The 137,563-nt window shown below is 43.0% G+C and overlaps 2 protein-coding genes and 2 pseudogenes across 2 annotated transcripts; 1 reads left to right on the top strand and 3 right to left on the bottom strand.

Annotated features, from left to right (window-relative positions):
• Positions 1 to 3,796: 3,796 nt before the first annotated feature.
• On the top strand, positions 3,797 to 13,174 carry CUNH17orf64 (chromosome unknown C17orf64 homolog). Its single transcript, XM_027426108.1, is given in 7 exon segments — positions 3,797 to 3,847; positions 5,205 to 5,306; positions 5,558 to 5,733; positions 6,124 to 6,140; positions 6,143 to 6,222; positions 10,301 to 10,496; positions 13,092 to 13,174. Coding segments are annotated over 7 exon segments (705 nt in total).
• A 7,030-nt stretch (positions 13,175 to 20,204) lies between these two features.
• Positions 20,205 to 64,568, bottom strand: Appbp2 (amyloid beta precursor protein binding protein 2). The gene is made up of 13 exons (XM_027426391.2): positions 64,219 to 64,568; positions 49,628 to 49,716; positions 48,491 to 48,642; positions 47,226 to 47,349; positions 39,193 to 39,361; positions 37,252 to 37,341; positions 34,455 to 34,522; positions 34,268 to 34,373; positions 33,080 to 33,204; positions 29,724 to 29,809; positions 27,764 to 27,954; positions 27,173 to 27,338; positions 20,205 to 24,845 (listed from the first exon to the last, which is right to left on the bottom strand). The coding sequence occupies exons 1-13, from the start codon at positions 64,354 to 64,356 to the stop codon at positions 24,592 to 24,594; spliced, it is 1,758 nt and encodes a 585-aa protein (XP_027282192.1). The 5' UTR covers positions 64,357 to 64,568; the 3' UTR covers positions 20,205 to 24,591.
• On the bottom strand, positions 59,029 to 63,756 carry LOC100760976 (annotated as a pseudogene).
• Positions 64,569 to 82,119: 17,551 nt separating the features above from the next.
• On the bottom strand, positions 82,120 to 82,574 carry LOC100764347 (annotated as a pseudogene).
• Positions 82,575 to 137,563: the final 54,989 nt, after the last annotated feature.

A 137,563-nucleotide genomic window follows, 5' to 3' on the forward strand; every position in this document is an offset into this window, starting at 1 on the left:
ATGAGGCAAAGTTCAAGGAGATGCTAAGCACTGTTTCCCATGCTTAATTCAGAATACATAACAAGAATATTGGGATCTCTGTCTTGTGGACCTTGGTAGGGAGTGACACATGATCACCATGAGACCGGTCTGTGCAGTAAAGGAGAATGCCAACCTGCATAAAATGGGCAAACAGCAGACCTCACCTCCCACACCCCTCAAAGGTGTCTAATAAATAAGTGGGTAGCTTTTTTTAAAAAAAAAATATTTATTTGGGGAAAGGTGTGTGCGTGTGTGTAGGTCAGAGGACAGGTTTTTGTTTGTTTTTTTGTTTGTTTTTTCAAGACGGGATTTCTCTGTGTAGCCCTGGCTGTCCTGAAACTCACTCTGTAGACCAGGCTGGCCTCAAACTCAGAAATCTGTCTGCTTCTGTCTCTGGGATTAAAGGAATGTGTCACCATCATCTGGACAGAAGACAATTTTGGGAGTTGATTGTCTCCTAGCAATCAAACTCAAGCTATCACACAGGTAGGCAAGGCCCTTATCCACTGAGCCATCTCACCATCCCATGGTATATAGCTTCTAAAAATAAATGCTGCAAGGAATAACATTGTTTTGTTTTGTTTTTTGTTTTTCGAGACAGGGTTTCTCTGTGGCTTTGGAACTGTCCTGGAACTAGCTCTTGTAGACCAGGCTGGTCTCGGACTCACAGAGATCTACCTGCATCTACCTCCCGAGTGCTGGGATTAAAGGCGTGTGCCACCAATGCCCGACTAGGGAATAACTTTGTTAAATGAGTTGACTTGCCCTACAGAGTAATTTTATGCTGACCAATTGAATTTTGATGTTTGTTTCCCAAAAGCAATGGATTTGTGTTTGGTTTTAGTTAATGTTGATTATGAGCCATTTCTTTGACTGTTATCAGTTGTCTGTTCAGGCTACTCCCCATGTTTGATAATAGAGCCATTATGTAAATGGTGCAGCTCTCCAGAGCTTAGGACATACTGGAGGCTTTTGGAGTGAAAGGGAAGTGTTGAAGAGAACAGCCTTTTGTTTCTCTCTTTTGAAATGTAGGTGTGTGTGTGTGTGCGTAGTATATTATCTATATGCTTATTCAAATCTTTGTTTTTACTGTTTTTTCAGTGTTGGTCATATCCATGTCACTTTTGGATTGTAATGTACATGCCCATTTATTTTGTTTTTGTTTTGTTTTTTTTAAACAAAATGTCCGTATATAGCTGGGTCACTAGCACTCAGTCTGTACAGACCATAGGCCAAGCTGGACTTGAACTTGTAATAGCCCTCCTCCTCCCTCCTGGTGCTGAGATTACAGGTGTGTGTGTTTGGTTTCTGTGGTGTTGAGCATGATACCCACAACATTCTGCACAAGCAAGCACTTTACCAACTGAGATACTCCCTGAGCTGTCTGTTATGCTTTCAATTTTTAATAATCCCATTTAATTTTTTTCCAAGACAGGATTTCTCTGTATAACAGCCCTGGCTATCCTGAAACTCACTCTATAGACCAGGTTGGCCTCAAAATCAGAGATTCACCTGCCTCTGCCTCCCCAGTGCTGGGATTTAAGGTGTGTGCCACTACTACCTGACTTGCTATTTAGTTCTTATGGGTAGCTGATTAGCTTTTATTTATTTTTAAGGGGGGATATTGTCTCCCCCACTTTTGGTGACTCCATATAGATTCCTTTCATAAATGTTTACTGCTTTTTACAGTAGCAGGTTTCCATTTGGCCCTTCAAATGGTCCTCAGTGTTAATTGTCCCTCCCCATCTCCCCTCCCTCACCCCTTCACCCACCCCCTTCCCATGTAGTCCTTCCGCTCCAATCGACACCCGTCTCTTCATAACAATATAGTCTAGAGACAGATTGTGCTGTGTATCCCAGACTTGCCTTAAACTTACAACAGTCCTACTGCTTCAGCCTTCCTGGACACTAGTATTTCAAGATCCCTGCCCTGTCCAGCTTACAAGTACAAAAACTAAGCAAGGTGGAAAAAATCCCCTTTGATATTTTGAAGTGTACACTCCAATACCCTTTTCAGTGTATATCCAAAAATGGAATTGTGCCACACATGCTAATCACATTTCCATCTCGCTTCTCAGTAGGTATAGCTATAGAATAACACTTGAACATATGTGCCAGATATGTGGCATAACATTTTAGCTATCCTATTGATGACATTTCCAGAATGGTTTCCAGAATGTCACTGTTGTCTAATCTTTTTCTCCTTAGAATGGGCAGAGGTAATGCATGTTTTATATCTTCCAACTCATTGTTTGACAATTCCTACTCCCCATAGAGTGTCTAGGAGGCATTCTTTTGCCTTCCTCTAACCAACATAATTGTCCTTAGCTGTAAAATAACCCTCAGGGAACAGATCTCCCAAAGTGAAGGTAAAGAAGTAGGGACTTTATTGTCTCCATCCCCTCCCCACAAATTCCTAAATATAATGGTACAGGGAATACGAATAGAGAATAGTTAAGAGTTTCTGAACAGAAAAGGAAATCACCAAAATCCCAGAGCCTCCCAGCCTCCAGCCTTAAAGCTGTCAAGAGCTACCATGTCCTGTCCTGTGGGACTAGATGGACAGAGGGAAGACTATTGGCCACCAACGAAGAGGGGGAACATGATCAAACCGGGTGGGGGAAAATTGCTCTCCAGCCCCTGAAGACATCCAAGAAGTCCTGGCGATAGAATGAATCCAGCGTTCCAGGGAAGATATGGCTTAATTGAGCAAACTGCAGCAGCAAGTCTTTGCACCAGGCAGCTAGCTGCGCTAGCTGCTGAAGGACGCGAGGGGGCACTGGTGCCCTGGTAGGGACGAAGCCTTCGGTCCTGACTGAGCCTGGAGCGTCTGAGCACCTACCAGCTAGGCCCATCTTGCAGCTGCAGACTCTGTTGACAGTGTTTGCTCCCAGAAGCCCGAAGGCATACGAGATGGAAAAGCCAAATCTCTCGGAATCGGATCAAAAAGCCTTGCACCTGTTTCAGTGGCCACTGACCCAAGGCAAATTGATAGGACCTCGTTTACCCGGGCTCGTTATGAAACAGGGTCGGTAGTTGCCACCTACTCCCCAAGAAGGTTTTGGTGAGGATTAATGATATATATATATATATATATATATATATATATATATATATATATATATATGGTGTACTTTGTAAATACCCTTGAAGCAACCCAATCATCCCTCGGCATAACCAGTTTATTAACTTGGTGGCTACAGGGACTAGCAATGTCTTTCAGTAGAGATTTATTATATTCCATTCTCTCTTTCAGCACATCCTTTAGTAATTCGTTCTGGAAAGGACTGTTACAACCCCCACCCCACCTCACCTCTGCCAACACACACTCTCAAGAAGCCCCTGGTGTAACTACAGAATCAGGAGTGGAATCCATCCAGGAAAGTTACCTCAAAAACCTTACTAGGGTTTAAAATCATTAGCATCTGGCCAGAGGTGTGCCATCCAGTCAGCTGTGAGCACCGACCAAAAAGAAAAAGAAAAAAAAAAAGTGTTGGGGGTGGATGGGGCTGGGTACCCAGCACACCTGGCTCACTTACTCACTTACCGAGTTGAGTTCCCAGTTGGAGGAGATGGTTGGTGGCCACCCTGAGGCATGAGTGGACAGGATAGAGAGAGGCCTGAGCTCTGTGTTGGCAGTTGCCATGGTTTTGCTCCAAGTTCTGGAGCCAACCTGCCCACTACCTGGGCAGCTCAGGTCACAGAAGCAGTAAGTTAGAAGTCCATGGCGGACCTAAGGAGTGCTCTCCTGGAGCCTGCCAGCCCAGATGTTGAGATGGAAGCCTCAGAGGGGCAAGGGAATGACACATTCAAGCCATTAGAGGAGGTGAAGTGAGGCTCGATGGGAGGGAGCCAGGGAAGGGGCTGGTTTTGGAAAACCATGAACATAAAATTCAAGGAAGAAGACAAGAAAAAAAAATGGTGGTGTGTGTGCATTAGCAAGAGCCCCAAAGAATAACAGAATATAATTCCTTTAAAAAGGAGCTATGGTGTAGCTTAGTAGTAGAGAGCTTGCCCTAGTCCTGGGTTGGATTACCCAGAACTACAAAGTGAGGGATAAGTGGTAAACATGTTTATCAAAGATGTGTTTCTGGCAAGATGATGGGAAGTGCCATTTTACTGTTAGTTAGGAAGGCTCACCCATGCCTATGTGAGCATACATACGTGTTATGGTCTGTGTACAGTTATGTGGCTGTGTTTACGGAGTTAGCCAGAGTTACTACTCTCTTCAGTTGGGAGGAACCTGCCCTGGTGCTTCTTTACCTTTCCCCAGCTGCCCTTCAGAGTGCTCTGAGTGTGGCCCTTCCTCTCTGAACACAGCAGGTAATCTAATTGTCCTGAGAGACTATGAAAATGGGAGGCCCAAGCTGGCAGTGGTGGTGCACACCTTTAATCCCAGCATTCAGGAGGCAGAGGTAGGCGAATCTCAAAGGGCAGCTTGGTCTGCAGAGTGAGTTCCAGGACAGCCAGGGCTACATAGAGAAACTCTGTCTCAAAATACAAAAAAAAAAAAAAAAAAAAAAAAAGAAAAGAAAAAAAAAGAAAGAAAGAAAAGGAAGAAGAAAGAAAGAAAATATGAGATGCAAACCCAGTGACACCAGTTTAATCCTGTGCAAAAAAGTTTTAGTAATATTTTACAGCCACTTTGTCACCACTAATTTTCTTTTCAGTTCCCTTTGTTCCACTTTTGGGTCATAAGACCCCTGATAATCACCACGTTATTTACTGGCTGCCCTCCAGATGCATGCCATAATGCTAAGATTCAGAGATCAATAGATGCGGGCCTGGGACCGCAAGAAGTGCCAAATAAAAGAAAAGGCAATTGCGGCTCGTCCTCTTAAGCAGTCACAGAGTTCTCTCAATGCCTCACTGTTGACATAAGCAGAGCTCATGATAGCTAACCTCAAAGAACTGTGGGAAAAGAAAGTGAGCTAATGTTCATCAGGAGCTTTGAAAAGTTTTTTAGTATAGCCAAGAATTGTTGGAAAAAAATAGGTGAAATATTCTAGGTTTTCTAAGCAGAGGTATTCAGAGATGGCTTGTTTTTGCCCAGGCTTACTATCCTAATGATGTTTTCATAGGGAGAATGGAGAAGGGCTTAGCTGTCAAAGATATTTGCCAAAATCTGCCTGGCACTGGTCCTCAGGCCCAAGCCCCTCGCTGACTGTGCCACCTCCTTCCAGGTGGGGAGTGTTCCCTGCTTAGAGAAGAGTTCCAGAACCATACCTGCTGGAGATGCTCTGGTCTGTCATGCCAAGGGCCTGAGCCAGGATACCTTCAAAATTGTAAGGGGCTCTCCTGGACCCCCGTCCCTACTAGCCTGGGAGGACTCAGGAGGCGTCAGATCCAAGTCCACCACCTGATCTGTCACACTCAGGATGGAAGTGGGTGGGAAATTCACTGGAGCCTTGTCACCACACAGCCCTTTGTGAGCCCCAGAAGGACTGCAGTCGGGCCAGTTTGCCAGACACTTGGGACTGTCCACCTGCCCTTCTTCCTGTCTCTCAGCCCCTCACCTTACCTGTGACCTCCTCAGTGTAAAGAATACCTGAGGCCTCTGAAGGAGTCCCTGCGAAAGTTGAGCCTGCCCAAGGACCTTTCCCAGAAGAGGCGGATAAAGTACACAAAGCAGAGCCTTGAAGCCCTTGGGGACCACATCAACACCTTCCTGCTGCATTACTGCCGGGCCTGGGAGACCAAGCACTGGAAAAGGTAGGCAGCCTCCTTGCCTTATCCACCTCCAGTCAAGATGATGCTATTGTCAAGATCCTCTAGTCATGGAGAGGAAAAGAGCAGGTCCCTCTAGCCGCCAAGGCAGCCCTGATTGTTCCTTAGCTGTACACACAGTAGACACAAATCATTCCCAAGAGCCTCCAGTAGGTTCAACATTTGTTACTAACCCTGATGACCTGAGTTCTATCCCTTGAAGCCACACGGTACAAGGAGAGATCCACTCCTATTGGTTGTCCCCAGACCTCCACCTCCATCCCCTCAACCTGAAACTGGCAAGCAACTTGCAGCCTATTTCTACTGGGTAGGCAGTGCAGAGGGAGAAAGGGTTCAGTTCAACCTCTCAGTCTGGCCTCGGGTTTCTCTCTGCAGGATGCTCTGGAGGTTTGTCTCCTCTTCTCAGACCTGGAGTCAAAGCAGCTTTGCCGTCTCTATAAGTACACCAAAACCAACCAGACAGTCAAGTTCCTAGTGAGGCTTTCCAGAAAGCTCCTCTGAAGCCCAGCAGGAGTTTGATCCATGTGTTCTGAGATCCTGAGGGGAGGACTCGGATGGAGAGGCCCTCTGATACCTGTCCCCTCTTGTCCTTTCCAGAGCTCACTGCTGAGGAAGCACCACCACTCACCACCTCCCCTTACACTGCACCCTGAGGAAGCTGACTAGGGCTACCAAGTCATGACATTTATTCCTCTTCCATATTCACACTGTGGTTTTAACAGGGACAGGGACATTTTGAGCCATTGGTGAGAACAATTGAGGCCAGCCTGGGGACATTCCAGGGCCTGAACACAGAATTAGCCTAGTCCTGTCCTCTCACAGTGGCTGTCAGCTACCCTGATCTCAGGACATGTTTACTTCTTGAGATCAGTGAGAACTCCAAAAGATGTGCTTGTGTGGTTATAACTATTCATACTTGCCTTTTAGAGATTAGAGGTAAGAAAAATTTAATGTGTATTTACTAAATTTTTTGAAAATTAAAATAGGAGATATATACAAATAATCTATGAAAAAGTAACTTTGCTTTCCAAAATTTTCAGAAAAGTAGTAGTGTTTTCTATTTCAGCCCTCTGTAGTGTCTGGCTCAAGGGAGGCAGCTGCAATTTCAGGTCTGACTTAGTAGTTAGTCTCTTATGATATATTGTCTTGGCTGGGCATTGGTGGCGCACGCCTTTAATCCCAGCACTTGGGAGGCAGAGGCAGGCAGATCTCTGAGTTCGAGGTCAGCCTGGTCTCCAGAGCAAGTGCCAGGATAGGCAACAAAGCTACACAGAGAAACCCTGTCTCAAAAAACCAAAAAAGAAAGAAAGAAAGAAAAGAAAGAATAGGCAGCCAGGTGGTAATGGCAGTGGCAGTGGTGATATACATCTTATTTTTGTTTTTCAAGACAGGGTTTCTCTGTGGCTTTGGAGGTTGTCCTGGAACTAGCTCTTGTAGACCAGGCTGGTCTCGAACTCACAGAGATCCATCTGCCTCTGCCTCCCTCGTGCTGGGATTAAAAGCGTGTGCCACCAATGCCTGGCTGGTGATATTCATCTTTAATCCCAGCACTCAGGAAGCAGAGGCAGGCAGCAGATCTCTGTGAGTTAGAGGCCAGCCTGGTCTACAAAGCAAGTGCCGGGACAGCCAGGGATGCACAAAGAAACCCAGTCTCGAAAAACCAACCAACCAACCAACCAAACAAACAAACAAACAAAAAGAACCCATAAGCTTTGTTTATTTGTTTTGAAACAGGATCTCACTTGAACTCACTATGTAGCCTAAGCTATTATCAGATCTACAGTCTGCCTGCCTTAGCTTCCTGAGTGCTGGAATTCAGGGAGTGTGCCACTGAGATCAGCTAAAATAATGAATAGACTTTTAGCCAGGTATAGTGGCTCAAGCCTTTAATCCTAGCACTGGAAAGCAGAAGCCACAGGATCTCTGTGACCTGTGAGTTCGAGGACACCCTAGACTACACAGTGAGGTCCAGGCTAGCCAAGACTACATAAACCTTGTCTCAAAAAGTAATAATAATAATAATAGACTTAAACCACTTTAAAGGACAATCAGTGGAATATTTGTGTCCAGTTCCTGCCACCCACATTCCCATTGCTTCCCCAGCCATAGACCCTTTCTGTAGGCATACTTGTCAAGACTTAGTAAGATAACATTGATAGACCCTTACTAGAGAAGACCTGTAGTTTCCATTAGGATTATGTTTTGTGTTGTATATATCTTATAGTTTCTATTTAAAATTTTAAAATTAACATTAATTCTATAAATGAGTCTTTAAATTTTCATCCATGCATAAAATGTGGTTTGATCATGTTCACTCTCCACATCATCCTCTTACCTCACACACACATTCTACTGATTTTTTCCCAACTAACTTTCTCCTCCTTTTATCTTTTTTTGGTGTGTGACCCAATAAATATAGAGTTGATTATAGTAACATGGGTAAGGGGTTATTTGCAGAACATAGGCAACTTAACAGTGACACACCAATGGGAAAAAAAAAAAATGTCCGTCCTCTCTAGGCATCCATTGAGAGTCTAGATCCTCAGGTGGGTGGGGCCCTGTGAACTACTCCCCCTGATTTTTTTTAAACCAGGTCTTGCTTTCGAGTCCTTGTTGGCCTCAAATTTACAATCCCCTTGCCTCAACCTCCCAAGTGGCGGGATTATAGGCATGTACCACCACATCTTGCTCATGTTACAGGTTTTGGTAAATGTATGGTGAATATTCCTACCCTTAAAGTGTCTTTCGGAGTAGGTACACTACCCCAGTCTTCTGTGATCCATTTACTTACCCTCTCCTTCCTTCCTGAGAGCTCTTGGCAAACTGCTCTTTTCACTGCTCTTGGAGTTTTGTTTTGTTTTTGTTTTTTTCTGGGACAGGGTTTCTCTGTGTAGCCCTGGCTGTCCTAGAAACTCGATCTGTGGACCAGGCTGGCCTCAAACACACTGAGATCTGCCTGCCTCTGCCTCCCAAGTGCTGGGGTTAAAGGCGTGCGCCACCACTGCTGGCTGCACTCACAGTTTCACCTTCTCGTGGCTGGAATCACACAGTACACACCTTCTCAGAGATGTATCAGCGAACTGTCCCTGCTGTGTTTCATCACTAGAATCCAGTGATCTGTAGCTTACATGTTGAACAGCTCTCACCTTCTGAGGAGTCTCTCAAGGCCTCAGAGCATACTTTGAGAGCTCCTAGTTCAAAAGACTAATCCTAAATAGCAGAGAGAAAGTTGCCTTTGTGTCAAGCACTTTCTATTCTTTCCTGTGATCTTCACAAGTCACTCTAAGTAGCAATTAGAACTTATTACCCACCATTTGTCAATGAAACATCCGAAAGCAGGGAGGTGATGGCTGTGCCGGAACACACAAGATAGAACGGGGAGGACAGCCAGGATGCCATCTCTGTTTCCCTGTACGAAGCCAGCCTTGACCTGCTCCACCAATCCTTCCCCTCTCTGCATCTCTGCTGCTGTTCTCCAACATGAATACTTGGGTCATTTTATTAATTCTTTTTCTTTTCCTTCTGTTTATTTTTGTTTTGCAATGCTGGGATTGAATTCAGGGCCTCACACAAGTAGGCAAGTGCTCTACTCCAGATTCATCTACATACCTTCATCTTTCTTTAAGAGAAGGGGAGGGGGCTTCCTGCAGTGTTGCCCAGCACACACTGTCTCCTGGGTTGAATGATCCTCCTGCCTCAGGATATAGTCAGCTATCGGCTGATACTATTTGTTTTTGACTCAGTGTCTGGCTCTAGTAGTTCCTTTTCTAACTATAAGATGTTGCCATTATAGTGACTCCTGGATTTCTGGGTTTCACTGGCCAGAATAACTTCAAAATATATCTTCAGGCTCTCAATTTAAATTTTCTAAAGTTAGGATTTAAACAAAGAAAACAAGCACCACTATTTCATTACAAACAAGCAAGCAAGACATCATTACTCTTAAAAAAAAAAAAAGGAAGGTTTTTTGTTTGTTTGTTTGTTTTTGGTTTTTCGAGACATGGTTTCTCTGTGTAGCTTTGGAGTCTGTCCTGGCGCCCGCTCTGGAGACCAGGCTGGCTTTGAACTCACAGAGATCCACCTGCCTCAGCCTCCTGAGTGCTGGGATTAAAGGCGTGCGCCACCAACGCCCGGCTAAAAAGGAAGATTTAACCTTACAATAAGAGGTAACCTGACTGAGGGTGAGGGTAGCAGAACACTTGCTGGGCACACCAGAAGCCCTGGTGCCCATCCTCAGCACTGCCGTGAATGAATGACATGAAGCATCTGGGTCCAATGGTACAAGCACAGTCATGGCCTTCTGTAGGCTGACACAGCAGGGCTGGGCTTGGACTTCTTAGCATGCATAAACCTCCCTAGAAGATGCAGTTGTCTGCCAGGCCTCCCTACATCCCCAGTTTTTCTGTGACTCCCACCCCATCATTTTGGCTAAGGAAATGTCTGAGATCCCACAGTCTCTCAGCAGCTGGGGCTGGGGTTGGAGAAGGCTGGTACTATAGGATTTAGGCCCCTCTCTCCTCCAGCCTCTCCTCAACAATGGACCCAATTTCAGGTTGCCTTCTGTCCCTTGGATGTACCAGAGAGATACTTGCCGACCAACCAGGAGGATAGACTTGCCAGGCTCTGCAGCACCGGGGGGTTGCATGGAAATATCAGCGGTATGAAGAAGAGGCTGTTCAAGATGCAGACCCCCTGCCAACAGGCTGGCATGCTGGAGGAGCCAAGGTCCTCAAAGTACTTCAGAGGAGGTGATGCCCACTGGGTGTGAGGGGAGGTACCTGGGTGAGAGGCTATGGAGAAGTTGGGGGGTTATCGGGAACAGGCTGGAGCATCCTCTCTGAGACTGACAAGCCATCTTTCTTCTTCCTTTCTATAGTCTCTTCCTTCTGTGTCGTTCCTTCTGTCATTTCCTTCCCCTTCTTCAGTCTCTTTTCTATTTTTATCTCTTCACCAGATATACTTTAAAATATGCAGATAAATGTGTGTGTGTCGGGGGGGGGGTGGGACCAAATAAAAAATATCCAATACCCAGAGGACAGAACTGTTGGCATTTACTGTAGTTCCTTCAGTGTTCTGTGTAAGCCCCCCTTCCTCAGTTTAAACTGAGGAAATAAAGCACACAATGGGACTTCAAAGAATAAAGGCCAGGCCATAACTCTCTTATATCAATTCTAACAACAAATGGATTGAATAAAACCAGGGGGCTAAGAAGAAAGGTCTCACAGTACATACATTTTGAATCCTGTATTTTTAGGTAACTTTGTATAAAGGCCCTTTCTCATATGACTAGAAGCAGAGTAGAAAGTTTCTAAATGCTGAGAGTATGGACCATGCAGGGGGTGGGGTGGGTAGCAATGACAGGATGCCCACTCTGATGGAATGGAATAAAGGGAAAATGCAAGGGACTCATCCTTACAGTGAGCTAGATGGCAAGGGAATGACCTTCCCAGCCACTTTGACCTCTGTGGTGACCAAAATGGTTGGTTCTCTGCACAGGTCTGTGCACTTTTAGGAGATGTCGCCTTTTAAACAAAAAAGAGGCCAGGTAAAGGCCGGAACCTGTGAGGGTTCCTGCTGTGTACTAAGGCACTGAGAGACTTGACAAATGTCTATTTCTACACTTCTAGAACTGGTTTCTGTGCCACAGTTAGCTGTCCTTCCTTTGCTCCTGTTGAGGGAAGATAAAGGCAAGCACGGTGGTCTGGAGAACTCAGTGTAGCACTAACATGTACTCCGTGGCTCTTCTGAGGGCACAGCTGGCTGGAGATCACGAAAGGTGACCTCAGGCATCCCTTCATTAATCCCACTGGGCACAGGAGCAGCTGTGAAAACAGATCATAGGCAGTAAGCCTGAGTCAAACACCTAGTGAGGTCCAGAACTGTGTCTGAGGGCCCAGGTGTAGCCTTGGTTCCTACAGTTTAAACTGAGGAAATAAAGCACACAATGGGACATCAAAGAATAAAGGCCATAACTCTCATATCAATTCTAACAACAAATGGATTGAATAAAACCAGGGGGCTAAGAAGAAAGGACCCCCAAAAGAAGAAGAAGAAGAAGAAGAAGAAGAAGAAGAAGAAGAAGAAGAAGAAGAAGAAGAAGAAGAAGAAGAAGAAGAAGGGGCCCTTATACAGACCCCAGAACTAAACCCACTCTCCATCAAGTCTGCACCTGTGACCATGCCCAAACACCACTACAGGCGCAGGTGGGATGGATATCTCATTACAATGGATCTCTTTGAGTTCGAGGCCAGCCTGGTTTACAGAGTCAGTTCCAAGACAACCAAAGCTACACAGAGAAACTGTCTCAAAAACTAAAACCAACCAAACATGGTCTCATATAGTACAGGCTGGTCTCAAACTCATATGTAGTTAAGGATGACCTTGAACTCTTAGCTCACTGCCCCCACCTTACAAGTGTTAAGATTACAGGCCACCTGATTTACGTGGTATGGGGGATCAAACCCATGGTTTCATGCAAGCTTGGCAAGGAATCTACCAGCTGAGCTACCTTTCCAACCCACTTTCTTTTTATTATTATAAAAATTAAAATTATTATAGAAAACTAAAAGCAGTTAGATAAACATAGGTAGATACATCCACATAATGAGACTAGGCTGTATATGTGATTTTGGGGTGGGCTTGAGACAGGGTTTCTCTGTGTGTCCCTGGCTGTCCTAGAACTCACTCTGTAGACCAGGCTGGCCTTGAACTCAGAGATCCTCCTGCCTCTGCCTCCCAAGTACTGGGATTAAAGGCGTGCGCCACCACCGCCTGGCTGTGTATGAGATTTTGATCTTAACTTGCTTCGTGTTTGGGAGGGGAGCCTGTGTCACACAGGTGGGGCATAGATGAAGTGCCTCAGTCACTTCTCCAACCTTGTTTTTTAAGGTGAGGGTCTCTCATTGAATCTGGAGCTCACTGATTGGCTAGACTGGCTGACTAAGATGCAGGGACCTTCCAGTTTCTACCTCCCCATGATGGAATCACAGCTTCGTGCCATAACCAATGTTTTATATGGCTTGTTATGAGTGGTGAGGAATGAGAGGGCAGCAGGGGGAGGTCAAGCAGGCTTAGGTCTGGTCCTGACTGTGCCTCTAGCTTGCCATGAAGTTTTGGACACATCACATCCTTGCTCTATGTTTGGACAATTACCTGTAAACGGGGGTGGGGAGGGGTGATGTCATCTCTCTACCTCACAGGTTTCAGTGAAAAGCAAGAGAAAGGGACACAGCTGGCAGGGAGAAAAAAAATTTCTGATTCCTCTTTACAACTCTGCATCTGTTCCTGAGATTTCCTACTGGTGGTTGTATCATTGGAACCCTCTCTGACTTCTGTCCTTTCAGGTTATTTAAGGAAACTTCCTCAAAAACTAAAACTGAAGAAAAAACAGATTAAAGAAACTCTCAGGAGCTACTACTACCTATGAGAAGACCCACAGGGACGGAGGCCAGCTCTCTCTGGTTCTCTGAGTAGTTGCATGTACCCTCTAGGGGAACAGGGGATTGAATAGGGTAAAGAAAATTTATTTTATCAAAGGGATGCTTAATTTTTAGTTATGAATAAGTGGGTAGGCGAATAATAATCCTTAAGACAATTCTACTTCACTTGGTGAACTTTATTCATCTTTTATTTGCTTAAAAATATTTGGAGCTGGGCTTGGTGGTCACACCTTTAATCCCAGCATTTGTGAGACAGAAGCAATTGGGTCTCTGTGTGTTTAAGGCCAGTCAAAGCTACACAATAAGAGCCACTTTCTAAGTGGCAGATAGTCCACCTATGCATAGATAAATAGTTGTGGCCCCGTGTTTGGAGGGGTCCAGTGGGGAGAGAGAACAAAGGGGCTTATGGGTGTTAGCACAGGGAAGTACGGGATGGGATAACTGATTGAATTGGGCTAGTCAGTGAGAAGTCTGGCAGCCTCTGAATCAGCTAGACTTCATCTTATGGGTAGCTTGGGGTAGGCAGTGGCAAGGGAGGAGAGATGCAATAGAATGAACTGGTGCCACTTGGGTACTGGGGAGGTTTCCAGGTGACCGTGAGCCAAGTGTATGGAGGTGAGAGAGGCTAGAAACAGAAGCCCGAAGAAGAAATTTTAATAGTCTTAACAGAATGGTGATTTGGACCAGTGGTCAAAAATTGGCAGCTACTAATGCATTTAATTCCTAATGATGAGTTCTACTTCCTAACATCATTTAAAAAATACTAGTTGCCAATATTACAACTGCATTGTTTCCCATTAAATGCAAAATCAAATTTCTGGCTTCTCATACAGCTGCCTCCATTTGGATGTATATTCCTATATCACAACTGGAGGAACTGAGGAGCAATTGCACCAACTTTACTGGTATGCCTCCTAGTTCAGCAGTCTCCTCCTGTACCTAGTACCTTGCACAATGAGCGTCACAGATCTACACCACCTGTGCAACTCTTGGGACCTTTAGTATTTGATATCCCCAAAGTATGCAGAAGCAACACAGGTACGCAGCAAGAATGATGAACTTATGACTTTATGTAATGTTAAAAAAAACTGTTATTGATCAATTGGTGTGTGTGTGTGTGTGTGTGTGTGTGTGTGTGTGTGTGTGTGTGTGTGTACTCACGCTCCTGCCACAGCTTGCTTGTGGAGGTTAGAGGACGTTGGGAGTCCTTTCTCTTCTTCTGCCATCTAGACCTAGGACGGAACCCAGGATGTCAGGCTCATCTGCTGAGCCATCTTGTCAGTCCTTTTTTATTTTACAGTGCTGAAGTTCAAAAAGGACCTTGTGCATTCTAGATGACCTTTTACCTCTGAACCACATATATCCTCAGCAGTCAATTGATGGGTTTGGGTGACACCAAAAAAAAAAAAAAAAAAAAAAAAAAAAAAAAAAAAAAAAAAAAAAAAGTAAAGGAGGAAGCTGGAGAAGTAAAACAGGAACATTGTTGCAAGCTACAGAAACCAGTTAGATGGTGACTCCCCAGAGAGAAGTGGGCTCAGTGATTTTCTTTTTAAATGCATTTGTGTCTGTGTGAATGTATGGAGCATGAGGGATCCGCTGGAGCTGGAGTCATATAACTGGTTGTGAGTCAACTCGTGTGCTAGGAACACCCACATCTTCCCCTGGAAGGGCAAGGGTCACACCGAACTGCTGATAGCCTTCTCTCTGCCTCCAAGGCCCAGAGGCTTTTCCTTCCTTCCTTCCATCTTTCCTTCCCTCCTTCCTTCTTCCTGTTTTATGACACTAGGTCTCTCTGTGTAGCCCCGCCTGTCCTGGAACTCGCTCTGTAGACCAAACTGACCTCGAACTCAGATATCTGCCTGCCTCTGAGTTCTGAGTGCTGGGATTAAAGGTGCGCGCCACCACGCCCGGCAACTCCTCTCTTCCTTTTACCCAGTGCTCCCCGGAAGCCCAAGAAGGGACTGCGGGGGGGGGGGGGGGCTCTTGCTAGCTTTTGACGTCTTTGGGAGATTTGGATTTGGGAGAGAGGAGCTGGCAAGCTAGAAGGTGCATGCTGCTGAGGGGCTCTCTGCAAAATAGAGCACTGGTCACTGTGGGGTAGCATCGCCACCTACAGGATCTGTCGGGAGTCCCTCTGCCTTCCAACCAGGCTGCTGGGCGCAAAAAGCCAGGGACGGGGAGCTCTCCCTACCCGCAACAAGGGAGGCTGGGTTTGGTGTCCTCTTAACTCTTTCCTCAAACTCAGTACGACCTTAGAATTCTAAAACAGCAGATCACAGGTTTCTCTGCTCAAAACTCTAACGTTCCTCGTTTCATCCGAAGTCAGAGTCAGCTGGTCCTGGTGGTACACACAATTTCGGTGATGGGGAGGAGAGGCGGGAGGTGAGGCAGGAGGATCCAGAGTTCCAGGAAAGCTTGTCTCAAAAAAACAAATAAAATAAATGATAAAAGTAGAGCCCAAGTCATTGCTGGGTTCTGCTAGGTCATCTATGATCCACTCCTGCAACTCCTCAGCTTCTGTCCTCACCCTTGCTTTCCTCACACTTGTCAAGTTCATCGCTATTTTAGTTTTCTGTCACTGAGATCATGAACTTACAAAGAGGAAAAAGTGTTTAAATTATATTTTTAGCGTGCACATAAGTGTGTGGCCCACTTGAGCCATAGTTCATCACATGCAGAAGCCAGAAGACAACTTGATTATTGGTACATCTTAAGCAATTACAAATAGTAGCCACTTAAAATTCTATAGAATTAACAAATGAAAGACCATACCCAAACAGCATTTTTTAGCCTCTGTGTAGAGGAGAAAAAAGGTGTTGTCTCTTGAACCAGAAGTTAGCGTAGGAACTAGGTAGGACTCAGTGCTGATGAGCCATTGGCCTCACACAGCAGCACACAGTGTCTCTGTGCCTCTTGCTCTTGGCCAGCCTGTCATTTTTCACATCATGTAAATAACTGGAAAACTGATATACGTTTGTTTTTTTTAAAAAAAATTCATTTAAGTGTATAAATGTTTTGCCTGTGGGAAAGTAAGCCCACTGCATGTGTACCTGGTGCCCTCTGAGGCCAGAAGATGGCGACAAATCCCTGAAACTAGAAATTACAGACAGCTGAAGGTGTGAGCAATGTGAGTGCTGGGAACTTTGCAAGAGCAACACGTGCTCTTAACTGCTGAGCCACTTATTTCTAAGGTTAGTCGTTTGTTCCTAGCTAAGGTGTCTCCACCCAAAGTAGGATGATGTAGTGGTAGGAGACACCAGAGAGTACCTATGGCGGCTGAGCGGAAGGGGAGCTAGCTGATAAATCATACACCAATCTGTGCCCTTATGGTAAAGCTAATCCTAGGTGGGAAACAAAAGAAAACATAAAACCAAACCAAACCCAGGGCTCCTCCACAACCTCTCCATAGCAACACTTCTATCCATGTCTGTGGTTCAGGAGTGGATGTCCTGAGTGCTTTATCCTTCTCACTAGATTTCTGTGTCGAACTTGTTAGCCAGACTTCCTTATGGTAGACAGGGAAGCAGGCACAGCTGAGCCAGGTCCCCACTGTCAAGGCCTCCTGGCTCTATTCACAGCATTGCTTTTAGCTTTTAGTGTCTTCCTCCTCCTCTCGAGGATGTAGACATTTTCCTGTTGTTTTGTTTGTTTGTTTTGTTTTTTGTTTTCTGAGACAGGGTTTCTCTGTGGCTTTGGAGGCTGTCCTGGAACTAGCTCTTGTAGACCAGACTGGTCTTGAACTCACAGAGATCTGCCTCTGCCTCCCAAATGCTGGAAGTAAAGGTGTGCGCCACCACAGCCCGGCAGCATTTTCCATTTTTTATATAGCTAAATCCCAAATCTTTTATGTGTTTTAGTGACTTTGAAAGGGCTTCTGCACTGAGAGTATTTGGAATTTTGTCACGTTTTCTTCTGGCATTCCAGTTTCAGTGTTTGTTTTAAGCCACTCTCCTACCTAAGCTTATTTTGTTTGATATCGTGCAATAGGAATGCAGTGTGTATGCTTTTCAATTGGCTGAACATTTGTCCATGGTTGTGAGAATGTATTTATACCCTGTAGCAATTAGAAAGACATTTGTCTATGACCATTTCAGATGTAGCTTTTCTATGTCAAATTCCTGGTTTACTTGGATCTGTATCTTCACTTTTCTGTTCTGTTTTGTGGATTAGTTCTGTCGTGTCAAGCTGAGATCTAATGAAAACAGAGCAGAAACCGTAACAAAAAAATTAGATGGAACAGGGACAGATTTGAAAAGGGAGCTTTTGTTATTATGGTTGTTTTACATTTAAGTGTGTATGTAGCTCTGGCCTGAACTGACACTATGTAGACCAAACTCTTGTAGACGCCCCCTGCCTCTGCTTCTCAAGTACTGGGAGTAGAGTGTGCCCCTGTTCCTGACATTTATGGTTAGTCTTCCAAAAGGATAATGGCTGATTTAACTGCCAGGCATTTTGTTGTTGTTGTTTTTTCGAGACAGGGTTTCTCTATGTAGCTTGGAGCCAGTCCTGGAAATCGCTCTGTAGACCAGGCTGACCTTGAACTCAGAGATCCACCTGCCTTTGCCTCCCCAGTGCTGGGATTAAAGGAATATGCCACCATACCCAGCTTGGTATCTTGCCACCACTGCTGAGCAACATTTTTTTTTTAATTCTAAATGTACATAAAATTTGCCATCTTATTAACCTCTAGCCTTTTAAGTGCTGCATATTAACCACTTCTATTGTAATCGTTTACATTTCCTGTGCAACCCATCTCCAGAACTTCCATTGTGTAAAATGGAAACCAAACCCACTAAGTAATCATTTCCCATTTCCTCTTCCTCCCAGTATCTGACAAATCATCGTTCTTTCATTGTCTGTGAATATTACACTAAAACCATATAGTAATTTTATTTGGATTTGCTTTTGTTTTGAGACAAGGTCTCATGTAGCCTAAGATGGCTTCAAACTTGATATATAGCAAAGGATGATTAGGAACCGTTACTCATGCCTCAGCTTTTCATGCTGGGAATACAGGTATGCCAACCATACTCAGCCTTTTGGCTTTTTAGCATGATATTATGTTATAGTATTGTCATAATTTCCTTTATATGTGTACTTTCTTACATGTGAGAGAGGGAGGTGTGCCAAGGTGCACGTTAGAGGACAAGTTGTGGGAGTCAGTTCTTTTCCACCAGATGGGTTCCAGAGTTGGAACCTGAGCTACCAGATTTGGTCACAAGCACCCTTACCTGCCGAGCCATGCCACCAGTCCATACATTCTTTTTTAAAGACTGGGGTTCATTTTAAGGATGCCACATTTTATCTGTTCAACCATCAATAGACATCACATCCAGATGTTGGTTTGAAATGTTTCCGTAGAACCACTGGATCACATGGTAAATGTATACACTCTTTAGAGGACACTCCATATTGTTTTCTGTAACATCTACCATGTCATGTTTTACAACGGTGCACAGGGACCTAATCCTGACACTTGTTTTTTTTGTACACAGGGTTTCTCTGTAGCTTTGGAGGCTGTCCTGGAGCTAGAGCTCTTGCAGACCAGGCTGGTCTCAAGCTCAGAGAGATCCACCTGCCTCTGACTCCCGAGTGCTGGGACTAAAGGCGTGGGCCACCACCACCCAGTGACTCTTGTTTTAAAAGAACTATCCTAACAGGTGTTTCTATTCTCTTGAGAGAGCGGGTGCAGTGCTGGGAATTGACTTCAGAGCCTTGGGCATTCTAAGTTCACATTGTACCACTGAGCTATGCCCCAGATGATCTTGAATTTTTTTAAATCTATAATAGTGTTTGAGTTTATCTGGGTTTGTTAACACACTGAGTTTGTTACATGTGTCTGTCACAGAGTAAGCTATATATTATGTTAGATAATGCAGAAATCAATAAAGTTTACAAGCTGAAAGCAGCCTGATTACCAGCTTTGAGAAACGTATGATGTGCTTTAAGTTCGAAATAAAATGCCACACTCAGAATTGTGACAATCCAAACTTCATGCGGAAGGACAAAAATACATTTACTACCACTAAGGAAGCAAGCATCAAAACACAAGGGAAAAGGGAAAGCAGGTTTTTTTTTTTTTTTTTTTTTTTTTTTTTGTCCAACGCACTTGGCTTTACGTTATTTCAAAATGAGGCATTTGGCAGGCAAGATGGCTCAAAAGTTAGTGAAGTAGGTTAGAAGCTGCTCTTCCAGGACCTGAGTTTGACTCCCAGCATCCTCACCTTGGGACATCCCACAATGAGCTGATGAAGTCCAGCTCCAGAGGACCTGATACCCTCTCTTCTACTCCCCGCAAGATACCTGCACACAAAAGTTGCACACACTCACACATACATTTCAAAACATTTAAAATGTGGTCTCATTTCCTGTAATTCTTTTAACTGTCTCATGGTAGAGTACTTTTTAAAAGAACAATCCCTGCCAGGGGTGGTGGCACACCTTTAATGCCAGCACTCGGGAGGCAGAGGCAGATGGATCTGAGTTCGAAGCCAGTCTGGTCTATAGAGCGAGTTCCAGGACAGCTATGGCTACACAGAGAATTCCTGTCTCAAAAACAACAACAACAAAAAAACCAAAACCAAACAAACAAACAAACAACAAAAAGAGCACAGCTTACTCCTTCATGTGAGGAAAAGGCGGGGGATTAGAATGATACACTCAAATTCTTACATTGAGGGGCAGTTGGAACTGAATCTTTCAGCTGACTCTACAAGGTCTCTTAACCACCCACAGCCTTTTATAGTCAGAAGCTATTGATGTGTGATGGCTGCTCTCCCTTGCACTAAAGCTGTCATTTCCAGAGGCTGCACTAAAGCTGTCATTTCCAGAGGCTGCCATGAGCATGGTTCCCAATGCTGTCTCCCTGAGTCTCTGCAGCACATCTTCATTTTCTTGAACAAGAACACTTTCGTTCTAGGGTCAAGTTTCTCTCACATGGTTCTCCAGTAAGAAGAGTATACAAAATTAAAAAGCCCTGAATTCCAACCCAAAGCAATCACAACTCAACTGGAAATATACACTATGAATGCAGGAACACTATTTATTAGGTCAATAATTCATTTAGCAATACAAGTACAGAGTATATCACAATGCTGGTTACAAACATACTTAGTGTGGTTTTATAGTTACAAATAACGGTGGGTGCTACAAGTAGGTGAGAATGGTATGAAAGGTTGTCTGACTCAATGAACTGTTTTCGAAATCTATTAATGACCTTAGATATTTCTATAGAAATTCCTGTGGCACTAGTAGTGGGGGTTTTTCTGTAAAGAATATTAGTGATTCATTTGTAATTATTCCATTAAGGGATTTTTTTATTGAGCCTATTAAATCATAACCCCTGTTGCTTAATAAGGTATAAAAATAGTACTGACCTGGTAATATTTAATAAAATGTAGCATTCATTCACATAATAAAACTAAATTGAAAAGTTTTAGTCACCATGGCAACATATTTTCCCATAAAAGGAATATACAGAAACAGAGTGATGTCATATAAATGGTACCTTCCATTCAGTGATCCAACACTTTGTGCACCACAACCAAGTTTTCTAGATATCTATATATAGCATAATATATTTAATCTTAAATTTTACTTTCCAAAAACATGTGCACTTCAACAAACTCATTAAGGCCACTCATGCTATAGATGCCTAGAACTGCAAATAACAACAGTGTTAAGAAATCCTAAAACACACGCCTTCAAATCACCGTCAGGATAAAAGTTGGTTTTTGCCTAAAACATTCCTGAGATTTGGGGACAAACAAACTACTAGCCTTAATATCTGTAGACTACTTCAAATGTTCTATTTAAAATAAATCTTTCTTTCTTTTTTTAATTCAGGTAATTTGAGGTCCTCTAAAGCCAAGAGGTGAAAGAAGTGTTAATCTTTAAAACAAAAATAAAACTCTTAAAAATTCAGTAATTATAAATAAGAATTTTTCCAGTAGTAACTCTGCTAACCCATAAAAAGAAGACTGGAGGCAGCAAGGCCAAAAACCCTAGGGGAAAACATAAAAAAATAAGTGGCAGTTAACAACACCTGTTACTTAGCAAACCATCCTTTGAATTTGCCAAGTTTTGTCCAAAGCTTGCATCATATTTAGGCACAGCTGTTTGAACTATAAAGACAAGTCAATGGTAGGCTCAAGACTTGGAACCTCACAGCTGCTGCTCTTCTATTTGATTTCCTGAGACAGGATCTCACTAGGCTGTCCTGGCTGATAAGTGATTTTCCTGTCTCAGTCTCCACGAGTAGTTGGGATTAAAGCTTGTGCCACCAAGCAGCTTCCTGTACTTAACAACTATGAACGCTTCTCCTGGTTTAGGACAATGCAGGAATACCCGGGCAGGGTACTGTTGAGTTGGTCTTTACAAAAGAATGTAGATTTGATGAAGAAAGGGTCCAATTCCTCAAGTTGAAGTCTAGTTTGAAGACCCATAAATATGTACTAAATCCCCGTTGATGCTATTAAACTGAATGCAAGTGACTCCCCTGTGTCATATGCACAAACTCCCAACGCTCCCAGCTGGAGTAGCACCAGGCTTTAGGAAAAAGAGAACTCAGGGGAGTGTGAGATCATAGGCCCTTATTTAAAATTACATGCAAGCTATTGATTATTGTGAGGTAAACTTTATTCAATTTTTCCTTTTTGTTTGAGGAAGAATCTCTCTGCCTGGAACTTAGTATCTTCCTCCCTCAGTGCCCTGAATACTGAGATTATAGACATATGCTATCATACCCCCACTTTAATTTTAAAATTCAAATCATGGTAGCATTCCTCTTACTACTTCATCCTAAACATTCTTGCTAAGGGATAAGTCCCACACTTGGAATTATTAGGGAATTAATTTTCAGTAGAATCAGGACATATCAAGTCATACCACTTAAGAGAACAGACTGTGCCAGGTGATGGTGGTGCATGACTTTAATCCCAGCACTCGGAAGGCAGAGGCAGGGGGATCTCTGAGTTTAGGGCAGCCTGGTCTACAGATCGAGTTCCAGGACAACAAGGGCTACACAGAGGAACTCTGTCATGAAAAAAAGAAAAACAAACAAAAAACCAAAACCAAAACCCAAAAACAAACAACCCCCCAACAAAAAACACTAAACAGATTGCTAGAGGATAGGAATTAGATTAATTTTTATGAACTTAGAGAAAACTATATTAAAGGAACGGTAAGATGGAGAAACTTGGCAATAATGATACCGGGGTGGGGGCTTGTCATCTGACATTATCACCCTGTGACCACAGGCTTCTAAACTTGTTACTTTATCACCAAGTATGAGTTAAGCTTAAACTGAGTTAAGGGGGATGAGTCCTTAAGTTATCTGACTATACAAAATGTTGTATATGCATAACACCAAAAATTCAGATTAAATAAAAATAATTCATGTAGAAACTTAAGTTTCAAAATATTTATTGAAAAACAATTTAGCACGACATTCCTATACCACAAACATAACCACAGGGCTCTAAATGGCCAATAATAGTATACAAAGCCTATCTTGACAATGTCTTTGGAGGTATTAAATATATAGGCCCGTGCAGCTGGAGCTGGGTAACTTAGAAATGTTGCTCCTGGTCACAAAGCCTACTTGGTAGTAAAGGGTGCCACTGAACAACAGACTGCAATTAACTGGAGTAACCAGCTGCATAAACTGCAAGTGTGCTGATTTATTCTTTGAAGAATTTATAAAGAAATTCAGTTAGAGGAATGAATAAATTCATCTCTGAATTCAAAGCTCTTATCTTAGGGTGTGAGCTTGCCTCATCTACCTGGGTACGTCCCCAGTAAGTTCCTTCCTAAAGACCTAAATGCACAGATTTATTACTAAGACTGCAATTAGCAGTTTCAAACAAAGTTAAAACTGGGAAGTTAAAAATGTTTGATAAGTTCTGAAGTTTCTAATATTTCTGTACTCTACATGATAACTTTGTTTTCCCCTTAACCAACAAGCATGCTAAAGAACAGAATTTGACACACACTCACTCAACCTACACACTACTCCAAGCATTGCCAGAAGCAGGGTGTCTAACAGCCAAGTCAGGAGCCATCAGGGTAGAAGCCCAGACTCTTTAACTACAGAGGCACCAGACAGGCCACTGTGTTAAGAACTGAGGTAACAGCAAAAGACCTTTTTGTTTCTTTTTGTTACACATCATAACTTAGTAATTGAGTATTTGCTCCACATTAAATAACCTGGCTAGTTTTAAACAATTAGAAAGTCAGACATTACAGGTGGAGGATCTGTTCACTAGACTCCTGGGTTTCAGTTAAAATGACTAGTTGTATTATTATTTCCCATAAAAATGAAGGATTCTAAAGACTTATTTTTGTGCATTCAGTCTTCTTAATACCCACAAACATAGAGTAAACCTAAAATTTTCATCTGGACATGAGTTATTTCGTGACTCTTAGCCAGTATGTTTGTTAGCAACATGGAGTATTAGGGCAAATATTAAAACAAGGGTGGCCGCAGCAGATAGTTACAGACTTGCTTATGACATTGCCTTGACTAAAGATTTGCCACTGACATTGCCCAAATCCCATAGTTTGGTATCTATGGTACAAATAAAACTCTTCCTGTAATACTTTGCATTCTATCTAATTGCAATTATTCTACTGGAAAAGGCAAGTACAGTGACTAAAATAATAACCTAAAGCCCCTGGTCCAAATAACCACTTTCCACAGTTGCCTGGTCTTTTTAGAGCCTTCTGGTCCTGTTAGGGCATCTCACTGTTGTACCAAAAACAGAGTAAGAGCTGAGCTGCTGGTCCACCTGGTGTGTGACTGACAGATCAACACTGGTCCAGTCAGATAAATCTGACAGCAGTCCTTCCCTGAAACACAGTTCTAGAATGGCTGTATGCACCGATCTGGGAAAGATAGCCAAGTCTACATTAGGATGCCCCCCTTTTATTAGTACCTGTGTTACTTTTCTATACTGCATATAAAGAGTTTTCCATAAAATTTCTTTACAATACAGTATTGAATACCTCCACATGGAAGAATTATGTTAAAAAGTTGTTAAAATCATCCTTACATAATAAGAATGCAACTCTTTTAAACTCTTAAATAGTTTTATTTAGGGGTTCTTTTTTTTTCTTTCAGGCTTTCTGAAAAATGAATTATTTTTTTAAAAAGGTGGGGGAAAGGTTTCCTGTTGTTCTAATGGGATGAGAATGTGGGACTACTTACACACGCGGCACATGCTGATATAACTCAATATATGCTTATTCTACAGGAACTGCAATACAGGACTACCCGAAATAGGGTCTTCAATGGACTGGACCAGTGTTTCAATGCAAATACCAGCCCCAAAACAACATGGTTTTGATTTCACAGTATGAATTCCCCGGAATCTGGGAAAAGGTAATTGTTAGCTGAGGCTGTCCCTCAGCAGCTTGGTCCCTCAACATTCTGAGACATCAGGAAGGACTGCACCACTTCTTCGGTGGACTGGGGGCTGCTGTTGACGTCTTCAAGGGCATCGGTCACTGAATACTGTCGATCTCGCAACCGGTTCCAGTTAGACAGAACATTGTGATACTCAAACACTTTTTCGTAATTTCCAATTGAGTTGTAAAGTTTAATGAGGCCTCGGTAATCATATTCTAGTCCACTGTAGCCTTCACCAAACAGTTTCTTCCCTAAAATAACATAAGAAACAAACAGATCAAATAATGTACAATAATTTTTTGCTTTGATTTCAATACAAGTTTAATTCTTTAAACAGGCTGGCTGGGTTTTAGTCCCATGGAAGGAAAAACTATAGTCTCTGTATCATTGCCTCTTAAATCATTCACATCCATGCAGTATCTCTAAGATGTAAAGGAGTTGGCTTTACTAGAAATGCTAAAATAAATTTTATAGGGTTTGTAAAAATGTTTGTAATTAATTCAAGTATGTGTGTGTGCATTTATGTGTGCGCTTGTGTGTGGAGGTCAGAAGATAACTTTCAGGAGTCTCTTCTCCTTTCATCAGATGAGTTCCAGATGTAGAATTCTAGTTGTGTAGGTTGGTGGCAGCTGCCTTGACCTGATGAGCCATCTTATCAGCCCCAAATTTCAGGTTTAAGGAATAATGTTTTTAAGAACATCTTAAAATAATATGGAGATTTATAGTGTCTCTCTATGTAACCCTGCCTGGCTGTCCTGGAATTCACTCTGTAGAATAGACTGGCCTCAAACAACGCTGAGATTAAAAGCGTGTGCTACACCATTCCTGGATAGTTTTGTTTTTAAAATAAAATGTGCTAAATTTTGTTTTGTCAAGCTGATTAAAACCTAGTCACTTGGGAAGAAGAAACTTCAATTGAGGAAGTGCTTAGATCAGATTAGCCAGTCTGTGAAAGATGTTATGACTGATGACTGATATAGAGACCCTGGCTATTGTGGCAGGACCATCCTTAGGCAGGTAGTATCCTGAGCTATGTAAGAAAGCTAGCTGAGCATGAGGCAGAGAGACAGTCAGCAAGCAGCATTTCTCCATGGTTCCTGCCTCGAGTTACTGCCCTGACTTATTTCCAATGATGAATTATGACCTGGAAGTGTATAATAAAATAAACCAATTCCTCTCCAAGTTCCTTTTGGTCGTGGTGGTTTTGTCACAGAAACAGAAAAAAACAAAATAGAACACAAACTATAGAGACTATCTACAATATGCTTATTTCATTTAAGCAAGGGAGGATAAAATATTTTATAATCTTTGTGTAAAACAATACATAGAAAAATAAGACATGAGAGATTGGTCACCCAAACCAGGTGGGTGGTAACTATGTAGAAGAAATTAAGGAAACTACACATCACTAGGAAAGTAGTTGCCTATGAATTCGTGATTTTTTTCAGAACATTAGTATTTCACACTCAGAGATTGATCAAGTAAGACAATTTACAATGATTAACACATAAATATATGGATCACGATTTGTGACAGAGACAGCAATGGGGGAAAGGACAATCTGTTGAAGAAAAGGGAGTGGGTCAACTATATGTGCTTGGAAAAAGTGAAATTTGATTCCTTTCCTGTACCATGAACGAGTTAATTTTAGGATTGCAGATCTAAAAGTGAATGGTTAAGTAGAGTGTCCAGAAGATGATCTTTTAGAAGAGTATTTTCATAACTGGTAGGAAAAACTCACTCAAACTAAATACAAAAGGTACTAACAAGTACTTCAAGGCAGTCTATTAATACCAAGGAGTTCTTAGGCTAGGCGTGCTAGCATATCCCTGTGATCCAAGCATTAGGAGGAAACAAAATGGTCAGGAGTTCAATACCAGAGTGAGCTATATGAGTCCCTGCATCAATAAACAAAAATAAAATGAAGTGAAATAAACTGTACTTCCCAATGTGCTCTCAAGAAAACAGGCCACAGCACAAGAGGAGACCTCTGTATCTATCACAGGCAACCAACAGGGTTCAATAGTTATAGTACATGGAGAATTTCCTAAGTCAACAATGCCTGACAATTCAATATAAAAATGGGCAAGAACCGTAACAGCAATTTCATACAATGAGATGATAATACAGTCAAATGGAAACAATTCAAATGCTCTTCATGTTCATTAAATGTAGACTAGATAAACAATGACACCCAAATCCAATATAATGTAAGTTATGGAAACTACCAAGGGACTAGCAACACATCAGTTAACCCACTAAGAAAGATAGTCTCCACTTAATATCAAGGTCAAAAACAGGCAAACCTAATTATGTTAAAGATGTGAGACCTCCAGACGGCAAAAGGAGCAGGGACAGCAGCTGGACTAACACCTCAACGTAGTGACTTTTACCTATAGCCACATATCACTAATGACTTCAATACTGAGGAAGAGCCTTGACAGGAGTATTCTAAACGGCTGTGGTCAGTTCTGTCTTGTGAAGCACTAACTTTGTCAGTGTCAACATTTCCCTTGTGCAGCATATAACAATGTGGGCACGCTCTGGGACACCTAAGAAAAATGTAAAGGTAACATACCAATTGCTATAGATCGCAAATATAGTTTTTCAGCATTTTCATATTGATTCATGTCATAATTATATAAAGATGCCAAATGTCCCACCGAAAGGGCTACTTCATAATCTTCTTGACCAAGAAGCTGCTCTTTAATCTGAATTGCTTTTATGTGCATTTCTTCAGCTTCCTGAAAAATAAGCCAAATGGAACATTAGATCGCACTTTTTCTAAGGACAACAACTCTACTCAATGAGCAAGTTTGTTCTAAATGTCAACCGCAGGTTATGATTGCCATCAGGTAGTAAGATCAAACAACATCCCATACCTTTTCCAAAAGCAGTTAATAAAAAAAGCCTTACTGGCACATTTTTTTGTTGTTGTTATTTTGTTTTGTTTGTTTTTTTTTTCTTCCAAACAGGGTTTCTCTGTGTAGCTTTGGAGCCTGTCCTGGAATGAACTCTGTAGACCAAGCTGGCCTCAAATTTACAGAGATCCACCTGCTTCTGCCTCCCAAGTGCTGGGATTCAAGGTGTGCGCCACCACTGCCTAGCTAGATTTATTATTTTAAATTTACTAATCATTTAGAGATAAAAGAATATAAGCCCCCTTTACCTTAAATTTTCTCATTGACTGATAAAGTCTTCCAAGGTTGCCATAGTGTTTTGCAGTCTGTACATTAAACTCCCCGAAAGCTTTCTTAGCTAGCTGGAGTGAAGACAAGTGCAAGTCATGTGCTTCCTGAAGCAGCCTCTGTTCTGTCTCTTTGTTATGACAGTCAATCGCGATCTCCTCTAAAATAAGTGCTGAACGAACAAAGAGTTAAGTTAGGAAACTTAGCATCCATTTTCTAAAGGGCCAAATATCCAACTGAAAATTAAAGACTGTAGTATTTACTGAATACGTAACTGACTGTAGTTTAGAACTGGCCAAGATCAAAGCCTTCGACATTTGAGGTTGGTTTCTTTTTTTTCTTATTTCTTTTCCTTTCTTTTTTTTTTTGAGTTGGGCTCTCGATATATAGCCCAAACTAGCTTTGAATTCATGGCAATCCTTCTCCTTTAACTTCTTTCTAATGTTGGGATTCCATGTGTGTGCCATTGTGCTAAGCCAAACTATTCTAATTCAACAGTATACTTTTGGAAAAGTCATTCTATTTACACAGTACATTCATTCAAATGGAGGAAAAATGGTTTACCTTAAATTATTTTTCAGAATCAGCTTCTATTGTAATAGCATGCTACATTTTATAGATGGAAATTTGATTTTAAAAGTAAATGGTCACCTGCAAATGGTGATGAATGCCTACGTGAGCAACTGGGAGGCCAAGGCAGCAGGGTTGGGAGTTTAAGGCTAGCCTTGGCTGCAGGACAACTTTAAGGGCAGCCCGGACTACATGAGACCTTGTCTCAAAAAACCAAACCAGAAAAAAAGAAAAAGAAAAAGTGAATGCTAGAAGTAAAACTATGGAGGAGTGCTCTAAGCACTTCTGACAATTCTGAAAGCACCCTTTATGAAACATAACCTTTAACCAAACATAACTGACAAAGTGTTGCCTCTTACTCTACCAACCCAATTGGGTCAGAAGACATTTCAATTTCAAGGTTCCACCCAAGGTTTCCAAGGCCATATAAGGCCTAAGAATACAGACATTGTCAGCTCATTTTACGTCTTGGCATTATACAGAGGCAGTGAAAAGGCAGTCACCTTAAGAAAAGAAGGTTTAAAGCAGTTTCAATTCCAGAGGAGATTAAGGTACTTAAAAGGAAGTACACGCCTATGTGTACTGTGATAGGAAAATGTTCAGGACACAGCAGGAGAAAACATAAGGCTAGAAGTTACTTTCTCCAATATTTATTTATTATGTGGGTGGGGGATGAAGGTGGGGGTGAATTTGTGCCACAACATTCAAATGGAGGTGATAAAACAATCTGGTGGTAGCCAGTTCTTTCCTACTATATTTATGTGGATACTGGGTATTGAATTAAGGTTATAAGGCTTACTCCCTTAGCCATCTCACTGGCCCTTTAATATCTTACTCAAAGAAAGAAGGAACTAAAAGAATCAACACAATGGTGATTCAGTATTAGTGAGGCTTTGTGTAACTTATTTTTTTCTCCTATCTAACTTCATGGCTGGCACTACTGAATGAAGATAATCCAGAATGAGCAAAAGACTCATCTGCATTCACATAATTATCACAAGGGTGATCCCGTCTCAACAGAATCATGGCAGTAAGTGAAGGAAGAGCACTGGTGAGGATGGGCAGACAACTTAAAAAAGCAAAGGGGGAATTTGGCAAGAACACTTAAAAGTTGGGGTTAAAAAGAGGGCTAGCACTGTAAGCCAACCCTCTGGGAACCCTTGTCAGTCCTATGTTACTGTGGAATCGTCTGCATTACTCTTCTATATTACTCCAAGGAAGGGGATGGAGGGAAGAAGAAAGTAAAATGAACAAACAACGATATATGAAAGAGTTGAGGGAACTATTTCAGTAGTCATATATAATCTAACAGCCAAACTTTATGCCACATATTGAATTTACAGTCATCTCAGACTAGATTACAAAGGGTACCTTTCACCCTCTTTGAAGAAGCCAAAAGAAGATGATCTTCAGGTAGGATGTGGGTAATGATACCAATGGCTCTTTCTGCATGAAATCTGCAATACACATAAATAGAGTCTAGTGGTTTGTTTGTTTTTAGTTAAAAGTGATATAAAAAACATAACATGTATTACAATATTGACAGAAAGTACTAGTAAAACCACAAAAACAATCAAAGAGTTTTGGGGCTCGAGAAATGGTTCAGCAGTTAAGAGCATTTGCTGTTCCTCAACAGGACCCAAATTCAGCTCTAAGTACTCACACTGGGTGGCTTACAAACTCCTGTTAACTCCAGCTCCAGAGGATCTGACTGATCTCTCTTCTCTCCCTTTCTGTTTTTCGAGTCAGGGTTTCCTCTGTGTAACAGCCCTGGCTGTTCTAGAACTAGCTCTGTAGACCAGGCTGGCCTCCAACTCAGAGATCTGTCTGCCTTTGTCTTCCAAATGATGGGATTAAAGGCATGCGCCACCACCACTGGGCATGAATACCCACTGTATTCTAATCTCCTCAAAAAAGTCCTCATTATGGTCTATAAGACTCAATCTCTCACTGCCACCTCCCTCCCTCTCCTCCCATTCCTACACCAACCCTCTTAGCCTCCAGTCTCTCTCTCTCTCTCTCTCTCTCTCTCTCCTCTCTCTCTCTCTCTCTCTCTCTCTCTCTCTCTCTCTCACACACACACACACACACACACACAAAAATCATGTTCTTACTGTAGCAGTGCTTTCCCTTCTGTGTGCACATGGTTAATTTTCGCTGAACAGAGTACATAAAGTCCCTGAAAATCTCTCACCTCTCTAATTTTCTATCCATGGTAACATCTGGTTATCTGTTCGCAGCCCAGCCCACTAAACACAAGGTAAACTACTTGCCTATTATACCTGCTTCTCCCTTACAACCCACACATCTTAAAAAAAAAAAAAAAAGGTTTATGTTTATCATTTTTAATTATGTATCTGAGTGTGGGTATATGCATGTGAGAAACCTACAGAGGCAAGGTGTTGCATTCCTCTTGTGCTGGAGTTACAGGTGGTTGGTTGTAAGTCACCAGACATGGGTGCTGCAAACCAAACTCAGGTCCTCTGAAGAACAGTATTCATTCCTAACCACTGAGCCATCTCTCTAGCTCCCCGCTCAAACTTATCTCTATCTTCAAATTCACTAGTTCCCTTTAGTGTTTAACTAATGTGCTGTTTAACTTGTCCATAGAGTTTTAATACCAATGACTATACAGACAGGTGCCTTTTCCTCAGCTCTGTTGCTTTCTTTCTTTGAGACATGTTGGTAACCTAAACTGGCCTCAAACTCCTAGCAATTCTCCTGTCTCACTTGAGGGCTAGTGATTGCCACCATGTTTTTTAGTATATTCAGCATAGTACCACTGCAACCAATTTTAATACATTTTTATCACCTTAAAAATTCATAGATATATCTAGCAATCTTCACATCCCTCCAACACCCCAGTTAAGAAATATTCATTTACTTTCTCTCTTTAGTTGTCTATCTAGCCATATAAAATTAAGCTGTACAAAATGTGATCCTTTGTGACTAGCTTCTATAAGTTAGCGTGTTTTCAAGCCTCAACCAAGGTGGAAGATGGATCTTGTTTCATTTGAAATTCCCAGCCTTCAAGAGGAAGCAAGTAGATTGTTTGAGCCCAGAAGTACAAGGTCAGCCTGAGTAACAGCTAGAACTCCCTGCAAAAACATAAAGCCTGTCTTTGAAAAAGTTTTTGAGTCAGGTGTGGTAGTACAGGCCTTTAGTCCCATCACTTGGGAAGAGGCAGGTGGATCTCTGTGAGCTGGAGCCCAGCCTGGTCTATAGAGCAAATTCCAGGACAGCCAGGGCTACAGAGAAAAACCCTGTCTCAAAAAACCAAAAAGAGAAAGTCTCTGCTTTTTTTTCTCCTGCTGGAGAAAGGGATCTTGCTATATAAATCTTGGCTGGCCTGGAATTCACTGTATAGCCCAGAGTGCTCCTTAAAAAAATGTTTTTTAAGTTGTTGGGGGAAAGATAGCAGGAGTCAATTTTCTCCTTCCACCGTATGGGTCTCAGATAAGGAACTCAGGCTGTTATTCTTGGCAGCAAGTGCCTTGAATTCTTTATCTTCTGAACCCAGCATCAGTGCTGGGATTACAGGTATGTCCTACCATGCCTGGTCTTCTTTTTGCCTTCATTGTTCCTCCAAAACATTACTGTTTACCTCTTTTATATCAGACCTAGAGAACTTTCTTTATAAAGAGCTATACAGTAAATACTTTGTTATGTTGGCAACAACATATTCTTTCACAGATATTTAAGTCTACTACTATGACATGAAATAGTCATAGGAAATAGATGAACAAATGAGCATGCCTATGGCCCATGAAAATAGTTTTATATATAGGCGAGAGTCCATGGCTGAGGATTTTAGAGACCATTATTTGTTGCTGGGGATTTTCCTCACTTTTGCAAGCTTACATATTTAAAAGAAGAACTATGGTACATCCAGTTTTTCTGTTCTCAGCACAAGTTTGTAAGTTGTTAAATTTGTCATCAAGCCAGAGGTTATTAATTACTCAAACAAAAATCACTGAAGGAAATATTGAAAAGAACTCATTCCATAAAGAAATACACAAATCAGGGCTGGAAAGCTGGATCAGCAGTTAAAAGCACTAGCAGCTCTTCCACAGCACCTGAGTTCAATTCCCAGAACCCATATGGCAGCTCACAACTGTCTGTAATTCCAGTTCCAGAGGATCTGACATCTTCACACCAATGCACACAAAATAAAGTTGAATAAATTATTAAAAAAAAAAAAGAAATACATAAATCTTAATTTGAAACCAAAGGAAGCCTAAATGGATTCCTTAAAAACTGGGATGAAGCCAGGCAGTGGTGGCACACACCTTTAATCCCAGAACTTGGGAGGCAGAGGCAGGTGGATCTCTGTGAGTTTGAGGCCAGTCTGGTCTACAGAATGAGTTCCAGGCCAGCCTCCAAAGCAATACAGAGAAAATCTGTTTTCAAAAAACAAAAACAAAAAAATTTGGGATGAGGGCTGGGTGGTGGTGCTCAACTTTAATACCAGTAGTTGGGAGGCAGCGGCAGGCAAATCACTGTGAGTCTGAGGCTAGCCTGGTCTACAGAGTGTGTGCCAGGATAGGCTTCAAAGCACACAGAAACACTGTCTCAAAAAGAAAAAAAAAAAAAAAAGGGGGGGGTGATTTTTAAATGATTTCAGAAAATTTTATAACACCAGGAAGACAAGTTTATCCATACAATACTTAGGGACTATTACACTATGGGTAAACAGTATTATCCTTCCAAGAAAAGACGGAACTTACAGTGCATTGTCAAATTTCCCAGAGCTGTACTGGTGAACGTAGGAAGAGTAAGCCAGATCTTCATGAGCCGTTGCTACATGGATATTTTTGCCTCCAAACACTGACTGTCGAATGTCGAGCGCTGCCTGAAAGAATCATAAAGACATTTAATAATATTGTATACCACCTAAGTTAACTATCCCCACACTCTATGTACCTAATCCCTTAAATTTCAAATGGGAAAATCCTGCTGGATTTAAACAGGAGCATAACCTGAAAATCATCCTCCAAAGACCTGGTTCTGTGAAGAAGACATCCATCTTGGGAATCCCATCAGTGTTTTTCAGCAGTAAGGCAATGCTCTACCATAGAGCCATAGCCTCAGCCCTAACAGTTTCTTTTACATTCTTCTTTAAAAGAGAACTGTGAAATCAGCGATATCTTGTCTAGAGCCATGGTATGGGATATCAATTACCTGAAATAATGATTCTAAGGCCTAAAATTATATATAATTATCAATCCTTGCTGGTAAAAAGGCAGGAAGACTGACCCTTGACAAATCCGCCACAAAGTGAATCCATCACCTGGGCAACTTACAGACAGAAAATACTGTGGAATATGGACTCACAGTCCTGGATCATACTCTTCAATTCTTAAAACATTTGACTTTGAAGTCTTTTACATAACACTTAGTAAAGCAGTGGTGAGGCCTGCAGGAATAAGGAAAGGCTCCTCAAAGAGTGATTGACTGATTTATTCCTGAGATAGGGTTTTTCTGTGTAGCTTTGGAATCTATCCTGGCACTCCTCTGTAGACCAGGCTGGCCTTGAACTCACAGAGATCCGCCTGCCTCTGCCGCCTGAGTGCTGGGATCAAAGGTGTGTGCCACCATCGAGTTTTTTTTTTTTTTTAAATTGGTCTGCTATTGTTTTTTTTATTATCTTTATTTTATTTGCATTGGTATTTTATCTGCATGTATGTCTGTGTGAGGGTGTCATATCCCCCAGAACTGCAGTTAGAGACAGTTATGAACTGTCATGTGGGTGCTGGGAATTCAACCCAGGTCCTCTGGAAAAACAGCCAATGCTCTTAACCACTGAGGCATCTCTCTGCCTCTCAAAGAGTTATTTTTATATATGAAATGGCAAACAAATACAGGTCAGCAAGTCAACTTAGGTTAAAAGCAAAGGGAAATAACCATTAACATACCTGATAAATTGCAACAGACTGACAGATATTATCTACATTGAGTAAGTAGAACCCATAATCTAGCAGCGTGTCAGAGTATTTTGGGTGTTTGGATCCAAAATGATCTCTGTAAAAACACAGAGAACTATTAGGATATAAAGGTGAAAAATTTGTTAAAACAGTATCTTTAAAAATAATAATCACTTACCGTGCCAAGTACACTGCATGTTTAATTAACTGTTCTGCCTTCTTAAATTCACGTTTAACTACACAAGCCTAAAGACAAAGAGAGAAATTAATAAACAACTCTCAAACAGTTCATTAGTGTGCAACAATAAGTATAGTTTGAGACCACACTATAATAGTCAATTAAAAAAAAAAAAAATCAATGATTCTCCTGGGTGGTAGTGGCACATGCCTTTAATTCCAGCACTCAAGAGGCATGAGCAGGTGGATCTCTAAGTTCAAGGTCAGCCTGGTCTACAAGATGGAACTTTTCAGGACAGTCAAGGATACATAGAGAAACCCTGTCTTTGGGAGAGGTGGGTGGGACTAGACGGGACTCTTTTAATTTGTAATTTTTTTTTCCAAGTCTCTAATAATTTTTAAAGAAACAGATCTGTAAAGAACTTGGGAAAATTCTGATAGTGGTTTCCAGTATAAACCTGTTATAACAAAGGTAATCTATAAGCTGTTACATGCCTACCCCTTTATAAAACTAAAATGCTGCAGGGAGGATTCAGCATAGTATTTTTTTTTTTAAAGATTTATTTACTTATTATGGATATCGTGTTCCACCTCCATGAATTCCTGCAGGACAGAAGCGGGCACCAGATCTCATTATAGATGGTTGTGAGCCACCATGTGGTTGTTGGGAGTTAAACTCAGGATCTCTGAAAGAACAACCAGTGCTCTTAACCTCTGAGCCATCTCTCCAGCCCCTCAGCATGGTATTTATATATATATATATATATATATATATATATATATATATTAATATACATACACACATATATATATACACATATTCCACTTCTAGAATGGCTTATAGTGAACTTTTCTCACTTTCTTTATATAAATATCTATGTACACATATTTTTAAATACTGTTTTTTATGTGTGGGAGTATTTGCCTATATGCATGCCAGAAAGTGTTAAATCTTCTAGAATTGGAGTTACAGAGGTATAGGAGCTGCCATGTGGGTGCTGGGAATCAAACCTGGGTGTTCTGGAAAAGTAGCCAGTGTTTAAATGCTGGGCCATGTCTCCAGTTTCATACTTTAAAATTATTTATTAATAACTTATGGTGTGCACATGCACATATGTATAAATGAATTTGGTTTTCTTTCTTTCTACCATGTGAGTCTCCCAGGGGTTGAACTCAGTTGTCATGTTTGATTGCAAGTACCTTTATCCACTGAGCCATCTGACTGGACCTTTTGGTTAAATTAAAGCACTTGCTCTTTACAGGCCTTGTTATTCAGGACTTCTCCCCTAGCCTGAGATCAGATAACATCTGGGACATCAAGTTATCATGGACACAGGCCCACACAGTAATTTTTATACGTACAGAAGAACTTCTAAGTTTTTATTTACTTTTTTAAAAATTTTGTTTAGATGTTGTTGTTTGCTTTTTTGAGACAGGGTTTCTTTGTGTAGCCTTGGCTGTCCTGGGACTAGCTCTGTGGACCAGGCTGGTCTCAAATTCACAAAGATCCGCCTGTCTCTACCTCCTAAGTACTAGGATTAAAGACGTGTGCCACTACCACCTGGCTAAAAAAGTATTTTGAACCATAGGATTACCAGTTTTTAAACTCTAAATACCATGTGCATATACAAATTTTGCATGTATATTATTTCACACAAGCATATATTTAATATTTAAATTGAGCATGCTAATATCTTTTTCTCACACAGATGTAATTTGAATTATTTATGTTGCTATTCACTTCCTCTAAAGTGAATGGTGGAGACTCAGGCACACTGGAACATGCCTGTAGCCCAAAGAAAGTCACAATTTGAAGGCAGTCTTGAATCACACATCATGTTTAAGGATAGCTGAAGTGACATACCAAGATCACATCTCAATAAACAACTTTCTTAGTATTTGGCAGAAATAGTGCTATCTTCTAAACCAAAACCCTGCAGTCTTTTTTTCTGATTGAAACAACTCAGATAAAACCAACTAAAAATGGGCCGGGCGGTGGTGGCACATACCTTTAGTCCCAGCACTTGGGAGGCAGAGGCAGGTTTGAGGCTAGGCTGGTCTACAGAGTGAGTGCCAGGACAGGCTCCAAAGCAATACAGAGGAACCCTGTCTTCAAAAACCAAACAACAAAACAACCAACTAAAATGGAATATTCAAGTGTGAGTACCTTCCATACAAAGAAGATATTGATTTAAGGCTTTTGTATACCAAAACAGCAACGGTAAGATACTAATAAATAGACTCAAAGAATTCATATACTTATTTACAGAAAAAGAAACTAGAGAAAAATCAAATAAAGACTGTCTAACAGGTCTAGTACAAGCTCTCCCGCTGTGAAATGCAATCTAGAAGGAAGGTAAATACACTAGAAGACATTCTAGCCCTCAGCCTACAGGCCCCACACAATTTCTAATGAGAAACTGAGGCTACTACACAGCTTAAGGAAGACAAAACTTCAAGCCGAATTAGCATCAAATATTACTGTGATGTGTATTTCAGTGATCTCAAACAATTATTTTCACAGGTTTCCTTGACAACAGAAAATTTATGAGACAGTTTTTTGTTTGTTTATTATTTGAAACAGGGTCTTTCTATGTAGCCCTAGCTGTCCTGGAACTCACTCTGTAGACCAGGTTAACCTCAGACACCCACCTGCCTCTGGAACAGTTTTGATTAGAAACTAAGTTTCTAAAACTAATCAGAGAAACTCAGAAAACAGATCTTGTTCATTACTAAAGATTAACAACTTAAAGCCAGGTAAGTCCTATACAACATTTCATTTTAGACATCATATTCACCTTAGAAGCTTGTCTTAAAACATCCACCACAACTTTGACTGGTAAGCCTGCCGTAATTTCCTTCATCGCCTCAACACACCATTTATATGCCTTTGAAAAAATTAAGAGAAAGAACTGTGATAAACTAAATGACAGTATTTAATGAAATTATCACGAATTTTTCCTACAAGATTTCAAGTACTTCAACACACACAAAAAATATTTACAATTGAAAACTTCTGAGACTATTTTTTGAAAGTGTGAGTTGATCACACTATTTTTACTCTTACATCTATACCTTTCTCAAGCAAAGTGTGGTGGTGCACACCTGTCATTCCTGAGTCAGCAAGGCCATTTCCTGAGCTCAGAGTTGGAGGTGAGCCTATGTATGAATCCTATCTCAAACACTTCTACAGATGTGAGACACATTCAGGAAATGAAGCATGTTCTATTTTTCCCAAAGCACTTCCCCCACCTACCTTAGGAAACATTCCCTCTTCTAGCCCCTAGTGTACCAAGCTTATCTTCTAGGCTTCAGTCCTAGACTAGGTTTCCTGTATTTTCCTTTCCCTTCTGTAACGTTTTATCTCTCTCTTTCTCTTTCCACCCCCCCCCCTTTTTTCTATCTGAGACGGGGGACCCAGAGCTTGCTATGTAGACTAATCTGGCCTCCAACTCAGAGACATCCAACTACCTCTGTTTCCCAGGATTAAAGGTGTGTGCCATTACTTTCTATATTAATTATCTGTTTAGCTGAGTGCCTACTTTGTGCTAGATATTGTTCTAATAAGCACTTAATGTTCAGGTATACATTTAACTGATACCACAACACCATGGTATGCACTATTATTATGGAAAAGTGAGGTACAGAGGAGTCAAGTGGAAGGCAATGAGCTAGCATTTATGTAGTATGAGGAAAACAAAAATGACATTTTCTAGTGATTAGCAGAAGGTTAAAAAGAAAAGGCAAAATATGTTACTCTGGATAGTGAAAATTGCTATTCTATAAAGAAAGAAGATAGAATAAGAGTGCCCATTTTGGTAAATTCTGGGCTTACCTGAGAAGTCCTGTCTCAAGCTGAAACAGTGACTGAGATCCCAGTATCATCCTTGGGCTCCCCCACACATGCATACACATGTAAACATGTACCTGCCCACATACATGCTCTCACACCTACCTATGAGAATACATATATACATACTCACGTGTACTACACATGCATACATAGGAAAGAGGGCTGGAAAGATGGCTCAGTGGTTCAGAGTTTCCAGCATCCACATCAGACTGCTCACAATTGCCCACTGTAACTGGGGTCCAACACCCTCTTTTAGCCTCCTCAGTACTCATGTACACATAGCAACACACAGGCATATATGCAAATACAATTAAAAATAAATCTGTAAGCTGGGCAGCGGTGGCACACGCCTTTAATCCAGCACTCCTGAAGCAGAGACAGGTGGATCTCTGTGAGTCTACTGAGCAGAGTTTCAGGCCAGCCAAGGCTGCACAGAGAGATCCTGTCTTCAACAAATGAACAAACAAAAAAACAAAACTAAATCTATAAAAAAACAACCCAAGGAAGACAGATCCTGAAGAATACCCCCAGCACTGACCTCTAGCCTCCACTCATGCGAACACACATACATATGTGAACACACCTACACATGTAATCACACAGAACACACCCACAGAAATTTTTAGAGGTTAGTCTGGGCTACCTGGTCTTAACTATCCAAAAACAAATCAGACCACCCAATACATGACATGCAATTTAGAAGACACTTAAGAGAAAACTGGCTTATCCTATTTCCCAGAGAGTTACCTTAAAACACTTACCTCACCATGATGGGTCACATGCCTGTAACCCCAGCACTTGAGAGATTGATGTAGGAAGACCATAAATTCAAGGCCATCTTGGGCTACAAATACAGACCCTGTCTCAAAACAAGAAGCCAACTTACCTCATCATAGTGGCTTTTTGCAAACAGGAGTGCACACAGTTCTCCATAGAGAGCAGCTCTGTTTGCTTGTTGGCCATGTTTTGATAACTTATCCATGTATGTCTGAGCTAACTTAAATGTTTCTTCACCTAAATGATATTTGCAATTTCCATTTCGCACATGGAGCAACCTGAAAAAGACAAAGAGCCCTTTACTTTTGGTACTTTCAGCATCATGACACTGATTACCCCCCCACCCCACCCCACCCCCCACACACAGGGTTTCTCTGTGGCATTGGAGACTGTCCTGGGACTAGCTCTTGTAGACCAGGCTGGTCTCGAACTCACAGAGATCCGCCTGCCTCTGCCTCCTGAGTGCTGGGATTAAAGGCGTGTGCCACCACTGCCCAGCGACACTGATAACCTCTTAAAATAAGGATGCAGCACCTGCAAATATCGTGCAGACAGTGGATGCACGATATGGGGCTGCATTAGAAAAAACTATTTTGTCTCAAGTGGTGCTGATGATAATGCTGAGTTTCCTGTGATTAATCTCAGTGGATTTCTTGTGTTTTCTAAATATTCATGTATTTTGTGTATTTAGCATGTGCTAAACAAAAAAGAATCCTTTTTGTTTCAAATTCTAATATAATACACAAAATAATGAAGAAAATAAAAATCAGTCTGACATATTACCACTTGCCATTACCTTTCCTTCTCATTTTTTGTATGTCTGTGCATCACTTCATCAGTTGCCAGTGCTCTCATTCATGCTGCTTCCTAAGTGCTCATTTTTGCTTACTGTACCACTACAGTAAGTTCAATGATGCAACGGTGATTACCTATTTGTCCTACACCCTCTGTGGCAAAAAATCCTGAGTACACTAAACAAAATAATGTACAACCTGCTAACAATCTGGTGAGTCTGAAAGCTCATCAACATGCTTTAGAGCAGACTAAACTCTAGGCAGCAGGAGACTATGCATCTACAGCCTACAGGACAAGAACAGTTGTTAAGAGAAATGCTCATCTGCCTATAAGGCCAACACATTCTTCTGAAAATGCTTAGAACCCAGAGGCAATAAAGACATAAAAGAGATTTAAAGAAAACCAAGTAGGACATTAATATCAACACTCTAGGGGCAGAACTAGGCCTAAATTCTGAAACTGTCTAAACCACGTGAGAAGCAGGCAGAGAAAGATGGTAAAGCCTCTGCCTATCAATTCTGGTTGTGAGCCTAGCCTTTAATGGCTGAGCTGTATCTCCAGCCCGACTCTGCCTATCATGTGTGAGGCCCTAAGTTCATCCCCTAGCACTGCAGAAACTGGAGAAGAGGAAGGGAGGGAGAATTAATGTCACTACTCTAGAATGGCAAGTGGAATTATTGTATATCTTTCTGAGCAGGGCAGTCAAGGTTGAGTAGAATACTCAAAAAAGCAAAAAACCAACAGACGCTTGAGTGAAGCTGGTGGCACAATGCAAATTCACAATCTGCTTGGGCTACAGAATGAGCTGAGGATTTGGCTCAGCAGGCAGTGTGCTTATTTAGCATGCATGAAACCCTAGGTTCAAACCTCAGCACCACATAAACTAGACTTGGTGGTGTGAACCTAGCACCCCAGCCCTTGGACAGCAGAATTATGAGGATCAGATGTGATGTTAAAGGTAATCCTCAACTATACAGGGAGTTCAAAGCTAGCCTGGGATACATGAATGAAAGGAAATCAGGAGTTGTCAATGCCCTTTACCACGAGTATTCCAGGATGATCATTTCTGGTCATTACCTAGTAACTGGCACATGATGGGGCAATAGACTATTTAAAGCCAGAAAGGCACTGCTTGGTGTTTTCTACAGTCCCACTGGTGGTCTGTTCTATTCAAGCATACATTAAACATAGAATCATTAGGTTCTGTGTGTCCATCTGGGCTGAGAGTAAGCAGGATGGAAGAGCCAAGAAACTTTTGATGCAACTGACAGGTCTGAGTAAAGGGTGTGTTACCAAGGTTCCCACCTGCACTCTACAGTGGAATCAGAGTAGCTTACTTTCACAAGTAACAACAATGTGAAATCACACCTCCCTTATCAACAGCTTTCTGCTCTTCCAGAGGACTTGGGTTCAGTTCCTAGCATGTACATGGTGGCTCACAACTATCTGTAACTTCACTTCCAGGAGATCCCATGCCCACTTCTCACCTTTGCAGTCAATGCCCTACATGTTACACATTTATGCCTGCAGACAAAACACTCATAGACACAAACAAATCTAAATTTTAAAAATTATTTATAACTATATTTATAACTAATTATAAAAAAAATTAGAAGAATAAATACTGCCAGGTAGTAACTGTGCAATCTTTAATCTCAGCACTAAGAAGGCAGACGCAGTCGGATCTTTGAGTTCAAGGCCAGCCTGGTGTACAGAGAGAGTTCTAGGACAGCCAGGGCTACACACAGAGAAACCCTGTCTCTATAAGCCAAATAAATAAAAAAAATAAAGATAATAAAACAAACAAGTGAAAACAAAGTGATGTGGATGTGGAGACACACACACACACCTTCAATTCCAGCACCCTGGTAACAGACAAGCACAATTCTGTGAGTTCCAGGTCAGCCAAAGCTACATAGTGAGACAATATCTCAAAACACAGACACAGACATCTGTCAACTTAATTGGCTTAAGAAATAAATGCCGGGGGCTGGAGAGATAGCTCAGCGGTTAAGAGCACTGACTGTTCTTCCAGAGGTCCTGAGTTCAATTCCCAGCAACCACATGGTGACTCACAACCACCTTGAATGAGATCTGGTGCCCTCTTCTGGCTTGCAGGCAGAAGACTGTATACATAATAAATAAATAAAATCTAGAAAGAAAGAAAGAAAGAAAGAAAGAAAGAAAGAAAGAAAGAAAGAAAGAAAGAAAGAAAGACAGACCTAGGTCGGCTGGGTGGCGGTGGCACACACCTTTAATCCCAGCACTCGGGAGGCAGACGCAAGCGGATCTCTGTGAGTTCAAGACCAGATTGGTTTACAAAGAGCTAGTTCCAGGACAGCCTCCAAAGCCACAGAGAAACCCTGTCTGGAAAAAAAACAAAACAAAACAAAACAAAACAAACAAACAAAAAAGCCTAGGCTCATTATTAAAGCATACCTCTGGGTTCCTAGAGACAGATCATGAGGATTGTGAACTAATCAATGGATTAATGATGTGATGGTGTCACTGGAACACTGTGAAAGGAGGTAGGGCCTAGTTGAAAAAGGTAAGTAGATCACTAGGAGTACATCTTTGGGGGCTGTAACTTCTCCTGACTCAAGTATCTCTTTCCACTCCTGCTCCAACAAGCTTCTGTTACCATATTTTATCCATGTTAGGTATTTAGCTAAAGTCTAATATCAGACACCACTTTTTCTAAGATCTAGTATATTTTTATGGAAACAAAAGGTAAGTGCTCAGGATTCATGAAACCCTGGGTTTGATTCCTAGCACCAAAGAAACAAAATATTTTTTTTTTAATGAGTGACAGACTGAATGGGGGACAGGTTAGACAGTGACACTAAGAACTGATAAGGGGGGGCCGGAGAGATGGCTCAGAGGTTAAGAGCACTGGCTGCTCTTTCAGAGGTCCTGAGTTCAAGTCCCAACAACCACATGGTGGCTCACAACCATCTGTAAAGAGATGCCCTCTTCTGGCCTGCAGGGATACATGCAGACAAAACATTGTATACATAATAAATAAATAAAGCTTTAAAAAAAGAAAAGAAAAGAAAAGAAAAGAAATTCTGTTTTATTTTGAAACAAGGTCTCACTTTGTAGTCTAGGTTGGCTTCTCATTTACAATCCTTCTGCTACAATTTTCAAGTGCTGGGATTACAAGCATATGCCACTATATCCTTCCTGAACCATGCTTAAGTGTACAATTCAGTACTGTTAATTACATTTATTGGGTCATGCAATCATTACCCTAAAAGAAACTTTGTAACCATTAGTCAATAGTTTCTCACTCTTTTTAAAAAATAATTATTTATTCTTATTTTATGTTCACTGGCGTTTTGCCTGCATGCATTTCTGTGTGAGGGTGTCAGATCTTGGAGTTAGACAGTTGTTAGCTGCCACATGGTTACTGGGAATTGAACTCAGCTGCTCTGGAAGAGTAGTCAGTGTTCTTAATTTCTGAACCATCTTTCCAGCCCCTCTCATTCTTTCTTATTTAGTCCTCAGTTAGCTTTCTACTGTTTATAAATTTACTTCTATAATATATACTTCTATATAGTAAATATAAATCTAATATAATATAAATTTAATTCTATACTATGTATTTCTTCTATAAATACATATATGTACATATGTATCACTTTTTCTCACAGGGTAAAATTCTCAAGGTTCATCCACATTGCAGCATACAGAATTGAGTATCTTTTCATCTGCAAACAGATACTTGGATTCTTTTCAGCTTCTGGCTCTGTGACATAGCATTCAAATCTCCTTTCTTTCATTTTGTATTATATACATGTGTATGTCTATGTATGAGGTCAGAGGGTATCAGATCTCCTGAAGGTGGAGCTACAGGCAGTTGTGAGCTAACTGATGTGGGTACTGGAAATCAAATTCTTGCCCTATACAAGAACAGTACATGTTAGCCCCAGCACTTAGGAGGCAGATTCTGAGTTCAAGGCCAACAAGGTCTATAGAGAGCTCAGTACAACCAGGGCTACACAAACCCTGTCTCCAAAAGGGGGGGGGCAAGGGGATGGGGACACAACATAGTATGTGCTCTTAACCACTGAGCAATCTCTCTAGCCCCTTAGTCTCTGCTTTCAATGGTCTTGGATATGCACCTTGGAATGCAATTGCTGGGGCATATGGTAATTCTATCTTTAGAGTCTGAGGAACTGCCAAACTGTATACTGCATAGCTGCATCATTTTACACTCAGCAACAGTATGCAAGGTTTACAATTTCTCTTCATCCTCACCACCACTAACTTTCTGCTTGTTTTGCATTGCTGGAAATCCATCCTAATACATGACAGAAGATGGGCAAGAGCTCATCTCTAGTTCATTAAAGAAATTCTACATGTCCTTGGTACACATGAGGTGGTATCTTATCTACGATTAACACAGAGTTCCCTGATAACTGATACTGTAATATTTTTTAATATGCTCACTGGCAATTTACACAGCTTTTTTGGAAAAGTGTTTACTCAAATCCCTTGCCTATTTAAAAACTTGGGTCATTTGTTGTTGAGCTGTACTCCTTGGTACATTCTAAATACTAGAACCTTGTCCAATACATAATTTGTAGATACTTCCCATTCGGTAGGTTGTCTTTTTTTTTTTTTTTGAGCCAGGGTCCTTGGGAATGGTGGTATATCCCTGTATTCCCACCACCAAAGAGACTCAGGCCAGTATTGGATATATAGTGAGACCATGTCTGAAAGGAAATGAATAAGGACAAGATGGGTTCAGGGACAGGAAAGAAGAGAGACTGACAGGATCTTGTTATGTCCCCTGAGTGCTGAGATTACAGACGTAAACTACCAGACCCAGCTTCACTGTCCTGATACTGTCTTCTGATTTACAAAAGTTTCTAGGGGGTTCTGGTGAGAGAGAGAGAGAGAGAGAGAGAGAGAGAGAGAGAGAGAGAGAGAGAGAGAGAGAGAGTGTGTGAGCACTAAAGTAGATGTGAAGGTCAGAGGTTAACACTGACTGTCTTCCTCAATTGCTCTCCACCTTGTATTTTGAGAATCTTGCACTAAATCTAGAGCTTGCCAATTCCGACATGTGCCAGCACCATGCCTGACAAACCCCCTTTACCCTAAGTGTTGGAGACTGAACTCTAGTCTTCATGCTCACAGAGCTAGCACTTAACTCACTGAGCCATCTCCCCAGCTGCTGATCCTTTTTTTAGAGACAAGTTCTTAGCAATTCCACTAAACTCTGCCTCCTGAGTGCTGGGATTACAAATGCATACCATCACAACTAGCCAGAAGTTTGGGTTCAATGAATGTAGTTCTTCCCCCCGCTTTCCAAAACAATGCTAATTATTTCTTTTATTGGATATTTTGACTAAATTTGCAATGTAACATTGACTATATCTAGTAGAAGACATAATTTGTATATTGCTTGATTTCAAAGTACTCCTGCATTCTCCGTTTAAATCTCACTTTAAAAAATTGTATAAATTGTTTTAGATATTTTTTGTAGATTTGATTTGTTAGTATTTTACTGAGAATTTTTTGCATCTATATTTAAGGAGGTATTAGTCTATAATTAATTGTCTTTTTTTGTAGTATTTTCGCTGGGCTTTCATTAATGGATCATGGTGACCTCATAAAATAAGTTGGGAAGAGACTCTTCTTCGATATTATGGAGGAGTATGGGATGGACCAGTGTTTAAACTTTTTAAATGCTTGGCACAAGTACCAGCAAAGTCTCTGATCCTGAAATTTTTTTTTCTTTTGTTTTTTGTTTGTTTGTTTGTTTTGTTTTTCAAGACAGGGTTTCTCTGTGTAGCTTTGGAGCTTATCCTGGCACTCGCTCTGGAGACCAGGCTGGCCTCAAACTCACAAAGATCCGCTTGCCTCTGCCTCCAGAGTGCTGGGAATAAAGGCGTGTGCCACCAATGCCCGGCTCTGAGTTTTCTTTTTTAGGTTTATGAACACTTTTTGCAATCTCTACTTGTTATGGGTCCACTAAGATTTTCAATTTCTTCCACCATCATTTGGGTATTTTGTGCATTTCTAGAAATTGGCTCTTTTAATCCAGATTTTACAACTGAAGATAAACAACTTTTTGTAAAATCCCCTTATGATTTTTTAAAAATTTCTAGGTCAGCAGTCATGTCTCAATTCTGATTTCTGATTCTGGTTATCTCCATGTTCCCTCTTTTTTCCACATAGTTTGCTTTAAGCTAAGGAAGAAATCATTGTGAGGTGTAGTCAACACAGTCAGCTCTCTATGTGAGCAACGCTTGCTCCTCTTGCTTGATGACAAAGCCTGAGCTTGCTGAAGCACTGACAACTTTTGTACAAGACTGAGAGGTAAACTGTGTCTAACTTAGAGTATTAGAGTAGGGATGCCATTCCCCTTGCCAGCGACTGACTCAGAGGTTACCAAAGGTCTTAGCAATGACATGTAAGACTCACAGGCAGATCTGCTAGTACACAATAGGACCCTGGGTCCTGGACAAATCAGTGAGGTACTACTGCAGGGTGGTGGTCATGCATATCTTTAATCCCAGTGCTCAGGGAGGCAGAGGCAGGTGGATCTCTGTGAGTTCCAGGCCAGCCTGGTCTACAGAGTTAAGTTCCACAACAGTCAGGGATACACAAAGAAACCATGTCTCAAAAACCAAACCAAACCAAAACAAACAAAAACACAAAAAACAAAACAAACAAAAAAATCAGTGAGGTATACTATTTTCTCTCTAACACTGAGATACCACTATTTTCTTTTTGCTTGTCATTTCTATTTATCTTTGGACTCTAAGGAATTAAACTACCTGAGATTCATGTTCTCTTTAAATTTAGGTTCAAGTTGTTTTCTGCCTATAGTTCAAGGTTTTTATTTTATTAAAAAACAAAATAGGTGGTCGGGCGGTGGTGGGGCATGCCTTTAATCCCAGCACTTGGGAGGCAGAGGCAGGTGGATCTCTGTGGATTCGAGACCAGCCTAGTCTACAAGAGCTAGTTCCAGGACAGCTCCAAAGCCACAGAGAAACCCTGTCTGGAACATCGCCCCACCCCACCTCCCAAAAAAAGACTGGGCTAATGTTGCACCCTTTAATTCTAGCACTTGGGTAGCAGAGGCAAGAAGATCACTGAGTTTGAGGCTAGCCTAGACTACACAAAGACCCTGTCTCCACCCACACATGACTGGTCTATAGCAAGTTAATAATGTTCTGGAGATGGGAGTTGGACTATGGAAACCACTGCATAATTATCACCTAAGAGATTTACTCAATTGTTGGGGGTATACCCAGAATTCTGAGCCCAAACTACTAAGATCAAGTAGCACTATAGCTAAGTACAACCTAATCATAGGATGTGCTCCAAGTTTACCTCACACAACACTCCACTGCTCGAAACCAGTGAAGCATCTCATCATGCAGAGTACACAACTGAAGACAAGACAGAAAAACCTTCTCGGCATCACTGTACCAGCCTGCATCGGAAAGAAAGCCACCTGAAGAACAAGGAAATCAGCAACATTAAGTGACTCAGTAAAATGTTTGAAAGTTACAATGACATGTTTATAATGAAACACTACACAATATTAACTTCTTATGTTTAACTTTTAAAAAGTTTGATCCCCAGGACAGGAAGAAATAGTAATTTGAATTAGTAATTGCCTGAAACATACTTTTAACTCTGTACAGTTGTAAAAATTATTCAAGTTACAAAATTATCACAGTACACATACATACAGGCACAGACACAGACACAGACACAGACACACACACAGACACACACACACACACAGACACACACACACACACACATACCTACCTTTCCACAGTACTTTTTAAAAGTAGTTTCTGTTATTCTTACAAAATATCTCCACAAAAATTAAAAATAAGCCCAGTGTTGGTGGCGCACGCCTTTAATCCCAGCACTCAGGAGGCAGAGGCAGGTGGATCTCTGTGAGTTTGAGGCCAGCCTGGTCTCCAGAGCGAGTGCCCGGATAGGCTCCAAAGCTACACAGAGAAACCATGTCTCAAAAAACCAAAAAAAGAAAATAAATAAATAAAATAAGCGGGGCTGTGGTGACACACGCCTTTAATCCCAGCACTCGGGAGGCCAATCGCTGTGAGTTCAAGACCAGACTAATCTATAAGAGCTAGTTCCAGGGAAGCCTCCAAAGCCACAGAGAAACCCGGTCTCAAAAAAAACAAAATAAATAAATAAAACTAGTTTTGAAAATCTAAAACAAAAACAAGGCTCTAAAAGATTTAAGTATTCCACAGCATACAGTGAGCAGTTAAAGAATTTGGTGACAGCATGACACAGCAGAAAGTGCTGTGGGATCAGAGACACAGGATTCTAAACATAGCTCACTAAAGACTATGAGCTGATTCATTTACTCAAGTTCTTAAGTATACTTCTGCATATGTAAATACTATTACTGTCACTGTGCTGGAATGCCATGAGAATTCAGGAAGACACCACTTGCATGCTGAAGTTGAGTAGGTCACACCTAGGTATGACAGCTGCTCAAAATTTGCCTAAGCAGACCATGGGAACTCTTGGAGGAACCCTTATTGTTAGAAGGTTTAACTACAAGGCCATTACAGAATAAAACACTCCTCTACTTTGTCATTACTTACCTAATACAAAGCCAACCTGGATGGCCTTCTCCTTTACCGCAGCATCTGATTCTGCTATGTAAGAGCACCGTCTACTGAATGAGTAGGCCAAGACAGAAGCAACTTTAACACCATGATCCATCAAAGCCTGAAAACAATGATGAAGCAAATGTCTGAAAGAGAAGAGAAAGGTGATTCTAGAGAAGAGCAAATGATAATAATAGTCATACTTATATATAGTGGGAAAAGGTCAAAGAACATACTTACAGCCAGACTAGGCTACAGACATCCTGCCTCAAAACCAAACCAAATCAAACCATCAAATCCCTCACTAAGCACTTTATATGTATTTACTCTTCAAGGCTTTTCATTGACTTATAATTCCCATGCCATGGAATTTGCTATCATAGCATTCAGTGGTCTTTTGTCTATTCATAAATTTTATGGTGGTCTTTTGTCTACTCATAAATTTTAATGGTGAAAACATTCTGGAAATGTCTATTACTGATGGCTGAACAAAATAAGTGTACTTATTTAATAACACTGAATTATATACTACTTTATCACTTTATGAGTGTTTTGCCTGCATGTTTGTCTATGTACCACATGTATGCCTGCTGTACTTGAAAGGCCACAAGAGGGTGTTATACCCCTTGAAACTAGTTTCATATAGGTGCTTTCCTACAGGTGCTAGGAATTGTGTCTGAGTCCTCTGGGAGAATAGTAAGTTACTATTACTATTACCAGTCCTCTTAACCCCCGAACCATCTCTCCAGTCTTGAATTTTAAATAATGTAAGTTGCAAATTTTATAGTATATATGTTTTAGTATGACTATTCTTTTTTTTTTTTCCAGACAGGGTTTCTCTGTGTAGCTTTGGAGCCTATCCTGGCACTCGCTCTGGAGACCAGGCTGGCCTCGAACTCACAGAGATCCGCCTGCCTCTGCCTCCGAGTGCTAGGATTAAAAGCATGAACCACCAAAGTTCGGCGTTTTTTTTTTTTTTTTTTTTGAGACCCTGTCTCCTATCTGTAATTCAAGCACTCATCCAGTAGAAGAGGATCAGAAGTTCAGCAAGTTCAAGGCCATCTTGGGCCACTTGAGACTCTGAAGGACAGTCAAATTCATGAACACTAATACACATGCACACAAATTTACCTTTTATCCAAAGCTCTCAAGACTTTAGCAAAAACTTCCAATTCACAGAATTCACTGCCCAGTTGACATAAGCGTCCCTGTTGGTAAAGCTGAAAAAAAAAGAATTATTTCCAACTTTTTAATATAACTTACTATTCTGTGATGGATTTAATAGAGGATTTTAATGGTTGACTTTAAGTATTAATACATAGCACTATCAGAATAGAGGCTGACATAAAGAAAAATCTAATGAATTAGAATAGCACCTGGAACATGATAACGCATCAAGAAGCAGTATATAAATATATATCTATCATATATAAGCCCATCATTTAAAAAATTAAAAATTTCTTTTTTTCTTTAAACGAAACTGGATAATTTTAAGCTATCAAGATAACAGCAAAGACAGTGTCTAGAATAAACAGCTTGTTGATATGTTCTATTGGGGCCTTTCAGCCAATTCAAATACTCAACTTAATTCTGCATATATTTCTCTCTTTTTTTTTTTTTCCTGAGACAGGGTTTCTCTGTATTGTTTTGGAGCCTGTCCTGGAACTGACTCTGTAGACTATGCTGGTCTCAAACTCACAGAGATCTGCCTGCCTCTGCCTCCTGAGTGCTGGGATTAAAGGGTTGTGCCACCAACGCCCACGTTGCATATATTTCATAAGCACTTAACATTATACAGTACAACTTTCTATAGATCCAGGATGATAGGACTCAAGTGCACCTGTCTTGTTTTGGTTTGGTTTTTCCTGACAGTGTTTTCTGTGTATACTTAGCTGTCCTAGAACTCTCCCAGTAGACCAGGCTGGTCTCAAACTCAGAGATCTGTCTGCCTCTAACTCCTGAATGCTGGGGTTAAAGGCCATCAATACCCAATAGGAACTGGTACTTTTAAAAGAACAGTTTAGGAGCCAGGCAGTGGTGGCACACAACTTTAATACCAGAGGCAAGAGGAGGCTGAGTTTGAGGCTGGCCTGGTCTACAGGAGTTGTTCCAGGACAGCCAGGGCTACACAGAGAAACTACCTCAAAACAAAAACAAAATAAAATAAGCAAACAGAAAAGAACAATGTAGGGACTGCCAAGATGGCTTAGAGGGTAAAGGAGCTTTGTAGCTTAGCCTGATGACTGGAGCTCAATGTCAGGGGCCCACATGTTGGAAAGAGAACCAATTCCTCCAACTGTCTTTTGATCTCCACATTATGTATACAAGCATAAAAATAGCTTAATTAATAGCATGTTAAAAAACAAACATGGAGAGGGGCTTGAGAGATGGCTCATCAGTTAAGAGACTGGCTACTCTTTAGGGGACCCGGGTTCCAGCACTCACATAGTGGCTCACAACTGTCTGTAACTCCAACTCCAGAGGATACAACATTCTTCTGGCTTCCTTGGGCACTGAGCAAACACATGGCACAGATACACAAGCAACCAAAGCACCCATACATAAATGAATGAAATTTTAAAAAAGAAACAAATTCAGTTTTTTTATCATTTTCCCTGGCCTCAATTTCACCAAATACTTTTGAATGTATGTATACTACACAGTACCTTAAAAAACAAAAATTTTGTTATCTTAGTACACTTCATATTATAGCTACTTAACAATAACTCAATTGATGACAACATTAGTTGCAAAAAAAAAAAAAGGAAGGCAGTTCATTCATAAAGTAAACATCCTATAATAAAACTGAAGACAACTATTGTCAGGACAGCGCAAGCCAGCTCCAACCCCAGAAAACATGGGGAGTTACAGAAAGGAATGAAAGCCTTCCTTAGTCCATGATTCTGAACTGGCACAACAGCTCCCCAAGAGAATTCAAAATTAACCACAGACTGAAAGTAACAGCTTAGTTGTAATATCAAATTAGCATACAAATCAAGCAGTCTATCAAGCAGTATATGTAAATTTTAGTAAGAGGTATAAAAGAAATTGAGTGCAAGGTTGGGTGTGGTGACACACACCTTTAATCTCAGCACTGAGGAACCAGAGGCAGGCAGATCTCTGTCCAGTCTGGCCTATACAGTGAATTCCAGAGCAGTGAGAGCTACATAGGGAAACCATGTCTCAGAAAAGAAAACAAAGGAAAGAAGTCCAAAACTATTGTGTAAGAAAAAAAATAGAAATAATCAAGTAAAGCAATTGAATGAGCATACATAAATATACAGAAACTCATCTATTCTGTTTATGTTTAGAAGTCATTAAATAGTAAAAATAAACCAAAACAAAAAAATCTCAGAAATGAGAGGGACTTATTATCAAGAAAAATTTCCATGATACACAAAAACTAAGCAAGCTCCCACCAAATTGGGAATACCATTCTATCGTGATTTGAATGTTGTGTATCTACAATATATATATATGCATACATACAATTTTGAAATGATAGTCAATAAAAAAGCTGGTATCTCTCTACACTCTCTCTCAAGTAGAGGACTGCTGAAGAAGAGGGTCCTGTTTCCTTCCGAGGTGTAGTCACAGAGAGAACTACAAACTAACGGCAGAAGTAGTGTAGTGGTAATGGAATGAAGGCAATGAGGGTGAATATAACCACAATGTATCATGTGTGTACATGGATCTGTCAACAAATACATTTTACAAGTTTACTGCGGTAAAAATCTCCACTCCCACCACCACCTTCTTGTATTTCCATTACTCTAACAGTCTGTCAGAACTGGTTTCTCCATTACCCTTCTTGTCAGCCTTCAGTTTTCTACACACTAACCAGAATGAGCTCTTAAAACAGTAAATAGAGATTGGGCATATTGAGTTAGAAGCCAGCTAGAACTACCTAGTAAGACCCTGTCTCAAAATAAAATAAAAAAATAAATTGGTGGGCATGGTGGCACATGCCTGTAATCACAGCAGCTGGAAGGGCAGAGGCAGGAGGGCTGCCATGAGTTTGAGGCCAGCCTCATCTACACAGTTAAGTTCTAGTCCAGTTGGTTGGAACTATATAGTGAGACACTAACTCAAAAGCAACAAAATCACCCTAAATATGCTATTCCCTTTTAATGTTTTTTTTTAATTGCAGGTTTTTTCTTTAATATTTATTTTTATTTTATGTGCATTGGTGTTTTTCTATGTGTGTCAGGTTCCCTAGAGCTGGGATTACAGACAGTTATGAGCTGCCATGTGTATTGAGGATTGAAGCCAGATCCTCTGGAAGAGCAGCCAATGCTCTTAACCACTGAGCCATCTCTCCAGCCCACCACCCCCATTTTAAATCTTCCTTATAATTGCACTCCCTATGCATTTGGAACATATCCAAAATCTTGAATGTAACCAATTCCTAAAAGTCATCTGCCCTCACCTTTGTCTTCTTTGGCCCAGTCCCTACATTCCCACCACCTTAGCTCTCAATTCTGACTTTTGGAAATATACAGTCATTGTCCCATATTAAGCACAAGCACCAGAATTCTTTGGTTACTTTATAACTCAGATTGTCTCTACTAACATGTTACCTTCTTATGGAGCTCTTTCAGATTTTCAATTTATTATATTTTTTCCATGATACAGTGTGCTTTCTTCCAGAAGCAGTCTCAGGACACACACGCATTAACCTAAAAAGGCATCTGTGAACATGCAATCTATGAAGGGCTTCAGTCACTAATATATCCCCAATCCTTAGCACAATTCCTGGTACTAGATATGCATTAAATTTTTGGAATGAATAATACAAATTGTAGTTACTGTCATCTCTGGATGGAACTTGGAACTCAGAAGACAAAATTCAAGACAGTCTCTACTCGGTAGTTTATAATTAGCCAACCAAGTATTCAGTATTATTATTGTTATTTTTTATTCAGAAGTTGGTGAGTATAATATTAAGAAGATCCCCAGATCTTACACATAAGTATGTTTCTCCAACCATGTTATGAACACATTAATGACAAAGTTCTAACAACTTTTTTTTGTTGTTTTTCAAGACAGAGTTTCTCTGTGTTACAGCTCTGGCTGTCCTGGAACTCACTTTGTACACCAGGCTGGCCTCAAACTCAAAGAGATCCAAGTGCCTCTGCCTCCCGAGTGCTGGGATTAAAGGTGTGTGCCATCACCATACCTCTTAAAATTTTTTTTCTAAGTATTTGGCTTTATTGTTGTCTCTCTCTCTTTGGGACTTCATGTCCACCTCCTAACTCCACGCTGGTATTTTGTCTAACTTGTAGCAGGACTTGTGCATGCTGTTTGTTACAACTGCTGCGATACACATATACAACTGCCCTACTGTTTTGTTGGGATTATCCACAGTCTCTGACTCTTACAGTCATTTTAGTTTCCTACTCTACAACGAACCCTGGGCCTCAGAAGGAGGGGCTATGAGATGAGCACTAAACAGTCTTATTCTCTGTACCTTGTCCAGTTGTAGATCTCAACTGTGTTAACTGCTATATATGTGCTTTAAGTAACTTTTTTAGGACAAAGTGCTAGTAGCTGGTAGAACAGCAATCTCACTTTTCTACTTAGGAGACTATGACAAAAATGGAAAAATTGAGAACAATTTTGAATATAGCTGCTTTAATTTACAGATAAAAATAGCTGTTTCCTATTTTAACATCAGATTAAAGCAGATTCATTTCACAAAACTCAGAGCTCACTGCACCTGTTGTATCTTCATGGTTTTCTGTTGTTGTTTTTTTAAGAAAGGGTTTCTCTGTGGCTTTGGAGGCTGTCCTGGAACTAGCGCTTGTAGACCAGGCTGGTCTCGAACTCACAGAGATCCACCTGCCTCTGCCTCCTGAGTGCTGGGATTAAAGGCATGCACCACCAATGTCCAGCTTTATCTTCATGGTTTTGATAGCAAAGACCAAAATGCTATAACAAGGAGCATTCCAGTTATTTTCACTTATTTTTGGTGCTGGGGCTGAAACTTTTTTTTATGTTTTTTTTTAAAAAGATTTGTTTATTATGTATCCAGTGTTACCCCTGCATGTATGCAGAAGAAGGCACCAGATCTTATTACAGATGGTTGTGTGCCACCATGTGGTTGCTGGGAACTAAACTCAGGACCTCTAGAAAAGCAGACATTGCTCTTAACCTCTAAGCCATTTCTCCAGTCCCCAAACCCTTGGTTTTGCACATGCTAACTGTGTTCTCTACCCCAGCCCCACTTTTATTAACTCAATAAGTATTTGAATATTTGAATAAGGCACCATGCTAGTTTGGAGAATAGTGGTAAGCCCCCACACATACCCCACAGCTATACAAAGAACTATTCTCTTATCTATAAAATTAACTATTATCTATCAGAGAAGAAAAACAGTCCACACAGATTTAGGAAAGTAGCTAAAGAAGTTTAAGATGACAAATTACCCTCCTCAAGAAATAATTTCAGTTGACTTCTGCATAAGAATGGAAGTAAAGCTTGTAGAAATATGACAAATAGCAGTGTCACAGATGCAGACATCCAACCCATTTTAAACAGAGAAACACAAGGTAAAAATATCATAAAATAACTTATATAAACATCTGAGTTTGAAGACCCTCCCTTCCTTCCTTCCTTCCTTCCTTCCTTCCTTCCTTCCTTCCTTCCTTCCTTCCTTCCTTCTTTCAAGACAAGGGTTTCTCTGTGTAACAGTTCTGGCTGTCCTGGAACTCGATTTGTAGATCAGGCTGGCCTCGAACTCACTGAGATCAGTCTGACTCTGCCTCCCAAGTGCTGGGATTAAAGGTGTGCACCATCACTGCCTGACTCCAAGCTTTTCAAAAGCAGGAAACCTACAGTTGTCAAAAATTAAGAAGATGTAAATTTATCCTAATGTGGTGGTGGTGGTGCACTCATTTAATCCCAGCATTCAGGAGGCAGAAGCAGATGGATCTCTAAATTCAAGGCCAGCCTAGTCTCTACATAGTAAGTTCTAGGACAACCAGGACTACACAGAGAAGTCCTATCACAGAGAAATCCTATCTTAAAAAACCAATAAAACAAAAACCTGACCTAAAAGCTAGGTGTGGTGGTGTACCATCTGTAATCCCAGCACTCAGGAGGCTGATGTGGGAAGACTGAATTCCAGGCCATTCTATGTTAAATAATCAGACTATATCAACCAAACAAACCAGGAACTACAGCGGTGGCTCATCCAAATGTTTGCACAACTAGCAAGCATGTGGACCTAAATTCAATCCCCAACATCTACACAAAGCAAGGAATCCTCTCCTATAATCCCAGAACTGGGGAGGCAAAAACAGGGTAATCGAAGAGTTAGTGGATCAGCTAGCCCTACTTCCGACTAACACACACACACACACACACACACACACACACACACACACACACACACACACACACACACACGGGGGTGTGGGGGGTGGCTGGTTAAGAGAGACCCTTCTCCAAAACCAAGGTGGAGCAGGGCATGGTGGCACATTCCTTCACTCAGGAGGCAGAGGCAGAGGCAGGCACATCTCTGTAAGAGTTCAAGGCCAGCCTGATCTACATAGTAAAACACTGTCTGACACAAACAACAAAAGGACCAAGGTACACAGCTCCTGAGGAATAATATCCAAGGTTGACCCTCTGGCTTCCACATACACTGCACACACAACCACACTCACACAGAAAACCAAACACATCTGGTATTCACAAATTTACACAAAGCTCACACAAAGACAAATGTAAAAGCACTCGCACACAGGGGGAGGACAATGACATTTCATACAGCAAGAACTGAAATTCCAGACAGGGTCTCTGTGTGGCCTTGACTGTCCCAGAACTCACTCACACAGATCCACTTGCCTCTGCTTCCTGAGTGCCAGGGTGAAAGGTAAAGGCATGCACCACTACTGCCTGGCCCATTTGAAGAAGAGGAAGAGGAAGAGGAAGAGGAAGAAGAAGCAAGAACTGAGAAGAGGAAAGTGAATTTACAGCTAAAGTAACATTTAAGAGAGATTATGTGATCTGAGGAGATTGCTCAGTGGATGAGTATTTGCCGCCCAAGACAGAGGACCTAAATTCAAACCCCCATCACTACTGTAAAAGGCGGGACATGGCTACATGTGAGTATAATTCCAGTACTGGAACTTGCTGGCTAACAGCCTAGCTCCAGGTCTAGTGAGAAACGCTCTCAAGATAAAACAGTCACACATATATATGTCTATATGTGGGAGGAAAAAAGATAAGGCAGAGTGATAAACTACAGCCCACAATGTCTTCTGTGATCTTGGTATACACGTGTGCAAGTGCACATACATTACAGATAATTACACATTACATACATTCAACACAGACACATGGAAAGATAGTTTCCAGGACCACTGAAAAGAGCTGGGGATGTAGATTAGTTAATAGAGTACTTGGCAACCCTGTGAGTGGTGGTTCACGTCTATAATCTCAGTACACGGGAGGCAGAAGGATCACAACAGGCTTATTCGTAACCACTTAGGAAGTTCAAGGCCACCCTAGGCTATATGAAATTCTGTCTCTAAAAAGGGACCATAAGAGCCGGGTGTTGGTGGCACACGCCTTTAATCCCAGCACTCTGTGAGTTCGAGGCCAGCCTGGTCTCCAGAGCAAGTGCCAGGATAGGCTCCAAAGGTTCACAAAGAAACCCTGTCTCGGAAAACTAAAAAAAAAAAAAAAGGGACCATAAGTAGTTAGTGGGACTCAGGATCCTGACTGAAGCAAATAAATTGAAATTAGACATGGGCTGGACAGTGGTGATGCACACCTTTTGTCTCAGCACTCAAGAGGCAGAGGCAAATGGATCTCTGGTCTACACAGTGAGCTGCAGGACAGCTTCCAAAACTACAGAGAAACTCTGTCTCAAAAAAACAAAACAACAACAACAAAACAAACAAATAAAAAAGAATTAGACATGCATTATACTAGAATGTTAGTTACTAAAATATCACAGGTGAAGCCTAATCCCGGAAGGAAGAGGCAGAGGCAGGCAGATCTCTGTGAGCTGAGGCCAGCCTGGTCTACAGAGCTAGTTCTAGAACAGCCAAGGCTACCTAAGAAACTTTGTCTCAAAAAACCAAAAGGAAACAATGGGGGGGGACGGGGACAAGATCTTAATATTTGCATTAGGCTACCCACCAGGTTGGCCTTTAATTTCTTGACCCTGCTGTTTTAGCCCCCTAACTCCTGGAATTACAGGCACATGCTACCAAGCCAGATTGTAAGAAACAGTAACTCTGTGTTAAAGATGTTTCAGTGACCAAGGGCTTGCTGCCAAGACTGAGGACCCAGAATTTGATCCCCAGAACCCACATGGTGGTGGGGAGAGAGAACCAACTCCTGAAAGTTTTCTCAGATCTCCACAAGTGTATATACACAATAAGTAGTTAAATAAATGTGTATGCATATATTCACACATACATAAGAAATGGTAACTTTTAGAGCCGTGTGGGAGATAAACACAGGTCTATCCATCACCCTATTCTATTTTTGTATGTGTTTAATTTAAAATGAAAGTTTTGTTTACTTTTATGGTGCTGTGGATCTAGCTAACAAGGACCTCCATCATGCTAGGCTAGGCAAGCACTCTACCTCCAACAGGGAAAGGGAGCTGAAGAGATGGCTCAGCAGTTAGAAATACACACAGCTCTTTCAGAGGACACTAGCTCATTTACAACCACATCTAACTCCAAGCTCTTCAGGGGATTCCATGCTTTCATCTGACTCCCACGTGTACCTTCTCTTCCCTCCCATTTTTGATTTTTTTAAACATGGTCTCACTGTGAAATCCCAGCTGTTCTGTTGCTCACTATAAAGATATGTGTACATCATTTTCTCTCTCTCTCTCTCTCTCTCTCTCTCTCTCTCTCTCTCTCTCTCTCTCTCTGTCTGTCTGTCTCTCTCTCCCTCCCTCCTTCCCTCCCACTCACTCAAAAAGTAAAATAAAAATAGTGTGCTGGGCAATATGGCTCAGCAGGTAAAGATACTTGCCACCAAACCTGACAACCTGAATTTGATCTCAGGAGCTCAGAGAGGAAAGACAAAGGACAAAAATAAGTTGTCCCTCTCTGGCTTTCACACAAATGCCATGGCATAAGTGAAAATGCACAAGTGCACAAACATACTCACTCTCTCTAAAATAAATAAAAGCAAAACAAGCAAATTCCCAGTGGGCATTAGTTTTAAAACATCAAAAATGCCAGCCTCCTGCTTTTTCTTTCAGGCTTTTGGTTTCATATTCAGATAAGTCTTCTCCGTGCCAAGATGGCACTGCAGTGTTGGCAAGAGCAATCTTCACCTTTTGTATATTTTTATGTGAAATTTTTTCAATTTTTAAATTACCTTTAACATTTCTTTTTTTTTTTTTTTTTTTTTTTTGGTTTTTCGAGACAGGGTTTCTCTGTGGCTTTGGAGGCTGTCCTGGAACTAGCTCTAGTAGACCAGGCTGGTCTCGAACTCACAGAGATCCGCCTGCCTCTGCCTCCCAAGTGCTGGGATTAAAGGCGAGCGCCACCTATGCCCGGCCCTTTAACATTTCTTTAAACAATAAATTTCAGTCATTTCTTCACATAAGATGCAGACCCAATAATTTATTCTGTTGATTCTAACAGGTGTATTTAAAAATTTAATCCATGGAGTTAATTTTGGTACATGATCTGATGTAGTGGTCTAACTTACATACCAAATCAGCCAGTTATCTAAATAAAGCATCCAAAAAAACGTTTCCCATTTGATTTGAAATACAGCACTGTCTCTTAACTTCATTAAGTAATGAAACTTCAAATTATTTTAGTTTTCTTTCTGGGCTGTCTACTATACTCAAATCAATTTTTCACTCTGTTACTGTGCCAGTGTCACAATGTATTAAAATGTGTAGCTTTCTAATATACCCAACTATCTTTTTGTTGTTTTGTTTTCTGAGACAGGGTTTCTCTGTATTGCTTTGACAGTTGTCCTGAAACTTGCTCTGCAGACCAGGCTGGCCTTGAACTCACAGACATGCATCTGTCTCCTGCCTCCCAAATGCTGGGATTAAAAGTATGAGCCACCAACTCCCAGCTACACCCAGCTATCTTAAAATGCACCTCTCCCAACCACTGTGCTTCAAATTTTTCTTGTTTTCCCAGATTTTTTTTTTTTTAAAGAGAAAGGCAATTTGAGTTGGGCAGTGATGGAACACACCTATAATCCCAGCACCTGAGAGGCAGAGACAGGTGGATCTCTGAGTTGCAGGCTAGCCTGATCTATAAAGGGATTCCAGGACAGTCAGGTCTGCTACAAAGAGACCTTGTCTCAAAAGACCAAAAAGGAAAGGAAATTTTATATTTAAAAAAAAAAAAGGGGGGGGACTGGGAGCAGGACACAACGTTAGTCCATCTGTGCCTTCAGTGTCCTGGTGGTGATCTTGTCATTTTCAATGATGTGAACAATGATGTCCATGCCTGATATGGCACCCAGGAGCTCCACAGCATTCAGAATGGCTTAGGAAATGATTTCAAACAGGTGTTCTGGATCCATGTTGGGCTCCCAGAAACTAGATAGAATAACCCATGCATTTGTCAGGAACAGGTACCATTTACTACTAAGTCATCAGTCACCATGGACAGCCAAAGAGAACCATCTATGGGCTTAAAGGTCTTCGGGTCCAACCCAGCAATGATAGGCTCTGTAGTAGGGACCAAACTTTCTCACAAGTAAGTTGGCCACCATGCCCATGAGGATATAAGATTTGATATGCTGACCTTCCTTCAAGTCATACAGGTTCAGCTAGAACTTGAGGCTCTGGGCAACTGTCTGGCATTGGTGGCCAGCCCAGCCAGGGCTATATGGAACCTGTGACCCATAGGAAAGATCTTCTGCCAAGTCTGTAGCCTCTGAGCCTGGATTCCCAAAGAGCCCATCTGCTGCTCAATGGCCACAATTCTTTCCCTTCGTGGTCACAACAGCCTCTCCCTTACAGGACATAATAAACATGACTGTGCTATAGTAGGACTCTGACTGCCACTTCCCCAGATAATTTAATGTTTCCTATACTAAAATCTTAATTTTGAGAAAGAGCCTACTAGTATAGCCCAGGCTAGACTTGAACTCTGCAGTGTCCTCCTGTCTCCTCCACCTCCCTAGTCCTGGAATCACATCATGAGCCACCAAGTTCACCTTCAATTTATTCTCTTAAGTTTTTGCTTTTTGGGGGGCTAGAGAGATCGCTCAGAGGTTAAGATAACTAGCTGTTCTTCCAGAGGACCTGAGTTCAATTCCCAGCAACCACATGGTGGCTGGCTCACAACCATCTATAATGAGATCTGCTACCTTATTCTGGTGTGCAAGCATTCATGCAGATAACTGTATACATAATAAATAAATAAAATCTTAAAAAGTTTTTGCTTTTTTGTTGTTGAGACAGTCTCCATATGCAGGTTAAGGTGGCCCTGAATTTATGATCTTCCTGTCTCAGATCCTCAAACAATAATAGGGTTATAAGCATGCATTATGACACCCAGCTTTATTATCAATCTGTATACTATTTTACAATTTTTCAGTATGCTCTATCCATTTCTATGCCAAAATGATTTCACCCTTGGAGAAAAAAATATTAGGAATCAAAGCCATTTATTTTGTAGGGTACCAATTTTTATATAACCATCTACTTATTGCTAGTATTTTAGTCAGTCTTCCCTACTATAGACTTTAGTAGTTATTTCCACCATCTGTTTAGCTTTCCTATAAAAAATCTCAGACTACTACTCCTTACCCTGAGCAAGTTCCCTTAGCTCCTAATTCATGACAATCATTCCTTGCAAACATACCTACACAGATACTTCAGATCACCCCACCACAACCACCTCTATCTCATTTGTAGTTTAGGCTGCTCTGGAACTCACTATGTAGATCAAGCTGTCCTACAATTAATTCACAGAGATCCAGCTGCTTTTGCCTCCCAAGTGCTGGGATTAAAATGGCTTGCGATACTACTCCTGACTAAAACTTTTTTATTTTATCTTACGAGTATGAATGTTTTGCTTGTATTTATGTGTGTGCATCGCATTGCTATGGATGGTTATAAATAACCATGTGGGTGCTGGAAAATAAACCCTGGTCCTCTGCAAGAACAAATGTTCTTAACCATTGAGCCATTCTTATAACCAAATATATGCTATTTTAAAAGGCAATTTAAGCAGTATGGTAGTGGCATGTGCCTTTAATCCTAGCATTCAGGAGGCAGAGGCAGGAGGATTTCTTGCGTTCGAAGCCAGCCTGAGAACAGTAAGGGATACTTGGAGAAAACCGGTATCCAAAAAAAAAAGGGGGGGGGCGAGGAAAGGAAAGGAAAGGAAAGGAAAGGAAAGGAAAGGAAAGGAAAGGAAAGGAAAGGAAAGGAAAGGAAAGGAAAGGAAAGGAAAGGAAAGGAAAGGAAAAAATTTCAAAGCCTGGTAAAGCTACTGAGTTAATTCAAGGCCATACCAGCAACTTAGTGAAACACTGTATCAAAATGAAAAGTAGCCAGGGTGGTGGCTTGGGCCTTTATATATATTCATTTAGGTTTTTCAAGACATGGTTTCTCTGTGTGTAGCCCTGGCTGTACTGGAACTCTGTAGACCAGGCTGGCCTCGAACTCAGACATCTTCCTGTCTCTGCCTCCAATTACTGGGATTAAAGGGATGTACCACCGCCCTGCTCCATTTACTTTATTTTTTCAAGACAAGGTCTCTCAGTGTAGTTCTGGCTAGCTTGGAATTATATACATATATATGCCTGAGGCATGAACTCACAAGAGATTTGCCTGCCACTACGATCTGTGCCTCAGGCTTAAATCCCAGCACCAGGGAGGCAGAGCACCGCAGATTTATCTGAGTCAAGAGGCTAATCTGGTCTATAGAGTCCCACGACAACAGCCAAGGCTACCACAATTGAAACCCTTTCTCAATACTCTATCTCACACTTGGATGTTAAGGCTTAAACAAAATAATGTAGATGAAAGTACTTAAAACAGCTCCAAACATGACACTGGGGTTCAATTTAAATATCTAACTATAAAATAATAAAGTGTACCCAAAAAGAAGCAATATGAAAACTGAACCATATGAAGACAAGACATATGACAAAAGCACTAACTTCACACTAATCATCTTCAAAGGAAAAGCTTTGGTTTTAGTGGAAAAGGTACTAAAGTATTTTTCCTAGTTAGATTCCCAGTGAGTGGCTCTAAAAGGTGTACGCATCTGCATATACGGACTTAATAAAATTGACAGAAATAGCACACACTGCAGCAGTTTTCCAGGTTGAGAAGAGCAAATTAATTTGTCCTTGGGACAAATGTAGTTTAAGTGCATAAAATTAGCATTAGTTAACACAAGACCACTTGGAATGGAGGGAGGTTTCCTTCTAAACCCCAAAATTATAATACACGTTATCAAAATGAATCTTCTCCAAATATTTAGGAGGGAAATGATAATAACTGTTAAGAGCTGGTGCAAAGCAGCAGAATTTTATGGACTGCAGTATGTCAGTTCCTAATCTGAAAAAATGTTCAAGCTGCAAAAAGCAGACAATCTCTCTTAATAAAGCAAACGCCCTAAAACACCACACATACTTAAGAATGTACACATCTGCTAAATATCAAATTACACCGTTGTGCACAACTTACTAATTAAATAGTATTTAAGGTCTAAAAAATAAAACCTCTACTGGTCATATTTTGCAAAGGTGGCTCCTGCAAACCGGAGTTCTCGTTGACTCAAAGCAAGGATCAGTGAATAAATACAGTGTTCACACTCAAATGTGGGGGAGAGGAAAAGGGAGGCTCCAAGTCCATGAAGTTCTCCTCCCTCTCAGAACACTGCAAAAATTGTCCATGTCTAAGGACACTTACCCTTGAAACTCCTTGGAGAGCGAGCAACTTGGGAGACTTTCTGTTCAGATTTTTGAGGGGGAGCGATTTAGGAATGCTGCCAAATTGCAATTTTCATATACATGGGCATAATTTAGATTTCTACATCTTTCCTTCAGGGAATTTTACTGCCTCTTTTCTAAAGAGCCAGTCAACGCTCCCCTATTAACAAAATCCCTAATTCAACACCAAGTGTAAGCAGAAAAACCCAAACAAAATCTGAAGCCACACAAAAAGATTTCAATATGCAAATGAAGCCCACAGACTATTTCGAATAATCCTTAAGTGAATAACTTGGGTTTGAAAGGAGAAAGGGACAGAACTCCGACCGGGGAGGAAAAAAACAAAAAAAGAGTAGTGAGGGGTGGGGGTGGGGTAGTGCGGACGAGACTCGGGAAGGAGCACAGCACAGCACAGCACAGCACAGCACAGCACAGCACAACACAACACAACACACACACACACACACACACACACACATACACACACACATACACACACACAGAGTCTAGCTGATGCTGACACTAAAGAGGACAGGGCGGAAAATACACCAGCGACAGGAGGACCGGGTGGGACCGGGCTGGGTCGGGCATTCCCTGCAGGCCTACTCAGGACCGCTGAGAGGATGGCGGGCAGCACTCTCACAAGAAGCCCCCGAGCCCCACAGCTCGGGAGGCAGACGCGGGGGTGGCGGGGTATCGGAAAGCCGCGGGCTCTCTGCGGGGACCCTGCCTCGAGGGCTGCGGGCCGGGCCGCGGACGTGGAAGGGGGTGCGGCCCGGGGGCGGCAGCGGGGTCGGAGCGAGCAGGTCGGCCGTACCTTGTAGTAAACGTCGAACTGGATATTCTCCGGCAAGGAGCGGATGTCGCGACGCGAGCGGATGTAGTTGTCCACGACAGCGGAGATGGCGGTGTTGTAGAGCGTCTCGGGGATCCACTCGAGCTCCACGGCCGCCATCTTCCCTCGCTCCTCCTCCGCCTCCTCCCGCAGGCCCCCGCCTCCCTCCGTAGCGAACCCGTGTGCGGCCCCGGAGGCTTCCGAGGGGCGGCGACCACGCGGACGCGCGCTTCAAGGATCCGGCCGCCCGGCCTCCGCGTGCGCACGCAAACTGAGGGTAGGCGGCGGGCGGCGGCGGCGGCGGCGGCGGGCGGCGGCGGGGGTGGGGGGATACCGGGAAGACCCGGACGAACGCAGAGCACTGCCGAACCCAGAGCCTCACATTCCGGGAAGGAAAGCAAGCCCGGTTCCGTCCCGGCGCCTAGCTCTGCAGGGGCGGAGCTGCGTGTGCGACGTCATGACGTCAGCGCGCGCTGACGCTCCGGGGAAGGAATGCGGCAGGCGGAAAACTTGGGAGAAAGAGCGGGGAGCGCCTGAGGGGCGGCCAGGCGGCGGGTGCCACTTCCAAAAGGGCGGTGCACTGGGGTGACTGGGCGGTAGTTATGACAGTATTTTACTCAGCTCGTGCTGTAACTCTCCAGCTCAGCCTTGTTGCGGTGAGTTTTAGACGAGAGCCCTCTTGAAGTTTCACGTAAAAATGTAGACTTGGGCTTTTCTTCACAAAAGTGCACCGTAGGGCAGGGCGTGGTAGTCCTCGCCTTTTATCTCAGCTTTTGAGAGGCAGAGGCAGGAAGATTTCTTTGAGTTCAAGGCCAGCCTGGTCTACAAAGCAAGTTCCAGGACAGGCAAAACTGTTACACTGGAAGACAGAAACCCTGTCTTGCAAAACCAAACAAAAATAAATAAATAAATAAAAATTTTTACAGTGAATCCAAGTTTGTCTGACATGCATTCTCAGACTACTGGAAGAATTTGGTTAAAAAGCTAAGCTAACAAATAAATACAATTAATGGATTTTTTTTTTAAATGCTAAACAGGGCTAGAGAGAGAGCTCGGTGGTTAAGAGTGCTTGCAGCTCACGAAGTGGACTCGTCTTCAGTTCCCAGGGGGCCACATCAGGAGGCTCCAGTTCTAGGGGACTTGTGAAAGGCCCGCTGCCTCTCTGTCTCCCCCCGCCTATGCTGATGCTGGGTGTTCTCTCTGGAGCAGCCGGGATGGGCTGGAGAGTGCAGCGCGGGGCGATAATTGTCCGGGAGCTGCTAGCTGCCGCAGAGCTGCCCTGCTTCACCTTCATCCTGCCCCCGCCGGCCTCCACTTCCCCCGGCTGCCGTTTTCCCTCCCAAGCCGGTTCACCCAGGCGGGGCTGCCCTGGCACCGCGCCGGGGCTGGGGCCGAGCACCCCTCGCCCCCACGCCCCCCCCCCCCCGTTGAGAAACACTCCGTCCCAAGGTCTCCGCCCCCAAGGTCAGCCACCTGGGCGCGGAGGGAGGAATCAAGTCTGTTGTACCAGACACCAGACCTTGAGAATATGCTGATCTGGAATGGCTCTGTGCCTCATTTGAACCATCAAATAGAATCCCTGCTCCTAGCTTGCGCCTTTTTCCCTATATAAGGACCCCTTTCCCTTGGCTCGGCGCGCTTAGCCACACAAAGGCTAAGTCGCCCCGGGTACCCGCGTCTCCAATAAAGCCTCTTGTTTTTTGCATCCAGTTCGTGGCCTCGCTGATTCCTGGGTGTGTGGGTCTCCCTCTACGAAAGTACCTCTTCGGGGGGTCTTACATTTGGGGGCTCGTCCGGGATAGAGACCCCCGCCCAGGGACCACCGACCCACGTTTGGGAGGTAAGCGTTGTGCGGATCCGCTGTCTTGTCTTGTCTCGTCTCGTCTGTCTGTCTGAATCCGTTTTGTGAATTGCGCTTGCGTTTGTAGTATACAGCTGTGTACATTTGTATTTGGCGGATCCGAGAGGAGCTGACGAGCTCGGACTCCGGACCGCGGCTCCAGGAGACGTCCTGGTAGCGTTTGAAGCCCTCGGGGTGAGGGATTTGTATTTTGAACTTGGGAAGCCCTCGGGGTGAGGGATTTGTACTTTGAACCTAGATCTATGACTGGACATCTTCCCAGTCTCTTTGGAGAAGGCCCTCGGCTTGAGGGATTTGCAATCTTTACTGGGGACGAAGAAGGAGGGCCCCCTTCTTCGACCGACCCCCTCTCAATTCTTCCTTTCGACTCTCTGTCGAAACCGCGCTGCGAAAACCTGTTCTGTGTTCTGTGTTGTTTGGCCTTTGTTTTGTAATTGATGTGCATAAACGCAAATGAATTACTCTTTGTTCCTCAGCTCGAGCGTATAAACTTATCTGGCCTGATCCGGACATCTAAACGGCCTTAAAGTTATTAAGAACTGTAAAAAGGACTTTGATAAAATTTTGATGTTAACTGAGAAATGAAAAAAAAATGTAGGAGACTTAAATAATAAAGAGGGAAAGAAAAAAAAAAGGAAACTTGTCTAAGAATGTCTAAGAGAGTCAGAGAAATGAACTAAAAGGTTATAGAAAATTAAAGCAAGCAAGTCATAGCAGAGAAGATTGTTACAGAAAGTTATGGAGGGTCAAAGCAAGTTATAAAAGGTCAGAGGAAAGTTGTTAAAAATCAGAAAAAAGGTTATTATAAGTCAGAGAAAAATGTAAACTGTGCTATGGTTTCTCATGTCTAAAATTTTAACCATATTAAGCTAATTCTGTTTTATATATACTTGTTTTAAAATGTTCATATGACTTGACTGGTCGCCATTTTGCTAAAATTAAAAAAGGAATACTTAAACCGCCATCTTGACTAAAGATGACCGCATGGAAATTAGAGGTACCATCTTAGAAACAAGTTTTTCAATTGAGATTTACAATGTTAATGCTTCTATATATTACAGAAAGACCTTAAGGGAATTTAAATTTCTTTTTAAAACCAGTTTTTTTTATGTTTGTTTTTATTAATGTTTGTACTTAAAGAGCTTCAATTTAAAATTATTTTTGAGCAAAGCCTGACAATGTAAAGTTTTTGTTTTATGAAAGATGCTGATCTATTATAAGGTATTACAGTTTATATTTTAGAAATAAATTTAGGATGTTGATAACACACACCTTTAAGCTCAGGATGTTGGTAGCACACGCCTTAAGTTTAGAACATTGGGGATACACGCCTTTAATCCCACCACTCGGGAGTAAGAGGCAGATGGATCTTTATGAGTTCAAGGCCTGTCTGGTCCGGCAGATCGAATTCCAGGACAGGCTCCAAAGTCACAGAAAAACCCTGCCTAAGAAAGAAGTTAAGCTACTGTTTAAGGAATATAAGGTAGCTCTATGCAGTTTTAAGTTCAGCTGTGCTGTTTCAAACATCTTACTAAGTTAAAACCAGTTACAGTCAGACTAAAAATTATTTACAGAAATAAGACCTTACCTAGCCACCTGTATACTTAATGTGTGCTTAAGGCAAGTAATTAAAACAGACAAACAGACCTCTAATGCTTCAGAGATCTTCAGAATATGGCATTTAAATTGTTATCTTTAAAGTTTATAATGTCAGACAGACTGCCAGATCCTGACAATGACCCGAAGATTACAGGCACCTCAGTTCCTGCACCTGGACCAATGAGCAGATGCTCAGATATGAAACCTGCCGCCTGCCAGAACCTGGCCGAGACTGTGGACAAAGCTGCTGGACGCTGGAAAATTGATTGTACCCCTTTGCCTAGACAAAACAAGGTCAGTCTTTTCCATGTCCCTCTTCCACAGAGAGAAAATAAAACCTCTCACAGTATAGGCCTGGCGAAGATTGTTGTTCTTTGAGACAGCTGCCTCCAACGGTAATGGAGAAACTTGGGTTTGGCTAACTGTATATGGACCTGCTTCTAACTGGCTTCTGTCACTTTTTAGTAGATTCGGATAAAATATACCCTTCTCAGATCTCTGAAATATTACTGGTTGTCAGCTTGACAGCATCAGACAGTCAGATCCACTATAGACTAGTCAGTATGTTAGCTGATAAAATAATGACTATCTACTGTTCAGGCACAAGCTCAAGGTTTTTAAGTTTATTTTGGTTGTCATCTAAGTACAAACTTAAAGGGCTTTTCATCAGGCCAAAGGCACCCCTGTCCAATCCATACCTAGCTCTCTGGACAGAAGAAAAATGTACATGCTTATAGCCCAAATCTGTAGTTTTTGCTAGGACTCAAAGTTATAAATGTGTTCTTGCTGTTTGAACAGATATCCAGATATCTGCTTTTTCTGCACTGTGGGCTTCTATAAATAAGTTTTAACCTCTGTTCCTAGTTTAAATATGTCTTAAACAGGTTTCTGCTTCTGACAGACATCTGAGTACCAGTTGCTGACTTCAGACTGTTCTAAGTAGACTGCGAACCCTAGACTTGCTATGGATGTGAACTAGTCTGCTGATATGGACACCCCCTATCTCTGCAACAGTGTCTGCTAACCAGAAGCCCCTGATGGATTCCCCGTTGCCTAAATTCCTTTTTGTTTTTGACTAGCATTTCAACCTTCTGGGGTCCTTAACTTCGTCCCAAAGTCAGCAGGAAGCAGTTTGGAAAAGAATTTCGCCGTCCATTCTCCCTGGTTGAAATGCTAAGTCAAAGGGAACTTCCTTGCGAGGGGATGCCAGTACCTATCACTCCCTGATGGGGACACTAGAGACTGGGTCCTCCTACTCCCCCTAGCATACCCCTAGGCCATATGGGCTCACACCTTTTAAAAAAAAAAAAACTTATAAAGACCAGAGGGACCATCCTACCATTCCCCATTCCTACCAGATCGGGGACACTGTCTGGGTCCGGCGTCACCAGACCTCAGCGCCTACCAGTTGTGAAACTGCCATGCAGCACAAGCTCACATTGTCTGAGGTCTCAGGAAAGGGGCTATGCATAGGCAGTACTGGTTTGACCCCCTGCGTCTCTACTACCGTTCTCAATGCCACTATTGACTTTTGTATATTGACAGAACTTTGGCCCAGGGTCACATATCACCAACCTGAATATATTTATAGGGTACTAGAGAAGTCAACCCGACATAAGAGGGAGCCAATATCCTTTACCGTGGCCCTATTATTAGGAGGGATAACAGTGGGGGGCATAGCAGCCGGCATAGGGACCGGAACCATTGCCTTACAGGGAATTAATCATTTTAAGCTTCTACAACAAGCCATGCACACGGATATCCAGGTCCTAGAAGAGTCAGTCAGTGCACTCGAAAAATCCTTAACATCACTCTCTGAGGTGGTCCTGCAGAACAGACGAGGGTTAGATTTATCATTTTTACAGACCATACAGGAATAGTTAGAGACAGCATGGCCAAGCTTAGAGAAAGACCTAACCAGAGACCTTTGAATGAAAGATTTCATTCAGTCACAAGAGAAATGGGGGAATGAAAGGCCCGCTGCCTCTCTGTCTCCCCCCGCCTATGCTGATGCTGGGTGTTCTCTCTGGAGCAGCCGGGATGGGCTGGAGAGTGCAGCGCGGGGCGATAATTGTCCGGGAGCTGCTAGCTGCCGCAGAGCTGCCCTGCTTCACCTTCATCCTGCCCCCGCCGGCCTCCACTTCCCCCGGCTGCCGTTTTCCCTCCCAAGCCGGTTCACCCAGGCGGGGCTGCCCTGGCACCGCGCCGGGGCTGGGGCCGAGCACCCCTCGCCCCCACGCCCCCCCCCCGTTGAGAAACACTCCGTCCCAAGGTCTCCGCCCCCAAGGTCAGCCACCTGGGCGCGGAGGGAGGAATCAAGTCTGTTGTACCAGACACCAGACCTTGAGAATATGCTGATCTGGAATGGCTCTGTGCCTCATTTGAACCATCAAATAGAATCCCTGCTCCTAGCTTGCGCCTTTTTCCCTATATAAGGACCCCTTTCCCTTGGCTCGGCGCGCTTAGCCACACAAAGGCTAAGTCGCCCCGGGTACCCGCGTCTCCAATAAAGCCTCTTGTTTTTTGCATCCAGTTCGTGGCCTCGCTGATTCCTGGGTGTGTGGGTCTCCCTCTACGAAAGTACCTCTTCGGAGGGTCTTACACTTGATGCCCTTTTGGGGTTTCTTCAGGCACCTGCTCCTACGTGGTGCACATGCATATAAGCTCAGACACGCTGTGCTGGCGTTTTGTTGTTGTCAGCATAACCTAGGACCTTCTTGGGAGGAGGAACTTCAACTGAGAAAATGCCTCCATCGGATTGATGGATAGGCAAATCTGTGGGGGTTTTTCTTGCATAGTGATTGATGCGCTTGAGGACCCAGCACACTGCACAGTGCAACTCTAAGCAGGTCCTGGGAGGTATAAGAAAGAAGGCTTGAGGGATTGGGGGTTTAGCTCAGTGGTAGAGCAGTTGCCTAACTAAGCCCCAGGCCTTCGGCTCAAAAAAAAAAAAAAAAAAGGTTGAGCAAGCTAAGGGTCTCAGACAGTAAACAAAGTCCCTATATTGCCTCTGCTTCTGCTTCAGTTCCGGCCTCCAAAGTTCCTACCTTGAGTTCTGCCCTGACTTCCTTTCATGATGGACTCTTAAGTTGTAAGCTGAAATAAAACCTTTATTTCCTCCCCACGTTGCTTTTGCTCATGGTGTTTTATCATAGCAATAGAAAGCAACCTAGCAACACACAGGTACGCGTCAATCTTTTTCAAGCTAAATGAGTAGAGGCTCTGATAGTGAAGGGACCAGACCCTCACCCAGCCCCCTGCTTTAGCAGCCATGACAGGCTGCAGAAAAGACCCAGCAAGACAAAGGTCCATTATCAGCAACATGTGCTGAACTTATGAACTTTCCCAACCTTGTCCCTCACTAGGAAGGCATATATCCTCCATGTGGCAAGGAACCAATCAGAAGTTAGCTGGTAGGCTCTGGATGTGCTTTATGGCAACTTGCCATGCAAGCATAGCAACCGCCCTAGGAGGGCCTATAGCAACCAGTTAACCAATCAACACAGGGCAGTTCATCCTATCCAGGAAGTGCACCAATCCTGAGGCTGTTGTGGACCCCCCCACACACACACATACACACCTGCCCCTTGCTCTGCCACCAATAAATTACCCCGCCCCTTGGTCCCTCTGGGTCCTTCTCACCCTACCTGCTGTGTTGGACAGTCGGAGAAACTGAGTTAATGCAGTTAACTCGTTAAATAATAAAAGACTCTGCTTTTGCATTGGATCAGGTCTCTTGGAGATTTTGGAGTTCAAAATTTGGGCACAACAATAGGACTTGACAGGAATGGAAATTCAAGTTTTTCCCTAGTACAGTCGAGGAGATGTTGAATGGCAGTTTCGGTCACAGCTCTTTTTTATCCTTTTTTTTTTTTTTTTTTTTTCTTAATGGTTGTTTGAGAAGGGTTTCCCTGTGTAACAGCTTTGGCTGTCCTGGAACTGGCTATGTAGACCACACTGGCCTCAAACTCACAGAGATCTGCCTGCCTCTGTCTCCTGAGTGCTGGGATTAAAGGCATGAGCCACCACTGCCAGGCTGGCTCTTTTTTTTATTCTTATGAACACCTGTTATTTATGTAATTTAATTTGCTAAGTCTGATTTTAAGAATTTGATGTAGCAACTTTCTGTTCCAGGAATTTAACAAGGAAGTTACCTCTACAATTTTTGGTAACATTCTCAATTCTTTCTTTTTTTTAGACAAGGTCTTATTATGTAGACAAGGCTGGCCTCAAACTCAGAGATCTGCCTGCCTCAACCTCTGCCTTCTAAGTGCTGGGTTTAAAATCATGCACCACTGTAATGATAACTCTTTCCAACAGCTGCCCGAGCCCTGCTGCAAAGTTAGGGCCAACAAATAACACACAGAGTCTTTTTTTTTAAAGATTTATTTATTTATTTATCATGTATACAGTGGGTACCAGAAGAGGACACCAGATCGCATTACAGATTTTTGTGAGCCACCACGTGTTTGCTGGGAATTGAACTCAGAACCTCTGGAAGAACAGTCAGTGCTCTTAACCCCTGAGCCATATCTCCAGCCCCCACAGAGTCTTATATTAATTACAATGCTGCTGGCCAATGATTAGGATTTCTTATCTGCTAGTAGCTCTTCCTTAAGTATCAACCATAACCATTAATCTATATATTTTATAAAGACTTATCGAGGACGCCGGCCTTATGTGTCCTGTCTTCCCCGGGGATCAAATGGTGACTCCTGTCTTTACTACACTTCCCAGAATCCTCCTTGACTCCTAGTCCCACCTATCTTGTTTTCCTATTGGCCAAACAGTGCTTTATTTATCAACCAATAAGACAAACATATACACAGAAGGACTTCTATATCTGTACCTACTATAAGTCTCTGTGTGTACTTGGGATCTTAACATGGCAGCAGGCAGAACTTGGGCAGCCTGGCAGAAAGGGCCCATGTGGCAGCAGGGCTCAGGCTTTGGCGGAAAGACTTTTCGTGACAACTTCCCCCATCACACCACTATACCAGTTTCTTCTCAATTAGTTATTCTATAGCAACGTAAATCATGAAGACAACAATAATGTCCACTCCTGTTTTTTTTTTATTTATTCTTTTCTTTTCTTTTGTTTGTTTTTCAAGACAGGGTTTCTCTTCTGTGTAGCTTTGTAGACCAGGTTGGCCTCGAACTCACAAAGATCCACCTGCCTCTGCCTTCCAAGTGCTGGGATAAAGGCACCACCTCCTGCCTGTTGCTCACTATGTAGACCAGACTGTCTCACAGAGATCCTCCTACCTCTGCCTCCTTGAAAGTTGGGATTAAAAACATGTGCTACCAAGACAGGCTGCTTTCTTTTTTATTTGCGTTGGGACCCCATTTCATAGAATGCTGCCACTCACATTTAGGGTGGGTCTTCCTCCGTTTATATGTAGTTGGAAAAATTCACCAAATAATTTTTTTTTATTTTGTTTTTTTTTTTGAGACAGGGTTTCCTCTGTGGCTTTGGAGGCTGTCCTGGAACTAGCTCTTGCAGATCAGGCTGGTCTCGAACTACAGAGATCTGCCTGCCTCTGCCTCTGCCTCCCCAGTGCTGAGATTAAAGGCATGCACCACTACTACCCACCCCGAATAATGTTTTAATGATAAGGTATCATGATGTACTATAAAAAAGTAAAATAAAAGCTGGGCAGTGGTGGCGTATGCCTTTAGTCCCAGCACTCAGGAGGCAGAAGCAGGCCGATCTCTGTGAGTCTGAGACCAGCCTGGTCTACAAGAGCTAGTTCCAGGACAGCCTCCAAAGCCACAGAGGAAACCCTGTCTCGAAAAACCAAAAATAAATAAATAAATAATAAATAAATAAAATAAGAATTGGGCTCTAGAACGGGTCTTCTCTGTAAACCTTCCTGAAAACAAACACCTTTTTAGATTCATCTAGTAGTATGTTTCTAAGCTGATGATTTTTTCTTATTGAGTTTTAAAATTTTTTTCATTAGTATATTATATACACTAGTGGGTTTTATTATGACATTTTCGTAAGTGAATATAACATATTCTGTTCCTAACCACACCCTCATCTCGTTGTCCTTTCTTGTCTCCCTCTGGTTCTCTCAGCTCCCTTTTCTCTTCTGAACTGGTTCCTATTTTACTTCTTCTCTTCCTCTCTCTCTCTCTCTCTCTCTCTCTCTCTCTCTCTCTCTCTCTCTCCCCCCCTCTCTCTCTCTCTCTCTCTCTCTCTCTGTGTGTGTGTGTGTGTGTCCAAATGAGTTTCACTCATTGGGGTTCACAGGAGCATAGATTACAAGTTCTTTACTTGTAGTAGTATAGGCACCTGACCAGTGGCTATACTACTGAAGAAAATGTCTCTTTCTTCCCCCAGTAAACATTAACTACCTATAGATTCCCCAGGGAGGGAGTGGGGCCATCTGAGCCCCTCCCTTTCTACAACAGGATGTTAATGGGCTCAGTTGTGTGCTGGTAATTACAGTGTTGTGAGTTCAAAAGTGCAATGGCCATTTCATGCCTGGAAGCAGTCTATCATGATCCACCCCACTTTCTGGCTCTAACATTCTTTCTATTCTCTTTTGTCTTGTTCCCTAAACCTTGGAGGAGGTGATATAAATCTCCCCTTTATGCCTGAGCTTTCAAGAGTTATTCCTATCGCTGTAACCAGTTGCCACTGCATCGGACAAAAAGGGGAACTTCTCTGACCAAAGCTGACAGCACCAATAATCTGTGGGAATAAACATAATTATTTAGAAGTCAATTTGACAGGCACATCCTGTACATTTAGCAAAACATCAGTAGTAGCTTCCTCACTAAGGCCTATGACTCCCAGCTACAGGATTTTAAACCGGTTTACAGTACCAGACAAGAATTCCTTCCTGTGGAACAGGCCTCAATTCCAATCAGGAAGTGGTTATTAGCTTAATAGATATGTCACCACTATTGCACCAGGGGACACATCTTGCCTGCATGGTCAGTCATGTCACACACAGGGCCCACAGCTGAGTATGACTGTTGATAACAAGTCTTCCCTAGTAGCCTTCATAGCACATTCCTACACTAAAGCTATCCAGCAGGGAGAGGCCTCCATCTCAGTTCCAGCTTTGGCTTTCCCTATGTTCTAAGACCAAAACATGTTGTCTTCAGTGAATAGGTCTCAAAAAAAAAAAAAGAAAGAAAGAAAGAAAGAAAGAAAGAAAGAAAGAAAGAAAGAAAAGAAAAGAAAGAGGAAACTACTGGGTGGTGGTGGTGGTGAATGCCTTTTATCCAGGCTCTCGGGAGGCAGAGGCAGGTGGATTTCTATGAGGCCATCCTGATCTACAAATCAAGTTCCCAAACAGCCAGGGCTGTTACAGAAATCCTATCTCAAAACAAAACAAAAACAGCAACAACAAAACAAAAACCAACCACATAAAGACCTCTGCTACGTAGTGAGATTTAAGACTGGCCTGGGATACCTGTGATTCTTAGATCCTTTTTCTTTCCTTTTTTTTTTTTTTTGAGACAGGGTTTCTCTGTAGCTTTGGAGCCTGTCCTGGAATTCACACTATAGACCAGGCTAGACTCAAACTCACAGAGATCAGCCTGCCTCTGCCTCCTGAGTTCTGGAATTAAAGGCATGTGCCACCACCCTGGTCTCGACCCTGCTTTAATGCAAAGTAGTTAGATGCTTTCTTTCTCTCTCTCTCTCTGTAATGAGAGCTCTAAATAGACCATAATTTTAAAAACTCAGGGGCTGCCAGGACAGCCAAAGCTGGTACACAGAGAAACCCTGTCTGGAAACACACACACACACACACCACCACCAACAACAACAACAAAAAGACTCACAGGCTGGTGTGATGGTGCACAACTTTAATCCCATCACTCAGGAGGCAAAGGCAAAGGCAGATCTCTATGAGTTCCAGCCCAGCCTGGTCTATGTAATGAAAACTAAGGTGATGCAGTTCATTCTTAGCCTGGTAGCCTGAGCTGGACAACTTTCTATTGTCTACAACTTACTTTTTGGGGGAGACAGGATGTTGCTTTGCATCAGATTGTGATCTTGAAGGCATATTTTTCTTCTGCCCTAGCCTCACAGTTACTGAGATTCCAGGTCTTCATCAACATCCTTGGCTTTGTTACACTGTTTATGAGAGTAAACTGCAGAGACACAAGAGAATGGAGCACTGCTTGCTGTGTAACAGAGGAGAACCTTGAACTCCTGACTTTAGCCCTCCTTCACCTCCCCAGTGATTTGAGACTAAAGAATCATCACAGCATGCTACATTAGGTATCTAGAATAGGCAAAGTCAGAGGCAGAAAAGCAGAACAGGGGATCACTACTTAGAGGGTTCAGAGTTATTGATTAGGGTGATGATAAAATTCTGGTTCAAGACCGGTTTGAGCAACATGAGACACAGTCTCAAACAAACAGAACAAAACAAACTAGATGTTTAACATAATGGAATTTTTTAACATTAGTGCTTCTTCTGTGTCTGGCTTACTAAGATGTTTTCAAGTGGGGCTGGAGAGATGGCTCAGCAGTTAGAACACTGCCTGATCTTCCAGAGGTTCTGAGTTCAATCCCCAGGAACAACAGGGTGGCTTATGATCATCGATTATGGGATGTGATGCCCACTTCTGTCATGCAAACAGACATCCAAATAAAGTACTCATCTACATAAATAAATAAATCTTTTTTTAAGAAGATCTTTTCAAGTTTCATCCATGTTATACATATTCATCAGACTTGCATTCTTGTATGTACCTGTGGGTGTCTATGTGTGGAGGCCAGAAAACAACTTCCAGTGCCATTCTCAGGAACACATAGCCCTTATTTACTGAGGTAGACTGTCCCACTGGCCTGGAGCTTGCCAAGTAATTGAGGCTTGCTGGTTAGTGATCCTCAAAGGTATGCCTCCTCAATGCTGGGAATAAAAGCCTGTGCTACTCCACTTAGTCGTTATTTTTGTTGTTGTTAGTTTTGTTTTTACTCTGTGTTCTGGGGAATAAACTCAGGCCCTTATGCTTTTGAGGTAAGCGAGTCTCCAGCCCAGATGTGTACTCTTTCTTAAGGCTTAGTAATACTTCACTATATGTACATACCACACCTGGCTGATCCAGTCATTTGTTGCTGAATATTTGGCTTATTCTTACCTTTGGGCAAGTGTGAATACCACTGCTATGAGCATTAAAGTACAAAGATCTGAGCTGGGCAGTGGTGGTGCAATGCCTTTAGTCCCAGCAGAGGCGGGCAGATCTCTGTGAGTTCAAAGTCAGTCTGGTCTACAAAGAGTGTTCCAGGACAGACAGAGCTACACAGAGAGATCCTATCTTGAAAAACAATCTTTGGGCAAGTGTGAATACCACTGTTATGAGCATTAAAGTACAAAGATCTAAGCTGGGCAGTGGTGGTGCATGCCTTTAGTCCCAGCAGAGGCAGGCAGATCTCTGGGAGTTCAAAGTCAGTCTGGCCTACAGAGAGCGTTCCAGGCCAGACAGAGCTACACAGAGAGATCCTATCTTGAAAAACAATAACAAAAAAGACCTGTTTGTACCCCTACTTTTAGTTGTTTGGGGGATATACTCAGAAGTAGAACTACTGGGCCATTAGGTAATACTTTAACTTTTTGAGGAACTGCCAAACTGTTTTCCACAGCATTTGTACCATATTACATCCCCACAGGCAGTGCAGAAGGGATCCAGTATCTCTACATTCTGACAAGTGCTTGTTTTTTTCCATTTTTGAAAAAAAAAGAATATTATGGCCATCCTAATGTGTGTGAAGGGCTTTGGGAACATTTTTGTATATCACAAAAATTTACCATAGAGGAGCTGGGCATAGTGATGTGTACCCTAAATCCCAGCTCTTAAGAGGGAGAGGCAGGCAGATCTCTGAATTCCAGGCCAGTCTGGTCTACATAGTAAGTTCCAGGACAGCCAACGTTCTATACAGGGACCCTGTCTCAAATAAATAAATAAATAAATAAATAAATAAATAAATAAATAAATGTGCCACAGAGTGGTGAGCTAGCTCATGAGAGCACAACATACTAAATACAGTTAGACTGGAAAGCAGTGAGGCAAACATTTCAGGGCTCAAATTGCAAATTCCAACTTCATTTATACTTATTTGTTTCTGTGTTCAGCTAAATATTGGGATAAGGGCATTTATACAGCTTGTTTGTGTGTGGAGATACCAGTTTTGGCTTCAGCTAGGAACAGTGCTAGCTCGGCAGCCCTGCCACACCTACAGAGGCAGCAGCTAGCAGGGTTCTTTTTGTTTAGTTTATTGGAAGATTTATTCAATTATTTTTTTTTTAAATTTCTTCTTTTATTTTTAAGTGTATGGATGTTTTGCTTATATGTTTGTCTATATGCCATGTGCATGCATTGCCCAAGGAGGTCAGAAGGTGTCAGATCCCCTGGGACTGGAGTAACGGGCGACTGTGAGCCACTTGACGTGAGTGTTAGGGACCAAACTCCGTTCTCTGCGAGAGCTTAAGAGATGACACCAAGCCATCTCTCCAGCCCCTAGTTAGTGTGGCTCTGTGGTTCTATGTTTCAAGGGAGAAAAACAAATAGACCTTACTTTGATTTTTGTGGTGGTTTATTTGGCCCCCAGAGACTCTTGTTTGAATGCTTAGCCCATAGGGAGTGGCACTATTAGGAGGTGTGACTAGGGCCCTTCAAGTGTCAAGGAACCAATCAGGAGTTAGCTGGCTAGCTCTGGATGGGCTTTAGGAGCTCCAAATGTGCATACAGAGCATAGCAACTGCCCTGGAAGAGCCTATAGGCCGTAGCAACCAGTTGATCAATCAACACAGGACAGGTCCTCCAAGCACGGAAGTGCACCAATCCTGAGACTGTTGTGAATCCCTAGACACTCCCCTTGCTCTACCCAATAAATTCCCTTCCCCTCGGCCCCTTTGGGTCCTTCGGAGTGCCTGAGTTAATACAGTTAACTTGTTAAATAATGAAAGACTAATAAATAATAAAATTATAAAATCACCAAGAATGGGGTTCAGAATTTGAGCACAACACAACAAGGCCACATCTACTCCAACAAGGTCACAAAATGTACTGAGCTTCCAGAGCTCCTAAAGCGCATTCAGAGCTAGCCAGCTAAGGCAAGGTCAGGAAGCTCAGCACATCTTACTGGGTTCTTTTCTGCAGCCTGTCATGGCTGCCAAAGCAGGGCGCTGGGTGAGGGTCTGGTCCTTTCAGTTGGAGGAATTGTGTCACTCCGGGGATGGGCTTGGAGGTCTCATATATGTTCAAGCCATGCTCAGTGTGACAGTCCACTTCTGCTGCCTGCAGATCCAGATGCAGAACTCTCAGCTCCTTCTCCAGCACCATGTCTGCCTACATTCTTCCATGTTCCACCATGATGATAATGGACTAAACCTCTAAAACTGTAAGCCGCCCCAATTAAATGTTTTCCTTCATAAGAGTTGCCATGGAGGCCGGGCGTCCTTTAATCCCAGCACTCTGGAGGCAGAGGCAGGTGGATCTCTGTGAGTTCGAGGCCAGTCTGGTCTCCAGAGCGAGTGCCAGGATAGGCTCCAAAGCTACACAGAGAAACCCTGTCTCAAAAAAAAAAAAAAAAAAAAAAAAAAAAGTTTGCCATTGAGCCAGGCAGTGGTGGTGCACACCTTTAATCCCAGCACTCTGGACGCAGAGGCAGGCGGATCTCTGGGAGTTCAAGACCAGCCTGGTCTACAAGAGCTAGTTCCAGGACAGCCTCCACAGCCACAGAGAAACCCTATCTCGAACCACCCCCCCAAAAAAATATGGAAACCCAACTATAGAGGAAGTACACTATTTATCTTATTCCCTTATCACCACTTCAGTCTCCATCTCCAGGGTGCTTAGAGTAAAAATGGGGGAAATATGGATTTGAGAGAAGCCTGCACACACATGGTCCACTTTCATAGTCCAGATATTGTGGTATGAAATCAGACCACAGAGCAGAGGTACTGAGAGCTTATTGCCTTAGACAACATCCCAGACTCACTGCATGATGCTAAAGTGGTACATAGACTGATGAAGACTGGCCAGGAACCAGGCTCTGTGAAGAGTCAGAATAACAGAATGATTCCTATGTCTAAGGACTTTAGATTGGCACTCTGATGGGTGGTGGTGGCGCACTCCTTTAATCCCAGCACTCAGGAGGCAGAGGCAGGTGGATCTCTGAGTTCAAGGCTAGCCTAGGCTACTAAGTGATTTCCAGGATATTGAGGTCTATACAGAGAAACCCTGTCTCAGAGAGAGAGAGAGAGAGAGAGAGAGAGAGAGAGAGAGAGAGAGAGAGAAGAAAAAAGGAAGTAGACTGTTATTCTGTCACAAGAGCTGACAATTTCAGAGTGTCAAAGAGGGCCCATGAGAGAGGTGGAGAAAGAAATTTCAGAAGAAATTTGATGAGGGCTGAGGATGTAGCTCAGTTGATACAGTGCTTGTCTAGCATGCCAGAAGCCCTGAGCTCTATTCCCAGTATTAGGTAGAACCCAGTGTAGTGTTCTACCCAGTAGGAGATTGGAGTATCAGAAGATCACAGTCGTTTTTTTTTTAGTTACATAGTAAGTCTGAGGCCAGCCTGGTCTACATAGCATTTCCAGGCCAGTCAGAGATACATAGTGAGACCCTATCTGTGCTGGATAGTTTTATGTCAACTTGACACAATCGAATATCCTCTGAGAGGAGGAAACCTCAATTAAGGAAATGCCTCTACCTGGACAGTGGGAGTGCATGCAGGCAGGCAGATCTCTGTGAGTTCAAGGCCAGCCTGGTCTACAGAGTTCCAGGACAGCCTCCAAAAGCTACAGAGAAACCCTGTCTCAAAAAACCAACCTCTATAAGATTAGGTAATCAGGCTGTAGGCAAGTCTGTAGGTTATTTTCTTAATCAGTGATTGATGTGGGAGGGCCCAGCCATTGTGGGTGGTGCCATCCCTGGGCTGGTTGTCCTGGGTTCCATAGGAAAGCTGGCTGAGGAAGCCATGAGGTTCAAGCCAGTAAACAGCACTCCTACAAGGCCTCTGCAACAGCTCCTGTCACCAGCTCCCTGCCCTGCTTGAGTTCCTGCCCTTTGATGAATTGGGATGTGGAAACATAAATCAAATAAACCCTTTTCTTCCCAAGTTTCTTTGGTTATTGTGCTTCATCCCAACAATAGTAACCCTAACTAAGACAAATTGGTACCAGGACAGTAGGGTAATTGCTGTAACAGACCTGACCATGTTGTTTTGGGGAGGGTTGTGGAAGGACTTTGGAACTTTGGGATAGAAAAGCCATTGAGTATTGAGAGCTCAGTGAGCTGTTTTGTAAGAGCTTAGAAGATAAGAATGTTGTGGGCGGGGGCAAGACAATGGAGGCCTGGCTTGTGAAGTTTCAGAGGGAAGATTAAAGACTATCAGGGCCTATTTTTTTTTTTTTTAAATTAAGAATCCGTGGTTTTGGTTAGCTGGGGCTAGATAAACAGCTATGATTAAGAGGGTACCAGAACTACTAAAGTGAAACCTTTGCTTTGTTGGGATACTTGATGCTGGTCAGCTGGAGCTGAAAAATTAGTGGTGATTAAGAAGAGACCAAGCCAGGAATTGGTGGCGCACGCCTTTAATCCCAGCACTCAGGAGGCAGAGGCAGGTGCATCTCTGTGAGTTCGAGGCCAGCCTGGTCTCCAGAGCGAGTGCCAGGATAGGCTCCAAAGATATATACAAAAAAACCCTGTCTTGAAAAACCAAAAAAAAAAAAAAGAGAGAGAGAGAGAGACCAGTAGGATGTTGTGTTGGTGGTACATGCCTTTAATCCCAGCACTCGGGAGGTGGAGGCAGAGGCTGGTAGAGCTCTGTGAGTTCAAAGCCAGTCTAGCCTACAAAGTGAGTTCCAGGACAGCCAGAGCTACACAGAGAAACCCTGTCTTAAAAAACCAGGAAAAAAAAAAGTTATATTACAGAAGTGAGAAACTGAGGAAAGGGGTTTCTGAGTGGGAAGGAAGGCATTGTGTCGAGGAGTTTTTTAGAGCAATGGCAGATACTGGGCAAAGGCTGAGGTGGTTTCTATCGAGATTGGTTAATTCTCTGGGCTGCCATGGGTTGAGCCAGGGCCCACATTCTATGCCTGCCCCCTACTCCCACAAAGCAGATGACCAAGTGCTGCGTCTCTGTCCATCCCTGACTGTAGCTTTGACCTTGACCATCAGCTAGATGTTTCTCACTGCCCAGTGTTTCTACCCTCCAACCTTGTAGGTGTCTCAAGTTCAAGTGCTGGCGATTATACTAACTTCTCTGTTCTCACATCTATACCATCAGTTTGTAGCTGACAGTGAACGCTACCCCAGACACCAAGAAGTGGCTGCAGTGTTTTTTAGTTACTTGGCTTTGGGCTCCTAGTTTATAGGGTGGTCTCTTTTTGTTTGTTTTGTTTTTTTAGAGTTAGATAGAACTTTATTCGAAACTCTGATCTACCAGGTTAGTGTTTTCCACCAACCCGGTGAGCAGAGACCTTCATAGGCTTCACAATGTTTTGTTTAGGGGCTGCTTTTGTAGGGGCCTTGGCAGCAGCCATTGCTGTCTTCTTAGCCTTTTTTGCTTTCTTGGCAGCCCGGATAGCCTGCTCTCGCTGAGCTTCCCTGACTTCTGGTTTCTGGTTCCTCTTGGCCATGATAATCAGCAAGGGATATACCAGCGATGGCACGCTGGAATTTGACTGCTCGGCGAGTTCTTTTGTTTTGAATTTCTTGCTACTGTTCTTTTTTGTGTTTTCTTCTGTAGAGGACAGCTCAGTTTATCTGCCGAGGATTCCTTTTGGAAAGGAATGCGGACTCGCATTTTGCATAAAGAAACTGGAAAACCTTCCCGTCGGTCCTGGCGGTGTCCTGGGTAGATCTTGTAACCACTGAAACTGCACAACTCGGCCTTCATGCCGAGAGATGCCGCCCGATGGCAAAGAGATAGGGTGGTCTCTTGAGTGGAAACTTCCTATTGCAAGCCATATTTACTCATAATTTAGTCTGTCACAGTTAACCTGAGCTAGAGTCAAAACTAATGAAAGGTCACTAGTGTCTTAGGTATATTCCTCAAGGGCTTCAGGAGGCCAGCCAGGATGCCGTTACTGCCCCAGAGCCCTGTCTGTCCCTCTTCCTGTCTGGCTCAGTTATCGAATACCCAGCTCCAAGTCCTCTTACTCAGTTTCTTCAGTGTTTGAAACGCTGCTGTTTTAACCCTTAATCTTGCTTTTAAGCCCAGCCTTTGTTCTCTTTACAACATATGTGGGCAGCTTGCAGGGCTTTTTTTGTTTTTTGTTTTGGTCTTTTTTTTTTTTGGGGGGGGGAGGGTTGGTGTCTTTTGGTGTAGCTTTAGAGTCTGCCCTGGAACTCGCTCTGTAGACCAGGCTGGCCTTGAACTCACAGAGATCTGCCTGCCTCTACTTCCCAAGTGCTAGCCACCACCACCTGGCCAGCTTGCAGTTTTTACTCTGGGCCCATTTCCCTTAAGGTGCAGAAAACCAACTCCCATCTCTCGACCTCCATTCTGTTCCCACCACAGTGGTCACTGAAGGGACCAGATCCTCACCCAGCCCCCTGCTTTAGCAGCCATGACAGGCTGCAGAAAAAACCCAGCAAGATGTGCTGAGCTTCCTGACCTTGCCCATCCTCCCAGTCACTAGTAGGTCGGATACCTTCCACATGGCAAGGAACCAATCTGAAGTTAGCTGACAGGCTGGAGCGATGGCTCAGAGGTTAAGAGCACTGCTTGCTCTTCCAGAGGTCCTGAGTTCAGTTCCCAGCAACCACATGGTGGCTTTACAACTATCCATAATGAGACCTGGTGTCCTCTTCTGGCATGCAGACAGAACACTGTATACATAATAAAAAAAAACAAATCTTAAAAAAAAAAAAAAGTTAGCTGGAGGGCTCTGTATGTGCTTTATGGTAACAGTGGCTTGCAAAGCATAGCAATTGCCCTGGGAGGGCCTATAGGCCATAGCAACCAGTTAACCAATCAATACAGGGCAGGTCGCCCAAGCCCTAGACACTTCCCTTGCACACTCCAATAAATTCCACAACTCGAAGTTTTTCTGGGTCCTTCTCATTCCACCCACCGTGATGTGCAGATGAAGAGCCCCAAACTCAGGCTGGAGAGATGACTCATCGATTAAGAACACTGCCTGCTTTTCCAAAAGTCCTGAGTTCAATTCCCAGCAACCATACAGAGGTTCACAACCATCTGTAATGAGATCTGCTGCCCTCTTCTGGTCTGCAGGCATACATGCAGGTAGAACACTATACATAATAAATAAAGCTTTTTTTTTTTTTTTTTAAGATAGTTAACTCGTTAAACAATAAAAGACTTTGCTTTTGCATCGGAATGGGTCTCTTGGTGGTTTGGGGGTTCAGAATTTGGGCACAACAGTCACCTGCTCCTCTATTCTTGGTGTGCTCACCCCCAGTTACCTTCAACATTAGCCTTCTCTGTTTTCCGTCTTGCTTGAGTGGTACATTCCACCCAGGCCTCCTCTGATCATCCTAATTAGCACTATAAATAGCCACTCACTCTGAATCTTCCTTCTCTGCTTCATTGTTTCCCCGTAACAAACACATACTACCTTCTAACACTTCACATAAACTAGGCATTATTGTTATTATTATTGCAGTGCTGGGAATTGAACCCAGGACTTCATACCTGGTAGGCAAGCACTCTTCCTTTGAGCTCTAACCCCAGCTATTTTATATATATATATGTATCCTTTCCACTGCTCTTATGAAGGTCCCACAATCCAATCCTAGGGATTTTGTCTGTTTTGCTTTACTTCTCAGGATCCAGTGAGTAGAACAGTCCTCAGTATGGAGGGGACTCAGTAGGGGTTTGCTGAGTGTAGTGCATGGGGTGACAGATAGACACCTGTTGCTCTTATAGAGGGCCTAGGTTTGATTCCTAGCACCCATTGAATGCATGCAGGTGAAAGACTTAAAAATTAGCAAAGAAATATAGCCCAGAAACTGACTAAAGCCACTACTATGACTTAGTGCCTGGAATTTACCAGCCGCCAGCAATTACTCCCTTACAAGGCCATAAGATAACTGGGTATCAAGAATTCCCAGATGGCCACCCTCCCCGAGGGGCTCATGAAGGAAACAGATTGCCCCACTGGCCAATGTGTCAATCATTAACAATTAAGGGTCCCTGTGAAACAAAGAGATAGCTACCATTAGTTAGCACATCCTGAGGTCTGCAGGTTTTACAACTGGTGGGGTCAGGAGGCCATCTGATTCCCAGGCCTCCCCTCAAGACAAAGGGCCTCCTAGGAACCCATGACTCCTGGGTTCAAGGGACAGAGAGTCGAGGCCCCTCCCTAACCTTATGGTTTTTGCCTTTAAAAAACACCTGTGCCTGGGGGACAGGGCTGCTCTCTAGCCTGCAAACGTCCACTTTTCATTAAAGCCTCCTGCTGTTTGCATCAAGTTTCCACCTCCTCATGGTGATTGGGGTGGCGGCAATCCTGGGAAAAGATTCTGGAGGCCTGAGCTTCCAGGGGTCTTACACAGGTAAACACTTGAAACATGATCCTAATTAGTCTTACCAATAAAAACCTGGAGTCAGATATAGGGGTGAAAGCTGAAAGGTCAGAGAAACAGGGACTGCTTACCTCTCTGAATTCTCTGACCAAAAAGACCAAGATCCTAACTCTGACCCACCTTATCCCATCCTGTCTCCACGTCCCAAGTGCTGGGATTAAAGGTGTGTGCCACTGTTACCACCACCACCACTACCACCGTCACCACTGGCTTCTATGGTTAACTAGTGGCTAACTCTGCACTCTGATCCCCAGGCAAGCTTTATTTGTCAAACACAAACAAAATATCACATACTGAACACTCAAATAAAAATAAATTTAAAGATTTTTATTTTGTTTTTGTTCTTTTCAAGAGAGGGTTTCTCTGTGTAACAGCTCTGGCTGTCCTGGAACTAGCTTTGTAGACCAAGCTGGCCTCTTCAAACTTAGAGATCAGAAATCCACCTGCCTCTGCTTCCCACTGATTCAACTCTCCATCCCCAATAACTCTTTCTTTAAAATGAATTATTTATCTATATTATATGTGTATTTGTATGCCTGTCTCTCTATAGGCCAGGATGTCAAATCCCCTGGAATTACAGTTACCAGAGGTAATGGTGAGCTGCCCCATGCAGGTGCAAGGAATTGACTGTTACTCCTGCAAAAGAGCAGCAGTGCTCCAGACTGCTGAGCTGACTCTCCAGCCCCAGGACTCACTGTTTTAATAGACCTAGAAAAGCATAGGCTTAGGCCTGGGGGATGACTCATTTGGTGAAGTTCTTGAAGACCTTGAGCTCAATGTTCCCACCCACTTATAAAACTTGGCACAGAAACAGGCTCCTTGATCCCAGCATGGGGAGGTGGAGCAGGATCGCTGAGCCTAGCTAGCCAGCCATTCTAGCCAAATCAGTGAACTCCATGTCCAGTGAGAGAACCCATCTTCATCAATTGAAAAAGATAACCAGAGCTGGTGTCTGACTTCTGCATACACATATGAGGACACATACACACACACACACACACACACACACACACACACACACACACACTTAAGCCTTAAGCCAGCAATGGAAAAAAATACTGTTGACATGATGTGTATCACCAACCACATAAAGACCTCACTAAGCTCTTTTAAAAAATCTAATGGGGGCTGGAGAGATGGCTCAGCGATTAAGAGCACCGACTGCTCTTCCAGAGGTCCTGAGTTCAATTCCCAGCAACCACATGGTGGCTCACAACCATCGGTTATAAGATCTGGTGCCCTTTTCTGGTGTGCAGATATACATGGAAGCAGAATGCTGTATACATAATAAATAAATAAAATCTTAAAAAAATGAAAAGAAAAATCTAATGGAATGGTGACAATAAGTATTTTGGGATTGGGGAAAGGAGAAGCTGAAGACAGAAGAATTGAGATGGCCCTCTTCTGAAATCCCCTTCTCTCAGCTCCTAAAATGCTGACAACCACGTGTACATACTTAAAGAAAGCAACATCAAGACCTACTGCCATCAGCATGTGGACCCTAGAGACATCTCAGTATTAGATGGGAGCACTTGGCCAGGTATCACCTCACATGACATGAAGGCATCCAGTACATAAGTAGCAAAACAAACAGCAAAAGCAAGGTTAAGGAATCTGTATACTAAGAGAGAAAATAGCAAGCGAAAAGTTACACATACTTTCTATGCTGGCTAGTTGTGGTAGTTTGAATGTAATTGGCCCCCATAATCTCATAGGGAGTGGCACTATTACCAGGTGTGGTTTTGTTGGAGAACATATGGACTTGTTGCACCAAGTATGTTGCTGTGGGGGCAAGCTTTGAGGTTTCCTAGGCTCAGAATCCCACTCAGTGTCTTAGCAACTTCCTGTTGCCTGCAAGATGTAGGACTCTCAACTCCTTCTCCAGCACCATGTCCTATACACCACCATGCTCCCCACCATAGTGATAATGGACTGAACTTCTGAAGCTGTAAGTGAGCCATCCCAATTAAATGTTTTCATTTATAAGAGTTGCCATGGTCATAGTGCCTCTTCACAGCAATAAAAACCCCAAGACACTAGTTTTATGTCAACTTGACACACACAAGCTAGTTATTAGAGATTAGAGAGCCTCCATAAGATGGGGCTGTAGGCAAGACTATACAGCATTTTCTTTTCTTTCCTTTTTTTGTTTTTGTTTTTTTGGTTATGGTTTTTGAGACAGGGTGAAAGGTTCAGGTATTATGCTGGCCTGCCTCTGTTACCTGGAGGAATCCACTCAGGCAGAACCCTGGTCAGCCCAGGGTCCCATGGGAACTGAGTCTGCAGGCAGGTGCAAAGGACCCTTTAAAAGACAGACCCCTGCCCATTTACGCTCTCTTTACTCTCTACTCTCTACTCTCTGCTCCTGGTCTGCCTCTCTATGGCGACCGGCCATGGCGGTGAGCCATTAGCCGTGTTCCTCTTCTTTCTTAGTCTCTCTACTCTGCCGGGCCTAATAATAAACTGGTTAACATGTCTCATCTGCCTCTCTTTTTCTTTATATCTAATTTAAACAAAAATTTTAACACAGGGTTTCTCTGTATAGCCCTGGCTCTTCTGGAACTCACAGAGATCCACCTGCCTCCATGCACCAACACACCCAGCATTTTCTTAATTAGTGATTGACGTGGGAGGGCCAGACCATTGTGGGTGGTACCACTCCTAGGCTGGTCATCCTGGGTTGTGTAAGAAAGCAAGCTGGGCAAGCCATGGCCTCTGCATCAGTTCCTGCCTCCAGGTTCTGGCCTTGTTTGAGTTCCTGCCCTGACTTCCTTCAATGATGGGCTATTGTGCAGAAGTATAAGGGCCAATAAGCCTCCCCAACTTGCTTTGGTCTTGTGTTTCATCATAGCAATAGTAACCCTAACTAAAGACACTTTCAGAGGTATTTCTTTAACTAAACAAGAACACCATGCAATTTCATAAGGAAACACATAAACTTTTGAGAGCGAAGGAACTCTTGGAATTTAAAATATGATGCCGCAGGACTGCAGATGTCACTCACTGGGATGAACCAGGCTTTTGTGCTTGTTATGCAAGCACTGGGCCAACTGAGCTTCATCCCCAACCCACAAAAGTTGGAAATGTTAACGCTTCCTTCAAAACTGTTTATGGAGTCTGCACATTAACAGTTCCACTAACAGATTTCTTCCCAGACATTCGATGTCTTCGTAACTTATCCTTTGTTATTTCTTGGGTTCGCTTTGTTTTGAACAGGGTCTCCCTATGTGGACTTGACTGATCTAGAGCTTGCTATGTAGATCAGGCTGGCTTTGAATTCACAGAGATCCTCTAGTTTGTGCCTCATGTGTGCTGGGATTAAAGACACATTCTACCATGCTTTGCCTCTTTGGAATCATGTTTGAAAATATCATTTCTCCCAGCTTGGTCTCCCCTGCCCCCTCTTTGAGACTTCAGTTCTCTTCACCTTTCTGGGAAATGTCTTAGATTTTGAAGTCTACAAACACTGCTGAGGGACCCAGAGTGTAGTTCAGTGGGTAAAGTACTTGCCTCTCATGCATTAAACCTAAGGTTCAATTCCCAGTACCCTGTAAACCAAGTGTGGTGGCCCGGGTCTGTGTTCTAATACTGGAGAAGTAGAAGCAGGAAGATCAAAAATGCAAGGTCATCTTCAACTCCATAGGGAGGTCAAGGCCATCATAATCTGGGCACATGAAAGGAAGTTATACTAAATCAAAACGTATCCATTTTACTTCCCTGCTTAAAGACTTCTGTTGATCCATTGTTGCCAAAATTGTAGCATTTGTACCTCACAACAGTAGTTTTTTAAAGTCTTCCAGTCAAATCATTTTTGTTCCCATTCTACTCCTAATCAATTTCCTTTTTTTTTTTTTTTTTTTTGTAATCTGGTCTAACTACATTAGACACACACACTCCTAGTCACCGCCTAGTCACTCAGCACATGCTGAGTCATCTCTCTGTGCTCTGAACACTTCCTATCAATACTTACAGGTCCTTTGTACCCTGAGTTACTCAGGGTGTGCCCTGTCTGGGTTACTAGGCAACTCAAGGTCATCTTTGTTGCCTATTCATTCCTACTAGCCTAATTTTTATCTTTTTTTATTTCTTTGGGCGGTATCTCTTGTCTTTATATTTAAATTTTTAACCTGGGCATAGCAACAGACATCTATATATAGAACATAGGAGGCATAGGCAGAAAGACTGAAGCAAGTTTGAGGTCATCTGGGCTGCATAATGAGTTCCAGGTCACCCAAGGATACATCATAAAGCCTTGTCTCAATATATATATATATATATATATATATATATATATATATATGTTTTGCTAGACAAAATGACAAATGCCTGCAATCCCTTAGAAGGGAGAATTAGGAGTTCAGGGTTATCTTTAGCCACACAGTGAATCCAAGGTTGGCAGGGTTACATAGATTCTGTCTAAAACAAAAATCAACTGAACAAAAAATAATTTAAAAAATATAGCCTGGCGGTGGTGGCTATATTTTTAATCCTACACAACTTTAATCTCAGCACTCAAGAGGCAGAGGCAGTTGGATCTCTGTGAGTTTGAGGACAGCCCATTCTACAGAGCAAATGCCAGGATAGGTTCCAAAGCTACACAGAGAAACCCTGTCTCAAAAAACAAAAACAAAAATTGATAAAATCTCCAGGTGGTGGTGGTACACACATTTAATCCCAGTACTTGGAAGGCAGAAGAAGGTAGATAAAAATTATACAATTAATGACAGCCAGGTGTGGTGGCATACAAGTATAATCCCAGCATTTAGGAGGCTGAAGCAAGAGGATGACAGGGTGGAGAGGGACAATCTAATCTACATAGAAATTTCCAGGCTGTGGCTGCAGAGATGGCTCAGTGGTTAGGATCACTTGCTTCTCTTCTGGAGGACCCAGAGCCCACATCAGATGGTTCATAGCTATCTGTGACTCCAGCCCCAGGGCATCTGATTTCTCTGACCTCCACAGACGCCTCCACTCACACATACTGTACCTACAGGAAGACACAAACACCTACAAATTAAAAACTAATTGATGGGGATGTCCTTCTGTGTGCTGTGAATATATATTTCTCTAATTGGTTGATGAATAAAGTTGTTTTGGCCAATGGACAGGCAGGATTTAGCCAGGCAGGAAATCCAAACAGGGATAGAGAAAGTTAGTAGGCGGAGTCAGAGACACCACATATCTGCTGAGGAAGCAAGAGACCCAGATATCACCTGTTAGCTAAAACCATGTGGAGATACACAGATTAATAGAAATGGGTTAATAATTAAGAGAGAGCTAGCCAATAAGAAACCTGAGCCACTGGCCAAACTGTTTATAATTAATAAAAGCCTCTGTGTGTTTATTTGGTATTAAATGACTTTGAGACCCGGTGACACAGAAACTTCAAAGGTCCCAAGCCACTAAAGACAACATTGGAAGCTTCTGTTTCAATAATAACTTTTTTTTCAATAATAACTTTTATTGAGACAAGGTCTCAATGTATATCCCTAGCTGGCCCTGAACTCACTGTGTACACGAGGCTGGCCTTAAACTTAGATTTGCTTGTCTCTGCTTCCTGAGTGTTGAGATTTTAAAAAAAGGTTTTGCCACCACACCATGAATAATTTTATGAGACCACTGTCGCCTGTATAGTTCATTGCTGACTGAACATTAAATGTCACATGTCTGAAGGGATAAAGGTATATTTCTTTTTCTTTCTTTCTTTCTTTCTTTTTTATTTCAAGAGAGGGTTTCTCTGTGTATCCTTGGCTGTCCTGGAACTCCCTCTGTAGACCAGGCTAGCCTCAAATTCACATCTGCCTGCCTCTGCCTCCTGAGTGTTGGGATTAAAGGTGTGCGACACCCCCGCCTTACTGTATTGGTCTTTTATATTGGTCTCTTTGGTAGGTAAAAGCATTTCCTCACTGATATGTTCATTCATGTTTTTAAACTATGGATGAGTTTGAAACCCCTTGTGTTGTGTGATGATGTATTTGCTTTGATTGGTGGGATTTACAGAGAAAGGAAAAAGAGAGACAGAGAGGAAACAGGAGATGCAAGATGGAAGAAAGGTAATGCCATAATGACACTCGATAGAATGTAGATTATTATAAATGGGTTAATTTAAGTTATAAGAACTAGTTAGGAACAAGCCTCAGCTATAGGCTGAGCTCTCATAACTTTTGAAATTTTTATTTATTTATTGTGTGGGGGAGGTTCTCTCTTTTCACCATATGGGTCATGGGGATTAAACACAGGTTTTCAGACTTGGCAGAAAGCAGCTTTACTCACTGAGCCATCTTACGGACCCAATATTCCAGCCCCTCTCACCAAGCTTTCATAATTAATAAAAAGTCTTTGAGTTGTTATTTGGGAGCTGGCTGGTGGGACAGAGAAAGAATCTTTATACCTTTGTGAATTAGCGGTATTGTTGTTGTTACTGTGTCTGAGTGTGTCTTGCCTGCATGTGTGTGTACATTACATGCTTTGTGCCCAAGGAGGCCAGAAGAGAATTTCAGATCCCCTGAAACTGCAGATATGGAAAGTTTTGAATCTATACATTGGTGCTGGGAACTGAACCTTGGTCCTCTGCAAGAGCAGCAAATGCTGTTAACCCCTGAGCCATCTCTCCAGTCCCTTTGTTATTTTTTTTTTTCCCCGAGACAGGGTTTCTCAGTGTAGCTTTGGAGCCTATCCTAGCATTTACTCTGGAGACCAGGCTGGCCTCGAACTCACAGACATCCGCCTGCCTCTGCCTCCCGAGTGCTGGGATTAAAGGCATGCGCCACCAACTCCCGGCCCCTTTGTTATTTTTATAACCTCTTTATTTATGTTTTTCTCCCCTACTCCCTAGTTTTCTTCCAAAATATTTAGAATATTCATCTTTAACTAGGCATGGGCATACACACTGAAAGCAAAGGCAGACAGATCTGTGAGTGCAGCCTGGTCTACATACTGAGTTCTAGGTGAGCTAGGGCTACATAGAGACACCTTGTCTCAAAACAAAAAGAGATCCTGTTTATCAAGTAGCCCCTTGTATTTTCCCTGGGTTGTCCTTTGGAACATGTCTTCATTTTGTGGCTATTTGGGGCCTTAAAAATAATTTTAACTTTATGTATTCACAGTTTTGCTTTAAATGTTTTCTGATATCTTTTTAGGCTTGAAATCTACAGGCAAATTTTTCAGAATTTGTCATATCCTGACCATTGTGTATCAGTTATTCCAAGAACACTGTGTACCCAGTGATGATCCAGGGGAGGAGACACTGGTCTTATCAGACAAGCCCTTCCCACACTCTTTGGGTTGGCCTTCCTGACTGTGGTCCCAGACAATAAGACAAGTATGATAGCTTGTCAAGGCCGTTGTGAATGTCTCTTTGACACCAGCTTGCAAAAAGTCAAGGAGAACACTCACATTTTATTCATCCATGTTCTGCACAAATGGGAACTCATAGTTTCTTTGCCGAGCCACGTTCTCACATTTAACTTACTAGATGCCACAGGGACAAGGCAACACCGGTTTCGTGAAAATTTAATGTTTGAAACTCCAATTGTATGTTTTTCCCTTTGTGTTTAAAGAGCGATCCATATTTCCCAAATGAGTCCCCCCTCCTTTTTCTTCTCAAAGAAACATTAGAATCCCCCCAACTTCTCAGTTCCTGACTCTTCTTCCATGGGAGTGTAGCTGGAGATAGTTCGTTCCTCCTTTCTAGAAAGTAGTGGCTTTGTCCTTCTGATATATCTGTGTTGCTCCCTCCATCTTTCTTAGGATGCTTCATCCCAATTCTGCATTTTTCTAAATTCTAAAAAGAGTCAGGACACCATGCCAGCAAAACATCCTTGCCTGAGAAGCTTCATTTCCCAAGCAGTCGGGATTTTCTGTAACAAAGTGGGACAATGGGGTCCACAGGCGAGGTGCCAATCATTGTCCATCAGCAGAAGCCCTGTTGTTGGGGTGAACAGAAAGACAAAGAGAAAAGTCTTTGTTCTAGATTTGCTGGGAGTGGTGTCTGTTCATTCCAGCTGAATGCGTGCCACACAAGAAGTTAACATTCAACTGAGACAGATACCTGCCTGCTGTCCCAGCACTTTGGAGGTAGAGGTGGGAGAATTGGGAGTTGAAAGTCAACCCAGGCTATGCAGCAAGCTTCAGGCCTACAAAGGCTACCAGAGACTGTTCCAAACACAATTCAACTGAGAAGCAATAAAAATATGCATTGCTCAGTTGTAGAGCTCTGGCCAGCCTGGCATAGGCAGAGTCATGGGTTCAATCTCAGCACCGCAGATTTTATGGACAAATAGTCAACCAGGAGAAAGTCCATAATAATAAGTGCAATGTGGTACTCCTCTTGGTGAGAAGAAGGGAATTACACTGATAGCAAACCTCTGCTTCTTCCAGACTACAGTGCTCCAAGTTTTCTTTTTCAGTGCTGGGGGTTGAACATACGACCTTGTGTGTGCAAGGCAGCTTGACTACCATTAAGTTGCATTCCCAGCCAGACTCAGCTTTTGCGTCTTTGAAGAAATAAATTGTAAATAAATAAAGAAAATTGAAAGCCGTGCAATGGTGGCTTACAACTTTAATCCCATCACTCGGGAGGCAGAGGAAGGTGGATCTCTGTGAGTTCAAGGCCAGCCTGGTTTGCAGAGTGAGTTCCAGGACAGCCAGGGTTACACAGGAAAACCCTGTATCAAAAAACAAAAAATAAATAAATACAAAGAAAGAAAGAAGAAAAAAAATGAAAATAGTTGTTCCTAAAACTCCCACACATGGGCCCTTGTTTGTTAAATGACCCACCATCAGGACCTGTAAGATGGCTTAATGGGTAAAGGCACTTGTGGTTAAATCTGACTGACAACCAAGTTCAATCTCCAGAACCCACATGGTGAAAAGAGAGAATCAACTCCTGAGAGTTGTTCTCTGATCTCCGTGTGTGTGTGTGTGTGTGTGTGTGTGTGTGTGTGTGTGTGTGTGTGTGTGAGTGTATGTGTGTATGTGTGTGAGTTGTGTGTATGTGTGTGTGTATGTTTGTCTATGTGTGTGTGTGCACTGTGCCACTTGTGTACACACACACACAGGCAATATAGTTTAAGTTTTCCTTTAATTGCTTATCCTCCAACCTCTTCTGTGGTGAGTGTTCGGCACGTACTGTACGAAAACCAAAAGAGCAAGCTTTCTGCTCTCCCAGCAGCCAGAGCACAAGACCAAACACATGGTCCTCCACTGGAATCCTAATGTTTCGAAAGAGCTGAAGAGATGAACTGCAGCTCACAAGCCAATCACAAAATGGGCTGCCGGGGTAAAGACAACTGGAATCTGAAAGTGTGGCTGCTGGTCCTCATAAACCCCAGACCAATAGGACCAGAACAAGCCACAACAGAGCACAGGGAAGTACCAAAAACAGACTTGCAACCTCTTCTTCCCCATATGCCAGAACTGAAAGAACTGAGGTCACAGAGGTCACTGGCTTCCCTTCTCTCCCCACACAGCACCACATGGAACCTGCTGGAGCCAGAGGAATCTGAGAATTTAACCTTCCAACTCAGTGCATTAGGTCAATCCCTAAGTATCTCTTTTATCTCTTATTTCCTATTGTTTAAATTCCACCCTTGCATGAGCATGTTTCTGGTTGTTTTTCTTGTTAGTTTTGTAGATTGTGCAGTTAGATTTTAGGATTGTTTCTTTTCTCCATCTAGTTTACCAACAGTATTCTTTCCTCTTGAGCCACATGTCATATACTCCTTTTATTATTCCTAATCTTTTCTTCTTTCTCTCATCCTTATCCCCTACTTATTTTACTTCTTAAATAAACCTTCCATAGAGTTAACAATATTCAAAATCTGTGGACCCTAACAGTATCCCAACTCTCCTTATAGCTCCTTTACCCACCTTGATTTTTCTCTTTTCAAAGTTGACTAATATTTAATCTTTAGCCTTACCTGCCTACTTCCTCCCTACTCCTAATCTTACATTAACTAAAACCATGTAAGCTACATAGTTCCCTTGGTTATTTATCCTCCAACAGTTACTGAAGTCAAAGGGGCCACTGTTATTAGCTGGTTAGTATATTTGCATATTCTATGTGATATACGATGGTATATTTGCATAGTAGTGATATCAAGCAGCTGTGGTTACTCATCCAGTTAATAGCTCACTCGGGGAATAATATAAAATTAGCCCAGGCACTCTAAGTTCCAGAGTTAAGGGATTGTTCAACACTGCAAATACTTCAACTGAAAGAATATGACTGATAAAAAATAAAAATAAGCCAAGGAACAAAATGACAACAGATGTTTAAATCCCAATGCAGTAATATAAGAAATATGAAAAAAAAATCAAGACACTGTAATTCCTCAAAAATTTAACAGAAATGGCATCTAGTGAAAGTGAGCTAGTTAAAAATCCCATACAGAGAACGCATGACTGTTAGTGTGTCAGAGATACAGAGGCTGAAATAAGGGAAATGATGCATGATATGAAAGAGGAATTCAACAAAGAACTTGAAATGATTCCCTCTATTCTTGCTAATCGCAAGGGAATATGCCTACAAATCAATAGCGAGAGAAACCCTAGCGTATAAACTCATGGAGATTAAACAACACACTACTGAACATTGAACGGATCCTTGAAATAATCAAAATGGTAATTAAAAAGCACTCCTAAAATTATGTAAAAATAAAAACAACATAGCAAACAGAATCTATGGGATACAAATGAAAGTCATCCAAAAAAGTAGATTAATAGCTCCAAATGCTTACAATAAGGAGCTAGAAAGATCTCCAATAAATAACTTAATGGTACACCACAGAGCTCTAGAGAAGGAAGAACAGAGCAAAACCCAATCCACAACATGAAAAGAAATCATTAAGAGCATGGCAGACAAGGGACTGGAGAGATGGCTCAGAGGTTAAGAGCGCTGGCTGCACTTCCAGAGGTCCTGAGTTCAATTCCCAGCAACCACATGGTGGCTCACAGCCATCTATAATGAGATCTGGTGTCCTCTTCTGGACTACAGGGATACATGTGGGCAGAATACTGTATACATAATAAATAAATCTTAAAAAAAAAAAAAAAGAGCAGGGCAGGCAGGCAGTGGTGGTGTATGTCTTTAATCCCAGCACTTGAATGCTTGAGACAGAAGTAGGAAGATGTCTGTGAGTTTGAGGCCAGCTTGCTCTACAGAGCAAGTTTCAGGACAGCCAAGGCTACAAGTCTCAAAAAAATTATGTAATGCAGAGTTGGTTCTTTGAAAATATAAACACAATACTCACAAATCCTTAGCTAAATTAACCAAAGGAAGAAAGAAGACTTAAATCAGGCAGTGGTGGCACACTCCTTTAATCCCAGCACTTGGGAGACAGAGGCAGCTGGATCTCTGTGAATTCGAGGCCAGCCTGGTCTACATAGTGAGTTCAGGCACAGACAGGACAAAATAGAGAGACCCTGTTTCAAAAACAAAAGGACAACAAAAAACATTCACCCATGATGAAGTTTGCTTTATTAAAAACAATATGATAGGCTTGATATTCAATAAATGTTATGAATTACACAGTCTCAAGGATGGAAATCATATGATCATCTCCACAGATGTAGAAAAGGTTTCTGGCAAAATCCAACATCCCCTCACATTAAAAAAATTTTTTTTTTCGAGACAGGGTTTCTCTGTGGCTTTGGAGGCTGTCCTGGAACTAGCTCTTGTAGACCAGGCTGGTCTCGAACTCACAGAGATCCACCTGTCTCTGCCTCCCAAGTGCTGGAATTAAAGGCATGCACCACCACCGCCACGCTACATTAAAATTCTTGAAGGAACTTGAAATAGAAGAACCATATCTCAAAATAAGAGGAATGCAAAGTGGGAAGAGCATATGTGCATATCAGAAAGGCATTGCATCTAGAGTATAGAAAGACATCTTACTACTCAATAGGAAGAATATAAGCAACCCGATTTAATATTTTTTATTTTAATCTTTTATTTTTATTACATTTTATTTATTTTGTATGTGTGCTATATATGTGTGCTGTTCTCTTTCTCTTTCTCTCACCCTCTCTCTCTCTCTCTTTCTTTCTCTCTCTCTCTCTCTCTCTCTCTGTGTGTGTGTGTGTGTGTGTGTGTGTGTGTGTGTAGGTCAGAGGACAATTTGCAAAATTGGTTTTCTTCTACCATATACCACTCCTCCAGCTCCATAACCAGATTTTTGTTGTTGAGTTGTATTTATTTTAATTTTGTGTGTATGGTGCTTTGCTTGCATGTATTTGTATGCTCCAAGTGTGTGTGTAGTCTCTGTGGGGGCCAGAAGAGGGTGTCAGATCCCCTGGGACTAGAGTCTCAAACGGTGGTTAGTTAGTTGTCATGTGGGTGCTGGGAATTGCTCACAGGTCCTCTGGAAGAACAGCATGAGCTCTTAACAGCTGAACCTTGTAATTCGTATTTTTGAGACAGGCTCTGGAACTTACTGTGTAGACTAGATTGGTCTTAAATTCATGGCATTTATTTTGCCTCAAGCTCCCAAAGTACTAGGAGTAGAGGTGTAAACCACCATAGCTCACAGGTAAGTTTTTTTGTTTGTTTGTTTTCAAGACAGGGTTTCTCTGTATAACAGTCCTGACTGTCCTGGAACTCACTCTGTAGACCAGGCTGGCCTCTAACTCACTTGAGACCTGCCTGCCTCTGCCTCTCAATGCTGAGTCACTTGTAAATTCTTATTTTATAAAGCTCAAAGTTTATGGTGTCCAGAAGAAACTAGAATTCAAGAAGACCTGTGTGTTTGTGTCAGATCAGTCCTTGTCCTTAACAGAAATTTGGAGGGCTCTGAGGTAACTCTGGGAGTCAATGAACTTTCCCAGGGTCTTCCTTAGGGTTTCTCGGGGGAGCAAAATGTTTATTTCAGCTAACAACACTTGTCACCCTCTGTCACTGAAGGAAGTCAGGGCAGGAAACTGGAGGCAGGAACTGAAGCAGAGGCTACTTACTGGATTGCTCCTCATGGCTTGCTCAGCCTGCTTTCTTGTACAACTCAGGACCACTAGCACAGAGCTGCCATGACTCATAGGGTTCTGGGGCCCTCGCACACCAGTTGTAATCAAGAAAATGCCCCACAGGCCAAATGGTGGGGGCATTTTGTCAGTTAAAGTTCCCTTTTCTCAAACGATTCTATCTTGTATCAAGCTGACCAAAAACTAGCCAGCAAAGCCAGCAAGGCTGACCACCTGATGTGAATCCCTACAATTTATAGTGGAGGAACAGAACCAACTCTGACCTCCGTGTTTGCGCTGAGGCATATGTGTGTCCCATCCGTAGTAATAAATAACATTTCAAAATCAGAAAGTTTGAAGGTCTTGGAAGTCACTGTGAGACCTTGCAAAGGATGACTGTTTTGCTGGAACAAAACAACCATACAGCTCATTGCATAAAACTACCAAAGGGCAGCCTGCAGCAAAATCATGTTCCTTTGGCTGGAAGTTAGAAGTCTATTCCCTCCATCGTCCCTTCACTTACGTTGCAATCCTCTCCACCGGGATTTCAGAGTGTGACCTAACTTAGGACCAGAAGCAACCACGCCAAGATAAAGTCCTACTGGCTTAGTGTAGGCCCTCCTCTAGTGACTGATCACTTGACGCTGAAGTTAGGCACAAAGACAGCCTGAAAAGGAGAATACTGTGTGCTGACGGAGACCAAGATTGGAGTTTTACATCGAAAATAAGGGGAGCCAAGGACTTTGGTAAACAGTAGGAGCTGGAGCTAAGGAAGATCTTGCTTTGTCAGCTCTGGCCAAATGAGGCTGCACAGCCATAGCAGCACCCTCAGCAGACACTGGCCTTTGTGGGATGGGGTGAGGGACTTCAACTTCAAACAGGAATGTGTATTGGCTCTCCTTCGCCTTACATGTTTGTCTGTCTCTTGCAGAACTTTCTGTCTTTCCCACAACCTAGAATTAGTTCTGAATTTCCCATTGTTTTGGGGGAATGAGGTAAAGAGTGGGGTGAATACTGTGGAATGTCGGGAATGAAAAGTGGGAAAATTCTGGTTCTTACCTTCACAACACCAAGCGTGAGCAAGCAGAAGACCAGAAAGAAAGGTGAAGACTAAGAATTTGATCTCTGTCTGTCTGTCTGTCTGTCTGTCTGTCTGTCTGTCTCTCTCTCTCTCTCTCTCTCCCATCCTCCCACACCAGTGAAAAAACACCAAACCCAAACACAATGCATTTTTCTTTTTTTTTTTTTTTTCTTTTCTGAGGCAGGATTTCCCCCTGGAACTCGCCCTGTAGACCAGACTCAAACTTACAGAGCTCTGCCTGCCTCTGCATCCCTGAGTGCCAGGATTAAAGGTGTGTGCTACCACTGCCGGGCCACACATTGCATTTTCAACCTGAGTTGAAATTGGATTGAATTTGTCATAAGTTAGCAAGACTGTTTTCCATATCAGCAAGGGAACTCAAGGTCAGACATTCAAGATTAAATTGTAAAAAAGTTATAATGTGTATATACACTCACAGGCCCCTGGGTGTTAGCCCAATCTCCTTCTAAAAACTACATTAAACTTTCATTTATTCATTTCTGCTAGTTAGCTTGTGTGCATGCTCTTGTGCATGCCATGGCACACGTGTGGAGGCTGGAGAGCTACTTGTTGAAGTTGGTTCTCTCCTTCCACCACGTGGTCCTGGGGATTGGACTCAGGTCTGCATGCTTGGCAGCAGAGGCTCCCTTCCCTGCTGTGCTGTATTGTCCTCTCTCCTTTAAAACATTTCATTACATTTTATCAGCTTTGTAAATTGTGTGTGGTTACATTTCTGCCACTACACACATGTCAAGGTCAGAGGACAAGTTTCAGGAGTCAGTTCTTTTGTTCCACCATTGTGGGGCCTGGTGACTGAACTCAGGTCACTAGACTTGGAGGCAAGTGCCCTTACCCTCTGAGCCATCCTGCTGGCCCTGTTTCCATATGCTGCTCACACTGGGTCTCCCTCGCTTTACTTTGAATTTGCTGTCTACACTGTGCACCTTTCAACATATCCTTTGGTTTTCCGTTGGGGGCATCCATCAGAAACCATTCCAGCTACTCGACCTACTTTGTGAATTCCTGCCTAGGTCCCAGGCAGCTTCTCTGTTTTCTAAGACTACTTTTATGGCAGTATGTGGGTTTTGGAAACCAAAGTAAGTACAGTACTGACTAAGCTATTTCCCCAATCCCTACCAAGTGTTCTTTTTTATTTTTATTTTATATGCATTGGTGTTTTGCCTGCATGTGTGTCTCTGAGAGTGGGACTGGAACTGGAGTTATAGACAGCAGCGAGCTACCATGTAGGTGTTGGAAATTGACCCAGGTCCTCTGGAAGAGCAGTCAGTGCTCTTCACCACAGAGCCAAATCTCCAGCTCTGCAAGTGTTCTTAAAGAAGATGGTTTCTTCCTGAAGGGTACACCCTGCCTAAAACTAGACATCAACCTTGTAACTTTGGATCATTCTCCAAAGTATCCTACTTGCTTCGTAATTCTATGTATTGCACTTTGGAAACACCCCCTGGTGGACACATGCAGTGTTGCTTCTAATGATAAGCACCAGTCACAAGGCGTTAACAGACCCTCCAACAGGGTCCACCTTGAAGCAAACAAACCATAATGACCTTCCTTGATGCTACCCAGTCTTTTCTGCTTCCCTACCTACAAATTTTAATCACTGTGTAAAGTGTTTATCTAATTAATCTTTATCAATAAAAACTCAGGAGTCAGATATCAGGGTAAGAACCTGAATGATCAGAGAAGCAGAGGAGAAACAACCAGTCACCTCCTCTCTCCCCCTCTCTTTCTCGTTCCTCCATCCAAATGGACTGAAACCCTTTCTCTGCCCTGCTTTACTACTTCCTGTCTCTCTCTGTCCTCAGTCCTCCAGAACCTCTATGGTTAATTTTGGTCAGTTAGTAGCTAGCTCCACCCTCTGCAGTCAAATGTTCTACTACTGAGCTACACCCCCTCTTAGCTCACCCCTCTGATTCAAAGCAAATTTGTTCTCAGTCTTGGGAGTGTCAGAATGCAATCAACATATTACACAACATTTCCCCTTTTTGTCTCAATAAAAAGAGAAAATCTATATACAGTGAGAACAATTATCAGGTAAGAATTACATTTTCAATGTCCAGTTCATTTGTATTTGGCCTATTGGAGAAAATAGTTGATATTTATTCTATCTCGATGAGTCCAGAGCTCTGTTCCTAATTTGCCTTCTATCATAACTAATGAGAACTGTAACTATGACTGTTTGGTCTTCAACTCCATTGAAGACCCCGGAAGGATATACTATTACCTAAGTAAACAGAGTGCAGAGAAATCAACTTCCAAAACTGAGAAATGATAGAGACATCTGGCTACCTGGACAGTCACCTGAGCTTGCTCTACAACTTTGACCTAAAGGCCTAAAATACCTGACAGACTTTTCTGTGAAGCAGGAAATTTTGAAAGAGTGTTCTATTCTGTCTTAGCAAACTTTGACCATCACATTTCTTTGTGTCCTGCTGGTCCAATTTGGACAGCATACTGTCAGCAGTCAGGGCAAGGGCAGTTTCTTGCCCAAATGGCTAGCTTTTGCCATAAAGAAAGCAAACTCCATATGTAGGTTCTTTGATGCCATTATCCTTTTTTTAAAAAAAATGTAGATTGGTGCCACCAGGAGCGAATGTGTCTCGTTGTCAAGAAAAATCTTATTGTAGTGACATCTTGTTCCTCCAGTAGACTTGGAGTGGTGGCCACATCTTAGGGCATGGCTTCAGTTGTATGGACATGACCCCTTATAAGGAAGAGGAGGGGCTGGCTCCCGTTCTCTTGGGTTGTGGTCGTAGCATCCTGGTGGCCACTGCAACTTATGTTATTAAAACATTTTAAATGCCATATTTTGTATGTCTTTGAAGTGTGAAGATCACCTATCTATCTAAAATATATTTCTGTATGACCTTGAAAGTGCACCTGACATGACTGTAAGTGATAGTTATAGATGACTATTAGCCTGTATTTATTATCCTAAATAACTTTCAAAGACTAAAACTTAGCTGGGGCGTTGGTGGCACACACCTTTAATCCCAGCACTCGGGAGGCAGAGGCAGGCAGATCTCTGTGAGTTCGAGGCCAGCCTGGTCTCCAGAGCGAGTGCCAGGATAGACTCCAAAGCTACACAGAGAAACCCTGTCTCGAAAATCCCAAAAAGCCAGGCGGTGGTGGCTCATGCCTTTAATCCCAGCACTCGGGAGGCAGAGGCAGCCAGATCTCTGTGAGTTCGAGAACAGCCTGGTCTACAAGAGCTAGTTCCAGGACAGCCTCCAAAGCCACAGAGAAACCCTGTCTCAAAAAAAAAAAAAAAAAAAAAGAAAAAAGAAAAAAGAAAAAAGAAAGAAAGAAAGAAAAGAAAACAATAAAGAACAGAAAAGAAAAAGAAAAAAGAAAAAAGAATGGTCACTGTAAATATTTTAAAAGTCATATATAGCAGATCTCAGAGAGGTTAAAGTACCACAAATTTTAAGTACATCTGGAATTCACAAATAGCTACTTGATAGAGACTCAAGCCTGAAATCATGTACAGGAAGCTAGATGAAGCCTTTTTCTAGAATTTGTTAGTACTCTATATAACCATTAATATCATGACAGAAAGTAAATATATACAAGTATATAATTAATCTTATAAATTATAATATATGCAAATATGTATATTAATCTTATAAATTTTGAGCTAATATTTATGCCTTAAGAAAAGTTTTAAAGAGTCAAAATAAAACCAAAGGCTTATGAGATTAGTGGCAATAGGACAGCTCCTTGGTTTTCGTTTTTTCTTTTTCTTTTTTTTTTTAAAGATTTTATTTATTTATTATGTATACAGTCTTGTGCTTGCGTGCCAGCAGAGGGCACCAGATCTCATTCAAGGTGGTTGTGAGCCACAATGTGGTTGCTGGGAATTGAACTCAGGACTTCTGGAAGAACAATCAGTGCTCTTAACCTCTGAGCCATCTCTCCAGCCCAGTTTTCATTTTTTCTTCTACACTAGCCATACCAGGTGGCTCTTCTGACATGATACAGAAATTTTGGATTTTCCTTTAACAAGCATGTTTGGGTTTAGAGAAGGAGAGAGCCATCCTCCAACTCCAAATCTAGCTTTAGGTTTTAGTTGATCAGGGACTACAAAAGGGCCATTTGCATTATATATATGTAGAGAACAGCAAAAGCAAATATTTGGGAAGATATTAGGCCAATTTACTCTTTTAGGGGTGGGGGCACATTTTCTCTGAATGATTAGTCCTTTTTCTTTAGATGTCTCATTTGTTCTGTGGTCTTCAGATTCCTTAGTTGGATGTCTTAAAAAACCTGCATCAAACCTAACTCTGAAGAATTTCCCTTTTTGGCAAGTTATATCTGATCAAGAGAAAGACATTTGTTAGTCTCATAAGTTAGTTTAGATTGAATGGTCATGTTGTTTGATGTCCTCTTCTAATCAAGAGTTCTCTTCCGTTTGAGTTTAAACTTTATCAATTTTGATGGAACCCATAGCTTTTCTTCTCTGGTGGAAACAAAAGTAAAACCTCCTCCCCAATGTAATACATATCCTGGTTTCCATTCTGAGGTCAACACATCCTTAAACTATACAGGCTGGTTTAATTCAGCAGCTTTTTAATACTATCTAATGTCTCTCAACAGCTGTCATTCCTTTATTAGCATTTAAAAATTTAAAGTTAATAAAGCATTGTGTAATCTATTTCTAGGAGGTATTTATTACCCCTTTCTGTGTACTAAGCATATCTTTTAAAGTGCCCTGTAAGATTGTGTGGTATACCTGTAATATGCTTCATGTTTTAATATACAAAAACTGTTTCATTTTACTAGAGACATATGCTGGAGCATTGTCAGTCTTAATTTGAACAGGTATCCCCATGGTGGCCATTTCTTCTACTAAATTTGTAATTACAGAATCAGTCTTTTCAGAGTCAGTCTTATCTGTCTTCAGTCCTCCAAAACTTCTATGGTTAATTTTGGTCAGCTTAATAGCTAGCTTCACCCTCTGATTCAAAGCAAATTTTATTGTCAGTCTTGGGAGCCTCAGAATGTGATCCAAACATCACACAACAACTCTGCAGTCATTAAAAAAAATTCAGTTCTCCAACTCTTATTTTGCTCTTCATGTTGCTACTTCACTGACATCATATTTCAGGGATTAGCTAGTAGTGGTGTCATATGCCTGTAATCCCAACACTTTCGGGTAGGGGTAGGAGAATTAGGAGGTCAGGGCTATCTTCCTAATATATAGTGAGTAGCCAGCCTGTTTGAGACTTCATCTTAAACAAAAGAAAACAAGTTTTGGAAAGTATATAGAACAAAGGCTCAGATGCTAAGCAAAGAGGGAGGAAGGCCATGATTGATAATGGCTATTAACACAGAATAATTCATCCCAACAGGAAAATTTCCAAACAAAATCCCATAGATCACAAATGACTTCAATAGATGTTTCTATACTTGAATACGTGTGCATACATAAATCATGACCTTTATTCTCAACCAAAGAGTAAGAATTGCAGTCTCCTCAGGTACAGCCTGTTGCTTATAGGAGTTACCCTCAGGGACCTTGGAGACAACCCTTTTCAGTGGCCACTCATGCCTCTGACTTGGTGCTTTTCCTCATCTAGGCTCCAGGCAGATATGCAGGATGCCTCTGGGAAGGCCCAGGGCATGGTGACTATGGTTCACATTGGCTGTGTCATCTGAGCCAGCTGGACCAAGAACAAGAAGCATGTGACACTCCCTGGCTGCATGCATGTCTCAGAGAAGTGAGGCTTCATGGAAGTTACTGCAGACATGGAAGCTCATCAGTTGTCTTTTTTGCGACTGTGGGTTTAGGTACTTGTGAACTTATGGTCCCCTAATAAAGTAGTAGGCCCCACATTCCAAAGGGCTTCTAAAATATTCTTCCTCCTCTTTAGTCATACTCACCAATGAATTTTACTTTTTCTGCAAAGGAAAAAAATAGCAATGCAACAGCGGGACCTGAGAATGGCTCAGCCGTTAAGAACACTGGCTGCTCTTAGTAAGACTGGGACGTGGTTCCCAGCACCCACATTGTGGTTCACAACTGTCTGCAGCTCCAATTCCAGGAGTATTAATATGATACACAGATATAAGTAAATCTTTACAAACTATCTGGAAATCATTTTTTGTTGTTGTTGTTTTACTGTGTTTTTCTTTTCTTTCCTTTTCAGACATGAACATTTGACAAATTTGTGTGTAAGCCTTGCATGGGGACCATGCTAATCTTGTCTGTATCATTGTTTTGTTTTTTTTGTTTTTGTTTTTCAAGGCAGGGTTTCTCTGTGGCTTTGGAGGCCGTCCTGGAATTAGCTCTTGTAGACCAGGCTGGCTTTGAACTCACAGAGATCCGCCTGCCTCTGCCTCCTGAGTGCTGCAATTAAAGGTGTGCGCTACCAATGCCCTGTTTTGTTTTTTGAGACAGGGTTTCAAACATAGTTCTCAAACATAGATCACTTACATATTAAAACTTTAATAATAAAGGATTATTTATTTGTGTTTTGAGGTTTGTTTGTTTTGAGGCAGGTTTTTGTTTTGTTTTGTTTGTAAACTTAGCTGTCCTGGAACTCTCACTATAGATCATGCTGGTCTCAGATTCACAGAGATCCACCTGCCTCTGCCTCCCCAGTGCTGGGATTAAAGGTGTGTGCCACCACCACCCCTAGATTTATTTCTTTTTTTAATTTAATTTAATTTTATTTTTGGTTTTTCGAGACAGGGTTTCTCTGTGTAGCTTTGGAGCCTATCCTGGCACTGGCTCTGGAGACCAGGCTGGCCTCGAACTCACAGAGATCTGCCTGCCTCTTCCTCCCGAGTGCTGGGATTAAAGGAGTGCGCCACCAATGCGAGGCCTAGAATTATTTTTTATTTTAGTTTAATGCATGTGCCACTTACATGCAGTTACCCGCACAGGCCAGAAGAGGGCATCAGGTCCCCTGGCACTGGAGTTGCAGGCAGTTGTGACTGGCCTCATGGGTTAAGGGAAGTCGACCTAGGGCTGGAAGAGCATCTTGTGCTCCCAGTCACTGATCTATCCCTCCATCCCCACAGATGAAATCATGGGAAATGCAAGAACCAAACTGAAATCCCCATTTCTGAGTTTAGACAGAAAAGAATGATCAAATACTTGAAATTTTGAATTATCTGTAATTGCACCTGTGGGAACACAAATACAGCTTTTGCCGTTTCTTCCCTCGTTCTAGCTGCGGTTTAGTGAAATACTGCATCTCCCCTTCTTTGCTAGCCAGGAGTTGCACATTTGAATTTCATCTTACAGAAGGAACACAGACAAACTGCTATCAGAATTTATGTGGTGGGGTTGTGGTAGCTCAATGATAGAGCACATGCCAATTTTCATGAAGTCCTAGGTTCAAATCCCAACAAGAAGATGAAAGAGAAGGAGAAAAATAAAAGGCTATCTCATAGATAATGATTCCCAGCGAAAAATTTGTTTCCAGTGTGCTTGCTGGGGATCAAATCCGGAACCCCGTGCTTCTCAGGCAAGTACACTGCCACTGGGCAACACACTACCCTTCTCATGAGGTGGTGTCTTAGACAGGGTTACTACTGCTGTGATGAAACACCACGGCCTAAAGCAAGCTGGAGAGGGAAGGGTTTATTTGGCTTACACTCCTACATTGTAGCCCATCACTGAAGGAAATCAGCACAGGAACACAAACAGAGCAGGAGCCTGGAGTCCGGAGCTGATGCAGACATTGTGTGTATTTGGGGGCAGGGGTGGGGGGATGCTTACTGGCCTGCTTCCCATGGCTTGCCCAGCCTGCTTTCTTATAGAACCCATGGCCGCTAGCCCAGGGATGGCATCACCCACAATGGTCAAGACCTCCCACACCAATCACTAATTAGGAAAATGCTCTACAGTAGTGATTCCCAACCTTCCTATTGCTGTGACCCTTTAATACAGTTCCTCATGGAGCCAGGCAATGGAGGCACAGGCCTTTGATCACAGCACCTAGGGAGGCAGAGGTAGGTGGATCTCTGTGAGTTCTAGGCCAGCCTGGTCTAGAGTGAGGTCCAGAACAGTCAGAAATCCTGTTTTGAAAATAAAAAAAAATTTCGTTGCTACTTCATAACTGTAATTTGCTACTATTATCAGTCATAATGTAAATATTTGACGTGCAGTACATCTGATATGCAAACCCCAAAGGGGTTGAGACCCACAGGTTGAGAAACGCTGCCCTATAGGCTTGCTAATAGCCAGATCTTATAAAGGCATGTTTTTAAATGAGGTTCCGTCCTTTCAGATGACTGTAGCTTGGGTCAAGTTGACATAAAACTAGCCAGCACAGTGGGGTTTGGGCTTTTTTGTTTTGTTTTGTTTTGTTTTGGTAGCATTAGAGATTGAATAGAGGGTCTCAAACATGCTAGCAAGCACCTTAGCCACCAAGCCCTTTCTGTATTTTTTAGTCTTATTTATTTACTTAAAATTCATTTGTTATGTCTATGAGGGTCAGGGAACAACTTTTGGGAGTTGGCTGTGTCCTTCTATTCTGTGTGTCTTGAGGATGACTCTCAGTAGCTTGATAGCAGGCAGCTAAAGATGCCGGGGCACTGTTTTTTGTTTCTTTGCTTGTTTTCTGTTTGTGGCAGGGTCTTTTGTAGCCCAGACAGGCCTACAACTTATTATTCCATCAATGACGACATTGAACCCATAATCCTTCTTCCACTTTCCAAGAGCTAGAATTACAGCTGTGTGTTCCCAGGCCTGGGTGTGTTTTATTTGGAGACAGGCTCTCACTAAGTCACTCATGCAGGCCTTGAGCTCATGTCCTTCTCCCTCAGACTCGTAAGTGACTGGGATTATATATAGGTTTGCAACACCAGACCCAGCAACCATGTCTTAACTGTGATGAGAAAATTTAAAAAGTCGTGAGAAATGGATTGTTGATTCCATACCAGCACTTGGGAGACGGAAACAGGAAGATCGGGAGTTCAAGGTCATCCTCATATATCTGGGGAATTTGAGGCCAGCCTGGACTCAATGAAACACTATTTCAGAAATCAGCAGCAACAACAACAATAGCAACAATGCCACATAGGGCTGCTTGTGCCCATAAAACCAGCCTGAGGAAGCTGAGGCTGGAGGATTGCCACAAATTTGAGACCAGACTGGACTCAGTGCCAACAGTGCCCATGAGTACCCTTCCTGCATCTAGTATATCCTGTCCAAGGACAGTCTCCATGGGACCCTTGGGAGATCAGAGGCAGGGGCCGGTCAGGGCCACCCTCACTTAAGGAGATGGGAGCGAGTGAAAATCCAGCCTCCTGTCCTTCAGAGGGACCATTCTAGATGTCCCTGTTTCTGTGGTTTCTCGGGAAACATATGCTGCTAATAACAGCCAGCTAACAATGAAGTGTATGTGATCTTTTTTTATTCCTAGTTCACCATTCCCAGCTCATGCTGTGATCACCTGCCAAGAAAACCCCTTCTCTCACCTCCTGGGTCAGGCTCTCTCTCAGTGACCCAGGTGTGCTCCTGAGAGACGAGTAAGAACGCAGATGCTGCCCGAGGTTCTCTGAGTGATCTAGGAATGTATCTACTTCCTTGTTCCCTTTTGTTTGATCAGGCAGAATGACATCTCCTCCCATTCTCTTCTCTTTCGTGTTCAGTATCAGTACGCTGTGGGTGCACTGATCTTGCCGTTTGTCTAACACACCAGCCAGTCCATGTCTGGAAGAGCTGAACCCAGAGCACTTCCCCTCCTCCTGTGGCTCTGTGTGGGTGGCCCTGGTGGCGACTGCCGTAGCTTCCTTTAGAATTGCATTTATTTTTCTGTTTGTTTATTATGTGGGTGTGATGGCACGCATGCCATAGATGGCACATATGTGGAAGTCAGAGGACAACCATATAGGAGTCAGTTCTCTCCTCCCACCATGTATGTCCCAGCAATCGAATTCAGGCTTGTTGGCCATCGCATTTACCCACTGAGCAATCTCACTGTCTAGGTGACAGTTTCTTGTCATTTCAAATCTCAGGGCAACTCTCATTTTGTCAAAGAAGAAGACCTGGACTATGAAACACATACACACCCATATCACACAGATGTAATTCTTTGACTTATTTTCCTCACAGCAGGTAGGAATTTATCTGCCACGTGAATTCTGGGAATTAAAAAACCCCGGTCCTCTGGAAGAGCAGCCAGTACTTTTTTGTGTGTTTATTTGTTTTGTTTTTCGTGGCAGGGTTTCTCTGTGGCTTTGGAGGCTGTTCTGGAACTAGCTCTTGTAGCCAGGCTGGTCTCGAACTCACAGAGATCCTTCTGCCTCTGCCACCCGAGCGCTTGGACTAAAGGCGTGTGCCACCACCGCCTGGCATAGCAGCCAGTACTTTTAACACTGGGCCATCTCTCCAGTCCCAGTCCACTTATTCACTGATGACTGACTTCTTCAGTTAGAATCTAAGCTCCAAATACAATTAGGCATTCAATGCATATTTGCATACTAATACAGCCTTTGGCATTTTGCTTAAAAATAATTGATACAGTTTTTTTTTGAACCCATGCTTAAAATCAGTATAGACTCTAATCCAGCCAGGGTCTGAAAAGGGGCAGCCTGGCTTTTCCCTCTATATAAACAAAAGGGTTGAGAGAGAAGACTCAAGAGGATAATGGACAGAAGTTACTTTCTATACAATGTGGAATGTGGATGGAGTATATTTTTTAATTTGTATTTATTATTTTTATTTTTGGAAACAAGGTCTCACTATGTAGACCAGGTCTGGGGCTTAGAGATCTGCCTGACTCTGTTTCCAGGGTCCTGGAATGAAATATGTGTTCCATCACACCTGGCTTAAAAGAAAAAAAATTGCTGGATAATAGTGCTGCATGGGCATTAGTCCTAGAACTTGGGAGGCAGAACTCTGAGTTCAAGTCCAGTCTGGTTTACAAATCAAGTTCCAGATCATCCAGAGCTGAAACACAGAGAAAGCTTGTCTTGAGAAACAAAACAAAATTAATTTCATGTGTGTGCATGCCCACATTTCATGTGTGCATCTGAGTGCGGGTGCCTGAGGAGGACAGAAGATGTTGGATCTCCAGGAGCTGGAGTTACAGGTGCCTGGAAGAGCCATCTACACTCCTGCTCAGGATGAAGTATTGCCCCCGGCATGTTCTGTGAATGAAGTGGAGAATGTCCACTCTGAATCTTACCCTGAAGTGTTTGAATGGTGATGCAGGAAGGGAGAAGAGCTTACTTCCTGGGGTGCTGGTGTACTGCAGCTATTTTGTCACTTGATCCTGGGGCACAATCTGGCACAATTAAACAACCTTAAGGCCTGGGCTGGAGAGATGGCTCAGCAGTTAAGAGCACTGACTGTTCTTCCAGAGGTCCAGAGTTCAATTCCCGGCAACCACATGGTGACTTGAAACCACCTTGAATGAGATCTGGTGCCCTCTGCTGGTATGCAGGCAAAAGACTTTAATTATAATAAATAAAAATCTTTAAAAAAAAAACATAAATGTTTTAAAAAAAAAAACCAACAACAACTTTAAGGCCAATAACTTGAGCCAGTCGTGTTAGTGCACACCTTTAATGATGCACTTGGGAGGCAGAATCAGGATGATATTTACGAGTTTAAGGCCAGCTTGGTTTACGTAGGGAGTTCCAGGCTAAAAAAGAAAAAGAACAAATATTGGAGTCATGAGAGACAACTCAACAGTTAAGAGCACTTGCTTGCTCTTGCAGCGGTACCATGTTGGGCAACCTCTCTCCAGGGGGATCCAATGCCCTCTTCTAGCCACAATTGGTCCCCCTCTCACCCTTCCACATACTTTTTTTTTTTTTAAAGATTTATTTATTTATCATATATACAGTGTTCTGCCTACATGTAGGCCTCCAGGTCAGAGAGGGCACAGATCTCATTACAGATAGTTGTGAACCACCATGTGGTTGCTGGGAATTGAACTCAGGTCCTCTGGAAGAGCAGGCAGTGCTCTTATCCTCTGAGCCATCTCTCCAGCCCCTCCACACACAATTTTAAAAAATCTTTTAAAATAACATAATTTTGATAAGTGAGTAAAATCTGTCTGTCTAACCAACACTCACTTTGAATGTTGACTGAAGACATTCCTTCCACAATGGATGCCTGGGTAGTTCTTCGGACTGTCAGGTAAGTGACAGGGGCAGGGGGGGAAGTCTATTGAGAGGACCATTCCTGGAACACTGCTAAGGAAGAAGGGATTGACTGACTAGGAGGACTAATGCCCTGCAAGCTGCTTGGCCTGTCATCATCTGCTGTGTCTGTGGGTAAGGCGGGGTGGGGATGGGAGGTGGGGGTGAGGGGGCAGATCCTGGAAGTGGAAATCTCAACTCTACCTCTGAGCCATGAGGTTCCAGCCTCCACAGGAATTTCCTTTCTTTTGCCAGCATTCATGTTCTTACCACACCAGATTAGTGCCATTGTTCTACAGGCCATTGTCCTCTCATTCTAGTCCCCTCCACTAGAAATGTTTTGCCCTTGACTTCCTGTTGTGTATTGTAGATATATGAGCTGGGACTGGGTGTCACAACTCTGCAGTTTGGTTGGTTGATTGTGCGTTTGTTTTGTTTTGTTTTTTGAGACAGGGCAGACAGGCCTGTGAGTTCAAGGCCAGCCTGGTCTACAGAGTGAGTTCCAGGACAGCTGTGGCTACACAGAGGAATTCTGTCTCAAAAAAAACAAAGAACAAACAAACAAAAAGAATTGTGCCCTTTGGGGCTCATTGTTCAAGAATGCATACTGCTCTCCCAGGGGGTTCATGTTGGACATCTCACAACCACCATAACTCTAGCTCCAAGGGATCTGTGTACAAGGTCACCAGCACTTCTGTGCACAATCCCCGCACACAATTAAAAATGAAGTAAGGCTTTAAAAAAGAAGAGAAAAGAGCTTTGCCCTTTCTAAGATGGGCGTGTTGGCACATGCCTCAAACCCTAGTACAAAAGCAAGAGATCCCAGGTTGGAAGCAAATCTAGGCGACATGGAGATACCCTCTCTCTCTCTCTCTCTCTCTCTCTCTCTCTCTCTCACACACACACACACACACACACACACACACACACACACACAGAGGGGGGAGGGAGAGAAAAGGGAGGGAGGAAGGAAAGGTGAGAGGGGGAGAGAGAGAGAGAGAGAGAGAGAGAGAGAGAGAGAGAGAGAGAGGCAGACAGACAGACAGACTGGGAAGTAGACAACAACCTCTGAGGCCTAAGTTTTAAGTGGAAGGAAATTGGTCATGGTGAAAGGGACAGTACGGAGCAGGTGGTTTCAGCTGCCCCTCACAGTGAAGGGTATAGTCCCTTCATTTGGTTGTCAGAGAGCTCATTTGTGAATCATGACAATGGTATTTTTGAGACATTTCTTCCTCATGGTTAAAGGAGCTTTTCCCATGTGATCAGTAGCTGCCCTTGGAGACTTTGTGGCACCACGCTGCACCTGGCGATAAGGAACAGGTGCATTCCATACATTGTTGACAGTGGAGTTCCCAGTCTGTTGGAGAACAGGTTTATGGGTTCAGGGCTTGAGAACTTGCCAGGTTTGTTTTGGATATTTTGCTGTTCAGGATTTGGGGGTTTGTCCCTATTTTTATTTCAATCTGAACTAAGCTGCTGTTCACACTTTCACACCTTTCGTGTTTCTGATCTGGTAACCACACCTTCTTAGGGTCATTTCTGTTTATTTTTTTTCTTTTCTTTCTTTCTTTCTTTCTTTTTTTTCTTTTTGAGACAGGGTTTCTCTGTGTAGCCCTGGCTGTTTCGGAATTCACTATGTAGACTAGACTGGCCTGGAACTCACAGAGACCCACCAGCCTCTGCCTCCCAAATACTGGGATTAAAAGCATGAAACAACATGCTTGGTGTAGGGTAATTTTCTTTTCTTTCTTTTTTTGTTTTGTTTTTGTTTTTTTCAAGATAGGGTTTCTCTATGTAGCCTTGGCTGTCCTGGAACTAGCTTTATAGGTCAGGCTAGCCTCAGACTCACAGACATTTGCTTGCCTCTGATTCCCAAATGCTGGGATTAAAGATGTGTGCCACCAACACCTGGTGGGGTAATTCTCATTAGCTAAAATCATGGCCTCTGGATCCAGGTTTGTCTTAAAGAAAAAGCCATGGCTGAGATGTGACTTTGTGACCAAACCTGTTGCTCAGTAACAGCCAACAGTGGTGCCAGGAACATGATTAGATGGACTAGAGTTCCACAGCCTCTACAACACAGCTTCATTAAAAAAAACCATATCTAGATGGTGTGTGTGTGTGTGTGTGTGTGTGTGTGTGTGTGTGTGTGCTACTTGCATGCAGGTGCCCACAGAGGCCAGAAGAGGGTGTCATATCATATCTCTGAGACCTGGAGCTACAGATAGTTGTGAGCCACCATGTGTGATTCTGTCTAGAGAGACCCTGTCATATGCTCCTTCAGTTCTTCCATGGTTTCTTTGTGTTCTCTACATGTCTTCTGAAGGCTGACCTAAAGTTTGTAGGACTCAAACCTGGGACCCTCTTGGACATTTTCCCTCTGCTGCTCTTGGTCCTGGGCATGTGACATGCTTTCCAAGATGCGTTTTTTCGTTCTTGGCTCTCATTTGCTTGATAATTTCCTCTAACTAATTCTGCAGCAACTGAGTTCTCAGTTTTTATTTTAAAGCATGGATTCATAAGGGGCATCCTGATCAATGTAACTTATTGACCAGGCAATAACGCCATAAAGGAGTTCCTTCATGGCATGTGCTTATGTCGTCTCTTCTTTTGTGAGAGAGCATGTCTTCAGACCAGAGGCAGTTTATGAGACAGCCTCAGCTCAGGTTTAGCAGGAAGGGAGTGGCTGGGACCTTCTCTGTTAACTAATATTTCCAGGACATGTGCATAGTTTTGCACACATTCACAAAAAACATTTAGATTCTCTGAAATATGCCCAGGCTTTTACCTTTTCTTTTAATTTTTAATTACTCTGTGTGTGTGTGTGTGTATGTGTGTGTAACAGACTGTATGATTATTCATTCCAAGCATGCAGTACCAACAGAGGCCAGAAGGGGCATCATATCTCCCTGGGGTTGGAATTACTGATGATTGTGAGCCATCCTGTGTGCTAGGGTTGGAACCCTGGTCCTCTGGAAGATCAGCCAGTGTTACAGAGCAATCACTCCAGGCTCCTTGCCGAGGCCCTTGAGAGTCCCCTGGCTGTCAGGTTCTGCAGCATGTATTCATCTTTCTGGTCTGAGTGGCTCACCCCACCTGAAAGCAGACTCAAGCAACATATAGATGATGATGATGATGATGATGATTTACTTATTTATTTTGTGTTTTTAGAGTGTCTCACTAGATAGCCCTGACTGGCTTGGAACTCACTATGTAGACCAGGCTAGTCTCGAACTCAGAGATTTCCCTACTTCTGCTGACATGGAAGGCACCCCACCCACCCACCCACCCACCCACACAAACACTAGTTGTTGTATTGATAACATACAAGGGCAGGGCATTTTTCTTCAGTTCAGCTGAGCTCTGAGTCAACTCAAATAGTCACAACTCCTGAGGAATAGAAAATTTCCAGGGAGCTGAGATGCAAGTTTGAACAAAACATTGACTGTGTTCATGCTGTTTCTTTTAACCAAGCTCTCGAGGGGTCCGCCCCTCCATTGGCCAAGCTTCGCCGCAGCCTCATGCTGAACTGGGGGTGGGGAGGTGGGGGGGGGAGACACAGACGATGACCGCAATGCACCCACATCACAGACACCCCGGGACCGCAATGCACCCACATCACAGACTTCCCCGTGTTACCAAAGGGTCAACAATTTATCGTGATCAGACTATTTCATTTTGTTCTTTGGCTTGGTGAATTTCCAGAGTTCTGAAGTGGATTTGAGAGGCTTCTTCGGTATTTCCATTATTTTCCTGGGATAGTGAGTTTCCACCGAGGACCCCTCTTGAGGTGAGAATCCATTTGGCTCTTCCGGAAATTAATGCCCCCTGGTTTTTCTCAGGTCTCCTAGAGCTCCAGAAGAGAGGTCTACAGTTTGTCTAAATTATCTAAAACTTGTCCTGCTTCCACCAGACGAGGCAGACGATGAACCTTTTACAAGATTTTTGGTTTTGTGTGTTTGTTTTTTCAAAACAGGGTTTCTCTGTGTAGCCATGGCTGTCCTGGAACTCACTCTGTAGACCAGGCTGGCCTCAAACGCCTGCCTCTGCTTCCCAAGCGATGGGTTAAAGGCAAGCGAACGCCACCACCGCCGGGCAAAAAGGAAGTTTTAGAAGGGCGAGCAAGCTGCATTTTTCGGAAGTTCCCCAAAGCGAGGAGGTGATTCCAAAAGGAGTTGCAGAAGACTGATGAATCTTAAAACAAAACAAAACAAAACAAAAAAGCAATGTGTGTGTGTGTGTGTGTGTGTGTGTGAGAGAGAGAGAGAGAGAGAGAGAGAGAGAGAGAGAGAGAGAAGAGAGAGAGAGAGAGGGAGGAGGAGGGAAGGAGGGAGAGAGAGAGAGAGAGAGAGAGAGAGAGAGAGAGAGAGAGAGAGAGAGAGAGAGAGAGAGAGCGAGAGCCACTGTGTAGCTGTGTAGGTGCCGGGAACCAAATCTAGGTCCTTTGGAAGAGCAACAAACGTTTTTAACCATTGAACACTCTCCAGCCCCTTTCTATAGTATCTTTAATAAGTTTTGTTATCCTCTAAGAATTGACTATCGATGAGGAAAAAGACTCTCCCTTTATGCAATGGATTAAAATGACCAAAGGAAAATTACTATCAATGAAAATAGATGCCAGAAGTAGAGTGAAGGGGGATATAGATGTATCCCATTCTGAATTTTTGCTTGATAACGGTCACCTAGTATCAAATCATGTGCTGTCTAATATTTTAGACAATGAGAGATCCATTTACAATGGTGGCTCTGTAAGATTGTGATTGGGCTGAAAAATTCCCATCGACTAAATAATGTACCTGTCCTAATGTCAAATTATTCCTGTATAGTAGTATGCATTGCTCATGCTAGTGTAGTGATGCTGACGCCAACAAACCTGCTGGACCGCCAGTCATATAAAAGTATAACATGTACAGGCATGTACCATTCATAATACCTGGTGATGATAATAAATGACTGTTGCTAGTTTATATAGTTTGTATACTTTAAATTTTTTTCCCAGGTTGGAAATTGAGCCCAGAGCACCACAGAATAGGCAAGTGTTATTTTGGTTATTTTCATCATCGTTATTTTAGTGTGTACTCCCACTTGTAGAAAAATGTTTATTGTAGACTAGTATGCCACATGAAACTAACAGCTGCCTCATCCTTTGGGTTTGTCTCATCTGTGGATTGCATCGAGAGGCTGAATCACCCAGTGACTGACACATACCTTCTAAGTGTGTGCAAACATGCTCCACAGTGTTCACATGACAGACTCACCGAACAATGCAGTTCTCACAGTCTCTCATTAAGCACCATGTGACTCTATACCTGTTTCTAAGAGTGGAGTGTGGTATCTTGAAAACTAAGTGCAGGAAACCCTGGTAGGTCTCCCCTCCTCCCGCCACCCCAGCACCAATCAGAGAAGCAAGCTCTCCTAGAAAAAGCTGTTATTTGGAGAGTTGCAGGGCCATTAAGTCTGGAATCTCTCTTAAATTAAAACTTTGAAATTTATTAATTTTATGTGTATGAGTGTTTTGCCTGCATGTATGTGTGTGTACCTTGTGAATTCCTGGTGCCCTCAAAAGTCAAAAGAGGACAACAGGTTCACAGGAACTAGAGTTAGCATGTTTGTGAGCCACCATGTGGGTGCTAAGAATTGAACCTGGGACCTCTGGAAGACCAACCAGCGCCCTTAACCACTGAGCCATTTCTCTAGCCCCCACAATCTCTCTTGATGCTACAAGTCAATAGTTCCTGAAGGTTAGTAACTGCAGAGATGAGGACAGACATGGAGGCCACCAAAGCAGAAACATGTATTGCAAGGTCCTTCCCTGTCTCAACATCTCGTTAGAGCAGGTAGCTTCATTGCAACACTTACAGAAGCCTCCTTATCTCAGGAAGGGTCTCCCTTAGCTCAGCTTACAAAACTCTGGGAATGACACATACATACATATTCAAATGTCTTGTGCCTACCTGAAGTAAAGACCAGAGCTAACAGAAAATCTAAATGAGAAGAAAAAAAGAAAAAAAAATCCAAATAAGAAGACGAATAAATAGTATCACAGCAGCAATTTAATCGTACTTTTTTCTTTTTCTTTTTCTTTTTTCTTTTTTTTTGGGGGGGGTTTTCGAGACAGGGTTTCTCTGTGTAGCTTTGGAGCCTATCCTGGCACTTGCTCTGGAGACCAGGCTAGCCTCGAACTCACAGAGATCTGCCTGCCTCTGCCTCCCAAGTGTTGGGATTAAAGGCATGCACCACCAATGCCCGGCTTAGTCGTATTTTTTAAACTATATATTTGTGTGTGTGTGTGTGTGTGTGTGTGTGTGTGTGTGTGTGTGTGTGTGTTCATGTGTAAATACATAGCAACTTGTGCATGGCAGAGGACCTTAGGTGTTGGTCCTTGCCTCCCAGGCTAGCTGGCCCACAAGCTTCCAGGGATTCCCCAGTCTCTGTGTGTCCCACCCTGCCATAAAAATGCCGGACTTATGAATGCACGTGACTGGCTTGGCTGTTTGTGGGCTCTAGAAATCTGAATGCACATCCTCACACTTGCAGACTAGACCTTTACTCATTGAGCTATCTCCCCAGTCCAAATTTTGGTGTTTGTTTATTCACTTATTTATTGAGATAAGGTCTCCCTCTGTAGCCCAGGCTGTCCTAGAAATAGGTAGTCAGGCTGGCCGAACTCACGGCACTATTCCTGTCTCCATCTTCTAAGTGCTGGAATTACAGGCATGTGAGTGCATTTTTCTATTTGAAATGGAATCAATCTTGTGGTATTGATCAGCCTGGTCTCAAACTCATGGGTTCCATTGATCATCTTGCCTCAACTTACCCCCAGGTCTGAACCCTCAGGAATGCACCACCACGTTTACCTCCACAATTACATGCCTGTTTCTTTGTATGTTCTTTGTTACAGGATTGTGCTCTGTAGCCTAGGCCTTGAACTCACAATGCCGCTGTCTCAGCCTCCTGAGAGCTGAGATTACAGGTATGCACCACAATGTCTGGTTCACAGTCTTTCTGATTTTGTTTTCCAGATAGGGTCTCACGTAAACCAGACTGGTCTCAAACTGTCTTGAAACTCACTACATAGCCACGGCCAGCCTTGAAAGAGTGGTAGTTTTCCTTCTGAGTGCTGTGTTATTTGGATGAGCCACCGTGCCAGCTCTGTATACACTATGCTTATCATTTATGGTAACATTCTCCTCCTCCTTCCTCTTCTCTGGTAATAGGAATTGAATTCAGTGCTTTATGCACGCTAGGCAGGCACTCAACTGTTCAGCTAGATCCCCAGACCTGTATTTTTCCTTTACGTCTCAGAATCACAAACCCCAGATTATCCTCATTATTTATGTCCGATTGGATGGAGCTAAAATCATGGGTCAGCAAGCAGGATCCCATAAGCCAAATCTGGCCAAGTACCTGTCGTTTTTGTTTGTTTAGTTTTACCTTTTTTGTGTGTGTGCCTACAAGAATAGCTTTTATATATTTTTAACTTGTAATAAGTAATGCAATATTTTAAGTCATGTGGATAGCTAGGCAATAACCCTGATTATGCCTTTTGGCCCACAAAACCTTAACTAACCACCCATTTTTCCTTATAAAAAAACTTTTCCATTTCCTGATTAGATTGGTGTGATAACTAAAAATACCCTGAATTTGTTTCTGCAGGCCTCTCACTATTACCTGTGTGCTGTTGGAGTCTTTCATTACGGGGACTGCAATAACCAGTCCAACAATTTAGCATCCTACACAGAGTTCCCAGTAAAACAGAGGCATAGGGCATCTCCTCCAGAAGTTTGCCTTGTAGACTTCTTCCCATTGTTTATTCAGACTGCTGCATCTAGTTGGGGGAGGAGGGCATGAATTCAAGGCCTAGGCTACAGAGCACAATCCTGTATCAAATAACATACAAAGAGACAGACATGTAATTGTGGAGGTAAACGTGGTGGTGCATTCCTGAAGGTCCAGATCTGGGGGTAAGTTGAGGCAAGATGATCAATGGAACCCATGAGTTTGAGACCAGGCTGATCAATACCACAAGACTCCATTTCAAATAGAAAAATGCAGTAGCTTTCCTGTTGTCCCACTTTTGCATGTCTCAGCAATTTTAAAAGATGATCTCTGGGCTGGAGAGATGGCTCCGGGGTTAAGAGGGCTTGTAGGCCCAAGATGGGTTCCCTGTAACCACATCTGGTAGCTCATAAATGGCTGTAACTCCGGAATAATCTGAGAGGCCTTCTGGGCTCCGAGAGCACTTGTGCTCACCCCTCCACATATCCACACACAAATAGACACATATACACATAATTAAAACCAATCTTTGTTCTGTCTGCCCTTTAGCTGCCTTTGTTCTTCTCACAGACATGGTTCCTGAGTGACCTGCCTGTGCTGGAATCAGAGCCTCCCTGTGGTCACTTCCCACAGTCCCGTGTATATGATTCAGTCACACTACTCTTGGAACTTCTTGGGCAAAGGAAAGGCGTAACCCTTTGGATACCTCCAATGGATGATATTTTTTTTACCTCTGCAGCGCTGGGAGTTACACCCAGGGCCATTAGGCAAGCCCTCTGCCACTGAGATGCAGTCCCAGACTGGGTGATTTTGGGTGATAAATTTACTTGATTTCTCTGTATCACTAGACACTCTTGATTATGTGTGCTTCTGAAAACCTTCCTCTGGCTTTTTGTTTTGCTTTGTTTTGTTTTTCCAGACAGGGTTTCTCAGTGTAGCCCTGGTTGTCCTGGAATTCGCGCTCTATATATCAGGCTGGCCTCGAATTCACAGAGATCTTCCTGCCTCTGCCTCCAGAGTGGTGGGACTAAAGGCTTGCGCCACCGCAGCTCAGCTTCCTCCTTGGAGAAGCCATATTCCTTCCCGCCTCTGTAACCACTCATAACCAGCTTCTTCTGGTCTCCCCTCTCCCGACAGGGGAGAAGGCATGCTGTCAAAGACCATTCTCTAGCCTCAGTATTCTCTCTCGCCCGGGGGAAGATAGCCCCTGCTTTCCACCATGTGTAACTCCAACATCTACCCACTAGGTGCCGGTAGCACTCTCACAGCTCACTCTGTTGCTGTCCCTGTGGGGAAAATGATGCCTGAACTTGAGAACTGTTGGCTTTAAGTAACATGGTCTGAGGAGCTATCTTAGCGGTAGAGCCCTTGCCTAGCATGTGTGAGGTACTGGATTCTATTCCCACCACTGAAGAAAAAAAAAAGAAAGAAAAGAAAATCCAGTGTGACTGGCTTGGCAAACATACAGGCTTGGTAAAGGTTTCTTTTTCTTTTCCTTTCTTTTTTTGGTTTTTCGAGACAGGGTTTCTCTGTGTAGCTTTGGAGCCTATCCTGTTAGTCGCTCTGGAGACCAGGCTGGCCTCGAACTCACAGAGATCGCCTGCCTCTGCCTCCTGAGTGCTGGGATTAAAGGAGTGCACCACCAACGCCCGGCCAGGTAAAGGTTTCTAAGAAGGTTTTTTACTTTAGAACAAGCTGGGGCGGGGGAGGGGGGCGGGAGGGAAGCTGTATCAATTTTGCCACTTGAGAAGCAAGCAGTGTTGGCGCTGTAGGCGACACTGGACGAAAAACGAGAAGGATTCTAATGGTGTCACCGGGTCAGTGGACCCACCGGCCCCGCCGTCTGTGCTTCCTCTGGATTTCATCCTCACTAACACACCTTCCCGACTTGCTTCCTTGGTGAGGCGCCTAGGTTTCTTCTCTCCTCCTCTGGTTGTGTCTCTCACTCTGCGCTCTTCAGATGGACTTTGCACTCACGCTGGTTGGTTTTCTGCTTCCGTTTTCCCCGAGGGACTGAGGCCAGGACTGTCACCACCGTCAGGATGACCCAGCTCTTGAATCCACCTGGAATCTCACAAACATCTCTGGACAGCTGAGGGGTCCTGGGTCCTGGGAGTCCAGATGTAGAGACACTATCCTGCTGGGATATGGCAACCTTTCCCCGACCTGTCTGTGCCTGGGGCTGATTTCTTCTTGAAACTTGCAGCTGGTTTTAGCACTGGGCCCTCTCCTATTGAGGAACCAGAATTTAGAAACAGAAACAGGATGTTCAGACAGGACAAGTCTTTGGAATTGAGAGGACTGGTAGACTCAAGGGCCCCAGGCATGGAATTTTTGTCCGATTCCCTCCTTTCCCTAGTCCGGGTGCCTGGGAAAGCCCTGGCACATGGGAGTGCTCAGTGAATACTTGCTGAGTGATTCGATGGGGAAGCAAAAACCTAGTCTGCTGAGAACAGCATAGCTGAGATTCTTTGTGTGCCTAGAAAAATAGAGATAGTAACTTCCTTGGTCCCTGACCTGTCCCACCAAGGTTCTCATGGAGCCCAGCTGCATCCTTCCCAATTGCTCCAGGTGACACTCAGCTACCAGAATAACAAATCCCATTTTGTTTACAGTATTCGAGAGGTTTAGTATAAACTGCCAGTCCTTTTTATATTGCAGGCTGGCCTCGAAGTCACAGATATCTGCCTGCCTCTGCCTCCTGAGTACTGGGACTAAAGGAATGCACTACCACCGCCAAGCTAGCAATAAAGTTTTTAATCTGAGTACATGGCCTAGTTACGTAAATAAATGAGTTTCTCTGCCTTCTATAGATTAGACATGGCCATGTGTCTAAGATCTGGTTAACAATACCAGCAGGAGTTTTCTGGGCTGGTTTTACAAGACATAAATATTCTGGACAATGTGAATAGCTGTGCCTGGCTTAATGATCAGCCTGGTAGAATGTCTAGTGTGAGTTATCAACTGGGCTGCTCTGGAATCTCCCCAGGAGGAAAGTTTCCAAGTATACCTGTGAGGGATTATTCAGCCTTTGCACAGGCCCAAGAGAGCGTGTGCTGATTAGGGTAGCTGAGGTGGGAAGATGAAACCTAAAAGTGGGCTGAACATAAGCACTCCTCACTCTCTGCTTTTTGACTTCAGATGCAGTGTGACCAGCTGCCTCAAATTCCTGCCACTGTCAGTTTACCACAGTGATGTACTATAAAACCCTGCATTCCCAGAAAGCTTTTTTTTTTTTTGGATTTTACCATAGCAACAGAAAAGAAAAGTAACTAAGATAATGAAGGGACCAGCTCTCCATTTCGGCAGCCATAACAGCCTAACACGTACTTGCCTGACCTTGTCTTGGTCGCTAGGAGGTCAGATGCCTGCCTTGTGGCAAGGAACCAATCAGAAGTTAGCTGGTGGTGCTATGCTTTACAGCTCTGGGTGTGCTTTATGGACAAGTACACAGCAATGACGCTCAGAGCATAGCAACCACCCTGGGAGGGCCTATGGACCATAACAACCAGTTGACCAATCAACACAGGGCAAACCCTCCAAGCCTGGAGGCACACCAATCCTGAGCCTGTGCGTATCCCTAGCCACTCCCCTTATGCTGCCCTATAAGATCTCCATGCAGCTGCTTCGAGCTGTCTTTTCTAGCCATCTGCCATGGTGGGTGGATGAAAGACCCGAGCTAACATGGGGTTAGCTCGTTAAACAATTGCAATAAAGCTTTGTGAGGGACAGGAGAATTACATGTGAAACAAGCCTGTTCCCTAACTTGAATTAATAATAATAATAATAATAATAATAATAATAATAATAATAATAAAAAGAAAAAAGAAGATTGAAAAAAAAAAAGCTTTGTGCAGTTTGCATCAAGCTTTCGCCTCCGCCTGGTGATTGGAGTGGCCGTGGTCCTGGGCTGAGATCCTGGGGGCCTGAGCCTCCGGGGTTCTTTCTTTCAATACCTAGGGATTCCTGGTCCTTGGAGAAGGAAGAAATTAGGAGCCAAATATCCTCTTACAGATCTGTTTAGCTCTAGCAGTCCTGAAACTCAGAGATTCTCCGGTCTTTGCCTCCCAAACGCTGGAATTAAAGATGTGCGTCCCTACCATCTGTCTCCTCTCTATGGTTCTAACATTGTCCTTGCAGTGCACATTTTAATTACTGACCTGGTTTGTACCACACCAATCACTGCCAAACCATGTTTAGTAGTATCGGCTGCCATGTATGGTTCAGTGCTTTCTAATTGTTGCTTCCACTTGAAGACCACACCTAGAAATGAGGAGAGGAGGCCAGGCCGAGTGGCTCATGCTTGTAATCCCAGCACCTGGGAAGATGAAGCACCTGGGATCTGAGACTAGCCCGAAGGAAGGAAGAACAAAAGGAAGGGAGGGAGGGAAGAAGCCTGGCGTGGTGCAGTGCTTGGGAAGCTGAGGCAGGAGGATTGCTGTGAGTCCAATGGCAGCTTGAGCTCTATATCAAGGCCCTGTCTCAAAAAGAGAAAAGAGCTGGGCATTGGTGGCATACGCCTTTAATTCCAGCTCTCGGGAGGCAGAGGCAGGCAGATCTCTGTGAGTTCGAGGCCAGCCTGGTCTCCAGAGCGAGTGCCAGGATAGGCTCCAAAGCTACACAGAGAAACCCTGTCTCGAAAAACCAAAAAAAAAAAGAGAGAGAGAGAGAGAGAGAGAGAGAGAGAGAGAGAGAGAGAGAGAGAGAGAGAGAGAACAGTACCCAGGCATGGTGGTGCAGGCCTTTACTACCAGCACTAGGGGGACAGAGACAGGCAGATCTCTGTGAGTTCTAGGCCAGTGAACTGTTCTACAAATGGAGTGAAGGGCTGGACATGGAGACTAGCCTGGGCTACCTAGTGAGATATGAGTAAATAAATTAAAGAGAAGAGATGAGAAGAGGAAAAGGGACTGGGGTGGGTGTATCTCAGTGGCAGAGTGAAAGAGGCTTGATCCTCAGTACTACCAAAGAAAAATAAAGGCATAGGGGCCCGGACAGACCCTTTCTTTACATGCTAGGTTGCTAAGGCAGTTTCCTTTATCTCTTTACTTAGCAAAGAGCTAGCTCAGCAAGAAGGAGTATGACATCACTAGCAGATAACACCCTAGTATTTAAATCCCTTTTTCCTCACACATCCTTCTTATGTCCATGACAATCCTCAGATCAGAAAACTCCTTGATTAGTGTTTCACACTCCTCTGTGCTCTGTGTCCCTATACACATGCACAGGGAAGCCTGGGGACAACTTGTGTTCCTGAAGCGCTATCTGTCAAACTACTGCTGTGCCTGACCCAGGCTCACCTCTTCCTCGGAGCTTGGGGGGGGTGGGGTGGCTGTGTGCATTCTGCTGGTGTTTCTCCTCTAAACTTTCTCAATAGGCTTTGCCTTGTGCTTCACGTCCTTAGCAGTTTCTTCCAACTTGTATGAACAATAGGACTATACTCTTGAAAGCTAAGTCCATTGTTCTTCAATCCCAGAATTGCATGGGCACACCTACCACGTGACATGGACACTCAAAGATAACCAAGCCTGAATGCCTCCTGCTGGCACTCGGGCAGACTCACCTGTGTGGCTCATAGAGAATTCATGTTCAGCAAATTACTACACTCCTTGAAGAATAACATCTTGTTCAGAACTCTTAGTTTTCAGTCTTGCTACTTTTCTTTTTTGTTTTTGTTTTTCGAGTCAGGGTTCTTTGTATTGCTTTGGAGCCTGTCCTGGCACTTGCTCTGTAGACCAGGCTGGCCTCGAACTCACAGAGATCCGCCTGCCTCTGTCTCCTTCCTGAGTGCTGGGATTAAAGGCGTGTGCCACCAACGCCAGGCCTATGGGAATTTTTAATTTAAAGTTATTATGTAATAACTCCATTTTACCAAATAATGAAAAGTTAACCTCGAGAAATGGGTTGTTTCAAGTTATTGAGATTAAGTTTGTTCCTCACATGAAATGCACACATGAGCAGAGACTGGGCCCGATGTTGAGTTTCCATTCCACTCTGGCATCTGCTGAGCTTGCCTTTTCCATCGCTTCGCAGGACACACACTGTTCCTGCAGAACTGTGTCCTTGCTTGGGTTCACCACTCAAAACCTGGAAGTACCAAGTCTGTTCTGAGGCCCTGTGACCCTGGGAGACTTAGACAGGAGGCCTAAAGACAGGTTTACCCTTGCTGCATGTGAGCCTATGCCATCTGGGTGAGTCCAGTCAGCTCCCAGGGCCTGTCTTGCTGACAAAGCCAGGCACAGACTAGACTATCCTTGGAAACACCGTTTTTGCCTGCTTCTGTTTGTTTTCCAGTTCATCTGCCATACAGCCTACAGATCATTAGGTTTTATTTTTGTTTTTGTTTTTTTTAATCTTATTCAGAAGCTATATTTAAGTGCAGAAAAATACAAATAATAATATAAAAAGCATAATCTGTGTGTAGTGGGATATGCCTATAATCCCATCACCGAGAAGGCTAATTTCTTAGCCTTCACAGGAGAATCAAGAGTAGCTCAGAGCCAGGCGTTGGTGGCGCACACCTTTAATCACAGCACTCGGGAGGCAGAGGCAGGCAGATCCAGCCTGGTCTACAAGAGCTAGTTCCAGGATAGCCTCCAAAGCCACAGAGAGACCCTGTCTTGAAAAACAAACAAATAAACAAAAAGAGTAGCTCAGCAGTGTCCAGGCCAGACTCTCCCTCACTTTTCCTGGCATTTTTGTCTCTGTTGTCTGCAGGGAAGTTGGCTATGCCAATGCTTGTGCCTTTAGAGCCTTCTGTAATCTTTCTTTTCATCTTGCAGATCACTGTTTTCCAGTGGTCTGTATGCAGTGAAGTTTAGGAAAGGGAGTAGGCAGGTGGCTCCACTTCAGTGGAGAAGGCAATGAGTGAGATGGGGGTGAAGGATGATTTGTGGGCCAGCTGATGCATGTCTGATAAACTGCCTAAAAGAACATTCCCTCTCACTGCTGTTAAGAGTTGTGACTGAGCTTGGTCCTAGCGCACGCCTTTAATCCCAGCACTTGGGAGGCAGAGGCAGGGGGATATCTGTGAGTTTGAGGCCAACCTGGTCTACAAAGACAGTTCCAAGACAGCTGTTAAACAGAGGAACAAACAAAAAAGAGTTATGAATGTACCACACTTCCCTATCGATTTGACTATTATTATTATTATTATTATTTTATTATTATTATTATTATTGAGACAGAGTTTCTCTGTTTAGACCCAGCTGTCCTGGAACTCATTCTGTAGACTAGGCTGGCCTTGAACTCACAGTGATCTGCCTGCCTCTGCCTCCCCAGTGCTGGGATTATAGGTGCATGCCATAGTGCCTGGGCATCTTATATCTGTTCTGGGGGATTGAACTCAGATCCCCATTCTTTTTTTTTTCACAGAGATCTGCCTGCCTCTGCCTCCTGAGTGCTGGGATTAAAGGCGGGCATCACTACCGCCCAGCCAGATCCCCATTCTTGCATGTCAGGTACTTTATCATCTGAGGCATCTCATGAATTGATTTTTTTTTTTAAGTTCTCACTTTAAATTTTATTTATTATTTTGTGAGTGTGTGTGTGTGTGTGTGTGTGTGTGTGTGTGCATGCTCGAGTGCTCGAACGCAGTTGTGTGAGTTTATATGTCCCACATACATGCAGAATCCTGAGGAACCAAAGAGGTAGGTCCTCGGATCTCTTGGACCTGGAGTGGCAGACCGTTGTGAGCTGCCATGTGGGTGCTGGAATTGAACCTGGGTCCTCTGGAAGAGCAGCCAGAGCTCTTCACACCTGAGCCGTCTGCTCAGTCACATTCATTGCTATTTTTGTATAGCAGACCCAAATTTGATTCTTTAAATTAACTCATAACTGTTGTACAGAACACTGGGTTTGCTCGGCACTCATGCTATGCACCATGCTTTCTTTCTCCTCCTCCCCCCCCACTCCCATCCTCTTTCCTTCTTTTAGTTCATCTGCCTTCACATCATTGTCATTTCTTCCCAGATCACATGTGAGAGCAAAGGTGGTAATTGTCTGCTTTCTTTAATTGTTTTATTAGCATGCTAATTTTATATAATAACGAGTTCCATTATGAAATTTCCAGGCCAGGCCGTGGTGGTGCACGCCTTTAGTCCCAACACTTGGGAGGCAGAGGCAGGAGGATCTCTGTGAGTTGAAGACCAGCCTGGACTACTAGAGCTAGTTCCAGGACAGCCTCCAAAGCCACAGAGAAAAAAAAAAATTCCATACATGTATATAATGTATTTAGACCACATTCAACCCTACTTTAGCCTCATCTCGTCTCCCTTCCACTGTTAATCCCTTCCCCAGCTACTAGCCCCCCTTCTACTTTCACATACCCCCAATTTTTTTTGTGACCCAATAGTTTCATTAGGGTTTTTAACATGTGCTCCTTACTGGAAGGAGCCATGGAAGAAAATGTCCTTCGCTTGACCAACCATTATCTTCCTATAAATCTTCAGGAAAGTGTGGAGTCCCATGAGCCCCTCCCCCCTCCACAGCACGATATTGACTAGCAAGATCTTGTGCAGGCAGTCACGGCTTCTGTGAGTTCAAGAGTCCAATAGCCATGTCATGCTAGAAGTCAGTGGAGCCACGGGTAAGGTTCACATCTTGCTTTGCTGGTTGGGATTGCTGCAGGCAGGGCCCACAGCTGAATAAGACTTGATGACAGTCTCTCCTCTGCAGCCTTCATAGACCCTTGCAGCACTATGAGGGGGAAGCTGGGAGAAAGCCTTCAGCCACTTGCAGCTTGGTTTTCTATGTCCTAGTCTTAGTCACTGTTGTTTTTGTGAAGAGACACCATAACCAAGACCACTCTTTTATTTTTATTTTTTATTTTCTTATTTTTACATCCTACCAAAGTTTCTCCTCCTTCCCCAATTCCCAGACCTCCCCTCCCCACCCCATCTACTCCTCTTCCACTGTTTCTCTTCAGATACAGGCGGGCATCCCATGGGTATCAGCCAGCCATGGTATATCAAGCTGCAGTGAGACAAGGCATTGTCTCCTGCACCAAGGTTGGATGAGGCAATCTGGCAGGAGGAACGGGTCTCAAAATCAGGCAACAGAGTCAGAGACATCCCCCACTCTCACTGCTAGGAGTCCCACAGGATGACCAAGTCACACAACTGGAACATATATGCAGAGGGCCTAGGTCAGTCCATGCAGGCTCCCTGGTTGTCAGTTCAGTCTCTGTGAGCCTCTGTGAGCCTCTGTGAGCCCAGGTTACTTGATTTTGTGGTGCCCTTGACACTACTGGGTCCTACAATCCTTCCCCTCTTCTGCAGGATTTCCTGAGCTCCACCTACAGTTTGGCTGTGGGTCTCTGCATCTGTTTCCATCAGTTGCAGGCTGAAGCCTCTCTGATGACAGCTGGGCTAGGCACCAATCTATGAGGATAGCAGGATATCATTAGGAGTCATTTCACTGACTTCTCTCTCTCTCTCTCTCTCTCTCTCTCTCTCTCTCTCTCTCTCTTGCCATTCATGTTTGGTTCTATCCTAGAAGTTTGGGGTACCCTGCTTCTGGGTCCTGGCCAACCTCGTATAAGGGTCCCCTTTCCCCCACATCCTCTGTGGCATTTATTATTTGGTTATAATAGCCATTCCGACAGATGTGAGACAGAATCACACTGTAGTTTTTGGTTTGCATTTCTCTGGTGGGCTAAAGGTGAGATCAGGAGTTTTGAAACAAAAAGCTGAACATTTAGCATACTTTTCTTCTCACATCATTTTCCTGAGGCCTAAACACAACCAAGAAAGGGAAGGGTCATGAGGCAATAGACACAACTGAATGCACAAAACCGGTAAACACAAGAAAGAAAGAAATCGATAAATAACATTTAAGAACTTGAAGCTGCTGGGTGTGATTCCTGATGCCTGTAAATCCTAGCACTGGGAAGGCTGAGGCAGGAGGAGTGCCATCGGTTTGAGATCAGCCTGGATTACATGAGTTCCAGACCAGTGTATGAGACAGAATGAGACCTTGTTTCAGAAGCACAAAAGCAACAGTAAGCAAACAAGGAGAACTTTATGCTGATGTCCATAAGTCAATCTAGACCAGATCAGAAGTGCCCCTGGAATGAAAGCAACGTTAGAGCAGGCAAACTTCTGTCATCCCAGCACTAGGGAAATAGCGGCAGGGTTGCTGCAAGCCTGAGGCTAGCCTGGGCTGTAGGTGCAACTACATGGCTTCCTCTTCACACCGTTTCAGCTCTACTAACAGAATGGTGGCAGGGGTGACAGTTTTCCATTTCCTGAGGAGACTTTGTTTCTCTGTCAGTAGCTCTGCTACTAGGATAAGTCCCCTTCCCTACAAGCCCAGCCCAGCCTTTTTTTTTTTTTTTTTTTTTTTTTCAAGACAAGATTTCTCTGTGTAGCTTTGGAGCCTATCCTGGCCACTCGCCCTGGAGACCAGCCTGGCCTTGAACTCACAGAGATCTGCCCGTCTCTGCCTCCCGAGTGCTGGGATTAAAGGCATGCGCCACCGACACTGGGCTCCAGCACATGTTCTTATGCCTCATTGACTGGTTATAAGTTTACCAATGGACCCATCCTTAAAGCCAAGGAGATGGAATGTGTGGATTGGTCTAACACCATCTGAGCTGTTTTCCAACGCTGGATCCGGGCCCGTTACTACTCAACCACTGGCTTCAGAGTGGGGCAAGGAGTGCTCACCTAGAAGAAAATGATCATGGTATTTTACTAAAGGAAAGATGAATGGATGTGAGACAGGAAAATGAAAAGGTCCGTCAGCATAGCAGAACACACTTTATGTAATTTTTAGCTAATTTATATAAGTAGGCAGAGTAAAGCATATTATTCTCATTACAAATGCATGATTAGTCATTATCTATGAGTCTTCTGGTTTGTGGTGGTGGGTTTTTTTGAGTCTGTTTAAAGGTTCTAGGTGAAGCACAGGTACCAGTATACCCTTGACTGAAGACTGGTCCTCCTCCATCAGGTGAGGTGGCTGCCTTGGACCCAGCACTGTAAAGACAGAAGTTTCTGTCGCCCCCACTTCCACAGCCATTTAGTCCCAAATAAACACACAGAGGCTTATATTAATTATAAACTGTTTGGCTCAGTCTTATTACTAACAAACTCTTACAACTTAAATTAATCCATAATTCTTATCTTATCTTACCACATGGCTTGGTAATTTTTCTCAATATGGCATTCTCATTTTGCTTCCTCTGCATCTGTCTGGCAACTCTTTCTCTCTGCCTTTCCTCTTCCCAGAATTCTCCCAGTCTGGTAGCCCTGCCTATACTTCCTGCTTGGCTACTGGCCAATCAACGTTTTATCAAACCCGTATGAGTGACAGATCTTTACAGTGAACAAGAGCATCATCCCACATCAGAGCACAGTTTTCCTGAGGGATGGAGGAAGAGGATACCTGTCTTGCCAGCCAGATCAGCTGGGTCAACCCCTGCAGTTAGTAGGGTGGCAGGCAGATCACCCTCATACACATGCTTTTTTGAAGAAGAAGAAGAAAAAGTCTATGTATCACGGGCTGGTTTTGAACCAGCTAAGTAGCTAAGTAAAGATGGCCTTCAACTCCTGATCCATTTGGTCTAGCTCTTGAATGCTGGGATTCCATGTTTAGGCCTACTTCTGGTTCCTTTAAAAAAAAAAAGTTGTTTTTAATCAGAATATTCTGGGTGTGGGGCAAGGGGGAATAGAGAGGAGAGAGAGAGAGAGAGAGAGAGAGAGAGAGAGAGAGAGAGAGAGAGAGAGATACCAGGTATGGTTCTCCCCTTCCTCCATGTGGGTTCCAGAGAATGAGCTTGGGTTTTCAGACTCGGCAGGAAGTGCCATCTCACTGGCCTTCTTTTGTTTTCCATCATGAAAGGGGACTTGAGGCAGGGCGTTGGTGGCACATACCTTTAATCACAGTACTCGGGAGGCAGAGGCAGGCAGATCTCTGTGAGTCCAAGGCCAGCCTTGTCTCCAGAGCGAGTGCCAGGATAGACTCCAAAGCTACACAGAGAAACCCTATCTCGAAAAACCAAAAAACAACAACAACAACAAAAAACACCCCCCCCAAAAAAAAAAGAAAGGGGACTTGATAAGGACTCCAGGGTTATGTGCCTGCAGGCAGCTCCCTGTTTTGACCATATTCTTGGGTCTGATCTTGTGTGTGCACATGTTTTTCCTGGGTTTAAACAGTTTGGTAATGCAGGCACATGAAACATTTGCAGCCGTCATTTTTGTCATAGTTATTCTGGAGCTGGGAGAAAGGTGGCTCGGTGACACCATTATGCAGGGCACTGCACCAGCTTCAGTGTGGAGTCTTTCTGGATGTTGTAGCAGGACAAAGTCAGGCGCCCTGCCGCTGCTTGCCTTGACAATCAGCTACTGCTGGTTGGACGGGATGTTTTCCTTGTCTTCAGTCTCAGCCTTGACTGTCTCGTGGTATAACTAGGCTCTGCCTTGAGGGTGATGATGGTCTTGTTCAGCAGGGCAAAGATAGGCTTGTTGGTGTCCCCTGGGGTACTTCATTGAAGAAAAAGCTGTGTTTTCTTTTCTTTTCTTTTCTTTTTTTTTTTTTTTTGACACATGGTCTTCTAATGTCTGGAATTGTTTGTGTTGTTTTGAGGTGGAGTGGGGTGAAACTCATGAGGGCATTAAGACAGGATCTTTCTATGTAGCCCTGGCTATCCTGGAACTTCTTGCTGTGTAGATCAGGAGGGCTTAGAACTCAGGGATCTGCCTACCTCTGTCTCCTCAGTACTGAGATTAAATGTCTTCAAGCTGGAGAGATGGTTCATGGTCAAGAGCACTTTTTTCTTTTTTCCTTTTTTGAGACAGGGTTTCTCTGTGGCTTTGGAGGCTGTCCTGGAACTAGCTCTTGTAGATCAGGCTGGTCTCAAACTCACAGAGATCTGCCTGCCTCTGCCTCCTGAGTGCTGGGATTAAAGGCATGCACCACCAACACCCCACTTTTTTTTTAAGATTTATTTATTATGTATACAGTGTTCTGTCTGCATGTATCCCTATAGGCCAAAAGAAGGCACTAGATCTCATTACAGATGGTTGTGAGTCATCATATGGTTGCTGGGAATTGAACTCAGTACCTCTGGAAGACCAGCTAGTGTCCTGAACCACTGAGCCATCTCTGCAGCCTGGTTAAGAGCACTTGTTGGTCTTGAAGAGGGCCAGGTTTGGTCCCCAGCACCCACATGGTGGCTCATAAAAACTCCTGTAACTCCAGTTCCAGGGGATCTGATGCTTTCTTCTGACTTCCTTGGCAAAACACTCATACACATTAACAGCAAATAAAAGGCGTGTGCAACCTCACCATGCTGGTCTGTAACAGCTCAGGCTATCCCTGGACTCCTGCCTCAGTCTGCTGAGTATTGGGATTGCAGGTATGAACCGCCACACCCAGCTTGAACTTTTGACTTGTTCACCTCATTAGTATTTGAAGCCTGCCTGGAAGCAACCCAATAGAAGTTCTTCCAACTATGGGATGATTCACCTGGTTCACCAATGCTTTCCACTGCCTCCAAAGTGACACTGAAACCCAGAAGATACTGAACCCCTGGGAACTCACTTCGACTGAGCTACATCCAACGTACCATGGCTCCCATGTACTGGGTCAGTGCTTGTGCACAAACCGGTTTATTCTAGTTCTTCTTGTTCTGAGTGCATATTAAATTAAATGTTACATAAAGTGCAATACGAGTGTAGGAAAATGATTTCTCCTTATGATAAATAAGTTGAACACTACGGAGAGGTTTCGTAAAGGTGTAGCAATCTTTTGTCCGAGTAACAGCGTTAGCTGTCCTGGAACTCACTTTGTAGTCCAGGCTGTCCTCAAACTCACTGAGATTTGCCTGTCCTTGCCTCCAAAGATGCCACCACAATACCTGTTAGCAAAGCAATCTTTTTATTCAAGAAATGTTTAGACTTATCTATCTATATGCATTTTTGCCTGCATGTATGTTTATGCCTTTGAAGGTCAGAAAAGGCCATTTGATCCCTTGGAAATGAAGTTATGAGCTACCATGTGGGTGCTGGGAACTGAACTGTAGTACTCTGTAACAAGTGCTCTTTTTTTTTTTTAAAGACTTCATTTATTTATTTTGTATACAGTTATCTTCATGCATGCTTGCACACCAGACCTCATTACAGATGGTTGTGAGCCACCATTTGGTTGCTGGGAATTGAACTAGGGTCCTCTGGAAGAGCAGTCAGTGCTCTTAACCTCTGAGCCATCTCTCTAGCCCCGTAACAAGTGCTCTTAACTGACAAGCCATCTCTATGGCCCCAAGGCAAACCAATTTTTAAAAAAATGCAATTGAGAGCCAGGGCTGGTGGCTATAATCTCAGCTATTCAGAAGGTTGAGGCAGGAGAATTGCATGTTCAAAGCCTGTCTGGGATACAAAGTGAGTCTTAGGCTGATAAAGGCAACTTAACAAGACCCCATCTCATTTTTCTTTTAAATTGTCCAGGTTGGTGGCCGGGCATTGGTGGTTCACACCTTTAATCCCAGCACTCGGGAGGCAGAGGCAGGCAGATTTCTGTGAGTTCCAGGCCAGCCTGGTCTCCAGAGCAAGTGCAAGGATAGGCTCCAAAGCTACACAGAGAAACCCTGTCTCGGGAAAAAAAAAAATTGTCCAGGTTGGCCTTGAACTTGTTATGGGATTGAAAATAACTGAATTCCTGATCCTCATGCCGTATTGTGGTGGCACCTATAAAAATTGTTGGTAGAAAAGGGAAATCATAAAACCCAAAGGATTCTGTGTTAGAAGGACTGTGTGTTTTAAAATTCTTGTTCTGATTTAAAGAAATCAAAGCTGAAAGATGCAGGCAACTCTCTACTGGTGTGGTTTATGGCAGTAAGGGAATTGCTGAGCATTATTGTTTTTAATCTAAGTCTCTATCCTTCTATTTTCTTAATAAATACTCAAGAGCCAGATGCTGGGGTGAAAACCTGCTAGCTCAGACAGGTCGAGAAAGCACCCAGCTGCTTCCTTCTCTGCCTTTATCCCAAGAAGAAAGTTTTCTCCTATTCTGTCTCAAGCAAAAACTCCTCCAATCTGATGAGTGTCCCAACCCACCCATTTCCTGTACCATCTCTTTGTCTTCCTGTCTTCCTCTTACTTTATGGTTTTTCCTGTCAACTGTCTGCTTGCTCCTCCTCTTGAGCTATGTTTGATTTTATTTAATCTTGCTTACAATATTTAAGCGGCAAACTCTTGGATTAAAAGTGTGTTGAGGCATACTACAATGAGGTTTTTCTAGTAAATAACGAAGTCTTGGGGTTCACAGTGTGATCAAATATCCTGCAACACAATACCAAACAGGAGATGCATCTAAAGTAAAGGTCTTGGCCTACAGCAGGAGATTGACAAGTAAATGTGTTGATACTAGTAATTAAAATACAATAAGACACTTAAAAAATAAGTTCAGTGACAGTTGTCAAGTGAAAAAGAAAGGGGAGAAAGTAAGAAAATGTGAACCAAGTTTGGTAAATTAGGATATAAAATTGTGGAGAATGTGGAGGTTTTATCATGGGAGAATTAAAAAAAAACTTGAGAAAATTTAATTTAAAAAGTTAATAGAAAAATGAATACTAATGGTAAGGGCTGGGCCTGGAGAGATGGCTTAGAGGTTAAGAGCAGAGTCTTCTGGAGGACCTGTGTTTAGTTCCCAGCACCCACATAATGGCTTGTAAGCACCTGTAAATTCAGTCTCAGGGGATCTGGCACAATTTTCTCATCTCTGTAGGCACCAGGCACACACACGGTACACGGACATACAGGTAGGCAAAACACATGTCTAGAGATGACTCTGGAAGCACTCCATGGGGAGGCAAATACTGTTTCAAAGGAATAAGGTGGAGAATGATACAGCAAGACACCAGACTTCTTTCTCTGGACTCTACACACACACACACACACACACACACACACTGAAAACAAAACAAGAAGAGACAAAAATCCAAGTCAAATGGTTTAGGAGTAGTTGCTTGGTTAGAATTAATTTAGAACCAACTATGAGGTAGGAATTGAAAATGACAATTACATACAAGACTTCTTTTTTCTTTTTAACTGTAATGAGGAACAGATAAAATGAGGTAATATAAAGAGTCAAGGCAAGCCTGTGGTGGTGGTGCATTCTGTAATCCCAGAAGTCAGGCTTGAGCAGGAGGGTTGAGTTTAAGGTCGGCCTGGGTTAAACAGAAAGACACTGTCTCATATGAGAAATAAGCCAGGTATTGTTGTGGAATATTAGTTGAAGATGAATTACACTTTTTTATGCTATGGATCATTTGTTTAATGATGCAAAGGTGTGTTACATTCTTTTATGTTGTTTGTTTAACTCTGTGAAGCTGTGTTACTTTGCCTGCCCAAAACACCAGATTGGTTTAATAAAGAGTTTTGTAGCCAATAGCTAGGCAGGAGAAAGGATAGATGGGGCTGGCAGGCAGAGAGGATAAATGGGAGGAGAAATCTGGAAGAGAAGATTGGGGAGCAAGAAAAGAAGGAGAGGCAGACACCAGGAGCCAGCCACCCAGCAACACAGCCAGTTGCGGAGAAAGAAGTAAAGAGAGGTATTCAGAATAGACAAATGTAAAAGCCCAAAGGCAAAATGTAGTTGGGATAATTTAAGAAAAGCTGGCTAGGTATAAGCCAAGCTAAGGCTGGGCATTCATAAGAAAGAATAAAACTCTGTGTGATTTATTTGGGAGTTGGGTGGTGGGCCCCAAAGAGCCAAAAGAGTAAAAAAGAAAAAACAAAAACAAACAAACAAAAAACCCCCAAAAAACCATGTCATGGTGGTACAGGTCTTTGATCCCAGCCCTTAGGAGGCAGAAGGTGGGTCTCTATGAATATGAAGCCAGCTTGGACTACACAGAGAGCTTTAGGCCAACCAGGGCTACAGAGGGTCAGTCACACTGTGTGTGGGGTAGGCCAAAGTATTTTTTGTGTGTGTGTGTGTGTGTGTGTGTGTGTGTGTGTGCATGTTTGTGTTTCATATAGAACCAGACCATGACGATATTTATTTGTTGTTGATCTTTTTGATCCAGTAGTCTGTCTAAGTTCATCTCTTCAGGTTTATGCCTTGGCCTGGCCATTTCCTGCCCAGGTTGGTTGCAGTCAGTGTCTTATCACAGCAACAGAGAAGAGTACTGGGCCAGTTAGTAAGCCACGAACAAAGGAAGAGTGAGGAGGGATGACAGGGAGTCACATCGTCCGTGATTTGCAGAGGAAAGTGGAGTCTCTGGAGGTGATAAGGGGAGCAGGAGATAGGTAAGAGTCCTGGGAGGGACGTGTCTGCAACAGGATGTTGATTCAAACATTCCCAGATGAGGCTGAGATAAAGTGGAAATCATGCATAGTAAAAACTGAAACATTTAGGATGACTGGGGAAGAACGGGATCTGGTGTTGGTGAGTATAGAGATAATGGATGACCTGGAGGCTGTGGTCTGAGACTGGGAGGAAAAATGTGGAGAGGTGTGGTGGGATTGTCTTTTGGTATTCTCTTGGGGCAAAGGCCGGCATGCTAAGGTAGAAATCTACAGGGAGGGAAATGTGCTGTTCTCTTTTGCAGATCTTGTTCGATGAAAGTTGCTGGAGCACTCCTGCTAGTATCTCATTTAGGATTTAGGATATCTCATTTAAAGTTCAGCTGTGAGATGTGGCTTATACATTTTTGCTTATTGTTACATTGTTAGGTTTTGATAATGTTATGATCACCTGCTAAAACAAGATGAGGTTTGCCAATGGTAACAGAGCATTCGGGAAGCAGAGGCAGGCAGATCTGATGTGAGTTAGAGGCCAGCCTGGTCTACAGAGTGAGTTCCAGGACAGCCAAGGTAACACAGAGAAACCCTGTTTTGAAAAAGCAACAAAATAAACGATCCCCCCAAACAAACATCTTTTTAGAATTCATTGTGTGTGTATGCATGGTGAGTGCCACAGTAGACTTGGAGGTCAGGGATAAATTTGTAGGAGTCAGTTCTCTACTGCCACTTTGTGAGTGGGTCTAAGGAATTGAATTTAGGGATTTGGAGTTGTTGACAAGGGCATTTATCTACTGAAACCATATCTCCTGCCCTGTTTTTGGTGTTTTGAGACAGAGTCTCAGGTAACTGAAGATGAAGAAGGGGAAAACGTATAGTATTTTAATTTAAAAATAATAAAAGACGTTGGTATGTGTATTTTAGCCTTGATATGAACCAATAGCTTTTTGATTTTTTGTTCCCCCAAGATAGGGTTTCTCTGTAGCTTGGGTTTCTTTGTAGCTTTGGAGCCTGTCCTGGAACTCACTTTGTAGACCCGGATGGCCTCTGCCTCCTGAATGCTAGGATTAAAGGCATGCGCCACCACTGCCTGGTGAGCCGAGTTTTATTTTTGTTATTATGTGTGTAGGCTTGAGAATGCCTTGTCCTGAG

Source organism: Cricetulus griseus, chromosome 7, assembly GCF_003668045.3.
Source record: "Cricetulus griseus strain 17A/GY chromosome 7, alternate assembly CriGri-PICRH-1.0, whole genome shotgun sequence".
NCBI lineage: Eukaryota > Metazoa > Chordata > Mammalia > Rodentia > Cricetidae > Cricetulus > Cricetulus griseus.

Coding starts and splice junctions, on each gene's coding strand:
- Appbp2 (XM_027426391.2), bottom strand. CDS start 64,356: ATGGCGGCCGTGGAGCTCGAGTGGATCCCCGAGACGCTCTACAACACC. Junction 34,374..34,454: donor CATGCAGTGTACTTGGCACG/GTAAGTGATTAT, acceptor GTGTTTTTACAG/AGATCATTTTGGATCCAAAC. Junction 29,810..33,079: donor GGGAAATTTGACAATGCACT/GTAAGTTCCGTC, acceptor TGTGTATTGCAG/ATTTCATGCAGAAAGAGCCA.